Below are 144179 nucleotides of genomic sequence, written 5' to 3'. Positions count from 1 at the left end.
GGTGATACACAGTGGACCCATAACAGTTTCTTGATATACCACAGAATCAACGGCCTGTTTGACCTGTTTGATGTTGTCCAATTTACCACGACTCTTTGCTTGCGGAAGCATAGGAATTAGTGAATCCTACATGCATGTAGTTTACCTGGTTTCCTGTAACTGTTTAATTTTAAATTAAGTAGTATGCATGTGGCTTTTTCAAAATATAACATACCGGTAAATAAAATATATCCTTATCGATGTGTTTGCGCAATCATTGATGACAGCACATTGTCATAGTTGCAACTGCAATATTTACGAAAAGCATTGATGATATTATAATAATCAAGCCGGTTACGCACTATGTTGGTTCATACTATATATGTTAGAGCATCTTGCAGAGAATGCATGTTTCAGATACTTATCGAGCTTTTCATTTGGCGTCCGTCGTTCGTTTTCGTCATTATGAACTTTTGCAAATATCTTCTCTGAAACTACTGGGCCAAATGTTACCAAACACATGTCTTTTAGAAAATCGTCTGACAGTTTTTGTTCAACTTGGCAACACTTATCATTGGTTTATCTAGTTTAAAAAGTATGTTGGATAACCCTGCCTGCCAGCCAAGACAGCCAGCATGGTTAAAATTAAAACATAGGAATAAAATGCAAGTGCTGTCTATTGAAAACCGCGATGAATAGCGAAAACCTGATGTGAAAACTTGTTAAGAATGTTGAGCTCTACCTAATATCCATTCACGTCAAAACGATCAAATGATTTCTAATATGAGCCATCGCCCTTATATGACGAATTTACCACTTTCCATATTTTGCTATTACATGTATATTGAAATATATAATAAATAAATAGAAACTTTTGATAGCAAAAATTATTATCAAGACAAAATCTACAAGGAGGTCATAATGCCCGGCGAAATCGTTAATCGACTTGTCATTGAAGTCTTCGCTCTTGATGATTTTACCAATCTCTGGTGTCTTTGTCAATTATTTGAAAACTATAAGCGATAGCTGGAAACTATCAAAACATATAGGATCAGCAATATCAGATCTACATACAAGTCAACATTTCCGTTATAGTAAGTATACTTTTTATAGTAATGAATGCCCATAAATGACAACTTTTTTTCCTCTCTTGTGTTTTGTGTAAAAACTAACGAAGACAGAGATATTTTTGTCAAGTATATAATGTTTGAGAGTTCCCATTGTTTAAGGTGCATATAGACCTAGATGAATGGAACGTGCTCTTTATCGTAGCCTCATGACTTTTTTTTAGCTGTTATGTATTTCTAAAACTGTTCGCTTTTGCCTTTGATATCTAGCTCATATATCCTATTGTCAACATAATTTTTGTGTGATTTCGTTACTGGTTTTCGTAGTTCTTTCCATTTCCCCCTTAAATTCCGTCCATATATTTTTGTTCTTTCCGTTTCCGTTCCGTTTTCCGCTTCCGCCGTTTAGCAACACCCCATCCAAAGCTGTGGAAAATTCAGATTTTGGCATTTTTTCACCGGATCTTTTATAGCGAAAATGCAAAGCCCTTAAAGTATACCATTGTCGCCTATACCAGGCAGAAGCTAGCGAACAATAGCTAGCGAACAATAAGCCAGCGAACAATAAGGCGATATATCGAGAAACCAAAAAACAGAATAAGACAACAACGGCCGTTAAATAAAAAAATATTTAAAAAGGCAGAAAATCAGTTAAAATATAGCAATTTAAACTCAATTTTGAAATGGTTTTTATCCAATCTATTGATTTAACAAGTCGCATAACTTTTTAGGCTAATATTCAGTACCACAATAACTATGCATCTATCAACGGATTATTTGTAGGTGTAGGGCCACCTATGCACCCTCTTCAATTTAGAACGTATGTAAAAGTAGTCCTACCCTGTAAAATATAGCACCTTTTATGTCATTGTTTAATCTAGAGCTCAAAATTTGAAAAAAATGTCAAAATATTAGGAGGGTCGGCCTATTCCAGGGCTTCTAGAGAAAAATAATGAGGGGTGTCAGGGGGAATGACTATATAGGTCTTGTAGAGGAGAAACAGGCGCTTCTTTTGCGCTAGGTATCGAAGGGCGCTATGTTCAAAAATCTGAAACTAAAGCTCAAAATTTGAAAAAAATGTCAAAAAATTAGGGGGGTCGGCCTATTCTAGGACTTCTAGAGAAAAATAATGAGGGGTGTCACGGGGTATGACTATATATGTCTTGTAGAGGAGAAACAGGCGCTTCTTTTGCACTAAGTATCGAAGGGCGCTATGTTCAAAAATCTGAAACTAGAGCTCAAAGTTCGAAAAAAATGTCAAAAAAATGGGGGTAGGGTCGGCCTATTCCAGGAGTTCTAGAGAAAAATAATGAGGGGTGTCACGGGGTATGACTATATAGGTCTTGTAGAAGAGAAACAGGCCTTTCTTTTGCGCTAGGTATCGAAGGGCGCTATGTTCAAAAATCTGAAACTAGAGCTCAAAATTTGAAAAAAATGTCAAAAAATTAGGGGGGTCGGCCTATTCCAGGGCTTCTAGAGAAAAATAATGAGGGGTGTCAGGGGGAATGACTATATAGGTCTTGTAGAGGAGAAACAGGCGCTTCTTTTGCGCTAGGTATCAAAGGGCGCTATGTTCAAAAATCTGAAACTAGAGCTCAAAATTTGAAAAAAATGTCAAAAAATTTGGGGGGTCGTCCTATTCTAAGACTTCTAGAGAAAAATAATGAGGGGTGTCACGAGGTATGACTATATAGGTCTTGTAGAAGAGAAACAGGCGCTTCTTTTGCGCTAGGTATCGAAGGGCGCTATGTTAAAAAATCTGAAACTAGAGCTCAAAATTCGAAAAAAATGTCAAAAAATTAGGGGGGTCGGCCTATTCCAGGAGTTCTAGAGAAAAATAATGAGGGGTGTCACGGGGAATGACTATATAGGTCTTGTAGAGGAGAAACAGGCGCTTCTTTTGCGCTAGGTATCGAAGGGCGCTATGTTCAAAAATCTGAAACTAGAGCTCAAAATTTGAAAAAAATGTAAAAAAATTTGCGGGGTCGGCCTATTCTAAGACTTCTAGAGAAAAATAATGAGGGGTGTCACGGGGTATGACTATATAGGTCTTGTAGAAGAGAAACAGGCGCTTCTTTTGCGCTAGGTATCGAAGGGCGCTATGTTCAAAAATCTGAAACTAGAGCTCAAAATTTGAAAAAAATGTCAAAAATTAGGGGGGTCGGCCTATTCTAGGACTTCTAGAGAAAAATAATGAGGGGTGTCACGAGGAATGACTATATAGGTCTTGTAGAGGAGAAACAGGCGCTTCTTTTGCGCTAGGTATCGAAGGGCGCTATGTTCAAAAATCTGAAACTAGAGCTCAAAATTTGAAAAAAATGTCAAAAAATTTGGGGGGTCGGCCTATTCTAGGACTTCTAGAGAAAAATAATGAGGGGTGTCACGGGGAATGACTATATGGGTCTTGTAGAGAAGAAACAGGCGCTTCTTTTGCGCTAGGTATCGAAGGGCGCTATGTTCAAAAATCTGAAACTAGAGCTCAAAATTTGAAAAAAATGTCAAAAAATTTGGGGGGTCGGCCTATTCTAAGACTTCTAGAGAAAAATAATGAGGGGTGTCACGGGGTATGACTATATAGGTCTTGTAGAAAAGAAACAAGCGTTTCTTTTGCACTAGGTATCGAAGGGCGCTATGTTCAAAAATCTGAAACTAGAGCTCAAAATTCGAAAAAAATGTCCAAAAAATGGGGGTAGGGTCGGCCTATTCCAGGAGTTCTAGAGAAAAATAATGAGGGGTGTCACGGGATATGACTATATAGGTCTTGTAGAAGAGAAACAGGCGCTTCTGTTGCGCTAGGTATCGAAGGGCGCTATGTTCAAAAATCTGAAACTAGAGCTCAAAATTTGAAAAAAATGTCAAAAAATTTGGGGGGTCGTCCTATTCTAAGACTTCTAGAGAAAAATAATGAGGGGTGTCACGGGGTATGACTATATAGGTCTTGTAGAAAAGAAACAGGCGTTTCTTTTGCACTAGGTATCGAAGGGCGCTATGTTCAAAAATCTGAAACTAGAGCTCAAAATTCGAAAAAAATGTCCAAAAAATGGGGGTAGGGTCGGCCTATTCCAGGAGTTCTAGAGAAAAATAATGAGGGGTGTCACGGGGAATGACTATATAGGTCTTGTAGAGAAGAAACAGGCGCTTCTTTTGCGCTAGGTATCGAAGGGCGCTATGTTCAAAAATCTGAAACTAGAGCTCAAAATTTGAAAAAAATGTAAAAAAATTTGCGGGGTCGGCCTATTCTAAGACTTCTAGAGAAAAATAATGAGGGGTGTCACGGGGTATGACTATATAGGTCTTGTAGAAGAGAAACAGGCGCTTCTTTTGCGCTAGGTATCGAAGGGCGCTATGTTCAAAAATCTGAAACTAGAGCTCAAAATTTGAAAAAAATGTCAAAAATTAGGGGGGTCGGCCTATTCTAGGACTTCTAGAGAAAAATAATGAGGGGTGTCACGAGGAATGACTATATAGGTCTTGTAGAGGAGAAACAGGCGCTTCTTTTGCGCTAGGTATCGAAGGGCGCTATGTTCAAAAATCTGAAACTAGAGCTCAAAATTTGAAAAAAATGTCAAAAAATTTGGGGGGTCGGCCTATTCTAGGACTTCTAGAGAAAAATAATGAGGGGTGTCACGGGGAATGACTATATAGGTCTTGTAGAGAAGAAACAGGCGCTTCTTTTGCGCTAGGTATCGAAGGGCGCTATGTTCAAAAATCTGAAACTAGAGCTCAAAATTTGAAAAAAATGTCAAAAAATTTGGGGGGTCGGCCTATTCTAAGACTTCTAGAGAAAAATAATGAGGGGTGTCACGGGGTATGACTATATAGGTCTTGTAGAAAAGAAACAAGCGTTTCTTTTGCACTAGGTATCGAAGGGCGCTATGTTCAAAAATCTGAAACTAGAGCTCAAAATTCGAAAAAAATGTCCAAAAAATGGGGGTAGGGTCGGCCTATTCCAGGAGTTCTAGAGAAAAATAATGAGGGGTGTCACGGGATATGACTATATAGGTCTTGTAGAAGAGAAACAGGCGCTTCTGTTGCGCTAGGTATCGAAGGGCGCTATGTTCAAAAATCTGAAACTAGAGCTCAAAATTTGAAAAAAATGTCAAAAAATTTGGGGGGTCGTCCTATTCTAAGACTTCTAGAGAAAAATAATGAGGGGTGTCACGGGGTATGACTATATAGGTCTTGTAGAAAAGAAACAGGCGTTTCTTTTGCACTAGGTATCGAAGGGCGCTATGTTCAAAAATCTGAAACTAGAGCTCAAAATTCGAAAAAAATGTCCAAAAAATGGGGGTAGGGTCGGCCTATTCCAGGAGTTCTAGAGAAAAATAATGAGGGGTGTCACGGGATATGACTATATAGGTCTTGTAGAAGAGAAACAGGCGCTTCTTTTGCGCTAGGTATCGAAGGGCGCTATGTTCAAAAATCTGAAACTAGAGCTCAAAATTTGAAAAAAATGTCAAAAAATTAGGGGGGTCGGCCTATTCCAGGGCTTCTAGAGAAAAATAATGAGGGGTGTCACGGAGAATGACTATATAGGTCTTGTAGAAGAGAAACAGGCGCTTCTTTTGCGCTAGGTATCGAAGGGCGCTATGTTCAAAAATCTGAAACTAGAGCTCAAAATTTGAAAAAAATGTCAAAAAATTAGGGGGGTCGGCCTATTCTAGGGCTTCTAGAGAAAAATAATGAGGGGTGTCAGGGGGAATGACTATATAGGTCTTGTAGAAGAGAAACAGGCGCTTCTTTTGCGCTAGGTATCGAAGGGCGCTATGTTCAAAAATCTGAAACTAGAGCTCAAAATTTGAAAAAAATGTCAAAAAATTTGGGGGGTCGGCCTATTCTAAGACTTCTAGAGAAAAATAATGAGGGGTGTCACGGGGTATGACTATATAGGTCTTGTAGAAAAGAAACAGGCGTTTCTTTTGCACTAGGTACCGAAGGGCGCTATGTTCAAAAATCTGAAACTAGAGCTCAAAATTCGAAAAAAATGTCCAAAAAATGGGGATAGGGTCGGCCTATTCCAGGAGTTCTAGAGAAAAATAATGAGGGGTGTCACGGAATATGACTATATAGGTCTTGTAGAAGAGAAACAGGCGCTTCTTTTGCGCTAGGTATCGAAGGGCGCTATGTTCAAAAATCTGAAACTAGAGCTCAAAATTTGAAAAAAATGTCAAAAAATTAGGGGGGTTGGCCTATTCCAGGGCTTCTAGAGAAAAATAATGAGGGGTGTCACGGAGAATGACTATATAGGTCTTGTAGAAGAGAAGCAGGCGCTTTTTTTGCGCTAGGTATCGAAGGGCGCTATGTTCAAAAATCTGAAACTAGAGCTCAAAATTTGAAAAAAATGTCAACAAATTAGGGGGGTCGGCCTATTCTAGGGCTTCTAGAGAAAAATAATGAGGGGTGTCAGGGGGAATGACTATATAGGTCTTGTAGAGGAGAAACAGGCGCTTCTTTTGCGCTAGGTATCGAAGGGCACTTTGTTCAAAAATCTGAAACTAGAGCTCAAAATTTAAAAAAAAGGCAAACAATTAGGGGGGTCATCCAGTAGCGGCATAACACAAAAAAACTCATCATAAATACCAGACGCGCGTTTCATCTACAAAGACTCATTAGTGACGCTCGAATCAAAATAATGATTGAAAGGCCAAAATAAAGGACGAAGTTGAAGAACATTGAGAACATAACATTCCTAGTAGTTTTGTAAAATACAGGTAAGGCAGTCTATTCCTGGTGTAGAAAAACCTTAGTTTTTTCAAAAATTCAAAACGGTGTTAATTTATAAGATTATATCAATGATAAGCCAAGTCAACACAAGTGCTGACTACTGGGCTGGTGATACCCTCGGGGAAATAAATCTCTACCAGCAATGGCGTCGACTCAGTGGTTGCATTTTAAGTTTTAACTCATCATAGATACCAGTATTTAAATTTTATATTTACGCCAGACGCGCATTTCGTCTACAATATATCAGTGAATGTCCTGTGAAGGGAAAACAGGCGCATCGTTTGCGTAAGACTTCAAAAGGTGCTATAGAAAAAGGAAGATGTGGTGTGAGTGCCAATGAGACAACTCTCCATCCAAATAACAATTTAAAAAGTAAACCATTATAGGTTAAAGTATACGGCCTTCAACACGGAGCCTTGGCTCACACCGAACAACAAGCTATAAAGAGCCCCAACATTACTAGTGTAAAACCATTCAAACGGGAAAACCAACGGTCTAATCTATATAAGCAAAACGAGAAACGAGAAACACGTATATATTACATAAACAAACGACAACTACTGTACATCAGATTCCTGACTTAGGACAGGTGCAAACAGTTGCAGCGGGATTAAACGTTTTAATGGATCCAAACCTTCTCCCTTTTTCTGAAACAATAGCATAACATCACAACTTAGAAAAACACATGATAAAATATCAATTGGTAGACTTAACTCAATCAAAAAACGTATGATTACACAATGAACGAATATATTTGATCTGCAACATCTGAATACAAATGCATAGTTAATTAAATATTAGAGACAAAAATTCATGAACAAAAAGCTAACAAACAAATTTAAACAAAGCCATGGCACTTTAGAAAAAAACCGGTTTTAAAAAAAATAATTATAATCTTGAAGTTTATACAAATGTAGTAAGAATAATGCTATGTTCAATTTTGTCGAAAGGAACTAAAAACTTTTAATGAAAAACTCAACTGTCAGACAAGAACGCGAAAACCAAAAAAAAACATATCATAGTCAGCAAAGACTAATTTGCAATTTCTTGTCATATAAAGTCATAATTTCCCCATCCGAATAACATGATAAAGGAGTTTGTAAAATGTGTTATGTAAATACTGATAAAAAATGCTGATTACTGGCTGATTTTCTTTTTCAAGGGTATGTCGAAAAGAAAACGACGAAGATAAAAAGAACTTTAGTGCGAATGGCAGCTGGTATATAACCAAATTGGAATTGAAATTAAAAAAACACTCTTTATTTTTTTTATGATATAATTTGTTAAAATAGAACTAGTTAAACACTATTTAAATATCACCTGAGTTTGATCAATAATTATCGACTCGATAAGTTCTTATCTGCACATGCAGCTACTGTACCCGTACACAGCAAAACATGTGTTTCATCCTCATTGTTTTCAACACTTTAAATAACCAAGTTTATAAAGTTATGTGATTGACACCTTGAAATAGGTCCTCCACAACTCATAACAGCAGCAAGATGGCAGATTATCAGCATGAGAGAGGCAGGAATGTCGCTGTGACAATTGCACGTATTGTCGTTCATCACTTTTCCACTATAAGTCGTTTAGAGAATAAAAATTAGGCAATACACGATATAAAAGACTATCCGAGACCAAAAAGACCCCCTATGCCACCTGCTAGGGAAAATCAAGCATGATGAAGCTTAGTCAGAAAGAAACCCATTGCATACAATACAATCCTGAAAAGAGAGAGGTGGGCATACAGAAGCCTTTTAACAATAATTGTTCGAGATTGAATCATCTCTACTGGTTATTGTGCGATAAGACCATTTCAGGGACGTTTGCTTACGAACAGACACACAGTTATCCGTATCAAATGTAGTGCAGAGCTCGCCAAAATTGGAAATTAGCATCTTGGAGGAAGATCCAATGTTCAAATGGAATTCTTTTCATCTTCCTTGGCCAGATCGTAGCCCGGATTAGAACCATATCGAGCATATTTGGGACACTATTGGGCGGAAAGTGCACAAAAGGACACACCAGTTCAAACACATCATGAAATAAACAATGCCCTTCATCAGAAATGGTTGCTGCTACCTTTACATTACTTTATTAGCCGATTCATGGCAGGAATCAAAAGACGTTGAGATGCGGTAATTCGTTTGATTGGAGGCTGCGCACAAAGTACTAATTCTTTGGCGTATAACGACCAACCATGATGCGAACAGTCATCTGAAGATTAATTTTGAAATACCTGACATTGTAAAGTTCGACTACAGTAAAAGTTGAAAAATGCATTTTTTGTACAAAAAACACTACATTTTGTTATTAAAATTGTGGTTGCCAATGTTATCATAAACTATGTTTCAATAATATCCTACACATATTTTATTATATTTCATCCAAAAAAAGAGGCTGATTTTTCAAGTTTTAAAAAATCAAGGTGCTGCAATACTTTTTTCCATGTGTATATATAATACAGCCGTGCGTAAGATGGGTCCATTAGGGTTGTTAACTAAGCGTCTTTTTGAAATAAGTCACTCGCCTATTGCAAATAAGCAGTCGATGCTCAACATAAGAATACAACGACTCGCAACTATGTGAGTTAAAGAACATAGGTTGTTAACTATGCACTATATAACCGACTTCATCTAGTCAGCCGTTTAACAAACCTCATCTTCACAAAAGTACAAATCGGTCTAGGTGTCTCTATAGAAAAGTTTGTTAAACGGATAAAATATTTCGACGTAAATTCGAGAAACGATGCTTGATCGTTGTTCGTTTGAGTAAAACTTTGATTACAGTTCTGTTTCAACAAAATAAAGAATTCACGTTTATTCTTCGCATCATTTATGTTTTACTTGCCAATATGACTAAGTGCCGCCGAAGACCAAGAAGTTGTGATGATCCAGGTTGCTTTTCATTCCATATTCAAGTCAAGCATTTTCATAAAACTATGGACGGAAAAGATTACCGAATTCAACAACAAAGAGATCAAAGTACTATGTATAATACACTGTGTTGATGTCTACTCTATCGATCCCGTAAGATTTGAGGAAACTCGAGTTTTTCTCGATCACTGAGATCATACCATGATGGGGAAGATGAACTAATACTTTAAAGCCAAATATATTCGCACTTGCGTGATTGGTACTTTAGATGATCTCTTAACCAACAAAAACACCACCAAACAGAGACCGACTTGGGACATGTGGCCGCAACTTATAAGAAATATGAAAGATATGCAGACATACTAATTATACAGCAGGGTCAGTTCCGCGTGATTACCAATTCCAGAATTTTAACAATGAGGAAAAACAGGGTTCCCGAACTTCTGAATACCGCGTATCGCATCTATAATCGTATAATTGGGGTGATGTAAATGATCTCTTGGAGGAATGGAAAGGTATTCTCAGTCATTTATTTCTTGGTTCAAACAATAAGACATGGAGTCACAACCTCTATTTTCAAACACAAAGGTTCGTGGTTCCATCTCCGTTTCTGGGAGACAATTTCAGGGACCAAATTTTCGGCTCTTCATTCACACCATTTGCGAGTATTATCTTCTGGAACAACGATAGTCTGTCGGAAGGATACGCGACTGATCACGTGTTAAAAGAGAGCCATACCACTTGCACGTAAAAGACAACTTGTTAGCTTCAAAAAAAGAGCAGGCTAATGGCGCTACAAGGCAGCACTCGCACAATAAAAGTAGAAAGGGGTATGATTACTAGTAATTTAACTCATAATAACTTGTTTCCGAAATAACTATGATTAAACTAACATCTCTAGAAGGTCTATATTCTTGATGATTCTCCAAGAGTGTAAAGGTTATGAGAATGTAAAGGTTACTACTTGTAACCAATGATTCAGCGGTTTTCTCTGATAAATCAGAGTAACTACTATGCATATATGCTGCATTCTATTAAACAAGAGATGTCGACGTGCATCAATTTAATTTGCGTGCATGCCGGTGCTATTGAGAGGAGTGACTTGCGGGTACACATTGTCTGTAGGTGAAATTATGATATGTATTCTTAAAAAAACGATAGTATTGACGGGTAAGTTATAACTAGATGATTGTGAGGATTGAATAAAAAAAATATAATTTGACGGATTTCTTAATCTTAACGAACATTTACGGATTTGTTTGCTAAATCTCTTCCACCACCTTTTTATAAGAGGAATCTTCTGCAATTTTATCATGATGACCTATATAAATGTCATTTTTTGTGAGTATGAATCTAAAATTTCTCAATTTTTATATCGAAACTATCCAGTTATGTATCCAAAATTCTTCTAAAGTCTTGTAAGTGCTCGTTCATTTCCGGAACAAATGGCTTTTACCTTTGTATTACTTTTCCTTTCTTAAAATAGAAATAAAGGACTTCTTAACTATGTGAGAGATGTATTAATCATAGAAAGATGTCAAAGTGACGTGACATTACATTGAGTGTGGCACATAGTAAACGCCATGTGTGTGGTATTTACGAGAGGTATGAGTATGATGCAACGTATTACCCTCAATTTTTAAGGTTTCAATATCTACTCTAGTTTGTCTCAACACATCTCACTCCGTGAATCTATTCAATTTCTCTTTCTTGTTCTTCTTGTTTTGCTTACCAAACATTCATCACCTGGATCTCAGCTGCCGTTTTATTTTCGTGAAGTTAACAAATCAATGGTTCTGCATGTTTGAATTTGTGGTCATACTTGTCCAGCTTGTTCATTATTTTATTTTCACGTTCTTTTATTGCTGCATCATATTTTATTTGCATCCATTTTATATCCGTTTCATACGTGCTTTTGAATGAACCAACATTTCATTACAGAATCCGAAATGGCCCTCAGAGGTTTCAGGATGGTGATATTGTGGTAATTCATGTTCCAGTATCTGAAGAAACTATTCTTGATCGTCCTTTTTATCAATGACCCTTTCTGTTGTTACTTTCCCTGAAAAGTATTATTCAAGTTGGATGACCGTTTCCGATGGATTTGGGCTCTTTTTGGTGAGTCGTCCAAGTTCGTCCAAAAGATGTCCCATTGGCGATAATCTGAAGACAATACTGGCCACGGCAACACTCGAATGCGATTATTCTCCAAAATTCATTAAAATGTGTTTACAACGGGCGTTTTCTGTTTAAAATGTAGTTTAACGATGCCTTCGGAGAAACGGGAGAACTAGTGGAGCCAGAATTTCGTTCCTATACCCTTTTGCATTTAGGTTTCCTTCACTAATTGTCAGATCGGGGCGTTCCTGGTAGGTTATCCATTCCATACCATTAATTCGCCACCCTAAAGCCAATTTGTTTCCTGTACGCACGCATCAAAAAGCATGCCTTGTACCTGCGGCAGACCATGTCTCTGCCATCGATAAATGTCAAGTTGAATTCCGATTCAGCGGTAAAAAGGATTAGTCTCCATGTTAGTCTATGTCATCGAATCCGTACCCTCTCCATTCAACTCGCGACATCCTTCGATTCTGCGTAAGGATAGATCACTTCAACGAACGACGAGCTCTTAGGCTGCCCAGATGAAGTCGGTTACAAACTGTTTGCGCATATAGCCTATTTTTGTTTCTTCCATGAGTTTCTCCAAATCGATTACGGAGATAAATAATGCGGATTTGCCAATCTTCACATAACTTCGTTTCATGTGAGTTGAAACCTCGGGGACGTTAAAATGTTGCACCAGTATCTCTAAGACGAGTCTTTAGCGCCTTTCAAAGTCATTCTAGAGACATTAAATAGTACTCGATACATTTAATGATCAAAAGGACAACTCAGTTCCATCTCTATAAAGGTAAATGGTTGAAAAAATGCGTATTTGTTTGAAATCGGAAAATTACGTAAAGTTATCTTCGAATTTAAAAGAAAATACTAAATGATCATGAATAGATTATTCAGGTCATTAGTTTTAATCGTGAAAATATTACAAACTAATATATTAAATATATTCTACTTAAAAAGCAAAGTAATGTTTCTTTTTTTATATATACACATGGAAAAAAGTATTGCAAAATATTGATTTTTTAAAACTTGAATAATCAGCCTTTATTTTGGATGGAATATGATAAAATATTTGTAAAATAATATTGAAACATAGTTTATGAAAACATTGGCATTTTAACGAACAAAAATGTTTGAAAAAAAAATATTTATCTAACCACAATTCTAAAAACAAAATGAGGTGTTTTTTGTACAAAAAACTGCATTTTACAACTTTTACTGTAGTCGAACTTTACAATGTCAGACATTTCAAAATTAATCTTAAGATGATTGTTCACATCATGGTTAATCGTTATACGCCAAAGAAATAGCACTTTGTGCGCAGTCTCCATTTAAACGGTCAACCGCCACTTAACGTCTTATGATTTCTGCCATAAATCGACTAATTTGTTGCTTAGGTAGCAGCAACCATTTCTGATGAAGGGCATTGTTTATTTCATCACGTGTTTTGACTGGGGTGTCCTTTTGTGCAAATTACGCCCAATAGTGTCCCATAATCCTTGATATGGTTCAAATCCGGGCTATGATTGGACCAAGGAAAATAAACATAATTCCATTTGAACAATGGATCTTCCTCCACGATGCTTATTTCCAATTTTGGCGAGCTCTGCACTACATTGGATACGGATAACTGTGTGTCTGTTCGTAAGCAAACGTCCCTGAAATGGTCTTATCGCACAATAACCAGGAGGAATGATTCAATCTCGAACAATTATTGTTAAAAGGCTCCTGTATGCCCACCCCTCTCTTTTCAGGATTGTATTGTATGCAATGGGTTTCTTTCTGACTAAGCTTCATCATGCTTGATTTTCCCTAGCAGGTGGCATAGGGGGTCTTTTTGGTCTCGGATAGTCTTTTATATCGTGTATTGCCTGATTTTTATTCTCTAAACGACTTATAGTGGAAAAGTGATGACCGACAATACGTACAGTTGTCACAGCGACATTCCTGCCTCTCTCATGCTGATAATCTACCATCTTGCTGCGGTTAAGAGTTGTGGAGGACCTATTTCAAGGTGTCAATCACATAACTTTATAAACTTGGTTATTTAAAGTGTTGAAAACAATGAGGATGAAACACATGTTTTGCTGTGTACGGGTACAGTAGCTGCATGTGCAGATAAGAACTTATCGAGTCGATAATTATTGATCAAACTCAGGTGATATTTAAATAGTGTTTAACTAGTTCTATTTTAACAAATTATATCATAAAAAAATAAAGAGTGTTTTTTTAATTTCAATTCCAATTTGGTTATATACCAGTTGGCAATCGCACTAAAGTTTTTTTTATCTTCGTCGTTTTCTTTTCGACATACCCTTGAAAAAGAAAATCAGCCAGTAATCAGCATTTTTTTATCAGTATTTACATAACACATTTTACAAAATACTTTTTTCCATGTGTATACATGTACATCTATTTTTATCAGACAACACCCGCAGGTGGACGAGGGTACTTATACCGTCTTTAAGGTTGTGGCGCTTGTATTGTCATTGATAAAGTTAACTGGTCTGTATGTAGTTTTACTATCATACTTTTTTAACAATGCAGTATTCTTTGCTGATTTTGGTTATCTGGTACAAAACCTCCGATATGAAAAAATCTTTTGAAAGAATAAAAAGTAGACTGTCTATTAAGTATAAAAGTGTATAGAGAACTTTAGGTTATATACCAGCTGGTATTCGCACGAAAGTTCTTTCATCTTCGTCGTTTTCTTTTCGAAATACCCTTGAAAAAGAAAATCAGCCAGTAATCAGCATTCTTTTTATCAGTATTTACATAACACATTTTACAAACTCTTTTATCATGTTATTCGGATGGGGAAATTAAGACTTTATATAACAAGATTTTGAAAATTAGTTTTTACTGACTCTGATATGTTGGGGTTTTTTTTTTTTTTTTGGTTTTCGCGTTCTTGTCTGACAGTGAGTTTTTATTTTTTTTATTTTTTTTAGTTCCTTTCGACAAAATTGAACATAGCACCTTTTGAAGTCTTACGCAAACGATACGCCTGTTTTCCCTTCACAGGACATTCATTGATATATTGTAGACGAAACGCGCGTCTGGCGTAAATATAAAATTAAAATACTGGTATCTTTGATGAGTTAAAACTTAAAATGCAACCTCTGAGTCGATGCCACTGCTGGTAAAGATTTATTTCCCCGAGGGTATCACCATCCCAGTAGTTGGCACTTGTGTGTTGACTTGGCTTATCATTAATATAATTTTATAAATTAACACCGCTTTGAATTTTTGAAAAAAACTAAGGTTTTCTACACCAGGAATAAACTGTTTTACCTGTATTTGGCAAAACTGCTAGGAATGTTTGGTTCTCAATGATCTTCAACTTCGTCCTTTATTTTGGCCTTTCAACCATTATTTTGATTCGAGCATCACTAATGAGTCTTTTGTAGACGAAACGCGCGTCTGGTATTGATGATGAGTTTTTTTTTTGTTATGCCGCTACTGGGTGACCCCCCTAATTTTTTGACATTTTGTTCAAATTTTGAGGTCTAGTTTCAGATTTATGAACATAGTGCCCTTCGATACCTAGCGGAAAAGAAGCGCATGTTTCTCCTCTACAAGACCTTTATAGTCATACCCCGTGGCACTCCTCATTATTTTTCTCTAGAAGCCCTGGAATAGGCCGACCCCCCTAATTTTTTGACATTTTTTTCAAATTTTAAGCTCTAGTTTCAGATTTTTGAACATAGCGCCCTTCGATACCTAGTGCAAAAGAAGCGCCTGTTTCTCTTCTACAAGACCTATATAGTCATACCCCGTGACACCCCTCATTATTTTTCTCTAGAAGTCCTAGAATAGGCCGACCCCCCTAATTTTTTGACATTTTTTTCAAATTTTGAGCTCTAGTTTCAGATTTTTGAACATAGCGCCCTTCGATACCTAGTGCAAAAGAAGCGCCTGTTTCTCTTCTACAAGACCTATATAGTCATACCCCGTGACACCCCTCATTATTTTTCTCTAGAAGTCCTAGAATAGGCCGACCCCCCTAATTTTTTGACATTTTTTTCAAATTTTGAGCTCTAGTTTCAGATTTTTGAACATAGCGCCCTTCGATACCTAGCGCAAAAGAAGCGCCTGTTTCTCCTCTACAAGACCTATATAGTCATTCCTCGTGACACCCCTCATTATTTTTCTCTAGAAGTCCTAGAATAGGCCGATCCCCCTAATTTTTTGACATTTTTTTCAAATTTTGAGCTCTAGTTTCAGATTTTTGAACATGGCGCCCTTCGATACCTAGCGCAAAAGAAGCGCCTGTTTCTCTTCTACAAGACCTACATAGTCATTCTCCGTGACACCTCTCATTATTTTTCTCTAGAAGCCCTGGAATAGGCCGACCCCCCTAATTTTTTGACATTTTTTTCGAATTTTGAGCTCTAGTTTCAGATTTTTGAACATAGCGCCCTTGGATACCTAGCGCAAAAGAAGCGCCTGTTTCTCTTCTACAAGACCTATATAGTCATACCCCGTGACACCCCTCATTATTTTTCTCTAGAACTCCTGGAATAGGCCGACCCTACCCCCATTTTTTTTATATTTTTTTCGAATTTTGAGCTCTAGTTTCAGATTTTTGAACATAGCGCCCTTCGATACCTAGTGCAAAAGAAGCGCCGGTTTCTCCTTTACAAGACCTATATGGGTCGTTTTCAAAAAATGTCGAATTTTCAGTACACCCATGCTAACTTTTTTATTTCTAATGGAAATTTCAGTTGTAATGGTTTAAATGAAAGCTTGTCGGATTTGTGATTCAGAACATTAATAATAAACACACCTTGCATCTATTTTGATAAGATTAAACTGCATTTAAGACCCATTTTGGGGGTATTTGTCTGCGTACAGTGTCAGAAAAACACATTTCAAATGATTTTTTTGCGATTTTCTGATCGCCTTGATATCTACAAAAGGGACTTTTTAAGAACGTTAAATATTACTCTAACGAAAATTCGTAGCTTCTATATCATTGTATGTAACATATTATCTACAAACTAAATTGAATCTGCGTACAGGAGGTTCATGTCTTTCCTGTTACCGCTACTTAAATCAGCCGTGAAATTATTATCCCTATGAATATTGAATCAGTCAGTGTTGATTTCAAAAGTGCAAAGTAATCTTTACATTTAAAACGCCTCGTTTCTTGAACGACAGTGTAGAGAAAAGAAATTTCAAGACATTTAGTGAAAAAAAATAGAGCGTACTTTTTTTTATGTCTATGCTGTTACCATCAATTTTGATTAAATACACCAACAGTATATTTGTAAAAAGTGCAATAACGTGTTGGAAACCAAATTCACAATAGAAAAACATAATCACTTCACCAAAGGGAGTAGTTATTTCACAACAGCAATCAAAAACGAAGAAATTTGTCTATCCTGTTATGTCTATCCTGTTACTATGGTTGCTATGGTTACAGTAACAGCATAGACAATTGTAGACAAAAACGTCGTTAATTTTTTTATCTTAACATATAGGTGCAAAACGAATGAAATATTTCGTTGTTTGAAGTCATCTTAAGGTTATAACGTCTTAATCTTCCCAATTCAAGCATTCGCAGGTGCAATACTGATATCGGTAACAGGATAGACAAAAAGGTAACAGGATAGACTTTTATATAGTAATATATCAGAAACGTACGTTCCTGTTACCAATGAAATATAGAGAAAAGTAAACTAACTTATGAGGGATTTACTTGATGTTGGGATTATTTGAAAGGGTGAAAAAATGCCAAACAATATAAATTGCTATCTTAGACTTGCATTACTGGTGGTAATTTTTACAACCTTTGAAAACCAATTTTTAGAGGCATTTTTCAGTACAACCTGGAAAATTGGCAAATAATCTATTATATTACAGAATGAATATATATAGAAGTTTATTCTCTTGAAAACCATCTAATTGTCTACGTAAAACAAGCTTAACATTTTATCTAAACCTTTTCTTAATAACCCAAAATTTCTTTTGAAAATGGTAACAGGATAGACAAAATAATGTACCACCGATCAAAAAATGTTTCAACATATTCTTGTATGAAATCATTAAGATTGCATCTTTTAATATGTTGTTCTTAAAGTACTGTTTGTTATGATTTGCTTATGTAGAGGGTTGTTTGAATAAGTAACTTTTAATAATTTTTTCAATTTCAAAATTCGACATTTTTTGAAAATGACCCATATAGTCATACCCCGTGACACCCCTCATTATTTTTCTCTAGAAGTCCTAGAATAGGCCGACCCCCCTAATTTTTGACATTTTTTTCAAATTTTGAGCTCTAGTTTCAGATTTTTGAACATAGCGCCCTTCGATACCTAGTGCAAAAGAAGCGCCTGTTTCTCTTCTACAAGACCTATATAGTCATTCCCCGTGACACTCCTCATTATTTTTCTCTAGAAGTCCTAGAATAGGCCGACCCCCTAATTTTTTGACATTTTTTTCAAATTTTGAGCTCTAGTTTCAGATTTTTGAACATAGCGCCCTTCGATACCTAGCGCAAAAGAAGCGCCTGTTTCTCCTCTACAAGACCTATATAGTCATACCCCGTGACACCTCTCATTATTTTTCTCTAGAACTCCTTGAATAGGCCGACCCTATTCCATTTTTTGGACATTTATTTCGAATTTTGAGCTCTAGTTTCAGATTTTTGAACATAGCGCCCTTCGATACCTAGTGCAAAAGAAGCGCCTGTTTCTCTTCTACAAGACCTATATAGTCATACCCCGTGACACCCCTCATTATTTTTCTCTAGAAGTCCTAGAATAGGCCGACCCCCCTAATTTTTTGACATTTTTTTCAAATTTTGAGCTCTAGTTTCAGATTTTTGAACATAGCGCCCTTCGATACCTAGCGCAAAAGAAGCGCCTGTTTCTCCTCTACAAGACCTATATAGTCATTCCTCGTGACACCCCTCATTATTTTTCTCTAGAAGTCCTAGAATAGGCCGATCCCCCTAATTTTTTGGCATTTTTTTCAAATTTTGAGCTCTAGTTTCAGATTTTTGAACATGGCGCCCTTCGATACCTAGCGCAAAAGAAGCGCCTGTTTCTCTTCTACAAGACCTACATAGTCATTCTCCGTGACACCTCTCATTATTTTTCTCTAGAAGCCCTGGAATAGGCCGACCCCCCTAATTTTTTGACATTTTTTTCGAATTTTGAGCTCTAGTTTCAGATTTTTGAACATAGCGCCCTTCGATACCTAGTGCAAAAGAAGCGCCTGTTTCTCTTCTACAAGATCTATATAGTCATACCCCGTGACACCCCTCATTATTTTTCTCTAGAACTCCTGGAATAGGCCGACCCTATTCCATTTTTTGGACATTTATTTCGAATTTTGAGCTCTAGTTTCAGATTTTTGAACATAGCGCCCTTCGATACCTAGTGCAAAAGAAGCGCCGGTTTCTCCTTTACAAGACCTATATAGTCATACCCCGTGACAACCCTCATTATTTTTCTCTAGAAGTCCTAGAATAGGCCGACCCCCCTAATTTTTGACATTTTTTTCAAATTTTGAGCTCTAGTTTCAGATTTTTGAACATAGCGCCCTTCGATACCTAGCGCAAAAGAAGCGCCTGTTTCTTCTCTACAAGACCTATATAGTCATACCCCGTGACACCCCTCATTATTTGGCTCTAGAACTCCTGGAATAGGCCGATCCTACCCCCATTTTTTTGAATTTTTTTCGAATTTTGAGCTCTAGTTTCAGATTTTTGAACATAGCGCCCTTCGATACCTAGTGCAAAAGTAGCGCCTGTTTCTCTTCTACAAGACCTATATAGTCATTCCCCGTGACACCCCTCATTATTTTTCTCTAGAAGTCCTAGAATAGGCCGACCCCCCTAATTTTTTGACATTTTTTTCAAATTTTGAGCTCTAGTTTCAGATTTTTGAACATAGCGCCCTTCGATACCTAGCGCAAAAGAAGCGCCTGTTTCTCCTCTACAAGACCTATATAGTCATACCCCGTAACACCCCTCATTATTTTTCTCTAGAACTCCTTGAATAGGCCGACCCTATTCCATTTTTTGGACATTTATTTCGAATTTTGAGCTCTAGTTTCAGATTTTTGAACATAGCGCCCTTCGATACCTAGTGCAAAAGAAGCGCCTGTTTCTCTTCTACAAGACCTATATAGTCATACCCCGTGACACCCATCATTATTTTTCTCTAGAAGTCCTAGAATAGGCCGACCCCCCTAATTTTTTGACATTTTTTACAAATTTTGAGCTCTAGTTTCAGATTTTTGAACATAGCGCCCTTCGATACCTAGCGCAAAAGAAGCGCCTGTTTCTCTTCTACAAGACCTATATAGTCATTCCTCGTGACACCCCTCATTATTTTTCTCTAGAAGTCCTAGAATAGGCCGACCCCCCTAATTTTTGACATTTTTATCAAATTTTGAGCTCTAGTTTCAGATTTTTGAACATAGCGCCCTTCGATACCTAGCGCAAAAGAAGCGCCTGTTTCTTCTCTACAAGACCTATATAGTCATACCCCGTGACACCCCTCATTATTTGGCTCTAGAACTCCTGGAATAGGCCGATCCTACCCCCATTTTTTTGAATTTTTTTCGAATTTTGAGCTCTAGTTTCAGATTTTTGAACATAGCGCCCTTCGATACCTAGTGCAAAAGAAGCGCCTGTTTCTCTTCTACAAGACCTATATAGTCATTCCCCGTGACACCCCTCATTATTTTTCTCTAGAAGTCCTAGAATAGGCCGACCCCCCTAATTTTTTGACATTTTTTTCAAATTTTGAGCTCTAGTTTCAGATTTTTGAACATAGCGCCCTTCGATACCTAGCGCAAAAGAAGCGCCTGTTTCTCCTCTACAAGACCTATATAGTCATACCCCGTAACACCCCTCATTATTTTTCTCTAGAAGTCCTAGAATAGGCCGACCCCCCTAATTTTTTGACATTTTTTTCAAATTTTGAGCTCTAGTTTCAGATTTTTGAACATAGCGCCCTTCGATACCTAGCGCAAAAGAAGCGCCTGTTTCTCCTCTACAAGACCTATATAGTCATTCCTCGTGACACCCCTCATTATTTTTCTCTAGAAGTCCTAGAATAGGCCGACCCCTCAAATTTTTTGACATTTTGTTCAAATTTTGAGCTCTAGTTTCAGATTTTTGAACATGGCGCCCTTCGATACCTAGCGCAAAAGAAGCGCCTGTTTCTCCTCTACAAGACCTATATAGTCATACCCCGTAACACTCCTCATTATTTTTCTCTAGAACTCCTTGAATAGGCCGACCCTATTCCATTTTTTGGACATTTATTTCGAATTTTGAGCTCTAGTTTCAGATTTTTGAACATAGCGCCCTTCGATACCTAGTGCAAAAGTAGCGCCTGTTTCTTTTCTACAAGACCTATATAGTCATTCCCCGTGACACCCCTCATTATTTTTCTCTAGAAGTCCTAGAATAGGCCGACCCCCCTAATTTTTTGACATTTTTTTCAAATTTTGAGCTCTAGTTTCAGATTTTTGAACATAGCGCCCTTCGATACCTAGCGCAAAAGAAACGCCTGTTTCTCCTCTACAAGACCTATATAGTCATACCCCGTAACACCCCTCATTATTTTTCTCTAGAACTCCTTGAATAGGCCGACCCTATTCCAATTTTTGGACATTTATTTCGAATTTTGAGCTCTAGTTTCAGATTTTTGAACATAGCGCCCTTCGATACCTAGTGCAAAAGAAGCGCCTGTTTCTCTTCTACAAGACCTATATAGTCATACCCCGTGACACCCCTCATTATTTTTCTCGAGAAGTCCTAGAATAGGCCGACCCCCCTAATTTTTTGACATTTTTTTCAAATTTTGAGCTCTAGTTTCAGATTTTTGAACATAGCGCCCTTCGATACCTAGCGCAAAAGAAGCGCCTGTTTCTCCTCTACAAGACCTATATAGTCATACCCCGTAACACCCCTCATTATTTTTCTCTAGAACTCCTTGAATAGGCCGACCCTATTCCATTTTTTGGACATTTATTTCGAATTTTGAGCTCTAGTTTCAGATTTTTGAACATAGCGCCCTTCGATACCTAGTGCAAAAGAAGCGCCTGTTTCTCTTCTACAAGACCTATATAGTCATACCCCGTGACACCCATCATTATTTTTCTCTAGAAGTCCTAGAATAGGCCGACCCCCCTAATTTTTTGACATTTTTTACAAATTTTGAGCTCTAGTTTCAGATTTTTGAACATAGCGCCCTTCGATACCTAGCGTAAAAGAAGCGCCTGTTTCTCTTCTACAAGACCTATATAGTCATTCCTCGTGACACCCCTCATTATTTTTCTCTAGAAGTCCTAGAATAGGCCGACCCCCCTAATTTTTGACATTTTTTTCAAATTTTGAGCTCTAGTTTCAGATTTTTGAACATAGCGCCCTTCGATACCTAGCGCAAAAGAAGCGCCTGTTTCTTCTCTACAAGACCTATATAGTCATACCCCGTGACACCCCTCATTATTTGGCTCTAGAACTCCTGGAATAGGCCGATCCTACCCCCATTTTTTTGAATTTTTTTCGAATTTTGAGCTCTAGTTTCAGATTTTTGAACATAGCGCCCTTCGATACCTAGTGCAAAAGTAGCGCCTGTTTCTCTTCTACAAGACCTATATAGTCATTCCCCGTGACACCCCTCATTATTTTTCTCTAGAAGTCCTAGAATAGGCCGACCCCCCTAATTTTTTGACATTTTTTTCAAATTTTGAGCTCTAGTTTCAGATTTTTGAACATAGCGCCCTTCGATACCTAGCGCAAAAGAAGCGCCTGTTTCTCCTCTACAAGACCTATATAGTCATACCCCGTAACACCCCTCATTATTTTTCTCTAGAAGTCCTAGAATAGGCCGACCCCCCTAATTTTTTGACATTTTTTTCAAATTTTGAGCTCTAGTTTCAGATTTTTGAACATAGCACCCTTCGATACCTAGCGCAAAAGAAGCGCCTGTTTCTCCTCTACAAGACCTATATAGTCATTCCTCGTGACACCCCTCATTATTTTTCTCTAGAAGTCCTAGAATAGGCCGACCCCTCAAATTTTTTGACATTTTGTTCAAATTTTGAGCTCTAGTTTCAGATTTTTGAACATGGCGCCCTTCGATACCTAGCGCAAAAGAAGCGCCTGTTTCTCCTCTACAAGACCTATATAGTCATACCCCGTAACACTCCTCATTATTTTTCTCTAGAACTCCTTGAATAGGCCGACCCTATTCCATTTTTTGGACATTTATTTCGAATTTTGAGCTCTAGTTTCAGATTTTTGAACATAGCGCCCTTCGATACCTAGTGCAAAAGTAGCGCCTGTTTCTTTTCTACAAGACCTATATAGTCATTCCCCGTGACACCCCTCATTATTTTTCTCTAGAAGTCCTAGAATAGGCCGACCCCCCTAATTTTTTGACATTTTTTTCAAATTTTGAGCTCTAGTTTCAGATTTTTGAACATAGCGCCCTTCGATACCTAGCGCAAAAGAAGCGCCTGTTTCTCCTCTACAAGACCTATATAGTCATACCCCGTAACACCCCTCATTATTTTTCTCTAGAACTCCTTGAATAGGCCGACCCTATTCCAATTTTTGGACATTTATTTCGAATTTTGAGCTCTAGTTTCAGATTTTTGAACATAGCGCCCTTCGATACCTAGTGCAAAAGAAGGGCCTGTTTCTCTTCTACAAGACCTATATAGTCATACCCCGTGACACCCCTCATTATTTTTCTCGAGAAGTCCTAGAATAGGCCGACCCCCCTAATTTTTTGACATTTTTTTCAAATTTTGAGCTCTAGTTTCAGATTTTTGAACATAGCGCCCTTCGATACCTAGCGCAAAAGAAGCGCCTGTTTCTCCTCTACAAGACCTATATAGTCATTCCTCGTGACACTCCTCATTATTTTTCTCTAGAAGTCCTAGAATAGGCCGACCCCTCAAATTTTTTGACATTTTGTTCAAATTTTGAGCTCTAGTTTCAGATTTTTGAACATGGCGCCCTTCGATACCTAGCTCAAAAGAAGCGCCTGTTTCTCTTCTGCAAGACCTATATAGTCATTCTCCGTGACACCCCTCATTATTTTTCTCTAGAAGCCCTGGAATAGGCCGACCCCCCTAATTTTTTGACATTTTTTTCGAATTTTGAGCTCTAGTTTCAGATTTTTGAACATAGCGCCCTTGGATACCTAGCGCAAAAGAAGCGCCTGTTTCTCTTCTACAAGACCTATATAGTCATAACCCGTGACACACCTCATTATTTTTCTCTAGAACTCCTGGAATAGGCCGACCCTACCCCCATTTTTTTGATATTTTTTTCGAATTTTGAGCTCTAGTTTCAGATTTTTGAACATAGCGCCCTTCGATACCTAGTGCAAAAGAAGCGCCGGTTTCTCCTTTACAAGACCTATATAGTCATACCCCGTGACACCCCTCATTATTTTTCTCTAGAAGTCCTAGAATAGGCCGACCCCCCTAATTTTTGACATTTTTTTCAAATTTTGAGCTCTAGTTTCAGATTTTTGAACATAGCGCCCTTCGATACTTAGCGCAAAAGAAGCGCCTGTTTCTCTTCTACAAGACCTATATAGTCATTCCCCGTGACACCCCTCATTATTTTTCTCTAGAAGTCCTAGAATAGGCAGACCCCCTTATTTTTTTGACATTTTTTTCAAATTTTGAGCTCTAGTTTCAGATTTTTGAACATAGCGCCCTTCGATACCTAGTGCAAAAGTAGCGCCTGTTTCTCTTCTACAAGACCTATATAGTCATACCCCGTGACACCCCTCATTATTTTTCTCTAGAAGTCCTAGAATAGGCCGACCCCCCTAATTTTTTGACATTTTTTTCAAATTTTGAGCTCTAGTTTCAGATTTTTGAACATAGCGCCCTTCGATACCTAGTGCAAAAGAAGCGCCGGTTTCTCCTTTACAAGACCTATATAGTCATACCCCGTGACACCCCTCATTATTTTTCTCTAGAAGTCCTGGAATAGGCCGACCCCCCTAATTTTTGACATTTTTTTCAAATTTTGAGCTCTAGTTTCAGATTTTTGAACATAGCGCCCTTCGATACCTAGCGCAAAAGAAACGCCTGTTTCTCCACTACAAGACCTATATAGTCATTCCCCGTGACACCCCTCATTATTTTTCTCTAGAAATCCTAGAATAGGCCGACCCCCCTAATTTTTTGACATTTTTTTCAAATTTTGAGCTCTAGTTTCAGATTTTTGAACATAGCGCCCTTCGATACCTAGCGCAAAAGAAGCGCCTGTTTCTCCTCTACAAGACCTATATAGTCATTCCCCGTGACACCCCTCATTATTTCTCTCTAGAAGCCCTGGAATAGGCCGACCCTCCTAATTTTTTGACATTTTTTTCAAATTTTGAGCTCTAGATTAAACAATGACATAAAAGGTGCTATATTTTACAGGGTAGGACTACTTTTACATACGTTCTAAATTGAAGAGGGTGCATAGGTGGCCCTACACCTACAAATAATCCGTTGATAGATGCATAGTTATTGTGGTACTGAATATTAGCCTAAAAAGTTATGCGACTTGTTAAATCAATAGATTGGATAAAAACCATTTCAAAATTGAGTTTAAATTGCTATATTTTAACTGATTTTCTGCCTTTTTAAATATTTTTTTATTTAACGGCCGTTATTGTCTTATTCTGTTTTTTGGTTTCTCGATATATCGCCTTATTGTTCGCTGGCTTATTGTTCGCTAGCTATTGTTCGCTAGCTTCTGCCTGGTGTCGCCACTGCAAATAATTGCTTCACTTTAACCTTATGCACGATTAATATGAATGTAAAATGTAAATAAAAGAATGTTAAAATGGAAAGAAAAATCAACACATGTTTGGTTTTAGAACTATGAGGATTACATGTTTTTCTATGAGACTAGGCCGCTGACTTCTTTTACAGAAAAATACACAAGACTTTTATTCAGTTTTTTTTAGTTTATCGGTACGATTAACGATTTGTCTTTTTCATTTTTAGCCAGGCGTTGTCCGTTTATTTTCGATTTATGAGTTTGACTGTCCCTTTGGTATCTTTCGTCCCTCTTTTATAATAAAATATATAAAAATATGTTGAACACTGGTACCAAAATGTAAATTGTGAAAACACTGAAGTGAAACTTAAACGGGACAACTGCTATTCTAATCATTTTTCTATGTATTAATTTTTAGGTAGTTTGAAAGGGAAAGTAAAGGGGTATAAACAATAAAAAAAATGTCTTTTTTCGTACACAGAATGCAAACTAAATGATTGAAGTCGTACTTGGGAAGATATCTATTATAAATGCTTTGAGATAGTAAAAAGAAAGTTAAAATTTGAAGACTTTTTAAGTCCGAACATATACACATGCATGGCCTTAAACAAATGTACACTTTATAAAACAACAAGAACTAGCTTTCATTGGGAAATATGGAGGCTCTCCAATGTGTCCTATTACATTTGGGTTTCAGTTTTCAATTATGAAAAAAATGACACTAACATGAATGTTTAGTGTGATTTGCTTTACAGTCATGAGTAGAATATCATTGGCGGATCCAGGGGGAGGGGTCCGGGGGTTAGAACCCCCCTTTTTTGGCCGATCAATGCATTTGAATGGGGACATATAGTTGGAACCCCCCTTTTTAAAATGGATGGATCCGCCCCTGAACATGCAATATTTATTGTAGAATTAAAAACAATAGACAAATGTAAACCCCGTAGCATGCCCCATGTTTTGTGGATGTTACAAGATATTACCTGAAGTTAGGGGAATTACCTGAAAACTTCCCCTAAACTCACTTCATTTACAGCATGAGCACGGTGTGAACAAGGCATGTAAGTTCAGTTTTAAATTTGTAACCATTTCTATAATTTTTCTTAAAATTACTGTTTGTGTTGATACTAATTAATATAAATTACACAGAGCCTGTAACTAGATAACGTTTTACATTGCATACATATAACTTTCGGTGTACTCGAAACATATCCGTTCTTTTGAATTATTCGTTTTTTCTCGGTATTTGTAGTCAATCTCATAACTCCTGGTTTAGGTGAATTTGATTGAGAATGCATATAGAATTTTAGCATATTTTGCTTATTTTAAAACAAATAAAAAAAATTAAAAAAAATGAGGCAGAATCTCCTCTGGACTATCCCTTTCTCGCCGTAACCCGTTATGTTTTTTTATGTTGCAAAGGTGAAAAAATCCCAGGTTAGAGGAGGGTTGGGATTCCTCTAACATGTTTAACCCCGCCACAGTATATATGTATATGCCTGTCCCAAGTCAGGAGCTTGTAATTTGGTGGTTGTCTTTTGTTCATGTGTTACATATTTGTGTTTCGTTCATTTTTTATATAAATAAGGCCGTTAGTTTTCTCGTTTGAATTTTTTTACATTTTCATATTTGGGCCTTTTATAGCTGACTATGCGGTATGGGCTTTGCTCATTGTTGAAGGCCGTACAGTGACCTAAAGTTGTTCATGTTTGTGTCATTTTGGTCTCTTGTGGACAGTTGTCTCATTGGCAATCATACCACATCTTCTTTCTTATTTATACAATACCCACTTTACATGTACAATGTAAGCAGATTCAGAAATTTACAAACAAATTGCACATCAGAACTGTCAATCAATTGACCTGACTATTTTATAACAGCCGATGTATTTGTGAAACAATTCAACATCGTAGGTACTGCATAGCTACTTAAAAATAAACCGAGTTGCCGCTTAGTTTGGTGAAAAATAAAGAAAATAGAACTATATTATATAAATGTTCGAAAACCCATTAGTCAAGGACAGATAGACCCCATGCGGGCGCACTACGTTTGCGCGCATTTAGGGATTTAACTGCTTTACGTTTGCGCGCAGCTTTCGATTACATTTGCGCGCATTCATTTTACAGGTAAACTTAGGTAAAAATATAAATAAAAATTAAATCAAATTGTAATTGACTATATATTTTTTTTATTTTCATAATAATATCTGACTATCAATTATTAATTATGAAAATATTCCTTAATTCAGATTATATATTGTTCACATTGAATTCCGAGTAAACCAATTATAAAGCGATCATTATAAAGTAGTATAGCTTAAAGCATACATGTAACTTCATTGTGAATATTTCAGGATGAAAAGTGTTTCAACTAATTGTGTTCGTTTTTAAAATAAGTAAATAATTTAATTTAGTTTGTAAAGTTACACCAAGGTACAAACATGGAGTTTCGGCACGTACCGACATGTAATATAAAGTAATAAATTTATCTATACTTTTACCTTTATAGTGTTATTTACTGGCTGTTTCTGTATTGGCACTGGTATAGATTCAAGGTTTGCTGTATTGGCCTCGAGACCCGTAGGGTCGAGGGCCAATACAGCTGACCGAGAATCTATACCAGTGCCAATACAGAAACAGCCAGTTCATAACACTTTTATTAAATGATTATAAGAGAATTAAAAACCGGAAGTGAACGTCCCGTATTAGCCCATGGCCAATACAGCTTTTTTCCCGCTTTTTTCCGTATTGGCCCTTGTTTTTTCCGTTTCAAAACTTTAAGACATTACAAAACATTGCACATCATTTAACCTGTTTATTTTATGACTTTAATTTAAAAAATATTATACAAATGTTTTTATGCATAACGATACTTCCAGAGTTAAGTAATGGCGTAATAAAATTGAAAACCGGAAGTGAACGTCCTGTATTAGCCGCTAATACGGCTTTTTTCCCGCTTTTTTCTGTATTGGCCCTGTTTTTTTCCGTATTGGCCCTGTTCGAAGAGCAATATTAAATCTTGATTTATATCGACAGTGAAACGTTTTTTGTATTGCACATGCTGATTTATCCGTATTAGGGCTTATTTGCTCATATCATTTAATAATATTAAATATTTGCTGTTTTAACATTTTAACAGTTACATCTGTATATATATTTATTTCTAGGATTTAGTGTTTGTGCATAATAAAATGGACTTATCTTGCTCGAAATCCAACTAACGAACTAACGGAATGAGTACTTATACTTGTAAATAATTGAACAAATTATAAATAAATAAATATAATTACCTGTATTTTACTTGAGTTTACCTGTCAAATAATGCGCGCAATTGTAATCAAAAGCAGCGCGCAAACGTAATGATTTTTGCGCGCAATTGTAATGGTAATGCGCGCAAACGTAATGCAGCAAGGCAAAAAGCCAAAAAATAGAAATTTAGGAGAAAATTCAGAGACGTAGAATCGCAGTCAGAATATTGTATCTCGATTATTAGTTTGAATGTCTTCCAGCGAATTCTCACCTTATGAGCGTTAACACACATCAGAGTCTGTCCAGCCAGGTCCATGAGCATACCATGTCAATTGTATTTAATATGCATACGATATTTACACTAGACTTTTAAAACCCACAAATCACACTTTCCATTCTGTCCAGTCACTAACATTACAGAAATATGAGAAGCGTTTATTATTAAGTTTTTTTTACAAATGTTGATGAGGGCAACGAAACTTAGTACAAGAAGACATTTTTCTTTAATTATTTAAGGCATCCTCCCACATGTCTGACCCAGCCTCTTTATGTATGTAATGAAATGTGGTTATAGTGTTGATTGGTAGTTCAATTGATTGATTGGTTGACAAATCGTTGCTTGTTTTACATGCAATGACAAATGTTTCATGAACAAAACAACAATAAATACACTAGGTATGTCCCGTTATAAGTGCAACAAGTGTCTAGAAAATTAGGGTATGCTGGGAAGGTCACATACAGAGACCGTCAAAGAAATGATACATTTTTTGTAGCGTACATGGAGCTAGGCACATCTATAAAGAAAAGAAAATGTAAAGCCCCATTCCGCACGAACGACATGATCTACGTTCAGTGGCAAATAGTTCATGTTCAGGAAAAGAACATTAAAAATACATACTTTTTAGGTCGGTTATGTTATATATATCGACCGTGATGATGAGTCGGAAATACTTCATTGGAAAAGGAGAGTATAATGGATCGGGACAAAAAATGTGCCATGCAAAAAGCCATTTGCGTACATCAAACAGTTATTGCAGCTTCTCAATGTGCAAAGAGTGTTTCAGTTTCCCTACTCAAAGTTTAGAATTTAACGTCCACATTATGACGGGACGTGGTGTGTATTCATACAATCCGCACAACCAGTTAGACGGACTTCTCACTTTAACAAAAGTTTTCTGCTGGTGACTAAATGAACCTAATCATATTACTTAAAGATTGGATCTAACCGAGTATTATATCCTGTGAAGAAATAATCCCAATAGTAGGGTAATATAGAATTATTGCAATGAACGCGCAAAATTTGTCAGCTGGTTTCAAACAGAATTGAATCAAACCAGACCAGTTACTGTATATACAAACAACCAAACGTTACAAGAGACTTACAATGATACGGTTTCAAATTATAAATAAACTACTAGTATAATAATATGTGAGCATGTCATTGATTTTCAAATGAATAAAATTTCATTTTGTGTACAAACCAACCAAAACGAGTCTTATCCGTTTATCGTTTTGCACAATAAAACAGGTTTCAAGTCAACCAGTAATATTTGTCAATAAATGTTGTTTTTAGGCTCATATTTGATTTTATTCGTTTTATTTATTTTAGAAAAATGATGGGCAATGTACATCGAAGCCTCAATCTGCTATGTATTTTTCTGGTGTTGCAAAGACCAATTGCAGTGTTGACCCAAGGTAAGAATGTAATACATCGAACGCAAATTGTTTCTCTGTGATCTGGTACACTGGCTATTGCTGTATAATGTGTATTCTATTAGTGCTCCCAATGGAATGTTCTCGCCAGTAGCAGGATTTCATGACAGGAATACAGTTTACTATACAGTTTTAAATATGTGTTGTTTCCTGTAAATTTTAAATGAAATCTACAAAAAAATGCATATTAAACGAATATACATCGTACATGAACTTATAGTATCAGTAGAACTCTACATGTATGTAGCTTGATATTTTTGTTTTTATTTATTCACTTAACATCTTTACCCCTCAAAGTCGTTTAATAGCCCTAGACTACATTTTTTGACATTCTGATCAGAAAAAGAATTTATAGTGTGCAAGTTGCATTTGTGGTTTGGTAATTGACTCAGTACGATTTTGAAGATTTTTTAAGAAAATGCTGGCGTGGTACATGTACATGCTCTCGTAGCTGGTGACATTTTCTTGTTTTATGAACATATTAAGAAAATATTAAGAACAGTGATAATCGTTGTTTTGAAGTTAGAATTAAGGTTTTGAATTATATTATGTTCATGTTTTCTTCTTTATTTGAACTTTGGTAGATAGTTGCCTTATGGCAACCCTACCACATCTTATTTTCTAAACTGTAAACCAACTTATTTTCGCGGATTTTTACAGCGGATGACCTTGAGGGAATTCTGTTGTATTGCTATCGCCTAGATTTCCATTACGTAATATTCGTTTTTGGTTTTTAACCGATATATAAACATGATGAATACGTAGAAATCATTAAGTGCAAACTAGCATTCCATATCGCTTGTTATAAATCATTTCTTCAAATTTTAATACTCATCAAATACTTTAATTTTAAATTGATAAATTGATAAAATCAAAATGGTTTGTTATAACATATAAGTAAAAAAATCATTAATATATATTCACACGAATGCGGAAGAATATCTCAAAACGTTTGAAATCTCAAGGAACGATAACTCTGCATGGATGATTAAACATTTTTGGCGGGAAAATACGAATGCCTACTTAAATCCATTCTATTTAAAAAATTTATTACAGAAGAGTGACGTGTCCACCATGCACTTGCACTGCACTATTATTAATTTAGTCGAATAGAATGATATATACAAATGCATTACAATTATATATACATGTAACTGTAATATACAAAAAATATAATATATGACAAATAAAACAGAGTATACTGATTTGTATCGCTACAATATAATAGTCATTACGGTGAAGATGAATTCCCTGTCATTAATTTATCACTGGCACAAATTTGTCCTAGAAAAAAAATGGTATAGAGATGTGATTTTTTTTCTGAGACAAGTGCTTGTCGGACCATCCACAAGAACTTGCGGTCATCCGATGTTCAGTACTTCAGTACTTTGATTTTCTTCGTGGTCATCCCTTTCTATCCCAATTCGCGGCGATTTGATTTCGCGATTTTCACATTTATGTAACATATCGAAAATTTACATAATCGCGGCTTTTGATCAGCGCATTATATTTCAACTTGCTAAAATCGCAAAAATATGTCGATCGTGGAAACAATTTGATATAGATTATAGATTAATTATTTTTCGTCTGCTCTCCTTTCCAGTGCCCCCTGGTTCGCCCGTTATTACAGGACCCGACATTATAATGATGGGTGACATTGTAACCTTGACCTGTACTGTATACGGAGGCTCTCCACCACCAACGGTCAAATGGTTCGTAAATGATGCTGTCATAGATGATACGTCGACATATACAGGTGGCACAACACACAATTCTTATACATTTACGGCAGTAGAAACAGATCATCATAAAGTTTTCGAATGTCAGACTGCAAATGGTGTCTTACAGAACCCGTTATCTAGAACTCAGTTCATACGGGTATATAGTAAGTCATTAATAAATTGTTTCAATTATAAGCCATTTATTTCGGTACAGATAGAGTTCTAACATTTTTTCAGTTCATATTTTTCATATTTAATTGTTAAAATGCTAGTGTTCACTGATTTATTTTCAAATGTGTTTCTTTAATTGTAATATCATGGTCCGGCACATATATAATATTAGTTACATGGTGTGTTAGTTGCATAATTTTATATACATATAGTAGATATATCAAGTCTTGTGTGGCTGACTATGCAGTATGTGTTTTACTAATTGTTGAAGGCTGTACGCTGACCTTTAACGTTTATGTCATTTGGTCTCTGGTTAAGAGTTGTCTCATTAGAAATAATACCACATCTTATTTGTATATGGTATACCGTATTTACAGTAATAATTCAGATGTTATCTTTTATGTGTTACTCAACTTTTCTTCGCTCTAATTTCGGAGATATACATTGACGGTGCTGAAGACAGGGCATGTCCTCACGAACTTATCATTACAAAGAATTTCAAGGTGTTTTACTTACATGTCGATTTAGATCTGCTGCACATAGCTCTTACATGTACATGTTAAAGTTCAAAATTTTAAACCTTTTTTTCCTTTTTAACTTGCTCTAATTTTATATTTTTCGCTAGGATCCCCGAATCCGCCCACACTAACTGGACCAACAACACTCACAACAGGAACATTATCAAAATGGACGTGTGTATCAGAGGAAGGTTATCCAGCACAGAATATGTCTATGAGATTAGGGAGTGCCTCGTTTGGCAAAGGATTTACCACTAATACCCGACTTGTAGGACGAAAATCGTACACTGTTATCGGAACCCTATTTTGGGCCCCATCTACTCTCAATGACAAACTCATGCTATATTGTGATGTTTATCACAAGGAAACATTAGGACCAAACAATGCTCAAACAGTTGGATTGCTTTTGTCAGTAAAATGTAAGTTATTTAACAATTTAAAAATTGTGAACTTATCATACCTTAGGGTTTGGGCGAGGGGGGTGGGGAGGGGGCTTTGTTTTAGTATTATTTAATTTTTTTGCCATTTTTCTCTATGCTTTGTTTCCAATTCTGTAAACCAAATAAAGGACCATTGCTTGTCATTGTACACCATTTAGACTTGGCGACTGTTTGATTGCTGGAAAGTTTCTGTTAGAGACAGCTTTTCTAGCTAGTAGCAAATTAAGAGATTGAAATATAGAATATAGACATCCACATATTCTTTACAACCATTTCTTAACCCCTATCTGTATTTTGTTATGTCTTGTCGGGTTGCCGTCTGACTGAATGTATTGTGTACTTTCCATTTCTATTTAGCAACTAAACCGAATCGTCTGCATACGGAGTTGATACGTAACGATATTACAAGGCTTGCACTTCCAATCGTGATTTTCTTGATAGAGAGTTGCATGCTGCTCACAATCAAGTTATCATACAAAGACTTCCAAGTGGTGAAGCTGAAATCACCCCTTCGTAAATTTTACGGACGCCATCACTAGCTGGTTGATTGTTATGGAATGTTAATTCTTTTCACAGATAAAGGCTGATATGTTCCAAATATCGTTACTTCAATCCCGTTATCATTCCTCGAATATCACTGTGGTAGCACTCCACTTCAAGGTGAAATTGAATCTTAAATGCAGTAACATGAACATGCATTTGGAAATGGATAAAGCAACTGTTATATTTTGATACCCAAACATGTAGACATATTTAGAATCCTTTTCTTTTCAGACAATTCCAAATATGTAACAAAATAATGCACAAGTTCAGTATCCATGGAAACAAAAGGTGTTTGTTTTCAATTGTTTTCTTTAAGAATTGCATTCAGGCTAAAAATACCTATAAACCTCAATTTCAATGCATATAAGGCTCCGTGTTGAAGGCCGTACATTGACCTATAATAGTTTAATTTTATAAATTTGTACTTGGATGGAGAGTTGTCTCATTGGCACTCATACCACATCTTCCTATATCTATATAAGACATACATTACTTCAACACTGGTGTATAGCCTTATCAAAATTTAGAAGAAAAAAAATGGGGGTCTTTCTAATCATTTTCTCGCAAATTTACTTTCAAAAGTTCATGCTAAATTAACACCTAACCAAAGTAGTCAAAAGATGCTGATATACTTTCAGAATCATCGCTGGAATGGACACTAATTTGAACCCGAAATTTACACTTGTACTACTGAACAAAACATGGTTCAATCTCTTCTCTGGAGTCACATAACTGTGGAGTGCTAAATAGAGTGTTATCAATCGGAATTCCAAAAGGAAATGTTGGTTATTAATTTGTTGACGTACAGTTTTCGGGCGGGAGACTGCCAAACAGTGTCCGTGAAATAACTTAAAAACGATTTGACGAAATCTTTTCAAAATTAGTTATGCTTTGCTTTTTTGTAATTGAATGCAGATTAAGTGTGAATTTCACAATAATTTTTCTATCGACCATTCATATATTGCAAGACAAAAACCGTTTGAAAGTACGTTTCTGGAAAATTATTTGGATGACCACATACTACAGTGGTTTCATTTTAAAGTTGTAATTTAATAAGCCTATTTCTTTCGTTATTATTTACTATTGTTGAACAAACGTACATGTGTGTGTACTTTATAGTCTCTTTTATTTCCGATGTTATGCTGTTCGGGGATTCAAATTTGAAATTTGCAAATAGCTTTTGTATGGAGAAAAATCCGGTTGGCTGTCAATCAGAGACCCTCTTGTTTTGTTGTTGTTTAAACAGGGTTAGTATATATTTGTTTAGGGGCCAGTTGAAGGACGCCTCCGGATGCGGGAATTTCTCGCTACATTGAAGACCTGTTGGTGACCTTCTGCTGTTGTTTTTTCTATGGTCGGGTTGTTGTCTCTTTGGCACATTCCCCATTTCCATTCTCAATTTTATTCATATTCATATATATACAACGTAATCATTGTATTGAACATTTAATTTTGTACTTCTTATTTCCAATGTGAATGTCTAATTTAATACCAACCACATCTTGCATGTACAATTATATTAAAGGCAATTGAGAGCCGTGGTGTTAGTGGTCAGCGCATCGGACTACAAACACAAAGACAAAGGTTTCTGGTTCGAAACCCGATCCGGGGTAAAAATTTAAGGGACTTAATTTTAGGCTATCTCTTGACACCATTTGTGAGTATGTTCTTGAAGAAACGATGATAGTCAGTCGGAAGGGGGCGATAAATCTTTGTTGCTGAGTTTGAGTTTGAACCAATATTTACATTTTTAAGAAATGTTATGGAAAAAAATGGCGGACGAATAATCAGGACTCGCCTTTGATTCGAAAAATTAAATTAGTATCTGGTAATGTATGCATGATAGATATACCAAAATTATTTAAAACTATTTTCAGCAAATTTTACAATAAAAACACCAAGACTAATGTATGAGCCAATCACTGGGCAATCCGCCACTCTGGTGGTTGAGGTTATCATTGGTAAAGCTACGAAAGTCAGTTGGTACAAGAATAACAATCTTATTGACACAGCATCAAACTCCAGATACTCCGGAGGAAACTACCAGACTCCTTCTTTGACCATCAATAGGGTTGATCTGGACGATGCCGGAAGTTATATGGCATCAGTAACCGAAGGCAGAGACAAAAGAAACACATCTATAATCACTGTATCTCCGAAAGGTTGGTTAATAAATAACCCCTGTATCATAATTGTATCTCCGAAAAATTTGTTAACAGATGTAAACAACTTAAATTTTCAAAATGTTAGTTAGTATACAACACCAGTGCAATTCGGTTTTCTCTGAAAGGTTTGTTTATGATATTAAAAAAAACAATTGTTCTCTCGGTCTTTCCATTTCACATGTGTTGATACTTGATGTTTTAAATTAACATTCATAAACAAACCAAATTAAAAAAGTAACCTTCTTAACCGTAAAGGAAGATAATTTATCTTGAACAATTACCAAAAAAGGTTATTATTTTTCATTATATATACATTGTAGTTGAAAATTATTTTACATCAAATTTAAGAAAACGTTATTCAAATCTTTTAATTTATCGTAAACGAAGTTTAATCAGATGGAAAGATACTAATTCTAATTTGCATTTATTTCTGAAACCTCTATGATTTTGATATTTAGTTCAAAAAACAAAAATCGTAAGGGTACATTACATGTTCATATCACATTTATGAAATTCCAATGTGCAATGTATGTATATTGATAGCTACATACAATGTGTATTAGGTTGACCGTTTTGAACGAATCTAAAACCTGTTTGTATTTACAACTTAAACAAGGGGAATTCTCGGCAAGCCAAGCTATTCTTAATATTTTGTAGCTCATTCAAGCAGATCTCATATTTTCAGACAATCTGCTCAATTACATATACAAATGTATCTATGGTCATGTGTCTCTTAAAGTATTTGAAACTTTTAAGTTACTACATACTATAGCGCATGATAACTATTTACATGTTGAACATCGGAAGTTGTATTTTCTTTTGGTAGCAACACCTGCACAACCAACGTTGACTGGTCCAACATCTATAACAGCAGGAACGACTGGTTCCTGGACATGTATTTCACATGGAGCTTTCCCTCTCCAAACTATGTCGATGAGAATCGGTAACCAGATTTTCGGCAGTAATGATATGTCTATTTATTCACAATATGAACCAGCCGTCATGTCATTCCGGGTTGTTGGGATGCTGTCCTGGACGCCTTACATAAATCACGATGGACAAACTCTTTTCTGTGATGTTACTCACCCTGAAACTTTAAATAATCCACAGACAGTTAGTTTACAGCTTACAGTGAGAAGTGAGTTTACAATTAATGAAGATGATATCCCAAAACGTTATATCTATATAAGTAGAAACATTTTGTAATCAGTCGGGCACCTGAAGTATTAAATATTTACAGCTGATTGCATTGAGTGTGTAGGTAAAGGTAATATCGTTGGTTAGCTTGCTTCCTAGCTGAAACGTGAAGTCACTTTTAGTCATGTAAACTACATCGCTTTAAGAGTAGACTAGTCCGACAGATAACTAATCTATCTGTAAGATTAGGCTGCTTCGAAAGGAGGGTTGTACATCTTACCTTATGACGAATTCATGGTACAGCTAGCAATCAAGCTATGGTATATATATATATATATATGTTTTTCATGCATCCGATTTCACCTAGATAGATGCACACACCCGATGAAGCTAATTTGTTTAGTGAAATATTGCGTGAATAGTTACTGTATATAAAATATAACAACTAATTGTATAACACTCATTAGTGTGTTAAAGTTACATTCTTAGACACTTATATATATATATATTCTGCATGCATATCACATCAAGCTGCCTTGGATCGGTAATTACTAAATCTAATATTTTTCGAGAGTGTGAAATTTTGTGTCAAGGAGAATACCGATTGCATTAAATTAGTACACTTTATTTGTATCGTAAAAAGGCTTTTAATTTCTTGTTTTGTAGTAAAATATCTTACGCGACGTAATTCAAGCTCCTTGCCACTTCAACTTGTCACTAACGATACTAATCCTAGTTTAAAACAGCCGTATAATTAAAATAAATGTTTTCTTTTTGTAGCCCCATTATCAATGACAACTCCAAAGACTTCATATAATACCGAAGTGACAAAAAAGGTCACAATTGCCGTTGATATCAAAGGAAACCCAACTGAGATCAGGTGGTACAAAAACAATGAGCTGCTTATCACAACATCAAATAAATATTCTGGTGGAACTTCATTCGTTCCAGGACTGACCATTAAAAATATCTCCGTGAGTGATGCTGGTATCTATGTGTGTGAAGCAACGGATGGCACGGATACAGTTAGATCGAGTATTATTCAATTATCTGCGAAAAGTATGTTACATGTAGATTAGCATTTATTTTTGATCTAATATTTGTCAAGATATTTCTATATTATATATCGATTAATCATTTAAGTCAGATTTTTGTACCTAAGTTTAAAAAATCATAAAATGTGCATTTTGAAAAAAAAAAGATTAAATCCAATGTTAATCCAAAAAACACATTTACATTCTGAAAAAGTAAGGTTTTAAAAAAGCCATTGTCATCAGCATTTCAAAAGTTGCCACTCATTCCTACAATGTGATCTCCTCAAAGTCGTATTGCTGTTATATTTCAAAGAACTCTAGGACTTCTGAATATTGTGTTGGTTTTTTTTTTTTTGCTTTTTTTTTTTGCTTTTTTTTTTGCCTTTTCCTTGTTTTCTGCTTTATTGACAAAGCCCTCAGGAGTTTTTGTATTTCTCCGTCTTAAGACAGATTTTCTGTTTAACTGACATAGCCCTCATAATATTGTATATAGAGAATAATACATGGCAAAATCCGTATCATATATAGATATAGGAAGATGTGGTGTGAGTTTCAATGAGACAACTCTCCATCCAAATAACAATTTAAAAAAGTAAACCATTATAGGTCAATGTACGGCCTTCAACACGGAGCCTTGGCTCACACCGAACAACAAGCTTATAAAGGGCCCCACAATTACTAGTGTAAAACCATTCAAACGGGAAAACCAACGGTCTAATCTTTATAAAATTTAAAAAAAACCAATATCAGCCCAAGGGCCCTTAGGCCCGAGGGAAGATATTGGTCGAGGGTGATACGGCATGCGATACGGATTTTGCCTTGTTTTATACGCTTTAGCCTTTATCATATATTTCAACAGGAGAGTATTATATTATGAACTGTTTTCTGATCCATAGTACTGGGTTACCTTGAGTTCTGCTCAATTACTTATCCGAACCACCTGGGTTACCTTACAATTTGCGTGCTGTTGTTTTAAAAATATTTTTTTTATTATTGTGTTTTTTGTGTGTTTTGTATTTTTTATAGTTGCATTAAGTGTGCCAAAAAATATGAAAATATGAAAACTTGACGTTCGCGACGTCACATACCAAACAATGACGTCATAAATTACGTGTCCCGAATGACCGTTCTATTGGACCTGTTTAGGCAGCAACCATTTGATTTTCTGGGGGGGGGGGGGGCCTATGTTTTTTTTTGGAAAAAAAAGTTTGTTTCCAGTTTTTGGAGAAAAAAATAATTTGTTTTTGATTCTGAGAAAAAAAAATTGTTTGTTTCACCCTCAGCTGCCACTATATATAATGCTAAAATTGAAAGAAAAAAATTGTTTTCGACTTGTCGCGAAAAAAATAGATTGTTTTTCTCCGCAGGCGAAAAAAAAAGTTTGTACAGAAAAAAAAACCATTACTTTTGACCGTATGAACTCGCAATTGTTTAACGACTACATTTGAAATTCCTTGATACAATGTAGTTGTCTCCTTTAGCAATGATCATACCGCATCTTCTTATTTTTAAATAATGTCTAAATTTCAGATATATCATGTTTATTTTTGAGTTTTTGTGTGCATGAAGGGAAAACATACGAATTAAATTTTGACACAGAAGTGTTGTTGTAATCATCTATTTTAGCAATATTAAAATCATCCTTCTCCTTCAAAAACATCCGAAGCGGCCAAGCCACACCTGACCAATAATCTGAACAATTATTTTCTGGAAGGTATTCACATATTTATTATGTCTATGATGTCATGTTTTTAACAAGATATATTGGGGGTTTGTTTTGCACCTGTTCTGCAAACAGCTTTTAAGTATTTCTGTTGTGTTTTTTTTTTTTCCATTTATAGTTGATGTTTCCCTCGGTTTTGGTTTGTGACCTGGATTTGTTTTCGCTAAGTCGATTTATGACTTTTGAACAGCAGTTTATTACAGTTGCCTTTATTTATTTTTATTGCCCATAAATGTTTTCTGGTCTGTTCGTCCGTCCGTTCGTCCGTCCGTTCTTTCGTTCGTCTGTCGGTTAGTTCGTTCGTCCGTTTGCCCCGCGTCAGGTTAAAGTTATCGGTCAAGGTAGTTTTTGTCGAGCCTGCGACTTTTGTATTTAGATGCCTCATATGTTACGAAGTTTCCGTCTGTCACACGAAAATTGTCCTGGACCTCATTTTAATGGTTTAGTGACTACTTTGTGTAATGTTAATATCTCTCTTACTTTTTGTGTTTTGGTCTGTTTTTCTATTACTGTATGCAATAGGTCTACTATATTTGGTGTATGGAATGATTGTAAGGTGTTCATGTCCAACTGGCAAGTGTCATCTGACCTTGACCTCGTTTTCATGGTACAGTAGTCAAAGTTAAGTTTTTGAGATTTTGGTTTATTTTTCTAATACTTTATGCAATAGGTCAACTTTTTTGGTGTAAGGAAATATTTTATGAAGTATATATCAGTCTCGCAAGTTTAATTTGACCTTGACATCATTTTACGGTTCATTGCTCAGTGTTAAGTTTTTGTGTTTTGGTCTGTTTTTCTTAATCTTTTAGCAAGAGGTCAACTATCTTTTATGTATGCTGTACATGTCTGCCTTGCATGGTTCATCTAACCTTGACCTTAATTCCATGGTTCATTGGTCAGTGGTTATTTTTCTTGGTGAAGTCTTGTTTCTTAGGAACTATAAGCAATATGTCAACTATATTTAGTGTATTGAATGATTGAAAGGTGTATATGTATTTCTCGTTTGGTTTATATTACCTTGACTTCATTTCCTTGGAGTATGTTAATTTTATGTGATAGTTGAAGTAAAGCTTCAGGACTTTCAACATGATATCAATGATTAGTCGAGAAGCCGAGACATTTCAGCGTGTGCACTCTTGTTGATGAAGTTGAAGTTCAATCAACTTGAAACTATATGATCTTTCTAATTTTAACGCCAAATTATAGTTTTTATCCCATTTTCACGGTCCACTGAACATAGAAAATGATAGTGCAGATGGGGAAACCGTTCACTAGGGACACATTCTTGTTTATCATGTTTTCTTAAACTTGCATGTATGTCAAAGTTGAATGCTTGTCTCAAATATTTAGCATTGTTATCTATATTGTAGTTCCATTGTCAGTGAGAACTACAAAGACCTTTTACAACACAACTGAGACACGTACCGTTACATTGAACGTAGTAATTTCCGGGACACCTACTAACATCTTCTGGTTCAAAAACAATGATTTGGTTGTTACATCTGGTCGATTCTCTGGAGGAACAATCTCTATGCCTGCGCTGACCATCCAAAACGTCAGTATGAGTGATGCAGGCCAATATGTATTGGAAGCAACAGACGGCACTGTTACCGTTAAAACCAGACCAATATTTCTGTCTCCAATAGGTATGCTCATCATTGCTATGATCGTGCTTCGCCGTTTTCTTTGTATTTTACCATTGTTCAAATTTTCAAATATAGATCGAAAGCAATCCAAAGCTATAGTCTTAGTAGGACAAACAACAACATCGCAAACAAATAAATTAAAGTCCATGCATGGATTAAAAAAGATTCGACAACGCCATGGTAAAACAATTAAACATCCTGAACATACATTACATATACTTCGATGCGATGATTATGACTAATGATGTTTCTAAGTCAAAGTGTCGTCACCTATCCATCATTTGCTCATTTTCAAGTGTCAATTTCACATTTTCTGTCATTTATCACGGTTGATCTACCCTGAAAAAACTACATATATCTGTTAATTTTTATTTGGGGGGGGGGGATGCAAGAATATATGCGACTGGACGTTAAGTAGGAAACCAACAATAGATAGACACTATTTTTTACTATTCCTTTAGTAGCTTACCTTTCCCCGAGGCGTATCAATTAAAAAAAAAAACCCAGATTTTTCATAGAGTTATTCTGAAATGAAATCACCGTGTTTCGGTGAATGGATCTTAGAGGTTTGAACATTGAACTAATATGATATTTTTTAATAAATAAAGAACACCATTTACATAATATATTGTATATAAAAAATGTTTCCATGACTAGATAGTCAATCAAATTCCTTTTCAGCTCAACTTAAAGTAATTGCACGGAAGAGATTATATGAGCCTACTATTGGGGAGTCCATTACTTTGTATATCGACGTCACTCCCTCTAATATAAAAGAAGTCCGATGGTACAAGGACAACACACAGATTTATGTCGACTCAGACTCTCGATTTTTTGGAGGAAATCCACAAACTGTCTCTTTGACCATCAAAACCGTGAAACTAAGCGATGCAGGAAATTACAGCTGTTCAGTAACTGACGGATTTGTGATGAGAAATACCAGTTACATTACTGTATCACCAAAAGGTTGGAGTTTTTTTCCTGATCCGACTTCGATATCAAATAGTTGTAGAAATTCTTGAAGTAATGATACAATTTGTTTTATAAAGTAATCAAATTTAATTTATTCAATCGACCTTTCTGTAAACAAAACCAGATATACAGATACCATGATACTTGATGAGTAAAATTTACTATGTTTGTAGTCTACTGGTATAGATTAACTTATGTTGCGAGCGAACGGTCATATATTAAATCAATTTATGGTAGTCCTGTCTATTTCATTTAAAACACATTCAATTATACGGGGGTAAAACAACCGTTCGTCCGTCCGTCTGTCCCGCTTCAGGTTGAAGACTTTGGTCGAGGGAGCTTTTGATGAAGTTGAAGTCCAATCAACTTGAAACTTAGTACACATGTTCCCTATGATATGATCCTTCTAATTTTAATACGTGTACTAGGGACACGGACTTGTTTTATTTTTTTTTTTATCGTATATACTAAATTCTGATGTAGAAAAATATTCTTACATCGTTGGAAAATCTGAAAATTTTGTGTACTCTCTTTGAAATCAGTGGAAATTTTGCTACCCTAAATTACTGTAACATAGACAAATACACCATGATGAGTTGGTTTTACGGTACAGAAATCTTGCTACAACCCAATTGGTCTTTGATGACCCGTTGCACGGCAAAATACCCTGGTTTTCTGTTCGACAGCATTTTGAATATAATTATTTTAGTCGCACCTATATATTCGACTATTCAAGCGCAAATTTTAAATTAGAACTGTAAGTAATGAAATTATTATTAAACGAATATTTGATGATCTTTTTTAATAAGATAGGAATTCGTTAACAGAATTGCATAAAGCGTCTCCAGCTGTCACAATGACTTTATTATTTTAATGTTTGAAATCTTTTTGATAGCATCTCCAGAGATTCCAACTCTGTCCGGTCCAACGTCTCTAACAGCAGGAACAACTGGTACCTGGACATGTATTTCAGTTGGTGGTTTCCCTCTTCAAAGTTTGTCTATGAGAATTGGTGACCAGGTTTTCAAGAGTAACGAATTTGCGACGCTTTCTCAGCATGACGTAGTTCACAAGTCCTACACAGTTATAGGGATACTAACTTGGACACCAAAGCTAGGTCACGATGGACAACAGATTTCCTGTGACGTTAAACATCCTGAAACATCAATAAGTCCACAGACCGTTAGTTTGCAGTTGACAGTAGAGCGTAAGTGTTAGCATATATAGAAACAACCAAAAGCCACGTTATCACAACAATAGTTGCTTTTCCCCCCAGAAAACGCCATTTTTTTTAGAAAATATCCAAATTCGGAGACCGTTATCGACCCGTGTCTTATTCGCTTTGGCGCATACTCAAGTCTACGTACTGCCCACGAAATTAAAAACAACTCTTTGTTTTAACACTTGCCCAACTTTACTGAGATTTCTCGAGCATCTTCTAACGCGGCTTTATAAAATATGAAAAACTGTAGCTAAGTTTTTGCAAGTAGTATATATTGATGATTTACAGATCAGGTTGGATTTCAATATAGTTGACAGATTTTTACTGAATTACGTCTAATGGACACAAAATGGGTCCTTACAATTATAATTGTCGGGGTTTTGTTTGTATTGAAAGCAGACCGGAGCTGATTTTTTTTAATTGATTTAAGTTTTATTATGAATGGATCATTATTTTAAATTCTATTCGACTCTAATACCGGTAACCTGTCAAACAAATCTTGAATTAATTGTTGAGTTCTGGCCTATTAGCAAGAATAAAAATCCATGAATACGCTTAAGTTGCTTGCTCTCTTCTTTCATATCAATTTCAAAATATGTTATGTAATAATAATTAAATTGCAGTTTTGGGGAATTATTGCAGCCAAATTGCAGTTTTAAAAAGCTAGAAGTATCAATCATATCAAGAATGAATTGAATTGGTACTAAACAAAGAGAAACTTTAATATACGACCAGAAAGACGATTTCAAATATGCCATCCCAAAATAACCTGCATAACTGCCCTCAAAGGACAGTGATAATCATAGACTCAGTATCTAGAAATAGTAAACAGTTATTTAATAACAGCGCCTCACAGTTCCCAGGCTTATAATTGTGATACTTCAGACTCAGGTTTCGTCTACAAAGTTCTCAACATCCAAACAGTTTGACATGTTTGATGACCAAAAACAAACACGAGAGTAATAAAACCGAGAAATTAGAAAAGTTGAACTAAATAAAAGAATATATTTTTTGGGTAACACAACATAGTATAAATATTTAAAAAGATATTCCTTAAAAGATATTAGAATATATGTTTGAACTTTGCAGTTTATGAAAGGGCTATTACTGTATAGCAATATAATATTTCCCACAGAAAGTAACCAAAAGTTAGCGTGCAATAAATTTCAATATTGCACTAGTGCAATAAATCATCGAAATTCGTGACGTCATCAACGACAAAATCTTAGTTTAAACCAATTTTTCTTTCAAATATTATATTGCTATACAATAAAAGGGTTATTGCATGAATATTGGGGAATATTGTCTCCCGTAGAACATATATTGCACTCGCAAGCTCGTGCAGTATAAAATTCTACTCGGGACAATATTCCCCAATATTCATGCAATGACCCTATATTATTAAATGGAAAAGTGAGAAGCAAATATCGATATTATTACTAAAATAATAAATTTCTATTATAGCTTCATTGACAGCAATAGCTTCAAAAGTTATGTATAGCCAGACAGAGTCATCCATCGTTACACTCGACGTAAAACTTAGAGGAAATCCGAATAGAGTTAGTTGGTACCATAATGGAAATCTTATCATTCTATCTGGAAGATTTTCAGGCGGTACTGTCTCTGTTCCCTCTCTAACCATCACAAACATCAGTACTAGTGATGCTGGACGATATATTTTTGAAGCAACAGATGGCGCTACTACAGTTCAGACAATTACAATAGTACTGTCTGTCAGAGGTATTCTAATGAGTATTCCCTCAACGATCGTTCATCAATTATTCTAAAATACTATTTTTGTATCTATCTAGTAATTGGTATAACTATCTTTAGTGCGTCGCTGCGGCTTGATTTTAACCGTTAAGAAAAAAATATAGCTTATTTGATGAAATATCTGAAACACCCCTTCCTCACGCCGTCATGATAATATCAGTTCAGTCAATTGTGTCGTCAAAGCATTGACTTTATTCCTAAGCTTAAAGAACGCGATAAGTTTTGAATCATTCATTATTAATTACCTTGAAATAAAATAAAAGGATCAACCAAAACCCTGCCTTCCTAATTTTTTGAATTTGATCATTAATTGTCATTAAATATATTGACGATGTTGTAACAAATGTTCTACCTTTTGTTTAGCATTACTGGCAGTCAGGGTTAAAAAGACGTTATATGAGCCTGTGGTTGGAGAGTCTGTTGTTTTAGCGGTCGAAGTGAACTCTGTAAATGTGACCGGTGTCAGATGGTTTAAAAACAACCAGGAGATAGATGTTGCTTCAAACTCTAGACTGTCAGGTGGCAATACACGATATCCTTCACTGAACATACAAAATGTGCTGCTGACTGATGCCGGAAACTACGTCAGTTCCCTTACAGATGGTGTTGACATAAGAAATACCAGTACCATTATTCTAGCCCCAAAAGGTGTGTGTCTTATATATGTAAATGGAGCGTTAGTCCCTCTTTCTCAATTAGTCACTTAAAGTAAACATATGATGAAATTGTTAAAACTGATTTAGCGGATTTAAATTTTCGCTCAACAATTTGAACAAAAAAAAGAGGGCACACGTTACTAACCTATATAAACATTTACTTCTTTTGTATTTTGCTTGATCACTATAAAGAATCGCATTTAAAAATACATAACCTTTAAAAGCTTTGACCAATTCTGTCAATTGATGAAGATATTGTATTGCAACGTTTTGGAAATTTACCCTTGCGTTTTTTGTTACCTAAAGTTTTAAATAGGGTCCTGTGTCGTTCAGGGTGAAATGATTAAGGGGGACCTTTTAAAAATATTCTGCTGTTGAAAGAATTTCTCTGTCTAATACAAGTTTAAAATAGGGTCCCATTTCGTTCAGGATGAAATGATTAAAGGGGACCTTTTAAAAATATTCTGGTGTTGAAAGAATTTCTCTGTCGAATACAACTATAAATCTTTTTTATTTATGTACCATTGTGATAACTTATATCATCAAAAATACATAAAAATTACTTCTTGAGTATCTATGTAACACTCCAAAACGTTTCAATCCCCAAAATGTATCCAGTACCCTCAAACGTGTCCTTAAAATCCAAAATCGCCCAAGTGTGTCTGATTTCACATCCCAAAATGTGGCCTATAATTGTTATTCCTCAAAACGTGTCAATCTTCAAACGCAAGAACGTTTTTTTTTCTTCAAATAAACAGACATTAGATAAGAAAAAGAACTATTGAAATGTATTTTACGTTGTGTTTTGTTGTTTTTTATCAATATTATTTTTGTTGTTTAAGATTTCAAATGGTGGTACTTAACATTTAAGAAATCGACGACGTTTTCTCAGTGCTTCAGCTATTGATTAAGTGGTCATTTATAAGCATTAGTGTGTGCAACGGTTGTTGTTAATATTTAGCGTGATTGCAAGTTTATTTTTAACACAAACTATCTCCTGACTATTGTTTAGTCTAAACATATTTATTTAAAGTGGATTGGGAAACAAGTTTTACAACTTATATAAATTCCTTTCCACTTTGCGGGTGCTACCTTGTAGCGGCATAAGCCTGCTCTCGAAATCTACATGGGTGTCTTAACGTGCAAGAGATACTCGCAAATGGTGTCAAGGGAGAGCCGAAATTTCAGTCCCTGAATTTACATCCTGAATCTCATAATACAATAATTAAACGTAATACTGGCTGTTATTCATAATAGATGATAAAATATTATGTAAATTTTTTTCTATCAATTTTAACTTTCTTGTCGCTAAAATTATTTTCTTTTGCATATTCTTTTAATATTTATTGCAAAAATTAATTTTAATTAAAAAAAAATGTTTTCTTGTCGCTAAATAGTTTCTTGTCGCTTGTTGTCGCTAAAATAATTATTGTTGTCGCTTCTTGTCGCTTGTTGACGCTTGTTGTCGCTAAAATTCTTGTTGTCGCTAAATAGTGAGACCGTGGAACGGGAATCGAACAAGGAACCTATGTGTTAGTAGTCCGATGCACTAACCACTACATCACGACTGTTGTTTCCTGAATGTTCTTTGGAAAATATGTCATGCATATTTCGAAACAAAACATAAAATTTGCATGCAACAAATAAGTTTTATACAGTTAAATTCATCGTTTACTTTTATATAATATATAAGGGTATCTCACGGCCTGCTTAGCTCAGAAGATGTGACTGAAATTTCAAAGAGCCATTGTCAATCTTTCCAACAGCGACTGAATTTTCGACTCTGCCTTGACACCATTTGCAAGTATGGTCTTGAGAAACAGTGATAATCCGTCAGATGGGGAAGTTAAATGACTAACCCGTGTTAAGAGAGAACCACATCTCTAGCACGTAATAGACACCCTTGTAGAATTAAAAAAAGAGCAGGCTTGTGCCACTACAAGGCAGAAATCTCACCCACAAAGTGATTAAAAATAAGTTGCAATAACTTATTTACCAATCCACTATAAATAAATATGCGTAAACTAATTTTATAACAGTGGGCAAGTGTGTGTGTGTGTGTGTTTTATAAATACAATTGATGGTTAATGAAAATGCAACATTTTACCTTATATAGATTTGTTTGTTGGGTGTGATACGTTTGGGCGAATATTTATGTTTTGCAGTTCATTAACTTTATATGGCACGTTTGAGGTAATCTATCACTTTTGGTGGAATGAACCTGTTTCTGAGTGTTACATGTAATACATGATATACATTTATAGAGCAAATTTATATGAATTTTATGATTATATTTCATAGCAACGCCTGCAATACCAACGCTTTCTGGACCGACATCCCTAACAGCAGACACATTTGGTACCTGGACGTGTACATCTGTTGGCGGTTTCCCTCTCCAAACTATGTCAATGAGGATCGGTGGGCAGGTTTTCGATGATCATCAGCTGTTGGTAAACTCACAGTATGATTCAGACAACATGTCTTTCCGTGTCGTAGGTGTACTGTTATGGGCACCAAATATAAGAGATGATGGACAAACGCTGTACTGTGATGTTACCCATACACAAACACTCAGCAGGTCTCAGACCACTAGCTTACGATTGACAGTTACACGTAAGGGTTATACTCATTTTACTCAACCAAATTGTTATTTGTTATAAACAAAACATTTCACCTGGTGTTGCTCAACTTTGTTTATGTGTTTGGTTTTCCACACCTTACGCTTGTTTCGCCTCTGTTATGCAATTTTATCGCCATTCTAAAAAAAGATAATAATCAACTGTAAATTGGCATGTATTTCTTACATATATACCTTTTAACATTTTAAACATTTGGAATTGACTGCATGGTATGAAGGTTGAAGTCATATGAAACGAGTGACTGGTGAAAAATAATGTTTATCCAATTCTTGAACCAATGCGTGTATATATCATAAACTTAGTCTTCTGTGCACGATTTTATCATTTTTTTTACGCAAACATATCGTATGATCGTCAATTCTTTTCTCTCTGTCTGTTATGATGTAAAAATATGGCAGCTACTAAATTGATGTGCTTTTAAGCTGTAGTTTACCGATTGTCACCTTATAGTAAACAATCAACAAAGAAGCATGAATATCGAACACGTGTATAACATATACAATCAGATAATAGTTTATTCAAATGACATATCCATGCGCATTGCGACCCCCAGACTTTTACGAGAGGGGTCACACTAAGGTCAATTCCATACGGAAAATATGTCGGCGAATTGCTTCCTGTAAGTGTAACGGTTTATTTCTTCCTCTGTGATATTTTATCTTGAGGATATCTATCTGTGTTATGCAGATAGTATGTACCGATATATATTTGCCGTACTATATTTCACAGAACCGTGTGAAATAGAGTCCCATTAACTAATATGTAAGTTACTCACAATCAATATACCTGACTATAATTATAAAATGTTTCACCAAGATAGACCAAATTTGCATAATTTATCAAAGGGAGGTAATTATGAGCAATTTATATTTTAAATAGTTATCAAAGGTACCAGGATTATAATTTAGTACGCCAGACGCGCGTTTCGTCTTCAAAAGACTCATCAGTGACGCTCATAGATATTAATATAATATATTTCTGAATCTATTTTATAGTGAAATTTTTCCTTGAATCTTATTTTTTATATATTCATTTATATAAAAAGATGACTGTTAAACATGCTTTTGTTCCAATATATTGTTATGCTATGATTTATCTGATTTCCATATAATCAACAACTACATCTCTGTCCCCAGACAAAACTATTTATATAGTTAAAAATATCATCATAATCAAATTCTTCTATCACTGTTAACAGTAGTAATGCAACTATATTTCTACCTTACTTTTAAATTTATATTTGTACTGAGATCTGAACAACTCACTTTTACATGTATTTCACTAACCTTATTTAATCATGATATTATTTTCACAATTACGATCTTTGAAATTACTTATGGTTTTCCTCCCTATGTTTCATGATAATTTTCTTTTTAAAAGGATGATATTGACTTGAATATTTCAAGAAATTTTTTCAAGGATAATTTGTGAAATTATTTCCCATTATAATACATTTTTTTTTAACAATTTCGCTTTATTTCAAATACACTATTATTATTTCATTGTATTTTTAAAGGATAAGTTTTTTCTAATAACTATTCAATAAGTAAACTACCAAGATAAAATTTCATGGCAAAGGAAAAAATATCCCAGGGAAATATTTTCTCCGGATAAAAAAATAACAACTACTGTGACATTTTTTCCTCCGGATCAAATTTCACCCGGATATAATTTTGCTTTACATAAGCAACCAATTAAAAAAAACAAAGTAATGTCGTCAAATTAAAGAATTTTCTTCAGAAAAAAGTATATGCACATAAATTTTATAATGAAAACTATCCATTTAGTTAGAAAAAACATATGCATATTTTGTTTTAATTTGGGGTATCACATGACTTTAATTCCGAAATGCTTTTGACCAATGTAGGTTTGTTATGATCAAAAGCACGACAAACATATGTATTGTTTGTGATTTATTGAACCCTTTCCATTTTTTAGAGATACGAGATTGTTGTTGTTTTGGCGTGGGTCTTTTTTTTTTAACTTTTATTGTTCAAGTTCTTAATATCTTAGTACATTTATATTAATTTATTTAACATTTTCACACGTTTTTATTTTTTTTTTCATATAAAAATGAGACTATGTTTTTTTTACCGTTTTTATGTCTGTCGTTCATTTTATCTGATAAATCTAACAAACACGACAATAAATTTTTATTTGGTTTTTATATTATTTCAAAAGACAGTACTACATTATTAAGAAACATATTTTCCGTACTTCTTAATTGATGCATCAAATACATATGATATTTTATAGGGCCATTGTTGGCTAGAGTATCAACGGTCATATATAGTCCCCTGGAAGCTACAACTGTAACGTTGAACGTAGTACTTCAAGGAACACCTACGACCATTAATTGGTACAAAAATGGCCAATTGATTACAATATCAGGAAGGTATTCTGGTGGTAATGTTTCATTTCCCGCACTGGTGATACGGGATGTTTCTATCATTGATGCTGGTAGTTATGTTTGTGAAGTTACAGATGGAAAGACCACAATAAGGACAAGCACAATTCAGCTATCTATAAAACGTATGCGTCTTTTTCTTATTATATTGTGCAATATATAAAACATGCATTATCATCTTTAAGTACAAAATTTGCTGATCGTTTGCTTATCAAAATCATCTTGAAGCCAGCCCATTGGCTCGCTACCTTAACGTTAATTCTTAGATCAGTAGTGGATTTGACATATTATTTGAGATGGATAGTGGTCTTATTGACAATTTTACAATAATTTCTAATTGTTATCTGTCCTCAAATATACAAATTGTGATGGATGATCATGTATATTATTAAACAATACAGGCATATTAAATATACAGTAGTAATTCAATTGCTTTTTTTTTGCTCTGAGTTTATTTATTCTTAATATAATCATTAACATCTTCGTAATCATATATACACACTATATAATGATAAACTCAATAAGTTTCTTTTTCCGTAACGTTACGTCAATACTACAACGCAGATAACTCTTTTAGTATTAAGCTGAAAATAAGATACCCTATTATGTTATATTCTGTTAGATTTGTTTTCCTTTTACCAGATTCTGCGTTCACAAAATATATTAGCCCTTACACAATCTTTAAATTTGTGGTTTGTATGACAAAGTTATACAGGGATGAAAATACGACAGGGATCGGTCAAATCTAAGATACTATGTTTGGTTATTCATATACACATAAAACTTACCATATTTACAAATTTTACAAAAGTGCGTTCCATTGATATACGACTTGTCTATCATTAACATTTGATGGTTATTAAATACAAAGTTTAAGAGTATCAAACACAATAAAAAAAACTACGAAAAATGTGACAAAAATGGATTACTCAATATATATCGGCCCAGAAGTATTTCATTGAGTTAGGAATAATGCCACATTTTATTCATATACATGTAAGTAAAGAAATTTGACGAATACTGATAAATTCGACAGTTATATTGTATCTATTAAAAGTACATCACATATTTATTACGATTATGGTTCGATTATCCTACATTATTGGAATGTATTTGTTGTAATAGGATAATGTTTAAAGTCTTGCTGATTTCTGATGAATCTTGAATATGTATGTTGTAGCCAAACCGCCAGTAACAACTCCAAAGACAGTTGTATCCAAACTCAAAGTAAAAGCTTCAAAGACTTTTTACAATCCAAAACACTCAACATCCGTTACATTAAGAGTACAAATCGATGGTACACCTTCTCAGGTCGTGTGGTATCAGAACGGTGAACTTATAATAAAATCAGGAAGACATTCTGGTGGTACTGTCACAGTTCCTTCATTGACTATTAATAACGTAACCAGAAGTGACGCAGGCAGCTATGTTTGTGAAGCAACGAATGAAATGGGTACATTTCGAACAGCTATAATCCAGGTATCCCCAACAGGTATGATTGTGAACATCTTATTTTTATCTCGTAAGTATCCCCCTAAACCACTGTCTGACACACCATTGTATATTAATTTCGTTACTTTTATTACATGTATGAATGGGTTTATATCAATCATAGATGGCGAGTTGTATGTATTATTTATCATCTAATCTGTTACCTAATTGGTATAGGAAAATTTCTAAATTTGACGATTAAGTTTAAGTATTCTTAACTCAAACACTTGTGTTAATGATCTATACTGTCAACACAAAGTCATTGATAATATTGTCTTTTCTCGATTATTAAAACCTGAATTAATGTATCAACAAAATACAAATTTTAGGAAAAAATCTATGCTAAAACAAAGCACTAAAATTACAAAATTCTGAACTTCAAAGAGAACTCGGAACTGATTTTCCGTTAACAAATGACAAAATCAAGAGTTCGAACACATCAAACACATCAAACATGTCAAACGAATGGATAACAACTGTCATTCATTTAATTTGGTCAAGGCATTTTCTTATGTAAACCAGTTGTAAATTAAGTCTGGTTGTATGGTTAGCTAAACATTTCACTTCAGTTTAATTATATTTACAACAATGTGTGAGCAAAATAAACTGACATAATAGGTAAACATGTCAAACGTGGGGTTCCCGGTCAACATTTGGTTATATACTTAGTCACTGTAAAAACAAAACAACTATGTCAAGAAAGAAAACAAATGGCATTTAGACACTTTGTAGAAAAAGCTAATAAGCAAAAATGAAGAACAACACTAGTTTTGAATACAGAGCAACGTCAAAAGAATATTATCAAAAATGAATTAAGCACGAAAGATCGAAAATATACAAAAATCATAAAAAGAACACCATAACGCACAATTAAGAGGATCAACAACGTCAGTACCTAGAATATATTCTTCAAGAAAATTATGTATCATTTGTAATATTAATACAATATTTATCAACAAGGTCTTAGCAACTTATGAACAATTTTAGAAAAGGAAAAGACGTTCTTTGGCATAACCCTGATTAATCAAATCTACGCTCGAACACTGGTTGAGTTTTATAAAGTCTTGAGGAGCAGCTTCAAGCAATGAGATTTGAAATGTATATCACATATAAGGTGAACCTGGTATAATGCTGCTAAGGTTGGGGTCATTTATGATTCAGAATTTAAAAAAAATCGTCTAAAAGGAAAGCCATACAAGCCGCACTGTTGTTTCTTTGATTTCTAGTATGTATTGAACCCAATCAAAAAAAGCATTCTTGGTTCATCATCCAAAATCTGAATTAGCCTATTAGCTCTAACTTGTTTGGTTTTTACATTGACTAAAATTATTTCGGTTCCGCAAGTTTGAAATTTTTACCTATCATCATAATTTGATGCGTTTGAGCATTTGATATTGCCATTTGATTAGGGACTTCCCGTTTAGAATTTTCCTCAGAATTTAGTTATTTAAACTTAAACAAACGTAAGTGAATGTTTCAACGGGTATTTATTTTTAAATTGTAGTAACTCCTGAACAACCAAGTCTGTCTGGTCCAACAACTGTGACAGAAGGAATATTTGGTACATGGACATGTATATCTATTGGTGGTGTCCCTCTCTACAAAATGGAAATGAGGATCGATGACCAGGTTTTTAGTAGCAAGCATTTGTTGATTAATTCTCAATTTGATCCAAGTAGAATGTCCTATAGAATTACAGGCATACTTGTATGGGCTCCTGACATTAGTAATGATGGACAAACGCTATACTGTGATATTTTACCTCCAACGCAAGCAATTAGAAGAAAACGAAGCACTTCTCAGATCGCCAGCATTACATTGACTGTGAAACGTAAGATCAATATATTATGCATATACGATGTTATGTTATCAGGTTTCTTTGTACTAAATTATTTTCAAACTTGATTAACGTCATTGTATTACATCCATATGATGTATGTTTTTCACACGGTACATTACAGTTCCATGCTTATTTATATGTCTTACAATATATTATTTAATTTTGGATGTAACGCGTTTTCTGATTGGCTGACGTTATTTTGTTATCAGCCCATAGACATAATTTAGTCATGTGACCGTGACGTCATCAACGTTTTTTCATGGTTTTCTACGGTTTAAAATGGATTTTAGAATTATGGTGACTTGAATAACATCGGTATCACTCAGATTACAATTCTTCATTGACAGGTAAGTCTGTTTTTAGCCTATAAAATACTTATTTAGCCTTGAGAATTGAAAGGTCAGTTTATCCCATTCATACAATAGGAGTTGATGAATTTGGCTTAATGCCATTTACCTTGTCCAAAATTAAGGTCACTTTATTGTTATTGTGCTACTGTTAAAGAGAAAAAAAATATATTCTGACCAATACTTATATTTTATGCATCTTGATTTAATTGTTCAAAATTTGTTAATGTTGAATTTTTGGGGTTATTTTTGGCCTTTTAATTGTATATTTCTTTACATGGTAGATTTTTTTCAGATATAAAAAACACTATCTCCTTGACTTTATAGAAATAGACTATGCTTGCAGCTTATTTATTACACTGTCTTGTTTTTTGTTTACACCAAAATCTGAAAGATTATTTAGTTGCAAAATATTTTAAATGAGAGCTGATATTTTTCTATCTTTAAATGTACATTGAAGGTAAAAATAATCATAATGTGAACAAGAATGAAGAAAACATCTTGGTCCCAAAAAAAACATCAACCAGGATATAAAATTCCAAATACTAATTTATTATACTAATATCAGTTCATATAGAATAAACTTTTAAAGATTATATTGATTCCTATAAAATTGGAATCTCGAGCCATTGTTTTGCATGTATAGGTCATGTCCAAACAGAAATTCAATAAATATGACAGTACAATGTACTCTAAGCACAAACACATAAGGTCACTGTGAAATAGACATCTAGGGCAAGAAACAGTCAGTTATACCAAACCAGTTTGACTAGATGTCTAGTTTAAAACCAGTTTGACTAGATGGTGTGTCCTATATTTTGACAATGTAAATGACATGAGGACCTGGATGGGTTTTTTTAATATCTGTATTCTTTAAATTTTTAGGGCATTTTTCTTTTAATAGCCTTTATAAAAATAACTCTCATTCTGTAAAATTCTCATGAAAATGATATTACTATTTATTCTTTCTGTTACAAGATTAATTATCAATACTGTACATTGATCATTATATTATCAGTATTTTATTACAGTTACCTAAGTTACCTTTTTATTTTGCACAGATATTCTTTAGACTTTTGCACCCCATTATTCTCTATTCTTTTTTTTTGGTTTATTTTCCCTATTCTCTAAATTTTTTTAGCTATTGCATGTACATGTATTCTCTATTCTGTAAACCCCATTCAGACCCTCATAGGTAAACTTCTATTGTATGAATGGGATAGAGTGACCTTTCAATTCTCAAGGCTAAATAAGTATTTTATAGGCTATATACAAACTTACCTGTCAAGGTAGAATTGTAATCTAAGTGATACCGGTGTTTCTCAAGTCACCATAAATAATAAGAAATGACTGTAATATTTATTCTGTCTATTCGAAATAACATAAAAAGTGTGGTGTACACTTAAATAACTCACTACGCGCGAAATTCAGTGTGCACCAAATTTTTTATGTTATTTCTTCCTAGACAGAAAAAATATTAGTCATTCCTTAAGTGGAAAGAATAATTGTTATTTTACATTGATTGATTGGTTTAAGTTTATTTGGTTTGAAAAACAGTGAGTGTCTTTTTCTATTTCTCATGTTATATTTTTTAGTGTTTGACATTTAACAAATTGGTAGACAATTTTATATATGATTTTAAGACCAAGTAAACGTACTTATGCTTAATCCTTTGATTTTGAAATCAGTAAATATATAATAGGAAAGTATTACGAATTACATTGTATTTAACGATTCTATTGTTTTTAGCTGCTCTGTTAGTGATTGCTGGAAAGATGTTTTATAACACAGAGGAGACAAAATCCGTAACATTAAAAGTGGATATCGAGGGAACACCTACTGAGATCCGATGGTACAAAGATAATCAACTTATTACAATATCAAATAGGTATTCTGGTGGCAATGTGACGGTTCCTGCATTGACTATAAGAAACATCAAACTTAGCGATGGGGGTATATTTGTATGCGAAGTAATAAATGAAAAATATACAGCTCGAAGCAGTGAAATGAAATTGACCCCAACACGTGAGTAATACATCTTTATTTTCATTTTTATTTTATACACTTTTCAGATAATTTCAATTACTGTAAACCATATGGAGAGCATTGGTTACGTTTTTAACATTATATACATATGATGTTAAATCATGTCGAGAAAAGTCTCTTGGATATAATAACACACATATAACTGTTTCGATAGAAGCTGTTCTACCGTATAATTTTAGAACATGGCTATTTCAGATCATAGTCTGACAGTTTTACCAACAGTAAAAAAACGGAGTGTAAACGCTCTATCGTTAGAAACAAATTTCTTTAAAAATATCCAAGTAGGTTATTTGTTTGGTTTTGTTATTACTTAATTTATTGCTTATATTCATCTAAAAGTTACGTTTCTGAGATACAATAATAAACTATTAGTCAGTTGTGTTTGGTGGGTTGGATGGTAGTGATTTAAACATGTCCATGTAGCAGTGTTAATTAAACATTGGCTTCATTTTTATGGTTAACAGTTGCGATTTTATTGCGAGTTGCATTTCGTCGATAATATAAGCACAAGAAAACCAGAGAAATCAAGAAAGATTGCTGATGTGGTGTAGACAACATTGCTTTCAGTGCTTTTAATTTTCAGTCTAAGGATGCCTTCAGATTTTTGCGATACAGAGAAATGAAGGCTTACTAGAAAGTCTTAAACATGTTCTATGCTAATGAGTCTAAAAATAAACTACTTATTGTAATTAAGAAATTGGGCAAGTAGGAAGATGTGGCATGAGTGCCAATAGGACAACTCTCCATCAAAATCACAATGTATAAAACTTAGTGATTCATGGGTCAAACTATGGCTTTCAACACGGCGCTTTGGCTTATACCAAACAGCAAGCTGAAATACAGGATCCTGACTTAGAACAAATGTATAAAAATGCATCGGGTTTAATCTTTAACAGGGACCAACCCTCACTCTAACCTGACACAGTAGTGTAACTTTACAACATAAAAAGATGAAAGACAGCAATAAAAGCTCTGTTCAGTTGTTTCTGTGTGTGTTTGGGTTTTGTTTGTACATGAACTGATTTTATGTCAAACATGAATACTTCATATCCTTTGCTTTTTACTTGTGATTTAATTCGTTTATGTGTAATGTATGGAATGAATGCATGCATTTTGAAAAGTTTCTTCTGACCTTTTCATGGATCGTTGATGCATGTGATATGATTTCTATAAGATACCTTAATTTCAATAGTATAGTGATCAGTAAAAAGGCGAGATTTTTATTGTGTGTACTGTTAAATGCTGTTGTTTACTTCATAGTTTTACATCTGTTTCTTCCCATGTCCAGATATAAAATACGGATAACCAAAACATTTTAAAGCCATAAACGTGTGTCAGATAGAAATAAAAACGAATCTTCCTCAGCAAAAACTATTAATTTGTTTGTAAAAAAGATAAATAGATGCTTGTTCTTCAACATATTATATTCGTTATTGCAGCTGTACTAATAATTAAAGCTGGAAAGACATTATACAATCCAAAGGAGACAGAATCCATAACATTGAACGTGAATGTCGTGGGCACACCTTCACAGATTAGGTGGTATAAAAATAATCTACTAATAACAATATCAAATAGATATTCGGGGGGAAGTGTCTCAGTTCCTGCATTAACCATAACAAACGTCCACCTGAGTGATGTTGGCGAATATGTTTGCGAAATAACAAATGGAAAAGATACAGCTCGAACCAGTATGATCCAGCTCTCACCAATATGTGAGTGTTCTTTCTTATCTCTCAGTTTCACCGTTTTAATTGATTAAAGCGTTCATGCTAATATCATAAGAATTATGACATAATATGATGATTGTGTCTAATTGTTTCGGAGAACAAATGTCCGTTTCAACTCGAAGCAATGAGCATTCTACTCAGACTTAAGACTTAGACTTAAGTTGGCAACTAAAGTTTGGTAGTTTTCGTGTGTATTAAGGATTTCACGAATATGAACCTGCTATTATGATATTCAAGGGTGCTTAAATTGCATAATCACCAACTAATTTTCAATGAATAATTAGTTAGACACATAAAAAGTTCAATAATCTATAAAAGCCAGTGACAGGACAGAGACAAACAACTGTCTACTTAACACAATACAAAATTCAGATACGAGTTGAAGCAACCTTGTTCCACAACTAACATACATGTTTGTTGCCTGAGACGGTCAAAACGAATGAGACGGGATTGAATGTGTTTGCTATTCTTAATCCCCCATACATGGAAGCGCAGTAAACATCGCAACATAAACTACAAACTGTAAAACTAAAAGAATACAAATAAACTCAAATATGTTTGTGCTATTCTGTTTTGTCTTATTTAAACATGTTTAATATTCAACTGTATTATTAATACATGTTTATTTGGCATTTTGGCATTAATGAACATAAATTTATCATTCAAATTAGAAACTTTCTATATTTTGCCACATCACTTTACAGTTTTTGATAATGCAGTCTGATTTCTATTAGTAATGGTATAATAAGTATTACATCATACTAATAGTGTTCAAAATCAATGCTGTACCATCGCACCCGAAAGATCTATAGATACTTATGGTGTTCAAAGTCAATGCTGTACCATCGCATCCGAAAGATCTATAGAATTTACTATAACTGAATCTATAACAAAATTAATGCTAAGATACACGATTCTAAATCTGTGTACATGTATATCAAATGCAGTTTTACTTGCGTCTTGTGGCACATACGTCATACATGTTTGTCATTATGAACTGATTCTCACTAATATTTGTCCAAAAAAAATAGTTCTTTCTTTACATCATATGTATCGTGAGGTTATGGAGGGTCATGATAATAAGATAAGTTAACAAATTGTTTTTTTTTATGCCCAACCTACGATAGTAGAGGGGCATTATGATTTCTGGTCTGTGCGTCCGTTTGTTCGTCCCTTCGTCTCTCCGTCTGTCCCGCTTCAGGTTAAAGTTTTTGGTCAAGGAAGGTTTTGATGAAGTTTAAGTCCAATCAACTTGACACTCAGTACACATGTTCTCTATAATATGATTCTTCTAATTTCAATGTCAAATTATAGTTTTTACCCCAATTTCACGGTCCACAAAACATAAAAAATGATAGTGCAAGTGAGGCATCAGTGTAATGGGGACACATTCCTGTTAGCCATGAATTCTTGAGATAAAAAATATATTTTTGTAATTGATATGAGTGGATAAAGCAAGTAAAATTGAGAATAGAAATTGGGAATATGTCAAGAAGACAACAACCGGACAAAAGAGCAGACACCAGCCGCGGGCCACCAATGGGTCTTCAACAGTTTGGATTTTTTGGATTTTCATTAATTATGTGAATTGAGGACGAAAGATCACCATTTTTCTTAACGCCAAAATGGGAAAACATGCACCAACATGTAATTATTTACGAGTTCCAGAACTTTATTTAGGTATAACAGTGTGAAGAATTAGACTAGTGCACGTGACATTGTTGTAAGCCGTCAGAGGAGTAAAACAACCTTGTTTATTTCACATGTGATATTAACGGTTACTTTGTCAGATGGAAATCAATCTGAGTTCATTGCAAACAATTGAATCAAATTAATCATCTCTGTTATAAACTAACATGATTGGTCTTATATACTATTTTTGCATTGTTTGTAGCAATTCTGTCAGTTGTAGCAGGAGTTACCGTTTATGCACCAATGGAGTCAGAATCTGTAACATTGAATGTGAATGTCGTTGGCACACCTTCTCAGATCAAATGGTATAAGAACGATCAACTAATTTCAATATCCAACAGGTATTCTGGTGGCAACGTTTCCGTTCCGGCATTGACTATATCAAACGTAAAAGTTACTGATGGTGGTGATTATGTATGCGAAATAACCAATGGGAAGGATACAGTTCGAACCAGTATAATTCAGTTGTCTCCATTATGTGAGTCATTCTTGTTTGAAACTACTTTTGTTTAATTTGGGTTTTTTTCCTTTTAGGTTATACTCTCTCAGTTTAAGATATAATCTGTACATTTTAATGTTGTTTCAAAATTGTTCTCAATGTAAACACAGATCTACAGTTATTGCTACATGAACTTGAAATTTGTCCATGAGAAGGGTTTATATATGTCTATATATAAATATATAGGGAAGAACCAAAAATTTGCGAAAGCAAATTTACAGATCTAACATTGTTGGGTTGATGTTTAGACGAGTTGTATATATATATAGATATATATAAAATTCAAGAGTCTATCTTAAATTGAGGGTAAATTATATGGCCTTCCAAATACCGTTTCGATCTCTAACATCACTGAAGAGACATATATTGTCGAAATCTAGATCTGGTGTACCAAAAAATATTAGTACATTGTGTTTGTGGCATAACATCTTGACCATAAGTTTATTGTTTTCTGTTTAGTATTAAATTTATATTAAGATCCATTTTGTTACATCTCGTGATCAATTTTATTTGACAATCGCCAATGGCAGTCAGCAGGGTAAAAGAACATCAGTTTTTCGACCTGTTAGTCAAATGCGTTTTGTTTAAATATACTTTTTCACTTTTTTGGTCTTTTCGAAAATGTTGTTTGTGCTGTATTTAGACCCTTCTACAATGAAATTTGTTTTACACGTACACGTATAACAATTTCGGTTTTTATCTAACGCAATCATAGGTTTGAACGTAGTTTTCAATTTAGACTTGTTTATAATTTTTCGTTTGGGCTTGTATCATATTTTCCCTCCGGTTTATATGATCCGTTCATCCTATATTGACTAATAAAATTCAAGAGTCTTTCTTAAATTGAGGGTAACTTATATAGCCTTCCAAATACCGTTTCGATCCCTAACATCACTGAAGAGACATATATTGTCGAAATCTAGACCTGGTGTACTTAAAAATATTGACACATTGTGTTTGTGGATTAACATCTTGGCCACAAGTTTATTGTTTTCTGTTTAGTATTAAATTTATATTAAGATCCATTTCGTTACATCTCGTGATCAATTTTATTTGACAATCGCCAATGACAGTCAGCAGGGTTAAAGAACATCAGTTTTTCGACCTGGTAGTCAAAGGCGTTTTGTTTAAATATACTTTTTCACTTTTTTGGTCTTTTTGAAAATGTTGTTTGTGCTGTATTTAGACCCTTCTACAATGAAATTTGTTTTACACGCACACATATAAAAATTGCGGTTTTTATCCAACGCAATCATAGGTTTGAACGTAGTTTTCAATTTAGACTTGTTTATAATTTTTCGTTTGGGCTTGTATCATATTTTCCCTTCGGTTTATATGATCCGTTCATCCTATATTGACTATTAAATTTCAAGAGTCTATCTTAAATTGAGGGTAAATTATATGGCCTTCAAAATACCGTTTCGATCCCTAACATCACTGAAGAGACATATATAGTCGAAATCTAGATCTGGTGTACAACAAAATATTGACACATTGTGTTTGTGGCATAACATCTTGGCCACAAGTTTATTGTTTTCTGTTTAGTATTAAATTTATATTAAGATCCATTTTGTTACATCTCTTGATCAATTTTATTTGACAGTCGCCAATGGCAGTCAGCAGGGTTAAAGAACATCAGTTTTTCGACCTGTTAGTCAAATGCGTTTTGTTTAAATATACTTTTTCACTTTTTTGGTCTTTTGGAAAATGTTGTTTGTGCTGTATTTAGACCCTTCTACAATGAAATTTGTTTTACACGCACACGTATAAAAATTGCGGTTTTTGTCCAACGCAATCATAGGTTTGAACGTAGTTTTCAATTTAGACTTGTTTATAATTTTTCGTTTGGGCTTGTATCATATTTTCCCTCCGGTTTATATGATCCGTTCATCCTATATTGAGTATTAAAATTCAAGAGTCTATCTTAAATTGAGGGTAAATTATATGGCCTTCCAAATACCGTTTTGATACCTAACATCACTGAAGAGACATATATTGTCGAAATCTAGATCTGCTGTACCAAAAAATATTGACACATTTTGTTGTGGCATAACATCTTGGCTATAAGTTTATTGTTTTCTGTTGAGTATTAAGGGGGTACAGAACACCTAAGAAAAGATAACTCTTACTCATGGTCTGATTCATTGCTACGTTTTAAAATCATGTGCAATATGCAAGCTTTTAAAAGATCATGATTAGAATGTTTACATTATTGCTAGGAGCATCTGTACACCTATTGTTATTCATTTAATCTTTTAATCCATTTCTAAAGTTACTCATTTTCCATGAATGAATCTTTAAAGAGACATAATAGGGAGATTTAAGAGTGAAATAAATTTACCAACAGAAAACCAGGCCGTTAGAAAAGGAGGGAAACAGAAAGGTCAAAGGACCATGATAACTGTTTTCGTTTTTTACTTGCCAATGCCTAGGTATTACATAAAATGAAATAAAGTACAAAAAGTCAAAACTCTAAGGATGCTACCATTTGATTGTATGGGGGAAAAGGGGGGGCTAGAATTGTGTCATGCATTTTTCTAGTTGTAATCATTGTGGGAGGGAGGATGCGGGGACCAGGATATTTTTTTAAGCTCAGGATTTCGGTATCCGGGAATTGTTTTTTCGAATTTCAGGACGTCGGGATTTAAATTTATTTAAACTCGGGATTTTGTGTTTTTAAGCCCTGGATTTTTGGATCAGGACCCCTCCTACCCTCCCTTATCTGACATCATTTTCCTGCATTTTAATTTTTCATTCTTTACTGAGGGACCTTCAATTTTCATTAGTTTATCATGATATTGTTTACATAAATTGTAATCTGCTTGTTATGCCAAATTACTGTTCCTACCTTTGTTTGCTCAAAAGCCTAGCTGTCTTGCCTTTTTTCAAATTTCATCCAAGCCCCCCTCCTCAAATGGTAGTTCCCTCTGACATTCACGGGGGGTAACTTCGATATTTGTTTTTGGTAGGGGTGTGCCATTTTTGCCTCAAAAAACGTACCCATTTTAATATAACATTCACTGAAATTCAGTTCCTTTAGTTATATAAATATTTAAGAAAGAATGACCTATACTTATATACAATATTTAAAATATGACCAATGCTTATAAGCACTAACTCATCATCACTCATAATTTATAAATATACCAGCTACCCTTAAGTTTTTATATATGAATTGACATTGTTTGGTGCACATTTGGGAACTTATTTGAAAGGTGAACTTCCAAATGAATTGATTTAATTCAATATAATAATTGACCATTAATTAATAGTGTAAGATTCTCAATAGCATATTTATATAATATGGTTTGCCACATCTCTGGAGTAGTAACTCTCAAATACTTTTTATTTAACAAATAATACCTGTATGACTATTTCAATAGTTTATTTTACAATGTTATGTAAAATACTGTATGTTGTATCAAGCATATATGTTATGTGTATATGCCCCCTGGGGACCTAATTTGGAAAATAAAATTTATCTTATCTTATCTTATCTTATATATGATATGTAGATCATATCCCAAATCGATATACAGTTATCAAACGTAAATGCATTTTAATATAGGATGTCATTAAAAAGGAGGCCCATTTTTATATAAAATCTCGCAAAATTATGACCCATATTTTTGGCACATCCCCGTATACCCAATAATAGGAAGTTAAGCCCCACCCTCCCCCCCCCTCGTGCTGACAATACAATTTTAACAAAATGAATAAATAAACCATGGACAATTATACAATGCTTCTGTTCGTAGATCTTCGTTCCAAATTGATTAAAATCAAAACTGTAGTTTTTAATGAAATACACTTTGGGCTTAGTAATACACGTAGTAATGTAAAATAGGTTATGAATAGTTTTTAATTTTAAAATTTCTGTCATATTTTTAGAAAAAGTGCAATTGAATATTTTATTACATGATTTATATTCATGTAAAAAGTTAGAAGATACCGAGGGGGATAATCAACCACCAGTACATTAATTACATGTCACGGAACATCGACTAAAAGAAGAGAAAAAACATCCGATTCAGTCCACAAAACACTACACATTTTCATGCACTCTCACTTTCATCTGAATAAAAGAAAATACTACATCTTTCTAGTATCTTTTTTCAACCTTTATCCTGACAGGTGTAGAAAATAGACGGGTGTCTTCTATTCCGTCCGCAATTTCAGGGAATGTAAAGTCTATATTTAGAATCATGGTTAAAACTGAAACTACACATGTATGATATAAATAGAACATGTTATTTTTGCTTTATCAAATTTAAATTTCGAAGGGATAGCAAAATTTGTTATTTTTCTTTTGTTGTGCTTTTGTCATGTTTGTGTATCTTTCCGAATTTTTAAATCAAATGCAATTTTGAAATAAATATAAAAAAGAAAGTGTGGTGTTTTTGCAAGTGACAAGTGACAATGTTTCTTCTCAAGTTTCAGTTTAAGATTATTACTGAATAAATTTATTATTCTCTATAATAATAAGGGGCCAAAAAATAATGTGAAACTTGTTACTGCCGTGCTTTTACTACAAACAGTTGTATTTAATTTTCATAACCTCTGCAGAAATACTAAAAAAGTTCTATGTTTAACGAACTAGATTTCACAGTAAAAACTATAAGGATTTTGCACAGTCAGCTCTATTTCATCTCTCATGAACCGTGGTTCTTTGCACGAATAGTTTTGTTCTTAAATTTTGAGTGGTATATTTTTGAATCTATGGACCAATAAAGTGAAAATCTTGATCATGTAAAGCAACTGCCAACTTTAAAGCTTCTCCCTATGTATCATATATGTATTTTTGGAGTGTTATGCTTTTAATTTCAACAGCTCGTATCTCAAATCAAAAATCAGTTACATCCTTTTTTTGGGGGGTGGGGGGTATTGTTTTACCCCTGTCCGTCTGTCCTTCCGTCCGTCCCATTATTGGTATATAGTTATTCGGCATAACTCCTCCTTCTGTTTGATTCCTAGGAAGTTTCACTTTGCTGTCTGTTGAGTAGTTAAGTATGTACATTGCGCTTCAAAAGAAACTATTCCTTTTTCAAACAATTTTATGTGACTATATGTCCATTATGTATTCCCTGTGAATGGAATGGGTTGACATGTCATAAAATGTGATTGTATTGTTGTATGGTCAATTGAAGCTTGTGTAATATGATTTTTAAAAATAAACATGAATTCATAACTACATAAAAGTCATGGCCCGTACAAGTGTTTCTTATTAAAAAACACAATTATCATCCTCGAGGTCAAAGTTCAAGGTCACATGAAGGTCAAAATTTTAAGAAGGCACACCACCTCATGATGATACATCCACATGCCAAAGATGTAAGGCCTAGGTCAAAAGGCGAAGAAGTTATGGCCTACATGGTTGCGTTTTTCACGGGAAAAAAAACAACATAAAGTTGACCTTGAGGTCACATTTGAAGGTCACAAAAAGGTCATCATGATGCAAGACACTCAACCCCGTGATGATACATCCACATGCAAAACATACAAGGCCTAGTTCAAAAGACGAAAAAAAAATATGGCCATTATGCACTTTTTGAATAGATTTTGCTCTTATTTAATGAATCAATTTGAGGGTGGGGCGTATTTTAAACTTAAATACCAAAAAATCTAACGGATAAATTTTAAAAAGATTTTGCAAGAACGACTGACTAGTATAGCACTCCAAATGCTTAGTTTTTTTGAAAAAATTAAACGACACATTTTTAAAAAAAAAAATGTTCTTCTTCAAATACTAGAAGCACAGCATTCACTTTTCGGGGCTGATTGTGATACCCCCTTTTAAAATTCGGGCAAAATTTTAAATCCAGAATAAAAAACTAAAAGAAAAAAGGGTATAAATGACCTAATATTCACCTCAGCTATCATTATTAGCTATGCTATTGTCAATTTAGGATTTAATTTTGAACAAATTAAAATATTTAACCCTATACCCATATTTCAGAAACTTCCAATTTTGGACGATACTGGTATGTAAAAGATGCCATGTTTGAGGTGCCAAATCTTTTAAACCTATGGTTCAAATCTTTTAAAATTTTTACAAGATGTTTAGGTTGGCCTAGTTTATCAATGAAAAAAAATTAAGAAAAATTAAACGACAGGATTTTTTTGGGGTATAGTGTTGGATACCCCCTTAAATTTATATTAAGATCCGTTTTGTTACATCTCGTGATCAATTTTATTTGACAATCGCCAATGGCAGTCAGCAGGGTTAAAGAACATCAGTTTTTCGACCTGTTAGTCAAATGCGTTTTGTTTAAATATACTTTTTCACTTTTTTGGTCTTTTGGAAAATGTTTTTTGTGCTGTATTTAGACCCTTCTACAATGAAATTTGTTTTACACGCACACGTATAACAATTGCGGTTTTTATCCAACGCAATCATAGGTTTGAACGTAGTTTTCAATTTAGACTTGTTTATAATTTTTCGTTTGGGCTTGTATCATATTTTCCCTCCGGTTTATATGATCCGTTCATCCTATATTGACTAATAAAATTCAAGAGTCTATCTGAAATTGAGGGTAAATTATATGGCCTTCCAAATACCGTTTCGATCCCTAACATCACTGAAGAGACATATATTGTCGAAATCTAGACCTGGTGTACTTAAAAATATTGACACATTGTGTTTGTGGCATAACATCTTGGCCACAAGTTTATTGTTTTCTGTTTAGTTTTAAATTTATATTAAGATCCATTTTGTGACATCTTTTGATCAATTTTATTTGACAATCGCCAATGGCAGTCAGCAGGGTTAAAGAACATCAGTTTTTCGACCTGTTAGTCAAATGCGTTTTGTTTAAATATACTTTTTCACTTTTTTGGTCTTTTGGAAAATGTTTTTTGTGCTGTATTTAGACCCTTCTACAATGAAATTTGTTTTACACGCACACGTATAACAATTGCGATTTTTATCCAACGCAATCATAGGTTTGAACGTAGTTTTCAATTTAGACTTGTTTATAATGTTTCGTTTGGTCTTGTATCATATTTTCCCTCCGGTTTATATGATCCGTTTATCCTATATTGACTATTAAAATTCAAGAGACTATCTTAAATTGAGGGTAAATTATATGGCCTTCCAAATACCGTTTCGATCCCTAACATCTCTGAAGAGACATATATTGTCGAAATCTAAATCTGGTGTACCAAAAAATATTGACACATTGTGTTTGTGGCATAACATCTTGGCCACAAGTTTATTGTTTTCTGTTTAGTATTAAATTTATATTAAGATCCATTTTGTTACATTTCCTGATCAATTTTATTTGACAATCGCCAATGGCATTCAGCAGGGTTAAATAACATCAGTTGTTCGACCTGTTAGTCAAATGCGTTTTGTTTAAATGTACTTTTTCACTTTTTTGGTCTTTTGGAAAATGTTGTTTGTGCTGTATTTAGACCCTTCTACAATGAAATTTGTTTTACACGAACACGTATAAAAATTGCAGTTTGTATCCAACGCAATCATAGGTTTGAACGTAGTTTTCAATTTAGACTTGTTTATAATTTTTCGTTTGGGCTTGCATCATATTTTCCCTCCGGTTTATTATATGATCCGTTCATCCTATATTGACTATTAAAATTCAAGATTCTATCTTAAATTGAGGGTAAATTATATGGCCTTCCAAATACCGTTTCGATCCCTAACATCACTGAAGAGACATATATTGTCGAAATCTAGATCTGGTGTACAAAAAAATATTGATACATTGTGTTTTTGGCATTACATCTTGGCCACAAGTTTATTGTTTTCTGTTTAGTATTAAATTTATATTAAGACACTACAAACCATTAAAAGTCTGAAATGGCCTATATCTGTACTCGACTGTACTGATTTTTACTCGACCAGTCTGAACTCGTCTGAGATTTACTTGATAATACTCGACTGTAGTCTGAACCATGCTTAACAGTCTGACTGTGTACTTGACCAGTACTTAACCATTTTATACGAGTCTGAATCGTACTCGACCTAGTCTGAACCGTACTCGACCTAGTCTGAACCATACTCGACTAAGTCTGAACCATACTCGACCAAGTCTGAACCATACTCGACCAAGTCTTAACCAACCTAGACCTATTCTTTGTATCTATCAACTGAATTTTATCAATTTAGGAATTTTTTTTAATAAAAATGAAATTTGAACAACAACTTGAAATTAAAAATGTATTCAATACAGTATTGAAATTAAAATTTCACAATAATCAATCATAATATAACTTCAACTCAATATTTATCAACACTTAAATAATAATATATATCAACTTTTAAAATATAAATAAAACAAGCTGATCAAATAATCTAAAACAAATAAATTGTGACTAATATTTTCAATATTATTCAAAATGTATTGAATATTTCGGAAGTATTTTATGGTAACTGGACTATTTTTACCATTAACTTTAGCCTATTATAGATTTATGGTGTCAGTTGAGTTCAGGTAATAATGCAGTGAATGTTTTTTTTTATTAAGATGCATATAAAATAGTATATAAAACAACTTAATAAATAAAAAAAAATGAGAGCTTAATTGTGTTGTTTTATTTAACCAAGAATTTAATATAATAGAATTTCCATAGCAATCCTTGATAACCTTTTTAAAAAAAGAAATGTATTCTAAAGTAACAGTAAAAAAAAAATTCAATTAATTTAAGTATTTTTTTGTCAAATTAACATTGCATACATAAAGCACTTTAATATTTTCTAATTACCTCTGTACATGTGTTTTTTACAGGTAAAAAGAAAGCCCTATTTTCTTAAATTCGTGTATTACATATCTAGTACATACATGTATATTCGAAAGGCCTTGTCATTTAATATCAACAGGATGTTGCAATTTTGAATCAATTTTATTTAGAATTTAATACCTCTGACCAGGTGTGAACTTATTCATGAGTTTGCCCCCAAGCAGAGGTTATACTTTATATTTCACCACTAATCAGAAAAACAGTTTTATTTATCTATTTATTTAATTTTATCCCTTTTTGATACAAGTTATATATAATATTTTTTTTTTTATCCTAAATATAATCAGAGATATATTTCTTTTATAAGGTTAAATTTTTTTATAAATTTTGTTGGCTGTTGTTATATATGTCAGTTAAAAAAAATTATTTTAACATTTAAAAAAGTAAATGTTTTTTGGTCTAGTATGGTTCAGACTGGTCGAGTATTGTTCAGACCTTTGGTTAAGTATGGTTCAGACTTGAAAAACAGGTCGAGTACATGTCGAGAATGGGTTAAGACTGTTTCAGACTGGTCAAGTAATAGTTCAGACTATTTTCATCGGCAAAGATAAGGGTCAAGTACGATTCAGTACAGTCAAGTATGGTTCAGACTGGGGTCGAGTAATGTCAAGTAAAAGTCAGACCAATTCAGACTGGTCGAGTAAAAATCAGTACAGTCGAGTACAGATATAGGCCATTTCAGACTTTAATGGTTTGTAGTGAGATCAATTTTGTTACATCTCGTGATCAACTTTATTTGGCAATCGCCAATGGCAGTCAGCAGGATTAAAGAACATCAGTTGTTCGACCTGTTAGTCAAATGCGTTTTGTTTAAATATACTTTTTCACTTTTTTGGTCTTTTGGAAAATGTTGTTTGTGCTGTATTTAGACCCTTCTACAATGAAATTTGTTTTACACGAACACGTATAAAAATTGCAGTTTGTATCCAACGCAATCATAGGTTTGAACGTAGTTTTCAATTTAGACTTGTATATATATATAAGTACGTCTGAGTCAGTGACAACTCTACAACAGATTTATCCATCGGATCACCAGCAAAGATGTCGATACATGGCTGTGTACATAATGTACAGCCCAGGTGGTCGTGTGGTCTAGCGGGACGGCTGCAGTGCAGGCGATTTTGTGTCACGATATCTCAGTAGCATGGGTTCGAATCCCGGCGAGGAAAGAACCAAAAATTTGCGAAAGCAAATTTACAGATCTAACATTGTTGGGTTGATGTTTAGACGAGTTGTATATATATACAACTAGTCTAAACAATGTTAGATCTGTAAATTTGCTTTCGCAATTTTTTGGTTCTTCCCTCGCCGGGATTCGAACCCATGCTACTGTGATATCGTGACATATATATATGTACACAACTCGTCTAAACATCAACCCAACAATGTTAGATTTGTAAATTTGCTTTCGCAAATTTTTGGTTCTTCCCTCGCCGGGATTCGAACCCATGCTACTGTGATATCGTGACACCAAATCACCTGCACTGCTGCCGTCCCGCTAGACCACACGACCACCTGGGCTCTACAAATATAGAGCTTTCGCTGGCCGTGTGTTACCTTTCCTCGTCAGTTTTAATCTAGCGGCGTACTACAGTACATGATATATAAGGCAATAAGATATATATATATATCTATATATTTAACTGTAGAAAAAATGTAAATATATAGAGTGAACAATATAGTTTATAAAAATGTTTATATCCATCTTATTTTCTGAAGAGACATTGTTTTTGACGATTTCCTCTTTCTAAACATGAAATTATTATAATTGTACTTAAAAAGATAGACGAATTCATTTTTTTGTATATCTTGCTGTGTCTTTAAATGGAAAAAAACTAAATTGGATCTTTCCAAACGCCTTCAACTTTCCAAGGCGGCGTAGAACTGCCCTTTTATGCCTTAAAAGATATTTTACGTCTTCAAATAAAATGTTTGTGTTAAAGATAGGTCAAGGAATTGTATTAATATTAGTTATGCTTTTTTTGTTTAGCTGCACTATCAGTTTTAGCTGGAAAGACATTTTATAACCCGCATGAGACTGAATCCGTAACATTAAATGTCAAGGTCGATGGCAAACCGTCTCGGATCAGATGGTATAAGAACAATCAACTAATTACCATTTCAAATAGATATTCTGGTGGCAATGTGTCAGTTCCAGCTTTAACTATTACTAACATAGAACTTAATGATGGTGGTGAATTTGTGTGCGAAATAACCAATGGAAAGTATACAGCTCGAACCAGCATAATACAATTGTCTCCATCATGTGAGTATATCATATTCATTTTTGTTTTTCTGTTTTACATATGGTTGCTGACTTTTAATGGGCATCATCTTCAAAATATGAAAAAATATGAAATCTGATTTTATTTTTATTGAATCAGAAATGAAAGTGGTATAGTGAAATACTCATTCGCTTCAAACAGCCAATTTGGTTCTAAGTTGTCAAAAAAATAATAAGATAAGAAACATAATTTATGAATTATTCACTTGCAAGTGATTGTTTTGACCTCAATGAATCTGTATGCATATGACAATTATTTTTAACCCTTTAGTTGGATACTGGATAAAAAAAAATCACAAAAACTCAGAAGAAAATCCAATTGGAAAGTCCATAATCACATGGCAAAATCAAATGACAAAACACATAAAAAAAACAATGGATATGCATGTATTCTGCTATTTTGAATGGGCACTAGCTGTCAAATTCGTGTGCATCGATATAACTCAAATTCTCATATTTGATTTATAACAATGTAAAACATTTGTCAAGATTATACAAAGTCTAAAATACACAATGTACTGGGCATGGGCTCGAAAATATGTTGCCTTGTTTCGGGTGTAATTGAGTTTAGACACCATCTTATCAACTGTCGAGTTGACCTCGGAAGACCTCCGATTGCCATATACGCGAATTCTAAGCTTATTTTGACAAAAAAATTAACTAAACTGGCTTCTAACAGTGGTATTATTTTACCTTTCCAATTTCCTTAACGATTAAATTAATGTATTTTTATGCCCCACCTACGATAGTAGAGGGGCATTATCTTTTCTGGTCTGTGGGTCCGTTTGTTCGTCCGTCCGTTCGTTCGTCTGTTCGTACTCGTCCGTTCGTCCGTCCGTCCGTCCCGCGTCAGGTTAGAGTTTTTGGTCAAGATTGTTTTTTATGAAGTTGAATTCCAATCCACTTGAAACTCAGTACGCATGTTCCCTATGATATGAATTTTACGGTCCACTGAACATAGAAAATGATAGTGCAAATGGGTCATTCGTGTACTTGGGACACATTATTGTTTAAGTTGATTGTATTATTTTTTATTGTTACTGTACATCGTAAATTGTCTCATTTGTACGACGATGTCTTTATTGGATTTTCGTTTTTATGTGACAATTTCAGATGTAAATACTTCTTCAAGCTTGAAGGTGTTTTTTATTAGTCGTCCTTTAATTAATGCATGTATATTTGCAGCTGTTCTGTCAGTTACAGCTATAAAGACGTTGTATAAACCTAAAGAGACCAAAACCGTCAAATTGAAAGTGGCAGTCGTAGGAACACCTTCTCATGTCACCTGGTATAAAAACAAACGACCTATTACAATAACAAACAGATATTCTGGTGGCAATGTGGCAGCTCCTGATTTAACTATTACAAACGTTGAGCTTAGCGATGGAGGTGAATACGTGTCCGAAATAACAAATGGAAAAGAAACAACTCAAACCAGTATTATACAATTGTCTCCAAGATGTGAGTTTGTCATTAGAAAGGTTAATAATCATCAAAATTTAAACACAACTAGATAGATATATTTCAATAAATTGAATTATGATTTATCTTCCGATGTAACAATTGCAAAATTCCGTAATGTGAAATATTCCTTAATGCATGTAGAGCAAGACATTGGTTAACTTGCTTGTTTGTTTGTATATTGTTCAATTGTTATTGGGATAAAGTCCAATCAATTGTATAGATATATTGGTGATCCTACACAATTCGTCATTATACAAATTCATTGTAACATATACACGGTTTAAGTCATATGAAACCTCAAATTAAAAAAAATGATGCATATGTTTTTTTATAAGAAAATGGATAGTTTTCCTATGCATTATCAGATTATTAAACTTATGTACATATACTTTTTTCTGAAGATTTTTATTTAATTTGTCCACATTTAAAAGAAGTTTCCTTTTTAAATTACTTGTTTCCAGAAAGCAATTCGCTGACATATTTTTCGTATTCAAAGTGACCTTAGTGTGACCCTCCTCGTGAAAATCCGTTGATCGCAATACGCATGGATCTGTCACTAAAAAAAACTATTATCTGATTATACATTTTATACACGTGCTCACTATCCATGCTTCTTTGTTGATTGTTTACTATACTATAAGGTGACTATCGGTATACTACGGCTTCAAAACACGAAAATAAATGAGCGGCCATATATTCACATCATAACAGACGAAGAGAAAAAAAATGACGATGATACGATATGGAGCACCTGAGATCACCCCTAGCTTTTAGTGGGGTTCGTGTTTTAATTCTTTAGTTTTCTATGTTGTGGCATGTGTACTTAGTCTATTGTTTGTCTGTTTGTCTTTTTCATTTTTAGTCATGGCTTTGTCAGTTTATTTTAGATTTATGAGTTTGACTGTCTCTTTGGTATCTTTTGTCCCTCGTTTACTCTGCACAAGCAGTATTTTTTTTTATATCTAAATCCTTATGCTAGTCACATACATAGAAAACGTTGGCCTTAAGTAATATATGTAAAAAAAAATCATACCTTCTTTATACAAAATCATTGGTTACTGCTGCTACAGAAATGGTTATTTAGGGCAATCTTTAGACGTTCCTTTAACTGCATGTACTACAAAACATGATTGATTGCTATTTTTCTCAGTTTTAAACGGGAAATATATCATAAAGCATTATGAAAACTATTTTAGCTGCTACTTAATATTAGTTTCATACAGTGTAACTACACATATCTATGTCTATTTTGTGCGTCACTGATGAGTCTTGTGTAGACGAAACGCGCGTCTGGCGTACTAAATTATAATCCTGGTACCTTTGATAACTATTGTGATATGTGTATATTCTTCTATTGCATTTAAGTATTGAGGAACATAACATTTGGATGAAAAAGCTGTACTTCTATATACGGGAGATCTTACTTTGGTGTTTTATTTGAACATTCTAACAAATTAATGCTATCGTAAAAAACATTTTTTTTAAATTTCATTTATAAATTCTGTAACTTTATTTCTGTATTGTACATTAAATTATTAAATTATTCTTCATAGTATCCATTTGTACAAATAGTATTCAATCTTTTATCTTATAATTCTCAGGTTATGGGTTTTAAATAGTATATACATATATATTCTTTGTAGCGATGCTGAAAGTTATGGCAGGAGATACTTTATATACCCCTAAAGAGACAGAATCCGTTACTTTGAATGTAAAAGTCATCGGCACACCTTCACAGATCAGATGGTATAAAAATGACCAACTAGTTAAAATATTGGGTAGATATTCCGGTGGCAATGTGACAGATGCTGCTTTGACAATAACTAACGTCAAACATAGTGATGGAGGTGAATATGTGTGCGAAGTTATAGATGGAGAGGATACAGCAAAAACAACTACAATCCGGTTGTTCCCATCATGTGAGTTTAAAACAACCAATAAACAGTTTTAGTGTATAAAGCATAATGCATATTATGGTCGACATTCTCAACTTTTATAATTCAAATATATTCAAAGCAACAACTCGACTTTCATATTTTTCACAATACAAGCAAAAAGTAAGATCACAAAAATACTGAACTCCGAGGAAAATTCAAAATGCAAAGGTTCTAATCAAATGATAAAACACATCAAACGAATGGACAACTGTCATATTTCTGACTTGGTACAGGCATTTTCAATTGTAGAAAATGGTGAATTGAACCTGGTTTCATAGCGCTAAACTTCTTCTTTTCACTTGTACTACAGTCGCATCAAATTGCATTATATTAACAACGATGCGTTAACAAAACTTCACAAATAGGTGAAACAACAACACGAGCCCCATCACAAACCTGGGGTTATTTCATGTGTTCTGTAAGGGTAAACAGGTCCTGCTCACACGTGACACCCGTCGTGTTGCTTATGTCATTGTAAAGCCGATAAATAGTCTAATTTGGTATGTCACATTTGTGAAAAGGGAACTGGATTGTAGTTACGGCAAATTACATTACTATTTAAATTTTAACTTAAAAAGGTTGAATAATTTGTTTAAATACTATAAACTAGACATTATGCTACTTGAAAAACTGCTCTTTAGTCGGTTGTTATCTCAATCATATATTCTTCTGATTTGTTGCAGTTTTTGTTTTTATTTTGTGTATATAGCCTCATATATATTCGTGTCAAACTTGTTTTTAGTGATTGACGGCACAACTAACGTACTTTTGCGTCACTGTTAGTAGACTTTATTAATATCAAACAATACCCTTAATAATAACAGATCTTTTATCACTTATTCTTAAGGGAGCGATTTCATAAGTATTCATGCATATTTGCAGTACTATCTATATAACGTCGAGGGGTGTGAATGTGCTCGGTTGCCAAGTGGTCTAAGTAGTTCTACTACTGTTATCACTATCTAGTCCACCCTTTGAGGTTGTTAGTTAGAACCCCGATCGTGCGGGTGCACTCGACATCAATCTTTATTGTCCAGGATTGTCAGTTATCCTATCGAACGTCGGTGCTTTCTCCGGGCTCTCCCGCTTTCTCCACTAGTACATTTAAACCTGAACGCCACAAAATAGTGCAAGAATGGCGCTTAAAATTTCCGTTAAAACCAATAATCTATCAATCTATTACGTCTTAGCAACATACAATATTGTAAAATTGGGAATGGAAATGTGGAATGTGTCGAAGAGACAACAACCAAAGTAATAAAAAATGTGTTCTTGACGTTCTTTCGTATTTGAATATACAATCTGTTCAAGATGGAATAACCAAATAGCGTATTCCTGCTGTATCCAGCCTGATTATTTATACAAAGGCATCCGATTATTATATCCAAAGACGTTTTGCAACACTTTTGATAAAATGAATATTTACAAACTGATATTGGTTGTCTGTTCAGCTTCATGTTAAAGCTTTCGATTAATGTAGTGTCTTTATGAAGCTGAAATAGTTTACACAGGTTCCTTATGTAACGATCTTTCTTAATTGTATGCCATTTTAAAGTTTTACTGGATATATACAGTGATAGTGCAAGAAGGGCATCCGGGTACTTAATTTACACATTCGTTTTGCATAACTTTAAACACAAATGTATCAATCGAGATGTAAAATATGTATGAATCTGCATGCTCGTTTCAAACCAAACATCTTAAAAAACACATACAATGTATCATTGTGATGATTAAATGCAGAATTAAATAAAACCCAATTAAGAAATGTTAATTGACAAGCCTCCTTTTAAGAATCGTTTTAGCATTTGTGTTAGAAACAAATACAAATAAAAGTGTGGTTCTTTTTTCAGCCAACCTTTCAATTGTAGTTGGTAAGATATTTTATAACCCAAAGGAGACCGACACAGTTACGTTGAACGTGAAAGTTGTAGGAATACCATCGAAGATCAGATGGTATAAAAACAATCAACTGATAACCATATTGAACAGATATTCTGGTGGCAGTGTGTCAGCTCCTGCTTTGACTATAACAGACGTCAGACTAAGTGATGGTGGGGAATATGTGTGCGAAGTAACAAAAGGAAAGGATACAATTCAAAGCAGTATCATACAATTGTCTCCAATATGTGAGTTATTCCATCTTAGTTTCATTTATTATCCCATATTCTGGCATTATCCAGGAGAAAGTCGCATTACATCATATAATTGGCTGTTGTTACCTGTAAAAAACCTGATTAAGACATCGGCATGTCGTTACTACATCACATCATGATAATATACTCACATACGATTTTATTAACATTTCAGTGGCAAATATGTAAGTTCTTTCCCTTGTCATAAAGTACTCTGGTACTTCTTTGATTAAAATTTTTTTTAATGAATGAAAGTGGATGCAATATATGTATCAGCCTACGACGAACTTAACTAAATATTGGCTTTAAATCTTGTATTCCGAACAGTTAATTTATTTAGTGACATTGATAAAGACATGTTTCGAAAACTTTTTCTAATGGATAAAGGCTACAGTGGTTTTTCGATGTTCAAATCTAGCAAATCCTAATGGATAAAGGCTACAGGGATTTTTCGATGTTCAAATCTAGCAAATGCTATGCACGCACCCGCCATGCAAATGCCATTAAAAAAAAATAAGTTAAGTTTCACAAGACTGTTTCTAGATGGTTGATCTTTATCCATTTAAACATTGGATTCCTTATTATATTATTACAATGTTTATACACAAAAGATGGACAAATAATAAATATTAAACTGTATTTGTATATTTTTGTAGCCATGCTTTCAGTTATAGCCGAAAAGATATATTATAATCCAAGGGAGACGGAATCAATAACCTTGAAAGTAAATGTGGAGGGCAAACCTTCAAAGGTCACGTGGTATAAAAACAATCAGCCTATTACAATAATGAACAGATATGCCGGTGGCAAAGTGTCAGCTCCTGCTTTGACTATAACTAATATTCATCTGAGTGATGGTGGCGAGTATGTGTGCGAAGTAACAAATGGAAAGGATACAGCTCGAAGCGGTACAATACAGTTGTCTCCAGCATGTGAGTAACCCATATATTTTTTCAATTTTTAGAATTTTAAGGAAAAACCTCAAACAATGTAGGTATTTAAAGCACCTATTTGACTCAAATTCTCATATTTGATTGATAACAATGTAAAACATTTATCCAAAATACAAAAAATTTAAAATAAACAGTTTACAGAGCATGGGGTAGATAATATGTAGGTTCGTTTCGAGTCCAGACGACACGTGCAATTGGATTTTTATAGGTCTGTTTGATTTTATTTTATAGATTAAAAATATATGCTACTCATTGTTTTAAACCGTATAAGAATGATTTTATATGGATCGAATCGGTAATCAAATGATTTATCGTAGTTTAACTTTCATTGTTGCCTTTCTTTTTCTTTAAATAACCAGTACACGTACAATGCATGCGTTGGTAATCTCTATCTATGGGTTAAATTAAATTTCACATGAATACGGATTTAATGAGGTCGGTAATTATCAATGTTTCTTCGCTTAATTTGACAAGATTGAACCAGTTTGGCTGCTAAAAGCGAATTATTATTTCACTTTTTCACTTTCAGTATTGATTGATCAAAAAAAATCTTACTTTGGATTTTTTGTTTATCTCGTAGCTAGTGCCTCCTTAAGAAGACATACATATTATTTTCCTTATTCAATGTGACCATGGGATAAAACTGTGAATGAAAACTGGGAAAGTGTAATAGACACAAAATCCTAACCAAAGAGCAGAAAACAGTTAATCAGTGGGTCTTCAATGCAGCGGGGAAAAAGTAAACAAACATCGCTGATGATTTGATTTTTGTATTTAACGCCACTTGTATGCCCTGCTTTCGGGCTATTTCGTGGCAGACAGTTTTGATGGAGGAAACAAACCTTCAATAGAAAAATTCACAATCCTAGTCAATTAAGATTGAATTGGAGTGCACCTGCACGAGCGTAGTTCCATTTCACAACCTCAGAGTTGACTGGCTAATGATAACAGTAGTAAAAACTTAAACCACTCGGCCACCGAGGCCCCTACATCACTGATGAATTATTAACATATAGGTAAATAATTCGACCAGATTGAATCAGTATGCATGTGATCTTCAATTAAACCACTAATCTAGGGATGGGTTTTGCATGAATTAGGCGTTTTCAGTTATCAAATGGAAATAATTAAATGTTCGAAATAGAACACGGGTTAAACATTGATTTAGTTGACCGATTTAATACATAAAAAATCCTTTGTATACATGTAAACCGATAATTACAACTAATTTTTCACCTATTAATATATGAAATCAAACCGACCTTAAAAAAAAAATTTCAACGAGTGCCCTGTCTATTTATATATTTGTTTATGTTTATATCGGGTTAAATGACTATCGACAGTCTTCAGTAGTCACATCAATAATGAATTAGACAGCGTCTAGACTTTTATACGCACGAATTGCTGAGTCATATCATCGAGCTAGTGAATGGTTAGTTGTTTGTTTCAGAAATTTATACTTTAGATTTACGTTGTTAAATGTTATAAATCAAATATGAAAATTTGAGTCAAATAGGTGAGCAGGAATTTGACAGCTTATGTCCCTAAAGTGACACTTTTCATTCGATGTTTTTTTTGTTGTTATTGTTTTGAACTTGTTATTGTTTATGTGAAATTGTTTGGGTTTATTTATAAATTTGCAATCAGTAAACACGTAATCACCAATTTATATTTACAGATAGATGTTATTTGAAGCAAATTCTGATAGGGGGTCTTTCCTCTTCATAGCGAATTTTCTTTTTTGCAGTGATCAAGACAGTTATATAAATTGTGAGAAATTGTCATTGCAATATAAAGTCAACAGTAGTATAACGCTGTTTGAAACTCCGAAATCGATAGAAAAATGATAAATCCGGGTTGCAAACTTCAACTTAGGGATACGCATTAAATATAAGATGAGAATAACGACACAGCAAAAAGTTTGAACAAGACAACGTCTTGTAAATAATAGATGTAGTCAACTACAGTTTCCTACATTATTTTGTAGCTAGGTCACTGGTCTTTAGGGAAGAAGGTTAAGTTTTAAGATGTAAGACACCTATTCGCGTATTATTTTTTTCTACAAAAAAGATGTATTAGAAACATAGCTTTGGGTTTTTGATATTAGAATTGTCTTTTATTTGTCTTCATATTATCCTTGTGTGACTTTTTAATTTGAAATAGTTTTTTTATTCATTGAAGATGGAACAATGACTAACAGTTGTTAAAATATATTTTTTTTATCCTAATTGATATTGTCTTATTGCCAATAATACTAAATTTTACAATATCTTATTGATCTTTTTAAACATCCTTCGAGTGAATGTGGATTGATAAAAACAAACTTGGAATATATTTTTGTTTGCTTTATCAGCGATACAGTTTACATGTACTTGGAGCCCGTATTTAAAAAAACGAAAATAGTGTAAACAGAACATGCAATCGTTTCTGTGACAGCTTCACCTATTAAATCAAAATAAAATTAAAATAAAATAAAATAGTAAATCCTTAATTCTGATAAGCATTAATAAAACAAATCGTTTTTTATGTTGTCTTTGAACATTTTGTAGCAATGCTGTCAGTAATAGCTGGAAAGACACGTTATAGCCCAAAAGAGAACGAATCTGTCACATTACAAGTTACTGTCGTAGGCACACCTTCTAAGATCAACTGGTATAAAGACAATCAACTTATAACATTATCGAATAGATATTCTGATGGAACTGTGTCTTCCCCTGCACTGACTATAACAAACGTCAAACTTAGTGATGGTGGTGCATATGTGTGTGAAATAACAAATGGAAAGGATACAGCTCGAACAGGCACAATCAAGTTGTCTCCATTATGTGAGTAATTCGTCTTTTTTTAAGAACCTTTGACAATTGTTTGGCTTTGAATCGTTTGATTGACTTTTATGGTATTATTTGCTGTTTTTATACATTCGTTCACATGGTTATTTTCAAACCGTTTTGAGTAAGTTGTAGCTTGTTATTCCCTTATACACCAGATAATGTTTATTCTTTCGTATTTGTCCACACCATGCATTATATATTGTCCACATTACGTAAAGTAAACACAAAGTTGTACGTTTGAAAATAATAATATTAAGGACTAAACAGTCTCCGGGACAAGTTTGCAATTCCGCTGAGTGCAAAAGTTGTCACCTTAATTTTTGGAGTTAAGTCAAAACAAAGTTGATAACTTGGTTGGTATTGGTTCCCTGATATTTGTCCTAAAAAATTTTGGCTCTAGCACCACTGTTGAAAAAGTTATGCCCCTTTTTTCAACAATTTCCTCAGAGGAAAAGTACTTTTCCTCAAGGGAAATCAAATTTCCCTGAAGGAAAAAGATTTTTCCTTAAGGGAAATTGTTTTTTCCTCAAGGGAAAAAGATTTCCCTTAGGGAATTTGCTGCATAATTATTTCCTTCGAGGAAATTCTATTTCCTTAGAGGAAATTCTTTTTCCTTAGAGGAAATTCTTTTTCCTTAGAGGAAATTCTTTTTCCTTTGAGGAAATTTGCAGCTTCAAATTTTCCTTCGAGGAAATTTGCAGCTTTAAATTTTCCTTTGAGGAAATACTTTTTCCTGTGAGGAAATTTGTAGCTTCAAATTTTCCTTGGAGGAAATACTTTTTCCTGTGAGGAAATTTTTGACAAACATTTTTCCTTGGAGGAAAATTCAAGACAACAAATTTCCTCTGAGGAAATCATTGTTCTTCAAATTTCCTCTAGGGAAATTTCTGAACATCAAATTTCCCTTAAGGAAATGTTTTTCCTCTATGGAAATCTCATAACAGTACAAACAGTATTAATATATTTTCTCCTAGACTGAATTATTGATACAAAAGATAATTAAAACTTTATTACTGTAATACAAATTTTCATGGTGAGTATTTAACATACAAAAACAAAAGGCTGACTGTTTAGCATGTTTAAGACAATACAATAATAAGCAAAACGCTATGAATATCATACCATTTGTGATGTTATTAATATTGTGCTCATATTTGAATATTAAATAAAATAAACACTTTTCATGTCAAATTAACTTGTCTTCTGTTTCAGCTGCTGTGTATTCGACCCTCTACATAACAGTTCAGTGCATAAATAATTCAATCCACAAGACATCTTCCTTCAATTTGTTGAATAAATTTTGGCAACATGTTCTTCAAACATCTTCTTTGTATATTTGATATGATGGAGCCATGTACATGAATGGATAAAGCAGGTGTTTATTTCGACAACAAACATGACAAAGATACTATTATTTTTCTTAATTTCTCCATAATCCATCAGTGAATATGAATGTAGGTTGTTACATTTTACACAATTGTGTTCTTTGATAGTACTCCATTTTGTTTATAGCAATTTTGTAGGATTTTTTTTCTATTTCTTTTTCCAGAAAAACACACAGTTGAGTTCATTTCACATTAGTAATCCAATTAGCACATTATGTAGAAAAGTATTAACAATTAAAATTCCTCTTCAGTATAGACCTGCAGGACCTGTTGATGATCATAAAAACCAAGATATCTATAAATACTCAAAATAAAAAAACAAATGTTATAAATTGAGAAAAAAACAGCAATATAAATAAGCTTATTTTATCATGTTTTAATGAACATTTTGAGAAACTTTCATTTGATATTCTTACTTGTCATGCTTATGAGTGCTCTTATTTCAGTGCTTTGTGTCCAAGATTTAATATTCTTTGTTTAGTACCTTGCAGTGATATTTAAAGTTGAGCCACTTGCAATAGTTCATGTTGCAATAGAATGTTCATATGTTGTGTTAATATTTGAACCACTGTCCTATATTATGGTCAGGTTGAGTGCTTACAGACATGAGGCCTAAATTAATATATTGTTTGTTTCCCTAATCCCTATTCTGACAAGCCAGGTGTGGGTAGGTAGGTAGGTAAATAATTTTATTTTTCCCAAAAGCCTGAATATTATTGGATGATCCGGCATGCCCGAAAAATCAGAAATGAATAAAATAATATTTGGCTTAGTTTTGACAATAAAATTTTATGAGTAGGGCCATTTTTGCAGGGTCGGTCGGGATTGGAGAAACAAACAATATTTTATATTAGGCCTGATTTTTTTTTATTGTTATTGCCTTTGAACATGTTGAACAAAATTGGATTGTTTAAATCTTTATATGTTGAGATCTTTAATGAATGACCTATAAAGGAAGTGTTTTCTCATTATTGAAGGCAGGCCCATGATTGGCCTTTAATTTCTTGCATCTACTTCATTGAACTCCGGTGGATAAGTCACTCATTTACCATACCATATTTTCTTATTTTTATATGAGTCATCATTCAAAGGCAATTTCTTTTATTACTGTAATTCAGAAATTATCCAAACTTTTTAGTAATGTGAATAATGTGACTGGGTGAGTATCGCAAAAATAAGAAATCATATTTTGATAACAGAAACATATATAATTATTTTCTGTGACTGTATCTTACATTAGTTTGTAGGATCCTTTACTATAGATAATTTAGCTGATCTGTAACAATAACATCTGCATGCCTTATATATCATGTACTGTAGTACGCCGCTAGATTAAAACTGACGTGGAAAGGTAACACATGCCCACCGAAAGCTCTTTTATTTGAGAGCCCAGGTGGTCGTGTGGTCTAGCGGGACGGCTGCAGTGCAGGCGATTTGGTGTCACGATATCACAGTAGCATGGGTTCGAATCCCGTCGAGGGAAGAACCAAAAATTTGCGTAAGCAAATTTACAGATCTAACATTGTTGGGTTGATGTTTAGACGAGTTATATATATATATATATATATATATATATATATATATATCATGTAACTATATAGATCTTTATGCAGATTTTTTTTTGTAATCACAATAAGTTGTCCATTCCCTGAAAAATCTGAATTTACAGTATATAGAAGTGGTCTTACCATTTAGGCCTTGTTGTATTCTGTTTATCTTGTTTTGCGCTCGTTCTATTGTAACTGTTTATATTTTTCATTATTTTTCTATATTTCTTGTCCTATAAAACATAAAAAGGGTAAAAACTATTATCAAACATCAGTTTGTGTTTTTCTGTATATGCAGTTATATTTAAAAAGAATGGAATATTTGTGCTATTTCATTTCACAAACTTTTTGCCAGTCATGACCTTCAAAGACTTTCACCCTGGTCAATAGTTTAAAAAACAAACATTCCCATACTTTTTCTTTGTGTTCGTACTAATTTTTCATAAATTTGACAAAAAAGACATGGTGATCGATTCAACTTTTCTTCTATAATTTGTTTTGCTTGACTACGTTAAACTCTGAAATATTATTAACAGTATAATCTGTATGTGTCTCACTCGTCAAAATTTCAAATTAATATATAAATAACCAATAAAAATGCTATGCATGGCTCAGCTTGATACAAACGTACAGGTCGAACCCAGAACAGTTGGGGCAAGTATGGACACAACATTCAAGCTCGATACAACTCTGAATTTTGAATTTTTATTGTGATTCAATAGTTGATGCAGCATAGGTTTCTGACACAGAATGAATGTGGTCCAAGTACTTAAAAAATTTTAAATTGACAATTAACCTCTAAAATGGCCCAATATTCAAAATCTCAATACATGGTTAGATGCAGCATATCAACATGATCAAAGAACCCCAATAATTCATTTTTTGATGAAATCAAACAAAGTTAAATTTTGGACCCTTTAGAACTCAATGTGGACCAATTTGATAACGGCCAAAATATAAAAAATCTTAACGAATGGTTAGATTCAGCATATCATAGAGCCCCATATAATCAATTTTTGTTGAAATCAAACAAAGTAAAATTTTGGACCCCGATTTGGACCAACTTGAAATTTGGGCCCATAATAGAAAAATCTAAGTAAATATTCAGATTCAGCATATTAATCTGAACACCAAGAATTTAAATATTGTTAAAATCAAAATAAGTTTAATTTTGGACCCTTTGGACCTTAAGGTAGACCAATTTAAACAGGACCAAAAAACTAGGAATCTAAATACACAGTTAGATTTGGCATATCAAAGAACTCCAATAAATCAATTTTCTATAAAATCAAACAAAGTTTAATATTGGCCCCTTTTGGCCCTAATTCATGTAATTCCTAAACTCTGAACAAAAACTCTGGTCACAAACATTGTGTTTGAATTTCACAGATTTCTATTAACTTGTACTAAAGTAATTAAGCGGAAACTAAATGTCCTGGGACAACGACGACTACATGATAAAATTGAGAATGGAAAAAGGGAATGTGTCAAAGAGACAACAACCTGACCATAGTTTCGAGGGTTGGAATCCTTTTCTTTTACCGACCAATGCATTTGAATGGGAGATATAGTTGGAACCCCTCTTTACTCATGGTTGGGACCCCCCTTTGAAAATGGCTGGATCCACCCCTGAGAAGCATTATAGGAACCCCCCTATTTTTGGATTATCAATGCATTTGAATGGGGACATGTAATTGGACCCCCCCTTCCCCTTTTGTCCTGGGTTAGAATCCCACCCCCACCCCTTTTTAAAATGACTGGATCTGCCCCTTAAGGGTCTATAATTAAGTTTGACAACATCAGACATACTACTTTATCAAAAATAAATGCCACATTTCATCCAATTTAATTTCATCCCTTACTTGCTATTTCATCCATAATATTTAAAGAAATATAAATTTGGGAGTAGTATGATTTTAATTTGCAAGTTATTAACTATCCAAACTAGAGACCTAATCATGCTAATAGAGTAGATATCCTTGACTAATTTAAATCAAACTTGAGGTGACTGGGAACAAAGATTTAAGGGAATAGATGACAGTTTACCTACAATGACCTAGTTTCATAACAATAGCATACATTAATAAAGACTACATGGTCACTCTTATGTTTAAATTTTGGGTGTTCATTTTTTAATGTTTAAAGCTAACAATTTCAACTACATACAAGTATCAAGATTTGATCCTACATTATTTAAATATTGAAAAAAATAGCTTTTTAAATTTGGATCTATATATAATTGTGTATGTCACATGGATGTATTTTAATGTAAAGCATCTGAAAAATCATTAGCCGTCTCATCATGCTCATATTAATTTCAGTTCTTCAAAAGGCAAATTTATATGAGCTTATGCTGAAAATAGAGATTTCTTATTAAGGAGAAATCCCTGCCCCCCTTTTTGTGTGAAAAATTTTGTTGATTATATAGGGAATCACAGAAACATGACTGAGGCAAGCATCCCCCATCTGACCCCCCCCCCCTCCCAAATGAAAAGTTCTGGATCCGCCCGTCAACCTTTCACTCAGGTAATTGGTGAAGTGTTGTCACACAAAATAAATGATACCAAATGTTCATATGAATATGTTTTTAGCCAGTGTAGGTGTAAGTCTGTCAGGAGGCAACCATTTGATTTGTACGGTGAAAAATGTGATTAATCTTGCTTGGTAAACTTGTGCTATAAATAAAAATTACCAATCCATTAAAAAATCCGTGAGCCCAATCTCATCCAGTAAATAGATTATTGTCTGTTTTCGAAGTTATATGGAAGTAAGTTAGTAGTCCAGATAATTATGACGCATTGCAAGGCATTTTTTCTGAGGAGAAGTGTAGAATGGGGGAATGGAACCAATAAATTGATCGGATCCGAAATGTTCTTCCCAGTAGGCTAAAGGAGCACCGATTATTTTGTAGGTAATTATTATTAGTGTCGGTGGTCTCACAAATCAGAGTGAATATTGCATGCACATTAAAATTAGCAGAGAAGAGACAACTATCAACTTGTGTTTTATTCATTTTCTCGCAGTTATTTACCGTAAATCAGCTATATAGACATAGGAAGATGTGGTGTATGTATATATAACCTAGTCCAAATAATTATGACGTCTTGAAAGGCTATTATAATTTTTTCTTTGACGCTATGACGTCTTGAAAGGCTATTATAATTTTTTTCTTTGACGCCTTACATCGGTCGATGTATTAAGGCGTCAAAGAAAAAAATTATAATAGCCTTTCAAGACGTCATAATTATTTGGACTATATATAACCCAAAACAGGTGTTCGGTTCTAGTATATATATAGTGGCTATAGTCAGAGACATGTAAACTAATAATATACATGTATTTATATATATGTCTCTGCTATAGTATATGACTTTTAAATAACAATTATCAATTATATCTGTATTTTGTGGCGGGTCGAAGGGGATGGAATCCGGGGTTGGACTCCCCTAGCTTTTTGTGAGCAATCATTGCATAAATGATAATCTAGGGAATCCTCTCAAGTTCCTATATACAAGGTGATAGGACGTTCCGTTGGAATAGGTTACCTGTGCATCAGGAAAAGTTTTAATATAGGAACCTTAAAAATATGTGAACAGGTCGGGGAACTCTCTTTTGACACTTAGGCATGTTAGGTATTGCACTGTTGCATTACACACCAACCAAAACGCAAACAATATGGGAAAAGATAACATTTTAACCTACACAATATATGAATAAGGTATACACTTTTGAAATCTAAATTATATGAAAAGGGTGGGGTAACATAAACCCAGCGGCAATGACACCCCTTATTTAATGGAGACATGTAGTTGGAACCCCCTTTATCATGGCTAGATCCGCCCATGATTTTACATGTAAATCAAGCCCCGGGTATTTTTTGGCATAACGGTAACCACGAAAGGGGGGGGGCTATTTAAAAGGGTATACCAATAAAAGCACGAGGAATTATAAATATACAATTCAACAGGGGTAGAGTGCATGGAGGAATGGGAATTAAAATTGTCTCTTCTCGATGATAGAAAAAAGTATCTTGCACGTTATTTTCATCATCTTGTCTAAAACACTCTGAATAATGAGCTTCAAGCTGAAAACAAGGCATGTGAAATACTAATAACATACACTTCTTTTTTTATACGTTGTATGGACAAACCCATAAATCCCTCAAAAAAATTGCTTGATTCATGTCATATCAAATAAATTACAGCGCGGAAAGGTAACTTTAATTTAATATCAAACCTAAATTTTTGTTATATTTTTCAATAAATTTAAAAATCTTAATTAGGCATGCGTGAGTTCCATTTCATGAAACCTACACAGATTTCTATAAAACAAATAAAAAATTATAAATACAGTTTTTCAATTCTTTCCGGCATAGATTAAAAAAATAATCTTTATACGAGTTTGGTTGAATTGTTTCACTTCATTATAATGATAAATCCTTTAGTTCTTAAATTTTTAATTAAAATGAATTTATCATTTTGTTATCTAACGATAAACTTTTTAAATTGAAGTGACATGGTCAGTAACCTAATTAGTTACATGGCTGATTACCATCTTACAGGTGACCCAGTAATTTTCCATATGACAGTAGCGTGTGCCCTTGGGGTTATATCGGGGTGTGTATAACTTATTTTCTGGGGAACATCCTGTCCACGTGTAGTACTTAGCATATATTGCAACAGATGACATTAAACAAATTTTCTTTGTAGCATCGGAGGCAATTTCATGTTCGACCACACAAAATATTTCACAAAAAAGATATGATAAAATCAAAAGAAAAAGATAAAGAAATATTAACAAATAAAGGTGGAATTGAGTAAACGGGGATTCGTGTTTTTATGAGCTTATTTTCAGTGGACAACAACAAATGGAAGTTTTTAACGACCTTAATTGTGTGACCTAAAGTTGTTGATGTTTGTGTCATTTTGGTCTTTTGTGGATAGTTGTCTCATTGGCAATCATACCACATCTTTTTTTTAATATTGACTGGCTATATACATGATATAATATAAATAGCACGTGCACGGTCGGTCCAGTGGTTATATATATGACAATAATTGTCCGATCTGATACACGTACCTATAATGTATAGAATTTTGAACAGCTTCAAATATATGGGGTCCGTAGAAACACCGCAAAGGACCTCCTTAGTGCACTAAGAACAAAAATATGCACTAAGGACCTGATGGAATGATACAACTGTCACAAAGGATATGGCATATAGAAATAGACTTTGTAAAAGGAGAAGGTCCGGTAAGACACCTTTTTGGCCCCAAAATATAGCAGTTTTACAAAATTTTTAGTTATTTTTTGGACAGTAGAATGCTTCTGCTACATAAATATGGGCTGTTTTTGACAATACATGGCACATATATCGGGTACTAGCACCATAAAGTCATGCTAAATGGCAAAAACCATCTGAAAAGTGACATTTTCCGGCATATTTGGTGGATTTTTCATATTTGAGCTTGAATCGGATCGTTTTTAATGACAAAATCAGAGAAAATCTTCCACATACACTAATAGAATCAAATAAAATAGACACTTAAGTGTTTCAAAAGTGGTCAAAATCTTTCGTCAGATGAACCTGAAATTTAAGGCCAAAATCGGTCCTTACCGGACCTACTCCTTTCATAATTTTTAAATTATATCTTTTCTATAATGTTTTCTCGACACGTGCCTCAAAAAGTTGATTGTCACCTTTTGTATAATCGGTAGAAATTCATGTTCGCTCAACCTTGAACCGTGAATAATCTGCTAGTATACTGATTAAACATGTACTAGTATATGGCCATGGTATTTCAAATTGTTCTCTATTTTTTTCATTTGTTTGTTTCTGTCGTATTTATTCTGTCTGCTATATTTTTTACTTTTAAAGTAATAGCGTATTTTCAACTCTCTTCAGTTTGTGAATTTTTCATCCTTTTAATTTTAAAAAGACAAATAATTGTGAACACTTCACGGAAAAGTGAGGATTGATATTTGGTTGCTTAACGTCCAGTTGCCAATACTTCATTCATTTTTCTAATGTCAGGAACTATGCCATTTATCAATATTTCGATTTGAGCGTCACTGATGAGTCTTGTGTAGACGAAACGCGCGCCTGGCGTACTAAATTATAATCCTGGTACTTTTGATAACTATCACAGTAATGTTTTTAAACATGTTTAGGAAAGGAACATATTTCTGATTCGATGTTTATATACAAATTATAAATATGTATAGGTCGATGTTTTGTCCCTTCGGTGTATAAGACTGTAAATATGACCAATTTATTTCTGACATCTTCTTCATTTTTAACTTTTGTGGATAGGTGTTTCATTGACAGCCATACCACATCTCCTTTCGCTTATTTTTGTTGTATATATTAATTCCATTATTTTTATTTGATGCCGAAAATAAAAATACGAAGTTATTTGTTAAATGCTATAAATAAGCGAAGTAAAACAACCGTTAATAATTATGTATATATAAGCATTTATTTATATCTATTTATAAAATATTTTAAATACAAGCAGACATACCATTTGTGCCACCAATTTCATTTATTTCCAAATCTTAAAATCATACATTTCCGTTCTTTTGCGTCTCTTAATAATGGCAGAACGGGCTTAAGAGTCATATGATTAAGTTAACTGAATTATTTAGTTCTCACACATCATTAGCGGATTTAGGGGGTTAAAGCGAGCACCCCCCCCCCCCCCCCCCCCCCCGTTTTAAAATCTTAAAATATTTTTTGTATGAACTATTTCTTGTTTTAATGTTATCTTTACTATAATTTGAATATCTAGCACTTCTTTAAATATACACAAGTCATAATTACATTGGCCAGAGGGTAACTTGATAATTAGAGGACCAAAGGATTTAATTAAGACAATCCAAGGCTGCTATCTCTATATTTTATTATATATATCTTTATTAGCCTCACTTAGAGTGATACAACAATTGCAAAACGGGTAGATACGATCTGTAATCAAATAATTAAACTTATAGAATTAATACTTAAAAGTTTATTTAGAGTAACCATATGCCGGATGAACAAAAAGTGTGCCATTTATTGAAAAACATATGGTTTGGTATAACCAGAGACATATCATACAATTGTATTATATGTCTCTGGTATAACAAGAAAACTTCTCTAGTGTTCTAAACATTTCTCACATAACCCTTCCCCCCAAACCCCCACTTCAAGCTCTGGATCCGCGCCTGCCCATAGTGCTTATTACATTATAAAATTAAATGGTATTCATCTTCAATTGTTGAAATAAGTTTAAAGTTATCGTTCATAGAAGACAGTTATGATTTATTCTATAATTCTCTTTTTAAAACGTAAAATAATTTTACCTCTTGGAGTTTTTCTATATTACTTTTGTAATCGGATTTTGAAGAACCCCATGGACACCACATACTCTCAAATGCCTTTCAAGGAACAATGATAGTATGTAAAGTCTTGTGTTGTTAGTAAGGAAATGAAATATCAAAAGCCTTTGTTTCTCAATTCGTATCTCAAAATAGAGTTCGTTAATTAAAAAAAAAAAAGCTTGCATAGCAATTTCCTTAAAAACTAAATATATATAACAAAGGCAAAGTTTTAAAACACAAAATTTATTTTTTATTTTTCTTTCATAAACTTGAAATTATACCACGCTAAACCGTTAGATTAACAACCATTGATTAATCAATAAGTAACGACCAAAAGACAATTGTTTATTGGATTAGGTTGATTGAACATGATGATTCGGGAATCTGCAATAAACCGTTGGTCACGTGGCGAGTGGCACACGTTTATTAAAAAGTCATTTAACTTCAAAATTACAAAATCTATTGATACCTAACTTTATAGATATAAGGTTTTTAATCATATCCTCTTATATTCATGCTCGCTGTGATCTTGAAACATCGTTTTAGTGTCCTTAATGCAAAAACTTTCTTCTTGGTGTTCTAATTTAAGAAGTCTTTTGCGGTATTTCTACACACCGAAATATATGGCCTTATTATTGGTAATATACCATATAAGTGTCACTAATGGCTTAACGTGTTACCAAATTAAAAAGAAGAAATAGGCTCAAAACCGCATTTTTAACTTTAGATTTTTTTCAATCCCAAAATAGAGAAGAGGTCCGGTATACAGACTAATTAAAAAGTCCAGATGAGAAGTTTAACTTGCTTTTCTATTCCCGGCACTTTTAACTGTTTCTTGACGCATGCAAAAAAAAAATGCAGTACCTGGTTACAGTTGCTCATTGACAAATTATCATCTTTCGATTACATGATCTTAAATCTATATGGTCTTAATTTTAAAAGTTATAAAATCTAAATGTGAAGTGATCTAAAATGTTCAATATTTTAAAATGAGTATTTTCGCTGTGAAATGAATCTAAGGTCGTCGAAAAGTATATACATGTGTATTTGACCGGACTACTGACTACATATAGTAAACTATTCATTATGTACATATAAGGGGGGTCTGAGCGGGACTCGGGATTGTCGAGGCATATTTTTTTGTAAACGTGACACATGAAAGTCAAATTATGAGGGAGGGTAAGAGGGGTACTGATTCCGAAATCCCGAGCTTAAAAACACGAAATCCCGAAATCCCGGGCTTTAAAACACTAAATCCCGAGGTCCCGAAATTCGGAAAAAGAATTATCGGATCCCGAAAGGGTCAATCCCGAAATCCAGGGCTTAAAAACACCCGATCCCGGAGTCCCGATAAAGGTCCTATATCCTCCCTCAAATTATTGTGCCGTGAAAACGCGAAATGAAGTTTAGCGGGACATGGGAAATTACAAAAATATCAGAATTGTTCACTTACATAGTGTAAACGTGATGGCATCATGCGGGAATCTAAAAAAATAAGTAGTAACTAAGCGGGATCCGTGAACAGAACCCCCAATGAGACCCCCATTAGTTGTGGCTTATTTTGGTCTTTTTAGTTCGTTTCTTTCCCCTGCATTACTTGACCGTTTTTGTAAAACAACAGCACTCGAGGTCTGACAGTATTTTACCAAGAACATGAAGAAATGCACAAAATATTCAAAAAGGAAGGCCTAGAAAATTTAAATATTGGTATGCACACATACTCCCCTGTCAGCACAGACAATTATATTTTTGTAAACGAATCCGGGTCTGTTCGCGCCCAATCACGTTCGCACCCTTCCACATTCGCCCCCATTCACTTTCGCACCCCACATGTTCGCACCCAAATTTTGCGAAAAGTTCGTTCGCACCCCACACGTTCGCACCCAATTTTACCGATTTTTTGGAAGTGTATTGGTATAAATATATATGCCATTGTTTCTAAATAATTCGAGATACTGACAAGTTTTTCTGTGTCATGACAAGTTTATAAAAAAAAAGTCCTTATTTTTAAGTCGGATTATGTTATTCTGGCAACAACTATTTCATTTGTGTATTGAATAATACTTAATCATGTTTTGGTTAGTGTATTGAAATAATTTGTTTTTCACTGTTTCTAGTCAATTAAGTGCGAATCTGACAACATGTTGAACAACTGGTATGCATGGTAAGTGTATTGCTATGATTAATATTTATTTTATTAGTATTAACATCAAAGCAATTTAAAACAACAATCATGATTTATAAACAACAGTAAACAATAACACCAAATTAGGCTGTTTATAAATACCAATTAGCAATAATCATACATAATCAATTAGCAATAATCATACATAATCAACATTTAATAATTAATCATCAGATTGATAAAAAAAAAAAAATTATTCAATAAATTCTCAAATTATATTCATATGAATAATTTCGAACAATTTCACTTAAATTTTATTAAAAATTGGGCGCGAACATGTAGGGTGCGAACGGACGTGGGGGGCGAAAATGTGAGGTGCGAACGTGTGGGGTGCGAAACTATATTGGGCGCGAACGGACCTGATACCTTTGTAAACGCGCCAAACTCGTTTCTAATATTTATAATAGAACTGAAAAGAAAATGGAAATGGAAATGGGGAATGTATCAAAGAGATAACAACATGACCAAAGAGCAGATAGGTCACCAATGGGTCTTCATTGCAACGAGAAAATACCACAATCTGAGACTGGGGTGGATCCTGAGTCATATAAAGGGGTTCCTAACCCAGGACAAATTTGTGTGTGTGGGGGGGGGGGGGGGGGGGGGTGTCAAACTACATGTCCACATTCAAATGCATTGATCGTCCAGTAAAGAAAGGGGGGTTCCAACATGTCCAACCCTCAGCCCCCGGGATCCGTGCCTGTGAGGCATGCTTTAGCTTGCCATTAAACAAAAATGTATACTGGTTGAGTGATAATGGACGTCATATTAAACTCTTCAATACAAAAAAAAAAGAAACTAAAATAAAAATCATACAAAGGTCACAAAGGCTATAACTTCTGGCTCCTGAATTAGAAAAAGTGCAAAATGCAGTGGGGATAAAAGCCTTTACTGTAAATTCCTGAAATTACAATTATATAAATCATCTCGCATCTTTGTGCATTTCTTGAAATTGGTCATATTGATAAATGCATGTAATATTTTCAGAAAATTTCAATATATAGGCTTTTAAAAGTCAATCTTGTGCATGATTATTAATGATTATACTCGCACAATTAACACATGTGGTTCTCAAAACTCAAAGGTGTCTATGCTATTTATGACAACTTTTTATACCCCCGCTTTCAAAAAAGGGGGGTATACTGTTTTACCTCTTTCTGTCAGTCCGTCCGTCCGTCCGTCAGTCCGTCCGTCCCATGAATATTTTTCTTCGCATTTTTCTCAGGAACTACAATACAAGGATTTCTGAAATTTGGTTTCAGGGTTTATCTAAGTCATTTATACCGTGTGATGCGTTTTCAGATTGATCACTTGACAACTTCCTGTTTACCGAACACTTGTATGATTTTACACATGATAGCCAAGTTGAAAATTTTCGTCACATTTTTCTCAGGAACTACAATACAAAGATTTCTGAAATTTGGTTTCAGGATTTATATAAGTCAGCTATACCGTGTGATGCTTTTTCAGATTCATCACTCGACAACTTCCTGTTTACCGAACACTTGCATATTTTTACACTATTTATATTATCCACTTGCGGCGGGGGTATCATCAGTGAGCAGTAGCTCGCAGTTTCACTTGTTAATTAAGTATAAATTTACAAAATATGTTTAGAACTATATGATTTTTAGGTTTTTAAGCATAGATATAGTAGGTCAGGATCTGCGAACTCTCACTGACTGACTGAGCACATGAATTCAACACTAGTTTTTTGGTGATGTTGGTGTTGCTTAGTGTTTTGTTTTGTTTTTCTTTTCTGCATCTTATGTTTTGCCTTGGCATTGTCAGTTTCTCTTTCATTGCCTTTGTTTTTTTGTTATGTTAAATAACAAGTCACAAGAGAGAAAAGACAAAAAAAAAATATGTGAAAAAATGGCTTAGTTCAGTATATATTAAGGACAGAGATAACAAATAGCTAAATAAGAAAAAAGAAAATTCCTTTTCTAAAGTCAATTGTCTGATAATCTAGAAGATAGCCTGATTTGGTCTAATTCTCCTGAATTCTAGCAGGTACTTTATTCCAACTTTTTTTATTCAAACAAACCATGTCTTAGATAGTCTTGGAATTAGAATACATTAATCATAAAATTTTCATAATACTTTGGTGAATTATCTATTGATATAATCATGATAATTAAGCTCCTTTTTAATTTTTAGGGATTTAAAATTTTTAATTAAAAGTTAGGGATTTTATTCATAAAAGGGGTGATTTTCCAGTACGTATACTATTAATAATGCTTTGAGCAATTTTCATGAAACTTGGTGAATTATTTTTGTATAACATAAACATGATAATTTTCCTTTTAATTTAAAAAAAAATCTGATTTATGTCATTGTACTATCATGACTTGGGATTAGGATAGTCTCAAGAATGCTTTCACAAATTTTTATGAAACTTTGGTGAATTGTTTGACATAAACACCCTTTTTATTATTATGACCCAAAGTGGAGGGGGCATAATGTTTAACACTTGATCGTTTGTCCGTCTGTCCCAAAGTTGCTTTTTGTTCTCTTACAGTACTTTAGTTTGCCTCAACCAAATTCAATTAAACTTTTACAAAAGCTTGTTATCGCAATACTCAGATCAAGTTTGAATTTTGGTGATGTCAGTGTTACTGTACTAGAGTATCAGAGTTATGCCCCTTTAGAAATGGGGAAAATATGCTGAATTTTTGGTTTCCTGTTCTCTAAACTTTAGTTTGTCTCAACCAAATGTTATGAAATCAATACACAATGCTTATCACCACAAAATACAGATTAAGTTTGAATTTTGGTAGTGTCTCTTTTACTAAATTCTATAGTTATGTTCTTTAAAAATGGAAAAAATTGTTTCGGCCTTCTAACTTAAGTTTCCCTCAACCAAATTTTATTAAACTTTAAAACAATACTTTTTATCACAATTTTAATCAGATCAATTTCAAATTTTGGTAGTAAAACTTTTACCGTTCTTCAGTTATGTTCCTTTAAAACTTTGAATAATATGCAAGCTGGAGTATCATTCCCTATTTATCATGTATATTTTTTTATAAGATGCAGAGTTAAGGAACTTTAGTTGTTGCAAAGTTATTTAAAATTTGTCCATTTCCAAATTTTTGAAAGGTTTTAGAAATGTATTTGTTAAAACAATTGCATCCTTAAACTTATAGTCACTTGAGAAATCTATAAATTGAGCCAAATTATATACATGTTTTAAGTCAATGAATACCCTGTTTGTGCATGTTTTGTTTTTTTTTGGAGGGCGGGGGTCTTATTTGCACAGTGCTCATAGTTTTTTAGTCGATCGATAAAATTCATTTAAAGCTTAAAGACCAGCTATAAGGGCAAGAAGCTTATCAAGCACTCATGGTTTAGATTTTTATTAAACACACATTAATATACATATAAATGTACATTAAACAGAAAAAAATTTTGATGCAAGATGTCATTCAACTTTTACTCTTTTATGTATAGGACAAGAACTATAGAAGATACAGAGAAATGATATACAGCAGAAATGATAGGCAATGTAAAATTTGCAGAAGCCAACTAAACCTAAATGGTAAGGCACCTTTTAATTTTAAAAAGTTATTGAACTTGAAAGATGATTACTAGTTTCATGATTACTATAAAAATTCAAAGATGTGGTATATTAAATATGAAAACTATCATGGCTTTGAGAAAGCAATTGTCGGCCTGTTACGACCTTCAATAATGAGAAAATCCATACCCTATACTATAGTCAAAGTAGGCAGCTATAAAAGACCTAAAGATGAAACATTGAAACAATCCAAACTGTAAAACTAATCATACTAATTGCCTAGTTTATAACAAAATAAATTACAAAAAATAAATATGACCAGTATGAAACAACAACAACAACCACTAAATTTTAGTGTCAGACTAAACTGACAAAAGCTACAGGCTCTGAACTTTGGACAGGCACAATAGGAATATGGCAAGGTTATATAAAAATAAGATGTGGTATGATTGCCAATAAGACAACTCTCCACCAGACAACCAATGATGTAAACATGGACTTGACTACTGTAAATCAACTAATTTTTCGTGAATACTTTATTTGGCATTTTATATTTTCTAGTCTACATCGCAGTTATTTATTTTTCTCGAGTTCAAGTTTACTTAATGTATTTTAATAAGGAAAGATACACATGAAAAACATTTATTGCTGTTTCTCTCTCCATTTATAACATTTTATTTGTTTATTTTGTGTATTTATAGGTGATCAGACATCTTGGTTTTCATGATCAATAGGTCATTACTGAAGAGGAAACTTAAAGTTGAAATTTATTTACATAGTGCATAATTGGATTAATTTGAAATGGAATGTGTGCTTTCCTGCAAAAAAGAAATAGGAAATTTCAACATTATCACATGATAATGACCATATAAAACAAAATGGAGTTCTATCATAGATACACAAAAACACTATTGCATAAAAGCAACAACATATCTTAATCAAAAGAAAGGAGAATGCAGAACAAATACTATTTTGTTGTTGAAAAAAGGAACACCAGTTTTATCCACTCATTTACATCGCTCCCTCATATCAAATATACAGAAGAAGATCATTGAAGAACAATTTGCAAAAATGATTTCTCTTAGAATTGAAGGGAATTGTTTAGTGAATGGAATAATGTATTCACTGAATTCTTACGTAGTGGATTGAATAACTGTACACAAGCTGAAACAGAAGAAATTCTAATTTAAAATAACACGAAAAGTGTTTATTTTATTATTTAATCTGCAAATATATAAACAAATTCTTTAGAACACCACAAATGATATAATGACATTCAAATTGGTTGCTTATTAACGTATCACATTGAAACAATTATAAAGAAAACAGAAGCATTTGCTCCAAAAAAAATTATAAATCAAAGTTAAATTTATATAAAAAGTATAAACAATACCTAGATCTAAATAGTCAGACTGTATTATTTTCAATGTCATTAAAATGTTGAGTCAAACATTTATTAAAGTTTTAAATATCATTTGCATCAATTATACAGTCTTGTAATAATTATATTCATACTGTTTGTATACATGGTGTAGTGAAGAAATGTTTAACAAGTAAAATTAAGGGAAAACATTTCTTTAAGGGAAATTTGATGTTCAAAAATTTCCTTAGAGGAAATTTGAAGAACAATGATTTCCTTAGAGGAAATTTGTTGTCTTGAATTTTCCTCCAAGGAAAAGTGTTTGTCAAAAATTTCCTCACAGGAAAAAGTATTTCCTCCAAGGAAAATGTGAAACTACAAATTTCCTCACAGGAAAAAGTATTTCCTCAAAGGAAAATTTGAAGCTGCAAATTTCCTCAAAGGAAAAAGAATTTCCTCTAAGGAAAAAGAATTTCCTTTAAGGAAATAGAATTTCCTCGAAGGAAATAATTATGCATTAAATTCCCTAAGGGAAATCTTTTTCCCTTGAGGAAAAAACAATTTCCCTTGAGGAAAAATCTTTTTCCTGCAGGGAAATTTGATTTCCCTTGAGGAAAAGTACTTTTCCTCTGAGGAAATTGTTGAAAAAAGGGGCATAACTTTCAACAGTGGTGCTAGAGCCAAAAAATTTTAGGACAAATATCAGGGAACCAATACCAACCAAGTTATCAACTTTGTTTTGACTTAACTCCAAAAATTAAGGTGACAACTTTTGCACTCAGCGGAATTGCAAACTTGTCCCGGAGACTGTTACTATCTTTTGTTTTTCCCGAGCCTGCGACTCTTGTCGGAGAAAGCTCGACAAGGGGAAAGTGGTCCGGCGGCGGCGGCGATGGCGGCGTTAACTAACTTCTTAAAAGCTTTATATTTTAGACTTGAGAATACCTGGATGCTTCATACTTTGTATATAGATGCCTTATGTTACGAAATGTCCATCAGTTACATGACCATAAACCTTGACTTTATTTTCATGGTTCAGAGACTACTTGAAGAAAAGTTGTTATGTTAAATTCTCTTTTATTATGAGTAACAGCATAAGTATATCTGGTATATGCGTACCTTGCATACCCGTCACACTGTTTCCCTTGACCTCGACCTCATTTTCATGAATCAATGCACAAGGTCACGTTTTTGTGGTCATGACATTATCTCAGATACTATAAGCAATAGATCTAGTATATTTGGTGTCTTGAAGGATTGTAAGGTGTACATGTCCAACTGGCAGATGTAATCTGACCTTGAGCTTATTTTCTTGAATCAGTGGCTAAAGTTAAATTTTGTGTTTTGGTCTGTTTTTTGTACTTATGCAACAGGTCTACTGTATTTGGTGTATGGAATGATTGTAAGGTGTACATGTCCAATTCGCAGGTGTCATCTGACCTTGGCCTTATTTTTTAGGGCACTCCGTGTTCAAAGTTTAGTTTTTGAGTTTTGGTCTTTTCATTTTTAATAATTTATGCAAAAGGTCAACTATATATTTGGAATATGGAAATATTTTATGATGTACATGTCAGCCTCACAGTTTTTATTTGCACTCGACCTCATTTTCGTGATTCATTGCATAAAGTAAGTTTTTGTATTTTGATCTGTTATTCAAATGATAGGCAATAGGTCAAATATTTATTTGTTGTATTGAAGAATTGTAAGCTGTTTATGTCATAAAATTGAAAATAGAAATGGGGAATGTGTCAAAGAGACAACAACCCTACCATAGAACAGACAACAGGTCTTCAGTCTGAAAGGTACCATTTGACCGTGACCTCATTTTGGTGGTTCCTTGGTCAAAGTTATATTTTCATGGTTAAGTTTGCTTCTTTTTAGATTCTATAGGCATAAGGTCAACTATATTTAATGCATAGCTTGATTGTAAGGTGTATATGTTTGCCTGGCATGGTTCATCTGACCGTGACCTTATTTTCATGGTTCATTGGTCAATGTTTTGTTTTCTTGGTTGAGTCTGTTTCTTAGAAACTACGCAATAGGCCACAATATCTATTTTATTTCATAATTGTACGGGGAACATGTATTTCTCGTTTGGTTTATCTGACCTTGACATCATTTTCTTGGATCATGTTGAGTTTTATGGGATAGTTGTAGTAAAGCTTTATATTTAGGACTATCAACATGATATCAATGGTCAATAAAAAAGGCGAGACAATTTTGCGTGTGACCTCTTGTTATAAACGTTATTCATTTCTGAACACATTATTAAAACAAATATTTATACTTTATATGTCGAAGACCATCCGTTTCTAAACCGCTTATTTTGATAACATCTATTCATTTCTAATAATAAACAAATATTTCCCTTTCAGCTATATCGTGTGCTTTATTTGAAAACTAAAACTGAACATATGCATTAATACAAGATTTGTCTTAAATGTACATTATATTTATTTTGTAGCAATATTATCAGTAAAAGCTGTAAATACACTGTACAGCCCAAAGAAGAAAGAATCCGTCACATTGCAAGTTACTGTCGTGGGTAAACCTTCTAAGATCAGCTGGTATAAGGACGATCAACTAATAACAATATCGAACAGATATTCCGATGGAACAGTGTCTTCTCCTGCACTGACGATAAAAAATGTCAAACTTAGTGATGGTGGTGCATATGTGTGCGAAATAACAAATGGAAAGGACACAGCTCGAACCAGTATAATCCAGTTGTCTCCATTGCGTAAGTTATCCATCCTATCATTTTTCGTTTTAAGAACCTTTTGCAATTTGCTTGGTTTGAATCGTTATGGTTGACTTTTACAGCGTTATTTCCTATTTCTTATCCTAGGTTTACACGTCTATTTGCAGACCGTTTAAAGTAAAGGTTACTCCTTTGTAATGTGTTATTCTGCTGCAACTGATAATGCTTACGTATTTGTCAACTTCATGCATTAAATATTGACCACATAAAAAGTAAACACAAAGTTCTACGTTTGAAAATATTATTGTAATTCCCATCTGGGAAAGACATTCTTAAAACTCTTGTATTAGGCTTGTGAGTATGTACGCAAGACAGGCGTTTCGTCAACAAAGGACTTGTCAGTGTCGCCGGAATCACAAAGTGTGACGGGCAAAGCAATTGGAAATTAAAGAGCATTGGAAACTAATTATTTAAAACATTGTTTAAAATCTGACAAAATGGTTTTCCAAACACCAAATTTACAAAACCAACTGAACTATATAGAATGACAGAATAGTAATGACTGCTGTGCTGGTGAGACTCTTATCAAGTTAAGTTAATAATAAACCATTAATAGAGTTCTAACCTATCAATCGCTAAGGGTGAAAACATCAATGATAGGAGAGGAATGGAAATCAAATGGTTGCATTGCTAAACTACAGGTACGACCGTTAAATGAAAATTAATTTTACAAGCATTGGTAACCAAAGGCAACCCCATTTTAGACCGCTTGTTTCTACAATTATACTTCCATTCCTAAACAGATGTATCAAAACATATATCAACGTTTTGTCGCATAAAAGACCGGATCCGATCGATAAGTATGTTGATTGTTTGTGAGAAACAAACAAATATTCCGTTTTAGCTATCGCTTGTTATGTTTGAGAACTGAAAGTGTAATTCAAAACCGGAAAAAAACACTTTGTACAATTGATACAAAGGTATAGGAAATATGTAGGATGCACAGTCTGTAAAATATCAGCTGCATCTAAAATATGAAGTATTTACGGACTACCAGCTAGATAATTGAAAGACCCAACAGGAATGAAAATATATACATGGATAATGCATCTCCAAACAATAAAACATTATACTTAGGTGCGTACTATAGACCACCTTCAGATAAAGGGGAATCTTTAGAGAACATTGGTATCTCTCTTAATACTGCATGCAAGAAAGCAAATACAAACATCTGGCTAAGTGGTGACATCAATCTCGGCCACATAAACTGGGAGAAAAACTTGATAGTACCTAATTAACCAAACTCAGCATTACACCAACAACTGCTAAATATTCTGGACGATAACAATTTAGCACAAGTAATAAACAAAAAAACCAGAAATGATAGAACATTAGACTTAATGTGCATGACAAACCCATCCTTTGTCAACAGAATTGAGACCCTCCCACCTATAGGAGGAAGTGACCACGACATTGTCTTCTGTGAGATTAATTTTGCTTAACCATCACCAAAACAACACCCGCATAAAGTACTTATTTACAAAAAAGCAAACTGGCAGAACATAAAGAAAGATCTTGAAATAATTCATGATAACTTAAAAGTGAACAAGAAAAATATGACTGTCGACGATCTGTGGAACACCTTCAAAACCAAAACGACAGAAACCATCAACAAAAACATACCTACCAAAGAAATTGGAAAAAAATCAAAGCTACCATGGGTAAATAGAGACCTAAAAAGACTCATCAGAAAGAAAAAACATGACTCATCCTACAACAGCAAATACAAAGAGATAAAGACTAAACTCCAAAAAGAGATGAGAAAAGCATACTGGGCATATATTGAAAATATGATCTTCGATATTGACATAAAAGAACCAGACCAACAATGTTTCAACAAGCAACCCAAAAAATTATACTCGTATATTAAAAGCCAAAGAAATGAGAACACCGTCATTGCACCATTACGAAGTGAAGGTACCCTTCATACAAACCCCTCTGAGAAAGCAAACATCCTTAATAAGCAATTCCAATCATCTTTCACATCTGAAAAAAATAAAGAAATACCAACGAAAGAACCTAGTTCACACCCTATAATGGAAAAAATAAACATCAGTAGAGAAGGAGTATATAAACTAATAAAAAATATAAACACTAACAAAGCTACAGGACCAGATACTAACGCTGGCAAAATACTTAAAGAAAACATTGAAATAACTTCATACATTCTTACTATCATCTTCAACAAATCTCTTGAGACAGGCAAAGTACCTTCAGACTGGAACCATGCCAACGTTACACCAGTATATAAAAAAGGTGACAAACATCATCCTGGAAATTACAGACCAATATCACTTACCTGCATCTCATGTAAATTATTAGAACATATATTAGCAAGTAACATGACGAAACACCTAGAAACAAACAAAATATTGTATGAACTACAACATGGCTTCAGATCAAAACAACGACAAAAATATTCAAACTGATCTAGTAATCATGGACTTTGCGAAAGCGTTTGATAAAGTGCCACACAAACGCCTACTTTACAAATTAAAACACTATGGCATCTCTGATCAAGCAATTCATTGGGTCGATTCATTCCTCTCCAATAGAACCCAAACAGTACTCCTCGAAAACACAACTTCTAACATAATTCCAGTAACATCAGGTGTTCCTCAGGGGACTGTACTAGGTCCAATACTCTTTCTCATATATATAAACGACCTACCGGACTATCTAAACCACAGCCAAATAAGACTCTTTGCAGACGACAGCATAATCTATCGGCCTATAACCTGCCAAAATGATTGCATAAAGCTTCAAGAAGACATAGAAGCAGCTATAAAATGGGAGAAAGACTGGCTCATGTCTTTCCACCCGGACAAATGTAACATCCTTAGAGTATCAACAAAGAAAAAAACAAATACATTTTTATTACAACATGCATGGTCATATCTTAGAGCAATTTCAATCTGCAAAATATTTAGGCATTACACTTTCTTCAGACCTCAAATGGAACAAACATATTCAACAATCAGCAGCAAAAGCAAACCAATCATTAGCATTCATCAGACGTAATCTAAAAATAAATTCTAAATTAGTTAAGGAAAGAGCATACCAAACAATAATTAGACCAAAATTAGAATACTGCTGTACAGTTTGGGATCCATACACCTCAGAAAATATATATAAGTTGGAACAAGTACAAAGAAGAGCTGCAAGATATACTTGCAACAGATACCACAATACCAGCAGTGTATCTGAAATGATAGAACATCTAAAGTGGCAATCCTTACAAGAACGCAGACTAAAAACCAGACTCCAAATGTTACACAAAGTCATCAACAATGAAATTGCAATACCATCGCAAGATATACTCATAAAAAGCCAGTCTAAAATAAGAACTACCCATCAACAGACATACAGACAACTTCAGTGTAATAAAGACACCTTTAAATTTTCTTTTTTTCAGCCAAACAATCAAAGATTGGAACAAATCACCACCCGATATCTCAAACCAAACCTCTACAGACAACTTTAAGGATGCACTCACTCATGAGGTGCTCCTTAAAACATACTTTCATCTGAACTAAATGTGCTTATTGTTTTTATCTTATAGTTATAAAAAAAATATATATATAAAAAATGTAAAAATTGAAACTAAAAAATTGTAAATTTCATAAATAAATAAAAGTAATAAAAAAAATGAAATTAACTTAAAGCGACCTCATACAGGCATGCGCCGGAAAGTAATCCTCAAAAAGTTGATGGTATTCCGTAACTAAAGAAGAAGAAGAAGAAATTCAGAACAAGAATGGTATTTTATTTCCAATACCTATACAATTCATGTTAAAAAGGCCGCTGCAGTGCAAACTATTCGAATATTCCTAGAACTTTTATGTCAAACAAATATTCCTAAAACTTTTTATGCCCCATAAATGGGCATTGTGTTTTCTGGTCAGTCTGTCCGTTCGGTTGTTCGTCTTAGTACACATGTTCCTTATGATATGATCTTTCTCATTTTAATGCCAAATTAGAAATTTTTCCCCATTTTCACGGTCCAGTGAACATAGAAAATGATAGTGCGGATGGGGCATCTGTGTACTAGGAACACATTCTTGTTATAATATGAAAAACAAATCCTGGAATTGTTATAGTATAACAAATATTCCTGGAACTTTTACCATTATAAAACATTGCCCATAACATTTATTCCAAAAAAACTTTTAGCCTATAACAAACGTTGCATTGGGAACTTTCCGTATGTAATATTCTATCCTTTGAGAAGGAAATTTTCTTATAGCATGGATAACATATTATATAAGCATTTTTCCCAATGGAACTTTTGTTGTATGCTAAAAGCTATTTAGAACTCATATTATGGGGGACTTATATTCTGTCACAATTTGTTATTAGTTTTCTCTGCCATTAAATCTATCAATATCTGTACGTTCAATATTGTGTGGGGAACAGGTTAAATAAGAGAATGGGACTAGTTCCACTATTAATACAGTAATGAGTATTGAAACTATATATTTCCAAAATCATCCAAGAAGTTTTTATATGCACTCTTTAAATTTTATGACAACATTTTATGTGAAGAACGTGTTCCCTGTCATTTTTAGAATACCCAGTGGTTAACATTTGTCACCGTAGATCATATACGTTTGTTTGGCTTTTTTTTATTTTATTGTTTTGTACACTAATCTGGCAATTGGTTTTCGCTTTTGAACTGTTCCATACTGTGTAATTATATTCTAATTCTATCCTATCTTTTGGAAATTTAAATGTGACGTCACTTTGTTCGTCGATCTCTTCGGCTCACTCGGCTGTAACATTTCATGTACTGGTTTATGTTGTTTTTATTCTGTAGTTAGTCAACACTTCAGTGTCATTATGTTATTATGTATATCTATTTTATAGTATTTTTTGTAAATTTACTGCTTGCAAGTATGAATAATTCTAAATATTAAGGATATTCTTATCCCAGACAGAAAACATTAGCCGCATTATTAGGCAAAACTTTTTGGAACTTCTGGTCCTTAACTTTTTACTTGCTTTGGCTTTCGAACTTTTTATGCCCCACCTACGATAGTTAAATGCTAAATTAGAGATTTTACCCCAATTTGACGGTCCATTAAACATAGAAAATGATAGTGTGAGTGGGGCATCCGTGTACTATGGACACATTCTTGTTTTTATCTGAGCGTCACTTCATAGTCTTGTGTAAATGAAACGCGCGTCTGGCATATTAAACTATAAACCTTGTATCTTTTGATAGCTATTATGTGTGTCTTTCTCTGTCCTATATGTTCTCCCATTTATTTGCACCATAGTCCTGTCATGTAATTACGTCATTTCAATGTAATATTTAACATTGCCATAAAGCGGGAAGTTTGGCTAGCCACAAACGGTGGTTCAACCCACTATTTTTTTCTAAAAAACATATCCTGTACCATGTCAGGAAAATGACAATTGTTATCGTACTGTTTGTTTCTCTGAGTGTTGCATTGTCGTTTTGGTTAATTTGTGTATTTCTCCGTCCCGTATGTTTTTACATTTATTTGAATTGTAGTCCTGTCATGTAATGTTGTCCTTTTAGTGTTATATTTAATATTACCATAAAAGCGGGAGGTGTGGCTAGCCACATAACCAGGTTCAACCCACCATGTCTTTCTTAAAATGTCTTGTACTAAGTCAGGACAATGATCATTGTTAAATGATAGTTCGTTTCTGTGTGTGTTACATTTTAGTGTTGTGTTTCTGTTGTACGGATCGTAGTTCTCCTCTTATATTTGATGTGTTTCCCTCAGTTTTAGTTTGTAACCCAGATTTTTTTATTTTCAGTCGATTTATGAATTTCGAGCAGCGGTATACTACTGTTGCCTTTATTTATATCTATGTATTTTTTTTCTTGTGGATAGTTGTTTCATTTGAAATCGTTCCACGTTGTCTTTAACAAGTAAATATATATCCAATACTGAACATTATATCAGTGTAAACATTTTAAATGGAAATGTAGAAGATAATTTCCTATGTCAATATCTTATCTTTAATTGTAGCCCTTTTGTCAGTGGTAGCCAAAAAAACTTTATACATGCTAAAGCAGTACGCAATTGTTACACTAAAAGTAAAAATTGTTGGAAAACCTTCTCGAATAACTTGGTACAAAGACAAGCAGCCAATCATACGATCTGATAAATACTCTGGTGGAAATGTATCTGTCCCTGCATTGACCATAAGCAAAGTAGACAAAAGTGATGTCGGTGACTATGTTTGTGAAGCCACAGATGGAACTGTCACAGTAAACACACAAACTATCAGTCTGTCTCTTACACGTAGGTGTAACATCTTATTCCCTTATTTAAATTGCTAGATTGAATAACTTGCCCAAAAATATATAATACGTGTTTTATATAGTGTACCTCTGAGGTTTTTATGACAACAAAGTTTGTTTCTGCCTATATTGCTAATAACAATGAATTTTATAATATTTCACAATTTGAATTATGAAAAAAAAATCTTTATTTATGGTCATGGCTGTGTCTTTATATTATTGGACTATCTGGAAATGACATGATAACAACTCGTTATAGGTTGCACTTTGTATATATAGCTGATTCTCAAACAATGCCTCTTTTGGGGAGATTTAGAATATGTATGGAAAATTAATTTTGAGTTTGTGTCCTGTCGATAACCCAAAAGTAAACCGTAACACCTAAATCTGCTTTTGTGTCACCACGGCATAAAAAACACGAGCTAGAAATACAAAAATATCCCAACAAATCTTACAATAGTGTGTTCTATCATGAATATATATATATATATATGTTATAAATATTCTAAATTGCTAGAAACAGCAGAATAATTTAAGAAATTTGAAGCCCCAGGGGCAAAAAACATAGAAAATTGTCTACCCCCTGGGTCATTAAACAAAAAATTAAACTTGTAAATGCTATGATTTTATGATTTTTAACTTCTTGATATAGAAAACAATAACTATGCTTGGAAGTTATGCAAAAATCAGATGTTAGCAGTCATCTCTATAACATTTTAAATGAATTTATATCTCAGACTGGTATCTGCATACACACAACTATTGCAAATATGGCTTTGTTTGAACACTTCTAGAATATTTATTAGGTAAATTGTGTCAGATATATGGTAACAGATGATACTGTTGTGACAAGAATTCTAAATTGACCATTTGAGGTAGAAAATGTGAACTTGAAAAATAGGCATACAGTACGATATGGACTGGAGACAGAGGCAGGATTGGATACTTTATATAATCTTGAATGTTGTAATTGTTGACTGCTAAACATAACAGTTATAGTTTTCTGATATGCTTTCAATATGTTATTAAAACAGTTTTAAAAAGGTTCTAGGCATTTTATATCATGAAATATGCAAATAGGGTAATCTGGCAATAATGAAAGTCTTGTTTTCAAATTTTCTTAAAAATTGAAATAGAGGGGAATAAAATGTTCAGTAAAAAAACTTATAAACAGTGGTTTCTTTAAGGCTATAATTCTGATTAATGAGTATTAATGTGAAAAAAAACAAGAATGAAGTGATATATATATACATGATAAAGCAGTCTTTTCTGAGACAACTTCACCATTTGAATCAAATTAGTAAATATTTAATCCTCATATGCGCAAAACAATAATTTGTCTTAAATCTTATGTGTATACATTTTGTAGCAATGCTGGCAGTAATAGCTGGAAAGACACTTTATAACCCAAAGGAGAAAGAATCCGTCACATTGCAAGTGACTGTTTTAGGTACACCCTCTAAGATAAACTGGTATAAGGACGATCAGCTTATAAGAATATCGAATAGATATTCCGATGGAACTGTGTCCTCTCCTTCACTGACGATAACGAACGTCCAACTTGGTGATGGTGGTGCATATGTGTGCGAAATAACAAATGGAATAGATACAGCTCGAACCAGTATAATCCAGTTGTCTCCATTATGTGAGTTGTCTGTTTTATCATTCTTCATGTTATTCTTTTTATTTTAGAACCTTTAGACAATTTATTTGCTTTGAATCTTTTTTGATTGACTTTTATGGCGTTATTTGCTGTTTTTTAATTCCATTATTTATACGGCTTTTTTCATACCGTTTAAAGTAAGGGTTCGTCCTTTGTGGATTGTAATTCCGTTACTACAGTTGGTTTAACTTCCCTTTTGAACTGTTCAACACTGTATAATGTCGGGGACTTACTATACTGTATGGGGTGTGCTCGTTCTTGCAGTCCATACGGCTAACGTCTAAACCATTGTTTTTCTCTGGTGAATAGTTATCTCATTTGCAATCGTTCAACATCGCATTCTTTTATATAGCAAGAAAAAAAAATCCAATACATAACTTCATTACGGCAGTGTTAATAATTTGAATTGAATTGTCAAAGTCTTATCTTTATTTTGTAGCCCTTCTGTCAGTGGTTGCCATAAACACATTATATAGGCTAAAGCAGGACGCAACTGTTACACTAGCAGTAAAAGTTTTCGGAACACCTTCTCAAATAACTTGGTACAAAGACAAGCAGCCACTCACACGATCTGATAAATACTCTGGGGGTGATGTATCTGTCCCTGCATTGACCATAAGAAAAGTAGTCAAAAGTGATGTCGGTGACTATGTTTGCGAAGCCACAGATGGAACTGTGACAGTAAATACGAACACTATATATCTGTCTCTTACAAGTAAGTTGGACATTTTATTACCTTAGTTAAAGTGCTTGTTTCAAATAAGTTGCCCAACAATAGAATTGTCTTACAAATTGTTCTTCTTAGGCGCTCTGAAGATAATATTTGTTTCTAACTATATAAATAATATATTTCATAATTTGAACTGTAAAACAAAATATTTGTGTTATGGTCATGATGGTGTATGTTTTAATTATTGGACTACTTTATTGCTCACTTGGAATTGTGATATTTATACTCAACCATTATTAAATACAATAATTTTATGAAATTATAAATGAATTGTATATAAAATTCGCTGTGACATTGATCTGTTTTTCTTTAATTTCAATATAGAATTTTTTCTGCACTTAAACTGAAAATTATAAATACTTGATGTAAGTAGGTTCGTTCTAAGCATCTATTCTCAAATGTGGAATTGTAGATGAAATATTTACTGTATGAATGAATATTATAACAATGTTTTTGAATGTATTTTGAAACTGTCAAATATATGAATAAGGTTAAAAATTTTAAATGAGTTAATAAATATTTTCAGGTAGTACAGAGGAATTCAAAATAGTCCCAACGTTAGTTACTAGAGCACCAACAACTATACTTCTCACCACTGAATTGCCAAGTACATCACCTACTTTAAAACTCTCTGTAACAACTGCAGACAGATCGAAACCAGATGTAACTATTGCACCACAAACCGATTCACCTCGACCTAATACTCCACCACCGAAACCTTCATCTCATAGCACAACATCAAGTAGCAATAGTGGAAGTTCATCTTTCAGTACTGATTCGTCAAGTTCGCAATGTCATTTTCACGATGGACGTCCATGTTGTAAGCAAAATCACGGATCAGTTGTTAACGTTAATGTAAACGTTCGAGTTGAGGGCAAAGGCCGTGATAGCAGCAGCTATGATTACAGCAGCATTTACGATAGTAGCTTTTACGACAGTATATTTGATGACAGTAGCCTAGATTACAGCAGCATTTACGATAGTAGCTTTTACGACAGTATACTTGATGACAGTAGCCTAGATTACAGCAGCATTTACGATAGTAGCCTATATCACAGTAGCAATGCTGACAGTAGCCTAGATGACAGCAGTCATCATGACAGTAGCCTATATCACAATAGCAATGATGACAGTAGCCTTAGCGACAGCAGTCATCATGACAGTAGCCGGAGTGACAGTAGCCTAGATGACAGTAGCCGGAGTGACAGTAGCCTAGATGACAGTGGCCGTGCTGACAGTAGTCTAGATGACAGTAGCATTGATGACAGCAGCCTTAGCGACAATAGCCTAGATGATAGAAGCATTAATGACACTAGTCACCGTAACCGTAGTTTAGATGACCCTATCATTGATGACAGCAGCCTTGGTGGAAGTAGCCTAGTTGGCAGAGTTTGTAATGGCAGTAGTATTGATAATACAAGTCTCCCTGATAGAAGCCTAGTTGACACTAGCATTTATGAAAGAAACCTTGGAAACATGAGCCTCTGTGACAATAATGTGTCTGCAACTTCAAAATCAAGTAAGAGCATATCATGAATATGTGCGTGCATGTATTTATCAACCCATTTGAAAGAAAAAAACAGTTCAAAGTTTTTTCCCCTCACATTGACATCACCAGAACTAGATGTGCTTTGTCATAACTATTTTGCACTACGTTTCGGCTAGATTTTTTTTTTATTTTGCGTATTTCGACACTTTTAGACCGAAAATTGCCAAGTTAACTTTAAAAAATAGGCAAAAGATACAAGAGGGACATTCAAACCCATAAGTCGAAAATAAAATGACAAAGCCACGGCTAAAACGGAAAACTACCAGACAAACAATAGTACACAAAACCCAATATAGAAACCAAAAGACCGAGAAAGGCGAACACCATCAAAACTTATGGATTATCCGGAAGTGTAAGCATATCCTGATTCAAATATGTGTCGCATGTCGTGTTGCTAATGTTAGTACAAACCTCATATGAAGTCTTGTTTGGTGGTCAAATTCAGGGGAAATAGGACAGGGTTATAGTACGGCATTAGGAACACATCTACTATCTTCTGTAAAACGCATATTCCATTTTATGGAAGTATGGAAACAAAGCAAATGTGTCGGAAATAATCTGCTGAAGTCGCCGTTTCAGAATCTTATGCATTCTGGGTAGTATTTTCAAAAATGGACACAAAAAACTTTATTCCGTACTTATTTGTTGGGCAGTTTGGATAATTTGCATCATAATTGTATATAAGTGTATAACATAAATCTTTTAAACGCATTTAAAAGAGGAACGAAAGATACCAGGGGGACAGTCAAACTCATAATTCGAAAATAAACTGACAACGCCATGGCTAAAAATGAAAAAGACAGACAAACAATAGTACACATGACACGACATAGAAAACTTGACCTACATGTATTCTGGTTCACTTTTACAAATTGTGATTTGGATGGATAGTTGTCTCATTGACATTCATACTACATCTTCTTATATCTAGGAATGGCTGAGATTGAGATAAATGGTCAAATGACTTTTGATTTATATTTTTTGTAGTTGTTCTGTCAGTCACACCTATAAGGAAATTGTATATGCCTAGACTTACAAAAACCGTCACATTGAAAGTGAATGTCGTAGGAAAAACTTCACAGGTCACTTGGTATAAAAATAATAAACCTTTAACAATGATAAACAGATATTCTGGTGGCGATGTGGCAACTCCTGATTTAACTTTATCCAAGGTTGAGCTGAGCGATGGTGGGGAATATGTGTGCGAAATAACAAATGGGAATGAAACAACTCGGACCAGCATAATCAAAGTGTCTCCAAGATGTGAGTTTTACATTTAAAAACCTCATTTTTTGTTTGGAGGGGTGAGATGATTATAGAATCATAACCAAAAAATATCTGAAATGTGCTCTCTTGTACATAAAAGTTGCATTTTAGTATTGGAGAACAAAAATAGTTGGATGAATAAGGTGTACAAATGTGTGGGGGATATTATCTTTTGTCATTACAACTTGTCCATATCGTCGAAAACATGTATTACAAAATTTAAAAATCTCGTAACCTTATCTCCATTCTAATGAAACTTACAGAAAACAACGTTAAAACATGTATTTAAAATCTGTCATATGCCGTCTGCGCGCTTGCGCGTACGTCACATAGCATCAATTGTCAATTGATGCCATGTAAGAAAATGACGTTAACCAATCAAAATGAACGTTACAAACGTTGTTGCATTAGAATGTGTATTACAAAAGAACGGATTGTTCTAATTAGTATCCAATTCAGGAATATCGCAGTTGATTTTCATTAGTTTGATGTGGTTGATCTTTTGATTTTGTCGTTTGCTTAGGTACTTTATGTCCACAAATAAAGGCAACAGTAGTATACCGCTGTTCAAAACTCGTAAAACGATCACTCCTCCTTACATTGAACACAACAGGACTAAAAAGAAATTAACCCTAACGTTCGAGTTCCGTCATAACTCTTGCTTATTTAGATCTTTAGAACCGTGGTTCGGTGAATTTTTTTTTAATTTGATATCTTTATACACAAATACACCGAAATTTGCAAAATTAACTATAACAGAGAGACAAAAGATACCGGAGTGATATTCAAACCAATATCGCGAAATACACTAGCAACGCAACATATAAAACCATAGTACATAAAACATATCTTATAAATAAAGACAAAACAAGTTGAACCTCACAAAAAACACAACAGTGGATTGCATGTTCTCCAGAAGGGTAGACAGATCCTGTTCAGCATGTGGCACCCGTAGTACTGTTTATCATGTTCATGTCAATACAAATCTTGTAATAAGTTTTCGGTGTGTCACATTCAGGGTTACGGGATTGTAGTCACGACATAAGGCACATATCCGCTATTATTTGTAAAGATTCCAAACGTAAAAGCTTGTTGGTGATATCGTGAGGTTTCAAACATATTTTTATATAAAAAAATGTCTCTTTGCCATTAAACATTTGGTGGATTGATTATTTTCTTTTTCACATATAAAATATTGATATGTTTTAAAAAGGGTAAAATTTTCTGAACCGAAAGATGATATAATACCATAATGCACATTATCAATACTTCTGTTCATTCGAAATTGCCAGTTGACTTTAAAAGAACATGTTTGTTCTTAAGTGATATTTGAACTTTTGTTTTTAATTCAGAATCTGTGAATTTGGATACAAGTACATGAAGAAACGTTAAATGGCAACACTACCAAAATATTAAACTTAACAAAAGTCCAATAACTCAGATGATTCAACGAACGTGATAATAGAGTTATTGTCCTTGAAATTATGCATGTTCACAGCGTGCGTGTTTCTGATTAACGTTTTGACAACTATAAGATACATAAAATTTTAAACGGTTACAATTATAACAAGTATAAGCCGTCCAAGAAAGGCAAAATGATATGGTCCAATGATAGGAGTTATATTCCCTGAGTAACAATTTATGCAATTTACTAGATTGAGAGAAAATGTCATTGCAAAACGTTTGTTCTGACTTCCTGTTATCTTTGTAACAATTATTTTAAATGAATTGTGCTCATTAAAGATAGAAAGTTTTATCTTTGGTCTTTATTGATATTGTCTGATGGCAAATCAAAACGGTTTAATTATATTTATGGTCTTTGTAAAACAAATCTCTGACTGAAGATTGATCAAGCCATGACAAAACCATATTTTCTGAAATAAAGTGAGAGGTTTAGCGTTATAAAACCATTTTTCTACATTTGAGGACTCCTGTACCAAGTCAGGAATATGACAGTTGATGTCCTGTCGTTTAAAGTGTTTTATCATTGTATTTTGACATTTGATTACGGATTTTCCGTTTTTGAATTTTCCTCTGAATTCAGTATTTTTGTTATTGTATTTGAAAATGGATGTACATATGGCAAAACTAAAGGTACTTTGCTAATTTGCATAGCGGCCATTCTGAATTATCATGACAACAGCCATTACATAAGTATTATCCACCATTTTCTTCATTTGAAAATGCCTGTACCAAGTCAGGAATATGACAGTTCTTGTCCATTCGTTTTTGATGCGTTTTGTTATTTGATTTTGCCATGTGATTATGGACTTTCCGAATTGATTTTCCTTTAAGTTCAGTATTTTTGTGATCTTTACTTTTTTTTTTATATGCCCTTGAATAAAAATGCCAATATTCCTATTTCTATGCTTTATCGACAATTTGTGCTTGTCCGCATATAGGTCAATCTAAATGTTTTTATGGTTCTGTTCGTGTACAAAACCATTGTCCACTTTGAAAACTTTCGGCATTTTAAGTTTGAATAACGGAATCGTAACCGTTGTATAATTGCTATATAAAACAGCAAACAATCGTAGAAAATCGTGGTAAAGCAAGTTTCAAAGCAGAAATCATGATATCTTCAAGATATTGTACATGATTTGTCCGAATGTAGGGAAACACCTTGTAGTTTGAACTTTTAAGTTAATTAACTTTTTACTTACCTGCTTTCTTAAGTTTACGGCCAAATTATTTTAAAAACATAATGATTTCAACCTTTCCATTATGTAAAAAAGTCAATTTTTCTGCTTTTTCTCTAAGAATTACACAACATTTCATTTTAGTAAATATCAACCAAACGAAGTTTTCAAAGACACATTAGTTTTAGGTCCATGACGGAGAGGGACGGGCTTAATTTTTATTTTCAATCCTAATCAAAGGGAAGTAATTTAATCAAAAGGACCAAAGTCACGTGGTACAAATCATATGATTAAAGTACCCTTGATTTTGCCATATGTTTTTGTTTGCCAGATAAGCGATACAGTCTGAAGCCTTTGTTTTTGTAAGACTGAGCACGCATTACGTTTTGTTACAGATTTACCCTAATGATTTTAATCAAATAAGAATTTCCTGAATCTTTTTTAACATATAAGTAAATAATTTGTATATATACATTTTTGTAGCATTGCCAATTGTAGCTGTAAAGGTACTGTATATCAGAAAAGAGACACAATCTGTCACATTGCGAGTGACTGTTGTAGGTACACCTTCTAAGATCAACTGGTACAAAGACTATCAACTATTAACATTATCGGATAGATATTCTGATGGAACTGTGTCCTCTCCTGCACTGACTATAACAAACTTCAAACAAAGTGATGGTGGTGCATATGAGTGCGAAATAATAATTGGGGGAAAAAAATTTCGAACCAGCATAATCAAGTTGATTCCATCATGTAAGTTGTCCATCTTATTTATTTAAATTGTCTCGCCTAACCAATGCAAGTGTTGTAATTTGTAGGCAATCAATCATCAAAATTGGTCGCCAGCGGGGGACTTAGTTTAGTATAGAATCCTATGGACAATACATACACTTGTCTTCTTTCAGACGACTACTCAACGGAATGAAACTGAACATGGGTGAATTAATCTGATGCGAAGCTGAACAAGTGTTGTATTTTGTAGGTGATCAATCATTCAAAACGGACGCCATTGGGGACTTAGTTTAACATAGGACCCTATGAACAAAATATGCAAATGTCTTTTTATCTTAGAAAACACTGAATAGAATAAAACAAAAGAATGCCTGAATGTTTCTAATGGGATGCTGACCAGGTTTTGTCACTTTGAAGCCGATCATACAAGGTGGCCACCATAGGGGAACTTTAGTTTAACAAAGGACCAATGGGAAATACATACAAACGTAGTCTATTCGAATGAAATAAATCACGACATGAATGATCCTTTAGAGTGACATATACTCTTGAGAGCCTCGAGTTGATAATTGTGACTTTAGTTCGTTCAAAAGTTGTGAAGGCATTGATGATTTTGCTCTCCATTCTAATATTGTTTGCCTTTAATTGCCTTTAATTGACAGCAGTGGTAACTTTGAATTAGATTTATGCTCCTCAAATAACTTATACGAAGCAAATGATTCGTACAACTTCGTCTACATAAACAGGTCCCTCTGCAGATGACGTGCACAAAAACATGTATACCTGATACAGGAACATCTGATTTATAAGAATATTTATATGAAAAGGTATAATTAGCGATGAATTTGTGACAAGGCTTTGACTATTGTTAGATGTTGAAAGAAATTTATTTTCCTTTTTAGCACCTTTCAACTGTGATTTTGACACTGATTTCTGTGGTTGGAATCAGGATAACAATACTGACAATTTTGATTGGAAAAGGTATCGTGGCCCTACCACATCACCTACCACAGGTCCAGCTGTGGACCATACTACTAGGAGTAAGTATTTTCTAATATTTTTAATTTATGATGCGCAGTATTTGATTTTAATTACATTTAAACAGTCTAATATTGAAAGTGAAGCTGGGTTTTGACTGACTATGGAGAAAATAAAATAGTTCTGTTGATCAAGGTTTAAGGCTTTAGCTCCATCAGAGCAGGGAGTAGAAGGATAGAAAGGGACGACATCAAAAGTTCAATGTAGGATAAAAACAAATTATTTCACATAGATTTTTCATTAACAACTCCCCCCCCCCCACCCCAACCTCGCCGACCCCTCTTAACTTGATTTGTTGAAAATCGATTGACCAATATGATTATATATAAAATCGATAACCTAACTTGTAGCAGTTTTTACCCCCACCCTAAACTACTGCAATTAAGTTTTTTTATCCTTCATTGATTTCTTTTATGCTCTGGTGTAAAAAAGATTCAGTTCACGTTTATTAAATGTTTTACACCAGTAATTGTTCTACTGTCTTACCTCATTTAATATTTATATACTCAGTACAAATAAGTCAGGTATCTAACATTTCTATTTCTAACATATATTGATACCACGATAATACATTGATAATACTGCCTTGTTAACTATACCTTATTGTCAAAGAATGCAGCAATATTTCTGTTGTCAACGGCCAAAGAAAGAATCGGGATGATCAAGCATGGAATTCCGGAAATTGACCGACTCTAAAAATATTAAATTCTAAAATTGAGTTATCGTCCTTTTCGCGCCAGACGACTATTGAAAAGGCTATATACTGGTGATTCTAATATTTCTTTTGTTACTACGTTTTGTGGATTGTAGAAATACTGTACTTTTGTGGATACTTGATTTCATGATTTTTGTAAAAGTTAACTCGAAATAATTTAATTTTGTATGTAACGCGTCTTCTGATTGGCTAACGTTATTTTGTTATCAGCCCATGGACATAATTTAGTCATGTGATCGTGACGTCATCAATGTTTTTTTGTGGTTTTCTACGGTTTAAAATGGTATTTAGAATTAAATTATTAGAAATGACTGTTATACTTTTTCTGTCTATTTGAAATAACATAAAAAATGTGGTACACACTGTTAAATAACCCACTACGCGCGTTATTCAGTGTGCACCACATTTTTTATGTTATTTCTTCATAGACAGAAAAAATATTACAGTCACTTCTTAAATACTTTAGGAAATAAGTACTTTGTTTAATCCATAAATTGTTTTTTTCGACATTACCCCCATGAAATTGATATATTTCCGGATTGCTCATGTACATCGTCACAATACAATTACAGTCCAGCTGGTCTTATCATTACTGGTGACCTTGGCATAGTTACCAATGAACAACTAAGAGAGTTGTTAGCCAAGGGACCAAAATATAGAATTCCCCAGCCCATCAACTGGAAAAAGAATTTCAAATTACTGATGGATGCAGTTGAGGACTATGCAAGAAAATGGGTAAAGCGCGAACCAGACGAACCAGAACTGGACACTTTGTCTGAATGGATCAAAGTTATTCGATCATGCATTCAGAGGCGCATACATAAACTACGATGTAATATGAGTACTAGAGTTTCTAACCCTTTCAAGAATCCGGAGGTTGTGGATGCTTTATTCTCTTTGCATGACAAATATGTCGTTGTTCCAGCAGATAAAGCCTCCAATAATATTGTCTTCATATGTAAAAAACATTATTTGCAATGTCTCACTACAGAGCTTGGAATTGATAAAACTACTGGTAATTCTACATATTCTTTAACATCATTTACCAAGGACGAAATTTTACAAAATCATAAATCTGTCCTTCTTTCTTTTGGTATCAACATCAAAGAAAACGAAGAAAAATTGCCCTCATTATACTGGATACCTAAATTACACAAAACTCCATATAAAGAACTATACATAGCTGGTTCTTCAAAATGTTCGACTAAACATCTTTCTAAAGTAATGACTACTATTCTTTCTACAATTAAAGATGGGCTTCAAAAATATTGTGAGGAGATACATTCTACCAGTGGTGTTAACAAGATGTGGATTCTCAAAAATTCCAAAGATCTACTGCTTAACCTTCGATCACAATCTTTGCAATTTTGCAGCAACATAAAAACTTTTGATTTTTCTACGCTATATACTACTATTCCCCATGCTCAGTTGAAAGATCGACTTCACCATCTCATAAAACAGAGCTTTTTCTATAAAAATGGGAATCGTAGATACAAATTTCTTTTTTTGGGTTACAATAATTCATATTTTGTGAAGAATAACACTGAATCTTCCAGAAAATATACTGAAGAAGATATTATTAAAATACTGGACTTTTTGATCGACAATATATTTGTTGAGTTTGGAGGATTTATATTTCAACAGACAATCGGTATTCCAATGGGTACTAATTGTGCACCCCTGCTGGCTGATTTGTTTTTGTACTCGTATGAAGCAGAGTTCATTCAAAACCTTCTAAGAGACAAAAAGAAAAAGCACCTTGCGAAATTCTTTAATTTTACTTTCCGATATATTGATGATGTTCTACCATTGAATAACCCATACTTCAGCCAATACTTACATCTCATATATCCCAGTGAACTTGAAATTAAGGATACTACTGATACTAGAAGGACTGCTTCATACCTTGATCTTATCCTCAATATTGACGTAGATGGACGACTTCACACGAAAATCTATGACAAACGGGACGATTTCAATTTCCCAATTATCAATTTCCCATTTCTCAGCAGTAACATACCATCTGCCCCTTCGTATGGTGTTTACATATCACAATTGATACGTTATTCACGTGCTTGTTCACACTATACGTACTTCATATACAGGAGTGTGCTACTTACGCAGAAACTTCTCCAACAAAGTTATGAGGAGGACAGATTAAAATTGACACTCCGTAAATTTTATGGACACCATCACGAATTGGTGGATCCATACGGTGTGTGTTTAACCAAACTAGCTAAGGACATTTTTACCAAATGGTAGATTGTGGTTTGTCATTATGTCGTCTAATCTTTTAATTATTCCCGATTGTGACTGTTTTGCTGAGTGTGAATTCGCATTACTATAAGACGTGTTACGATACTTGTCTATCCCAAACTCATGAATTTAGTTTAAATGTTTAATGTTATATTTGTAATTCTCATCGGATTTTGTCAAATGTGTTGACGTCTTTTCTATTATATTTATGTGTTATGGAAACAAAAATTAATCACCGCCGTCATTTATTAGATTTAATTTTTGGTCAACATAATCTGTACGATAATTTAAGTTTGAAGTTGGATTCATAACAAACTGCACAATACATATTATAGTTAATTGCTATTAATAAGTATTGCAATATGCATTGTGCTTAAATGCAATATCAGTATTTAGTTCTATTTTAATCTTTAATCAATCCTAATTCTATCTTACTTTTGAGATATAGTTTTTCATATGTGACGTAATACTTCAGTTTCATTATGTATATCTGTTATATTTATTTGATAAAATTTACTGTTTGCAATAGCATTAATTGTTCTAAATAATTAGGATGTTCTTATCCCAAGCATACAAACTTAGCCGTATTTGACACAACCTTTTTCAACTTTTGATCTTCAGTGCTGTACAACTTTGTACTTTTTTTCGCTTTCAATCTTTTATATCTGGGCGTCATTGGTGAGTCTTGTGTGGACGACGCGCGTTTTTGGCGTATTAAATTTTAAACCTGATGCTTTTTGTTATTCATTAATCATGTGTTTCTTTGTCTAATACGTTTTCCTATTTATTTGTATTGTAGTCCTGTAATATTATGTTGTCATTTCTATGTTATATTTAACATTGCCATTAAAGTGCGAGGTTTGGCATGCCACAAAACCAGGTTCAACCCACCATTTTTTCCTTTAAAAATGTCCTGTATCAAGTCAGGAATATGGCCATTGTTATATTATAGTTCGTTTCTGTGTGTGTTACAGTTTAACGTTGCGTCGTTAGTTTTCTCTTATTTTTGAGTGTAAATTGACATTGTGATAAGACGTGTCACGGTACTTGTCTATCCCAAATTCATGTATTTGGTTTTGATGTTATATATGTTATTTTCGTGGGATTTTGTCTGATGCTTGGTCCGTTTCTGTGTGTGTTAGTTACATTGTAGTGTTTGTGTCCTTGTTCTCCTCTTATATTTATGCGTTTCCGTCAGTTTTAGTTTGTTACCCCGATTTTGTTTTTTGTCCATGGATTTATGAGTTTGAACAGCGGTATACTACTGTTGCCTTTATATATCACGAAAAAAAAATGTATCAACAGTATATTAACTGACTCTTGGTCCGGTAATATTCATGGATGACTAATTGCGCAAATTAGAGTCCTACATGTATATATACTTATTTTTTATAACTTAGTATGCAGAATCAGTCAAAACCACGAAAGCAAATATCCATGAAAAATTACTTTGCTCAATCCGTAAAGATAAGTTTGGTTTCTATTCTTAGTTCATGCAGACATATAAGATGCGTCTAGAAATCGACCTTATGCAAATCAACACAAATACACCTTTTAACATATTTCGGTTCTGATAAAATATTCAATGGAAAGTCTGGAACTGTTTGCAAGTTGCATTTATTTATTAATCGTAGCTACAAAACGGACACAACTTCGTCTTTTACTTCATTGTATTTCGTATATGAATGTTCCAAAATCAATTAGAGTCTTATACATGTAAATATTTACGCACACTTGCATAAGGTCGATTTCCGACGCAGCTCATATCATAATCATAATGATTGAAATTCAGATTGAAAATCATTCTGTGGTGTTTTAGTGTTACTAAAGTGGTGAAACATTTTTAAACCGAACCACTTATTGACTTACGATTTTGTTCGGTTTTGGCCGATGTCGAGTTTTATCAGGTTCGCACAGCACATATGACGGTGCTTACGAAAATGTTTGATTTAAACAGATTTTTTGTTTATACAGGATTCGGTTTAGTCTGGTTTCACTCTATCAATAAATTGTTAGCTGTAATCTTCATTTAAAAGTTGATTTGATTTAACAAAAACTATTTATTTCTTTTGTAGCTAAAAAAGGATATTACACATTAATGGAAGCATCAGACAAACAACCAGGTGATAAGGCCCGTTTGATTAGTCCTATCATTGCTGGTAATGTCCCTCAGTGTGTCACTTTCTTCTACTACATGCATGGTGATGATATCAATGCTTTGAATTGTTACCTATCGACTGTGGACAACAGTAACTTCTCTTCACCTATCTGGTCCCGACAAGGAAAACAAGAAAAGCGGTGGAAAATGGGACAGTTCGAGATTCCTGGAGACGAAACCACACAGTCTGTTACAAATGTAAGTTAACAATAGGGTAAACATTTTTTCTTGGATTTAGAGCTGTATTTCTAATGCATGTAGTTTAAAGGTTTTGTTGGCTTTGCTTGCTTTGTTTTTATAAAGGTTTGATCGAGCATCCAAAAGCATTATGCAAGCTGAGGTCCCACCTATCTGTTGCTTGCAATTGTAATACTTCATAACAAAGCTTGAGCAAACAGTTATACACATAAAGCAAGAAGGCCAAACAAACCTTTTAATTACATGCATTAGGAAAACAGCTATAATTGGCATTAAGCAATTAAACATCGTTTTACTTCATTTAACATTTGTTCTAATGTTTTACATCATATTTTATTGCAGGTGGTGATTGAGGGTGTTAGGGGACCTACTTATTCAGGAGATATTGCCATTGACGATATTTTCCTGACATCTGGAAGTTGTAAACAAGGTTTGTTATTTACCATTGATCTTTTTTATCTTATAGCATAAACAAATATTCCATCAAATTTATAATATTTACTGTAAAACATTTATGGTTATATAACAATGTGATGAACTGATTTGATAATGAATTCTATTAAGATTTTATTTCTAAGGAATAATGATGTACAAGTTCATTATTTTTTTAGCCCCCCTTGCCAAAACGGGCCAAAAGATCTTTTTATCATCATTATACGTTTGTCGTCCGTTGTCGTCCACCGTCAGTCGTAAACTTTTTACAAAATCTCTGAACTGCATTTGGTATTTTTAACTTTTGTGTCTGTTTGTTTTGTAAACACATTGTTGTCAATGTAACGGAATGTTACCTATGGAAGGTTAAGTTAGCCATAAATCCCGGTTTGATCCACCCTGAAATCTACACAAGAAAATGCCTGTTCAAAATCAGTAATATGACTCTTTTTATCATTTGGTTTGACGTGTTTTAGCTTTTGATTTTGTCATTTTCTGATGGCATTCAGTCTAACCGTGAAGAAACCTATTCATTTTGTCTGATTTCTAAAACAATTTCTTCCACTTAATTTTTTCTTCAACTTAATTTTTTCTTGCGCTGAAAAATAAGCCAATAAGAGCGTTCTCCACATCATTGTGTTTAGATCGCAAGAACCACAACTATTATACCTCCTTAGAGAGGACAATTATTTTTCGCGTTAATCTACATGTAAACTACGATTTTAGTACTACTTTTGTAACCGGAGAGCACGAATTTCATCACAAAATTGCTCGTCTCCACCGGGTCTCGAACCCGGGACTTCTGTGTTACAAGGCAGCGCGCTAACCGACTGAGCTAAAGAAGTACTTCCTTAGCTCAACCGCTTACGGCTGACTAAGTATCTAGCAAATGTTCTAAGGGAAGGAATCCCGTCACACTTTAATATATAGAGACTCTCTGTATTCTGTCTACTGTTTTCTTTGAAATGTTTACTTTTTAAAGGGTCATACCAGTTGCATATATATTTTTTTTTTAAAGCAAAACATGTGGAAACAAGAGTCCATAGTACACGGATGTCACATCGACACTATATTTATTAAATTTCGAGTTGATTGAACTTCAACTTCATCAAAAACTACCTCGACCAAAATGTTTAACCTGAAGCGGGACAGACGGACGGACGAACGAACGAACGAACGCACGCATGAATGCACAGATAAGATAACATGGTGGGGCATAACAAAATACTGTTTAAAGTGAAAGTAGTGTTTTGACAAAAATGAAAGTAGGGTAGAGATTAGAGGGAGGGAAAACCTTTTTATGGACGTCGGGATCGGGTGTTTTTAAGCTCGGGAAAGAATAATTATGGTCTGAGGCCAGAAACACGAAAATAATTGAATTTAACAGAAAGGAAACAAATATCGGACTTTGGAAACAGGGAGAGGGCTTTTGATACCTTTTATGAAATTCTCCATACATAATATCTTTTACAAAAAACCATACTACAACAGTTCACAAGCTGTATATGCCCGCGATTTCGCGGGTGTGTTCTAGTGCATTTGATATGAGTGATTTACATTTCTAACTGGTAAACAATAAGTGATAGAGACTGGAGGTCTTTTGATTTGAGGTCACTGGTCCAAAAAAGAAAAAATAAGTGAAGGTCAAAGGTCAAAGTCATATTCTAACTTTAGTTTTAGGCTTATTTTCACTTCTATTCAAAAGCTTTATAAGATATCGACAACAAATATTTCTAAACTGTTTGCTGTGACATGTCGTAAGTTGACTAGTAACACATACATTTTGGCTGAAAAAGGTACGCTAACATTAAATTGGAGTTTTCTCTCCACTTATATTTAAAATTATGCGTATGGTAAAATAAATCATTCAGCATATATAATAAAGACCCAGTGTCTTTTGATTTGAGGTCCTTGAGTTATGACCTTCAAATTGAGCTAAAGGATATAGGTAAATTTGACATTGTAATTTTGATAGTTGTTTTTATTCCGTATGTGTACATAATAAAGCCATGGGACTTTTTGTATTAGGTTGCAAGCTTTATGACCTTAGAAAGATAACTGGAAGTGACTTTTGATAACCGGAAGAAGCTATTTTTGTATTTTTTATAGTGTGCAAGTATATACAACCATATGATTTCCGTAAAATATCAAATAATACCAGAAGTGACATGTTTTAAACAAGAAGTAACGAATTACCTCCTTATTTTAAAAAATGTCTCGAAATCATATATGTTTTAAGCCATCGTACAATAAGCTATCATTTGACGCTTGGAATGACATTTTAAAATGAATTTCAATATTTTTGTATCAAACTGTATAATTCTTGGTTGAAAGATTTTCAATTAAATATTCTCTGGACAATTGGTTTTTAATTGTTATTTAATTTTTTTCGACATTGAACTGTTTGCTTTTAATTTCAATATACGGTTTTGGAAATTTCTCCTGCATCTAAAGTAAAAGCGTTATGAATTTGATAAAGGTGAGTTCTAAGCAATTATTCTCAAATGTGAATTTGTAGATGAAATGATCACTTTTTGAATGAATATAATAACAATGTTTTTTTTTTAAATATTTTGAAACTGTCAAATAAAATGAATAATGTTGAAAAATTTAGATGATGTAAATATTTTCAGGTGATACAAAACGACCGAGAGTTCAACCCGCAACATTAACTACTCGTCCAGCACCAAAAGAGGAATTCAAAATATCTCCAACTGATTTCCCACTACCGATACAAACGAGCGTTCAACCTTCAACAGTAGTTACTAGAGCACCAACAACCATACTGCTCACCACTGAATTGCCAAGTAGAAGCCCTACACCAAAATTCGTAATAACAACAACAGAATTTCCGAAACCAGATGTAACTATTACACCACAAAACAAACCATCTCGACCTAATACTACACCGCCAAAGCCTTTGTCTTATAGCTCTGTAAGCAAATTATATACAACTACGAAACAACCATCTAGCAATAAAGTGTTGCTTACTACGAAACAACCAACCAGCAGTAACGTGTTGCTTACTACGAACCAACCATCTGACATAAAACTGTTTCGAACTACGAAGCAACCATCTGGTAGCAGTTCAAACTCAGGTGATGTTTACTTTTTATTATATCAAAGGAAAATATTAGCTATGAAGTCAGTTCTATGATATTGTGGTTATGCTTGCATTTTGACTTTTTGGAAAAATCATTTGGTTTATTGGGTAATACTAGTAGTTCAAAAATTATAGTACACTCATTTATTGTATGGCAAAGACTTGACTTATAAATTACAAGATCGATTTTAACGGTTATTTTACGAATCTTCAAACTTCAACTTACAAGATAAATATATAATAAGTCACTAATATCTGTATTGCCAAAAAGTGAAACCCTAACGGGTTAAAATGCAAACATAAAATAAAACACAACTGACAAAAAATATACAATACATGGTTAAAGTGTTTAACAAGTCAATTAATCTCAATACATTGCATTCAGGTCAATTTGAGTTTATACAACGTGTAGTTATTACGGGTATGGGTATCTGTGATCACTTAATTACATATTTCGACTGAAAAGGGTTCCAAAACTAATCTGGCGTAACTGTTGATAAAGTTCTAGACACGTCTGTCCTGTGCACTATAATTTTAAAGTCATATGAAACCAGTTATTAAATTTTAATGTTATCGAAATTATTGGACCAATGCTTGCATCTATTCTGAACTTAGCCTTGCAAGCAGTTTTTTTAGCTCACCTGGCCAAAAGGCCAAGTGAGCTTTTCTCATCACTTGGCGTCCGGCGTCCGTCGTCGTCGTCCGTCGTCGTCGTCGTCCGACGTCGTCGTCCTGCGTTAACTTTTAGAAAAATCTTCTCCTCTAAAACTATTGGGCCAAATTTAACCAAACTTGGCCATAATCATCATTGGGGTATTTAGTTTAAAAAATGTGTCCGGTGACCCGGCCAACCAACCAAGATGGCCGCCATGGCTAAAAATAGAACATAGGGGGTAAAATGCAGTTTTTGGCTTATAACTCAAAAACCAAAGCATTTAGAGCAAATCTGACGGGGTAAAATTGTTCATCAGGTCAAGATCTATCTGCCCTGAAATTTTCAGATGAATCGGACATTCCGTTGTTGGGTTGCTGCCCCTGAAATGGTAATTTTAAAGAAATTTTGCTGTTTTTGGTTATTATCTTGAATATTATTATAGATAGAGATAAACTGTAAACAGCAATAATGTTCAGCAAAGTAAGATCTACAAATAAGTCAACATGACCAAAATGGTCAGTTGACCACTTTAGGAGTTATTGCCCTTTATAGTCAATTTTTAACCATTTTTCGTAAATCTTAGTAATCTTTTAGAAAAATCTTCTCCTCTGAAACTACTGGGCCAAATTTAACCAAACTTAGCCATAAACATCATTGGAGTATCTAGTTAAAAAAAATGTGTCCGGTAACTCGGCCAACAAACCAAGATGGCCGCCAAGGCTAAAAATAGAACATGTGGGTAAAATGCAGTTTTTGGCTTATAACTCAAAAACCAAAGCATTAAGAGCAAATCTGACAGGAAGTAAAATTGTTGATCAGATCACGATCTATCTGCCCTGGAATTTTCAGATGAATTGGATAATCGGTTGTTAGGTTACTGCCCCTGAATTGGTTATTTTGAGGAAATTTTGCTGTTTTTTTTTGTTATTATCTTGAATATTATTATAGATAGAGATAAACTGTAAACAGCAATAATGTACAGCAAAGTAAGAACTAAAAATAAGTCAGTATGACCAAAATAGTTAATTGATCTCCTAAGGAGTTATTGCCCTTCATAGTCAATTTTTACATATCCAACTATCTCCGTCATCACGTGACTTTTACACTTCTGTTGTATATCATTAATGGCCGATAGATTATCAATGAAAGTGAACGGGGTAAAGAGATAAAACGGTCATAACTTTTTTGTTATAAAGTATATTTTTCCTTCCAACCCCGCGTTTTACAGTTTATAAATTTTTACAATTAAATATGTTTTAAGTTTCAGTTCAGAAATATGATTTCGTGCTTCGAAATAAGTTTGAAAATTGAGGTGACATAGCCACACAGCCTCCGTTGACATCTTCGTTAAAACTCGACAAAATTGCAATGGGACCTTTTTGTAAAATCAATTTTCTCAATTAATTTATTGTTACTTATATCCTTCCAACCTCTAAAAAGATCGACAACATATTTATTTAAAGTAAATGGCAAACCATATCAGTTCAGGTATTAAACTTTTTGCTTCGAAATTTGTTTGAAAAGTTCATATTTTGGCAGTCTTCAGCAATATTTTCAAAATGGCGGACACTGTTGAAGGTTCATAACGACACGACATGCCGGTATTCATTTAGTTATAAATCAAAAAGTAATATTTCAAATATTTATCAAAGTGTGTTTTTTTGTACTTAAGAAATTTCTTTTTTCACATGTTCTTCAATATATTTATTAGAAACAGTCTCTCACACTAAAAATAAAGATTTACATGCACCGACCATGCAGTTTAGAACATTGATAGCGTGGGGCGACATGGACATATATATTTTTGAAGATTTGTACGATGAAAATCGTAAAATTGTTAGATGCATGTCTTTTCAATAATTGTCTTACCTTAATGAAGCATATATTTAAACACTATTTCCCTCTGTGAAAGTGGATACATGCTATTTGTTTTGATAAAATTTCGAAGTTACATAATACAAAATGGCGACCAAATAATTTCAAACGTAGAGGATGTTCGACACTTAGTTTACACATGCAAATAATTCAATAAGATTTAACTGTTTGTATTGCAATTAAATATGACACGTTATTGTAACTCGTATGATAATTAAGGATAAAGCAAGATTGTGGAGATATTAATTAAGTCATCAACGTGATCAAACAAAACAAACATGGCAACGTGACCTAATCACGATGTAAATTTTGACAAGACTTAATATATATATTAGTATTATACGATTGTTTATGAAATCATTTTATGATAATATTTTATGTCAACGAAAGGAAACCACGGATGGGTTGAAACAAAGATGCAATATCTATTCATATAGGTAAACGGACAGAAAGTCACAGGACAAAAAGTCACAGGACATAAAGTCACAAATTTGATAGGACAAAAAGTCACAGGACAAAAAGTCACAAATAATTTGTTGACAATTGTTTGAATATATAAGAGAAATATTTTGAAATATTTACTTTTCAATACATATATTCATATTAAAGTTTAGGAAATGTGTCATTTTACTTGAAAAATCAAGATTTATTTAATTTTAATCAGGCAAAAGATATATTTCTTGGCACCATGAAGCCATTTAAGTGCCAAACCACTTTGACATTCTGTTTTTTTAACAATCATTTGATCATCTTTGATATTTTTTTAATAAAGTTTGTTAACAAAGTTGGTTTATATACAATAGTTCAAGAAAAATACAAAAATATTTTTGTAAAAATAAGTGGTTTTTATTCAAAGAAAATAATCAGAAAAAATGAATTGTGACTTTTTGTCCTGTGACTTTTTGTCCGTGACTTTTTGTCTGTGACTTTTTGTCCTGTGACTTTCTGTCCTACATTCATCTATATATATATATTTTGAAATTATTACTTGGGTAACCAGTACATTTTACATAACCATAATTAAACCAGTCACATACAGAGTTATCGAACCTAATTATGACTGGAATAGTTGCATATGAACAATTTTCTTAAAATTTGAAGATTTTCAATAACATTTTCCACAGAAAGTACTGTTATAGATAGAGATAATTGTAAGCAGCAAGAATTTTAGTAAAGTAAGATCTACAAACACATCACCATCACCAAAACACAATTTTGTCATGAATCCATCTGTGTCCATTGTTTAATATTCACATAGACCAAGGTTAGCGACACAGGCTCTTTAGAGCCTCTAGTTTATATTTATTACAATTATATAACGTATTATCGACAAATATTATGGCATTCAGTTAACAATAAAAACAAAGCACGAGTAAAACGTGACAGATAAATGAATTGAAAGAGCCTTGACATGTTTTATATATTTTCCATGCGTTCAAATATGGAAATCAAACTATTCCTTAACAGTTGTTCATTGATTTGTTGTATTATATTCGTTCTTTAAGCATCCAAAATTGCTATTTAAAATCAAGGAGCACGTGCGTTTACATTCTCTAACCACGTTTTCCAATCGCACTTGTGCTGTGCGGTGGCCAAAGTTATAACGAGAGGAACCATAGTTAAGGTCACTGCATACGAGAAAAGATCGGCGATAAGTGTCTGAGAAGCCAAATATGCAATATGATATCGGTACAATGACGAAAATTTTGATAATTTAAAGGATTTTATTTTGAAAAACCTTTCACGTTCACTTCTTTAAGAGGTAAACTTGGCCATTCAAGTATATGGAACATATTCTTTTTTTTAACTTGAAGTTTCATATGACTTTAATTAAGTTACCACAATGGGTTGTTAAATCAGTGTTGTCTGACTTTTGGTTTTTCATTTGTAATATACTCGCGAATACCTATCATACAAATTATACATTGAACATTGCAGCATTGGCGTCACATTATCATCCATCAAAGACTTTAACATTTGTTTTTGCTGCTTCTCCTCTAAGCACGCGGCATAAAGAAGTTACATTAAAGGTTCATTTACACGATACGATTTCTTTTCGATTTTCCATTCGACTTGACACCGTCGCACAGGTAAATCGTACAGCGTTCTGTTTCGATCGTCATAAACTTGATAGCAGTGAAGTCATTTACATCATCCGTCATTATAAACTTAATAGCTTGCTGTTCATTTCAAATACGATAGGAAAGAAGTCAATTTTTTCATCCGTCATTACAAATATGGAAACAGTGATCCGAAGTCAATTTTTTCATTCGTTTTACAAATATGCATATGGTAGTAGTGAATTCACATTTTCCATCCGTCATTACAAATATGGTTGGAGTGAATTCATCCTTTTCCTTCCGTCATTACAAATATGGTTGGAATGAATTCATCCTTTTCCTTCCGTCATTACAAATATGGTTGGAGTGAATTCATCCTTTTCCTTCCGTCATTACAAATATGGTTGGAGTGAATTCATCCTTTTCCTTCCGTCATTACAAATATGGTTGGAATGAATTCATCCTTTTCCTTCCGTCATTACATTTTGTGTTAAACTACAGTTGTATCAAGAACCTACTCTCGAGTAATAAAGGTTTTATTTGCTCGCTATTTCCTCATGAGCATTAGCTACTGAGTTTTTAATAGTCTTGTTTATTTTTTTCAGGCGAGCCCATCAATGTCCCATCTGATGCCTATGATTTCTTGAAAAAACGAAAGAGATCTGCTCAGAAAAACGATTTTAGCTGTTTCTCCTGTGTTGATTTGCCGTATGGCGAAACATGTGCCAAGATTAACCACTGTCATTCAGGACATGTACGTATCGTATAATTCACCAGTATAATCACGATGTTGAACAATTATTTCAATTCCCAAATTGATACAAAAAAAATATTCTAAATCAAGATTACCCCCTTGCCTTATAGTGTTAAATTTTGAACCAAATTATTCAATTTCTAATTTGATACTAAGTGTTGAAAAAAACTTGAGTTAACTGGTGGCTCCCTTATAAATTATTGCTCATACAACCTGTGTTTACGAGAATTGTATATTGTACACATGATATTCTTCAGTGTGTTGAAAGAGAATGTAAGTACGTTGCTAATTTTTTTTATCAGTGGAAAGTATCTAATATATTGAGATGGAGGTGAGCGCATAGTCATGTTATGAAAATTTTCAAATCAAAGTTCAGAGATTTTCGAAAGAGACTCTAGATAAAGGGCAGACACAATTTGTTACGGATGGACGGGCACACTGGTCACTTTAGGATGACCGCCATTCGGTGGGATCCTAATAACAATAAATATGTATCTACTAATTAAAAACAATTGTCAAGAAATCATCACTGACAAGGATTTTAAAATTTATACTTGACATGTATATAAACCAAAACCAGAGGGGGTTTCATAATGTATGTACAACTTGCTATATCAAAGGTCAAGGTCAAACACTTTGAATTAAGTATACAACCTCATGAACATGGTAAAAGCGTGTCCGCTCTACATCTTAAGACCCTTTATGATTCCAAAGTTTATACTCGACGTGTATATTAACCAACACAAAAGGGTGTGTCTTAATGTATGTGCAACTTCCTAGGTCAAAGGTCAAGGTAAATAACTGGTTTCTGTTGACCACCCTATGTCCTGTAGTAAAGATACAAATGTTTTATGACACGTTATTCACTGCTGGGCCCACAGAGATGGATCCTATCTCAATGTTGTCTAGTTGTGAATATTTAAATTCCAATATAAGTAAATTTTTGTGTTGGTCATTATGATATAAGTGTAGTGTCCGTTAGAAAAGTAGAGACGGTCTACTTTTTTACTGTCCACCAAAGAATGAAATGAAGAGTACACTGCCGATTGATTGTGATGCTTTTAATCTGTATTTAATATAATGTATTCAAATTTCAGGGACACTGCATGACACAGTATAACTTCCGGGAGCACGGATTGGTGTCAACAACGACCAGATGTAGTCACATGCATGCAAGTACCATATTTATGTTTAAAATTATTTCTTACATCCTTATCCATGGGCATTACAAATAATCTATGTTCTTTTATTTTCCTTAAGATAGTTTGTGGTCACATTAACTTGAAACTAAGTGCACATATTAATTGAGAAGTGATCGAACTATTTAATATATATGCCAAGTTTTTACTAAGGTTTACGTTCCCTGAACATTGAATAATGATAGTGCAAACTGAGTTCAGTACACTACGTTCACAAAAATTGTTTGATATATTTACTATGAACTTCATATAAAACGAGTACTGGGTGCAACAATTTATTACAAGTATCAAATAAACACAATTACACATATAACATTAGAGCAATGAATATAAAGCATGTCTTAAAAAGCAAAAAGGCATAATATAAGCTAACTGCTATAAGTAGAATATGAAAACTACTACCCCATATGAGCTGTTATAGAGCTCTGCTTAGAAAATAATCACATGAAAACATTACTGTTTAAAAAATACATTAAGCAATATAATATAACTAAAAAGAAAATTGAAGCTTCCCAAATATAAAGCATGAGCTAATTCAGCTCAGAACTGGTCAAAACGCACTATTAAAGCTAAGAAGAAGCAAAGCAAGCTACCAGCCAATAATACTATTGGTGTGGGTGGGAGGGTTATAAAAATTGCTTTGAATTTAGCCATCCAAAAAATAAGGCCTGGACGCAGCCATGCTACATTTAACAATTAAACAATAACCCAAAGCTGGAATGGACCCGACTCGATCTCCGTAAAAGCGAATTTACCCAAAAATTCTACTTTACTATGAACTTCATATAAAACGAGTACTGGGTGCAACAATTTATTACAAGTATCAAATAAACACAATTACACATATAACATTAGAGCAATGAATATAAAGCATGTCTTAAAAAGCAAAAAGGCATAATATAAGCTAACTGCTATAAGTAGAATATGAAAACTACTACCCCAGGATCCAGAGGGAAAGATAGAAAAAAAAATATATATATAAAAAAAAATAAGCATAAAAGTATAAAATTTGTCAAAAATCTTCCTTCTTACAAGATCAATTGTAATATTAACACATTAAAAAGGTAAAGCTGCCCCAAATTTCTGCAAAGCTTCAGATTTGCTAGATAGGCCCTGTTCAATGTATCTCAAATAAGCATTGCTTTTCCACATACCAATATCTTGTATGCATTCCCCTGACAAACCTGCCTGGAAGGCAAAGGTGGCTCCCCCTTCGAAATGAATGTCCTGTTAACTTATCACCAAAACCTACATTGGCAAGAATGTCATTTACAAATGATATAAAGTTCACATAGGATAATGATTTAATTACACTTTCACACAATAAAGGTGTCTGACCATTGAGACCCTAATATTTGATGGAGGCTGAGTAGGCGGTATAATGCAGAGGCTGGACAGAGAGGATGACCTGTAATCTGTGGTATCACAACATTTAGCTGTTTCTCACGGAACTGAATAGTTTTTGTTTTATGAAAAGTTATAATAAATCCATCCTCAATACTCCCAATCTGCTCAATCCGTAGGATAGGATTATGCTTATCCTTGAATAGAAAATTGCCGGGTCTGAGTAAACCAAAGAAACCAATTAGGCATGCCACGTATACGGACAGGTCATAAAGCTTACACAAGTTCAGTTCCTTCTTTATCATAAGTAGCATATTTGGAGTAACAGCTGTGGCTCCAACCTGTGCATCACCTATATCTCGTTTAACACCAAGCAATAAATGCTTAATATGCCAGTTATCGGTTATGGGATTCTTGAGACCATTAGCTTTATGCAGGTGCTTAACTACTGCTAAATAATTTTGGATTGTACAAAAACGAAATTTCTTGTAATGAGCCAAATATGCTATATATAGAGAAAAATCATCAGTCGAGACTGGCACTGGTTGAATAGACATAGTCTCACAAAAAGAAAGGTAGCATTTTAACTGGAATCTGTACAGTCGCTTTGTGCTCTCTGCCCAACCCCTGGATCTGTACTCAGCCGCAACCCTTACGAGGGTGTCTTCCACACATCCACCTGTACATAAAAAAATTAAAAGACATATGATTTAGCAATTCATGCACTGATAAAATACCTTTAGGATTAAATGATAACAAATCATACACTAGACTAAATTTATAAAAATTGCTTTGAATTTAGCCATCCAAAAAATAAGGCCTGGACGCAGCCATGCTACATTTAACAATTAAACAACAACCCAAAGCTGGAATGGACCCGACTCGATCTCCGTAAAAGCGAATTTACCCAAAAATTCTACTATAGATTCCAATTTGTTATAGTAAAAAAACTGAACTCGCGAGAAAAAGTCAAAACGGAAATTCCCTAATCAAATGGCAAATTCTAAAGAGCCAACACATCAAATTAATGAATAACAACTGTCATATCCCTGACTTGGTTCATGCATTTTCTTTTGTAGAAAATGGTGGATTGAACTTGGTTTTATAGCTAAACTAATTTTAAACCTCTCAAAATTTCAATCTGTTTCACGCAATTTGAACAATATAATCAATCAATAATTTACAATATAAACGCATATGGCTTGCCCATCAGCACAAGGGAACATAAGTACACTATTGATGTTTGTTTTTTTCAATCGGATGAGTCTCATTTAAGGGGGTAGATCTTGGTTCAGGGAGATAACTCTTAAAATCAGTTAAGCGTTTGTAAAAGTCAAGTTCATCAATGTATTTTAAGCATTTACCTGAAACAGATTGAAAATAATCTATGTAACCTAGAAGCTTAGCATATTTTTTTGAAAATTGTTGACACAAACGTACTGATGATTTTAAGAGTTATTTTCCTTAACCTAGGTCTACCTACTTAACATATTTGATGTGTTTCTACACGTAGTTTATTCCAATGTTGACAGATTTGCATGAACAGAGAAGAAAATAATGCAGATGAATGTTATTGGGACGACAAGGGTAATTTTGAAGGGTCCTGTACCTACTGCTGTTCAGAAAACCAATGTAATGCAGTAACATCGTCACATGTGGACAACGATTGTGGTAAATATTGTCTAATGCTTGTAGAATAAAACTTTGGTAGGCTTGCTTGCTCTGTTTGTTTTAAGATTAATTCAAGCTTTGTAATTAACATCTTCCAACAATATATTATAATATAGTCATATTTCAACCTGTATATAGTATACATTTATTAAAATTATAAGAAACCTCAAATTAAAAAAAATAATGCATATATGTTTTTATAGCTCAATGGATAGATTTCATTATTAAATTTTTGTACATATACTTTTGTCTGAAGAAAATTCTTTAATTTGTTCATATTTAGAAGAAGTTTACTTTACTTTAATTGCTTCCTTTCTAATTCCCCGACATATTTACCGTATGCAAAGTGACCTCAGTGTGACCCATCTCGTAACAATCCGGTGATCGCAATACGCATAGATGTCCTTAAAATAAACTTTTATCTGATTGAACATGTTAAACACGTTGTCAATATCCATGCTTTTTTGTTATTGTTGACAAACAGGTGACAATAGTTAAACTTCGGCTTTAAAACACGAACTTTAATTACCTGCCATATTTTCACAACAACACTGACCGATTGAAAAAAAATTGACGATTATACGAAATTTATGCGAAAAAAATGATAAAATCGTGCACAGAAGACTAAGTTTATCATGTTTATATGCATTGGTTCAAGAATTGGCATAACATTATTTTTCACCGGTCACTCGTTTATTATGACTATAAATTTTGAATTGACGTTATTCCAATTACAATTGTACTATATACAAACAAAGCAAGCAAGCTAACCAAAGTTTTACTTTACGTGCATTAGGAAATTAGCTGTAATTGATATTTTTATTGGTTTATTCGTGCAAGTCAGAGGCTATCACATGTTCAAACTGTGAATTCTGTTTTGTGCTTTCACGAAAAACAAAAACATACCTCTTGTTTTGTTTGTATAAATGTTTGCTCAAACATGTAATTAAGATTGACATCTTTCAAGTGATAGGCGGGGCTTCAGATTTTGAACATTATACTGATTAGTGTTATTGGAAGTTAAGCAGTGTATACAAATTGAAGCCATGTCTGTCTATTGATTGTAGATGTCAATATTAACTACAACGATTAAGCAAATATTTATACAAACAAAGCAACTTACCAACCAAACCTTTAACTTGCTTGCTTAAGGATAACAGCTTTAAAACATAATTATATGTACAGAATTTCATTTTTGAAAAAAAATGAGATGTAGTATGACTGTCAGTGAGATCGGTTTTATTTGAAATAGAAGAAACCAAATATGTACATAATACCAGTATATAACGTCCAAGGGATGAACAAAAAAAAACAAAAAAGTATCACAGACGTTAACAATGGGGAACACCTATTGTAATGTGTCTTGCTTGTAACAGCCACATAAAGAATGTATCTGTTTTAATCCAGTTTTTAAGACCCCAACCTCATCGTATTTTTCGCAATATTATAAAACATGGCAAAAATTTCTGAATTCATGCTCAAATCAAAACCATGGTAAATGATAGCTTATCTTCAAGTTGAATAGACTACGCATTATTCAGAGTATACTCACTAAGTAATGTACATAATCAGAAGGGTATATTCGATACTTATGCAGACCTAATTATTTACAAGAAATGTGAATATACTTAAGAATGGCTAGTCGTACAAAAATTTGTTTTGTATTGATTTGTATAATTGAACTGTAGTGTTTATGTTGTTAAAACAGTGACAAAAACACCGCTTGAAATTTGTACCTTCACCTTCTGTTTATACTATCATTAGTTTTAGGAAAAAAAGTCGAGTCATTTATAAGAGGCAATATAAGATGCATAAGCGTTGTGATGGCTTTTAGAAGGTAGACCCAAGGTCAAGGAAATAACTCTCAAAATCATCTGTACGTTTGTGTCAACCATTTTCATAAACATATTCTAAGCTTTATGTTAAACAGATGTATTCCAATCTGTTTCAGGTAAATACTTTAAATAAAAAATACGTAGATGCAATCTGACTTTTACAAACACGTAACTGGTTTATAGAGTTATCACCCTGAACCAAGGTCTCACCCCTTAAATTGTAACAGTATGTATAATAATGTAACTAGATTACCTATAATACGATTGTTCTCATTTGAATTGTTTAACATTAATTTTCGGGGCCTTTTATAGCTGACTATGCGGGAAGGGTTTTGATCATTGTTGAAGGCCGTACGGTGACCTATAGTTGTTAATTTCTGTGTCGTTTTGGTCGCTTGCGGAGAGTTGTCTCATTGGCAATCATACCACATCTTTTTTTTATATTTACAGACAATGATGATAGCACGGGAAAATGTGATAAGATCAATTTTACAAGATCCAAAACAATAGATAACTCAAAATCACCAATCGTAGCATCAAGGAATAAAAGAGATTTACCCTCAATACAACCACCGATGTATAAATCAAAATCAAGAGGAATGAAGTCAAATGAAAGGTTTATTGATAAATCAGAAAATCAACTTTCAAGAAATAATGTAAAAAAAAATACTAAAAGTAGTGAAATAGCACTAATTAAAAGTAGGGTAAAAAAAGCAACTAACAGAAGAAAAAATAAAGGCGATGATTCTAAAAAAGAAGGTGGCAAATTGAAAGGAAAACAAAATGGCGATGATTCTAAAGAATCAGGTGGTAAATCGAATGGAAAACAAAACGGCGATGTTTCTATAAAAGCAGGTGGCAAATCGAAAGGAAAACAAAATGGCGATGATTCCAAAAATACAGGTGACATATCGAACGGAAAACAAAAAGGCAATGATTCTATAAAAGCAAATGACAAATCGATCGTAAAACTAAATGGTCGCAAGTCACGGAAGACAAGATCTGGCAGCAAGTCACAGAATCACATACAAAGGTCAGGCAGCAAGTCACAGAATCCAAGATCTGGCAGCAAGTCGCAGAATCACAGGTCGGGTAGCAAGTCACAGGATCATAGATCGGGTAGCAAGTCACAGAATGCAAGGTCGGGAAGCAAGTCACAGTCACAGAATCAAAGATCAGGCAGCAAGTCTCAGAATCCAAGGTCTGGCAGCAAGTCGCAGAATCACGGGTCGGGTAGCAAGTCACGGAATCATAGATCGGGTAGCAAGTCACAGAATCCAAGGTCGGGAAGCAAGTCACAGTCACAGAATCCAGGGTCAGGCAGCAAGTCTCATAATCCAAGGAAGGGCAGCAAGTCACATAATCCAAGGTCGGGTAGCACGTCACAGAATCCAAGGTCGAATAACACGTCACAGAATCCAATGTCGGGCAGCAAGTCACAGAATCCAAGGTTCCGCAACAGGTCACACAATTTAAGGTTAGGTATCAGGTTATCAAAGTCGGACGACAATTCTACAAAACCAAATGTAGCTATAAGTTCAACCGAGTCGCAGTCGGACAGTACATCATCTGAACAAAGGTCAGGTAGACGGTCATCAGGATCAAGCTCGGGCAGAAAGTTTTCCAGAAAACATAAAAGTCGAAATTCAAGAAAACGTGGTGGGAGTTCGTCCTGGCAAGGAAATTCGTCAAGTATAGAATATCATAGGAATCGTCATTCATGCCACTTCCATAAAGGACGTCCATGTTGTAAAAAGCATAAAAGACCAGCAGTTGATGTTGATGTACATGTCCATGTAGATACTGGATTTAAAGGCTTGGACGCATGCCCAGGTTGCAACAATACAGTTGGGAAACTTGGTTAACGGGTGAAAACCACAGTTACCAAATCACTGTAAAAAGGTAATTATAATTGAAATATCAAAGATTATTCGCATGATTAACAGCTATTTTTCTAATGCATGTAGATTAAAGGTTTGGATGGCTTGCTTGCTTTGTTAGTTTAAAGGGGCACTAGCTACGAGATATATAAAAAATCAAAAGTATGATGTTTTTGTTCAATCATCAATGAAAGTGAAATAGTGAAATAATAATTTGCTTTTATCAGCTAAAATGGTTCAATTTTGTCCAAATTATGATAATAAACACTGATAATGACTTAAAGTGAATAATTCGACCTCATTAAATCTGTATTCATGTGAACTCCAATTTAACCCCATTGAAAGAGATAGAATAACGCATGCATTGTCCGTGTACGGGTATTGAAAGGAAAAGAATGTCAACATTAAATGTGAAACTAGGTAAATGATTTGATTAACTGATTCGATACAAACAAAATCATTCTTATAAAAGTAAAATCGACGATAAACATAAATTTTTGATCTACGTAACAATACAAAATTTAACGTACCTATAAAAATACAATTACACGAGTTGCTAAATCTATTCATTTCTATGTTTATGTTTACATCTCTTATATGGTCATAGAAGGTCAACTCGATAGTTAATTATATAGCGTCTTGGCTAAAATTCACACGAAACGAAGCTACATCTTATTGAGACCATGTCCTGTAAATTGTTTATTTTATACTTTTGATAGTTTGGGAAAATGTTTTACATTGTTATAAATAAAATATGAGAATTTGAGTCAAATCGGTGAACACGAATTTGGCAGCTAGTGTCCCTTTAAATGTTCTAAATACTCTTATCTTCCAATAACGTTCAACAAGCTGAAGCCCAACCTATCTATTGATTGCAATTGTTAAACTTAATTCTCTCAGCCTGCAGACATGCATACATGATCGTTACATGAGGTTAACCAGCAAAAAATAAACATGAATTAAAAATGCAGTATCAATAATAAACATACATATGGATAGCAAAAGAATATACGTTTATAAATATATATATATATTATATATATCAAATTTTTAAATCAAATACAAATAGTCATTTATACAATTGTATATGGCATAATTTTTGAAAAGATACCTTCTTACTTTTTATGCCCCTCAACTGAAAATTGGGAACAAATTGTTGTACCCTGTCTGTCCGTCCGTCTTTCTGTCAGTTCGTCCTGTTTTGGGATATATATCTATTCAACACAACTCCTCCTACCGTTTGAATATTGGGAAATTTTCATTTTACTGGCTGTTTGTACTTATATTGAAGGTTTGCATTGAGTTTGAATTTTTATCAATATTCGCTTTTGAGAGATATATAAAAAAGAAGATGTGATATGATTGCCAATGAGACAACTCTCCACAAGAGACCAAAATTTCACAGAAATTAGCTACTATAGTTCACCGTACTGTCTGCAATAATGGGAAAAGCTCATAAGCTATAAAAGGCCACGAAATGACAATGTGAAACAATTCAAACGAGGAAAACTAACAGCCTTATTTATGTACAAAATAATGAACGAAAAACAAATATGTAACATATAAACAAACGACAACCACTGAATTACAGGCTCCATGTCCTGACAGTTAACTTTGTAATTTGTGGAGTATAAACGTGCATGTATATACATGTAGGAGGTGCATAGTGTTTCGGAATAACTCCTCCTACAGGGAACTTTATACCAATGTGCTACCAGGCTTTTAAAAATTGCAGCTTCGGGGCATCATTTATGTTTCCCAGACATAATAATATCTCAAAAAAATCGTACATTGATTTTATAAAGTTACAGTTACCTTAGATTGGAGATTCATCAAGTATAGAATATCATATTTTATCATAAAATCGTCATTCATGCCGCTTCCATAAAGGGCGTCCATGTTGTAAAAAGCATAACGGCGAACGTGGTAAAACTTAGTTTAGTTTATAATTAAAATTCACTGCCCATTAGAAACTTATCGCCTTAGTTCTTCTGAACTGCTTTTAAAATTATTTTTCGAGAAGTTATGAAAGTTATGAACATGAATTAATTGACTTAAAAATGACCGCCAAATACAGCAGCATCAAATAAACAAACTCAAAAAAATATAGATTGTGTCTTTACATACATAGTATTAACAAACATTAAAGTTTATCATGTAATCAAATAACAACTGGAGTGAAACATGTACCTACTCGCTCTTTTTGCGAGTAAAATTGTTTGAAAAAAAAGTTATTGATGTCCTTTGTCTATACACCTAATCGCTATCGGTTCCGGATAAGTTCTAAAATTACTCAACTTTTTCATCCAGTTGAAACTATTTGGGACCCTGTTTAAACAATGCACCATGCAAGATACTTTTTAATGAGACCTGTTTAAACTACCATAAATACTTCATACAAAATATTTTTTTACTTCAATTTTAATTTCGAAAAAAGTGGATCATACTCTATCAAAGTTTTTTAATGGTCGCTTTCTAAAGTTTTTCCTCCCTCAGCTCACTACTGATGACCTCTATTTTCGGCGGCATGACCCAAACAGGAAGTTGTGTAAATGACTTTTTCCCGGATTGGACAAATAGCGATAAGGTGTATTGTATTGTTTGTATCAGTCTTGCTTTCAAGACACAGTACATACATTAGAAACGTGCTTCATTGTACCCTATAAAAGTGTATCGAAATTTAGAAATGTTTATTTGAATCTTTCAACTCAGTTTCAGAGAAGAGAAGTATGAATTTTAATTCTTTGCTTTTATGTCTTTCTTTTGTAGGTGTCTTGCCTCAATGTGATGACAGAAATTTGTACATTGGTGGTCAACTGTTGTAAATACGTCAGACAAGAACATGTCTAGAATACGAATGCTTTTTGTCTATTGTAATTCAGAACAACAGCAATGAACAGTTTTGTCATCAATTAATGCAGTGTTATTGTTTTCAAATTAAACGGTGAAAGAAAATTCTTTATATTTATTTTTTGTCTTGCAAAAACAAAAGCAACTTTAAAAGAGAGGCGAAAAATACCAGACGGACATTCACACTTATAAATAAATCGAGAATAAATTGAAAACGCCATGGCTAAAAAAAAAGACATACCCGCACAGGTCACAAACAATAGTACACGAAACACAAAATAAAAAAAATAAAGACTTAGCTGTGTTAGCCTTTCAAATGTTTATCATAATTTGCAGAATGAAAAAAACACTTAAGGTTTTTCAGTTATAAAGGCTAATGTGGTTTTTCCTTCATGAATTGTCACAAATTGCCAACGTTTAAACCCCAAACCCAGTAGAACCTACAAATAGTAAGACAAAGTTACGTAAATGAATACATGTTTAGACGAATGACCAAAGTTTACCATAATAACGAAAGGTATACTTACACATAGGAAACGATCAGATTGAAGTACAACTTCAGATACGTGTAAGCTAAATAGAACAAGTCATAAAAATATACCATTGAAATTCGTTAAAAGTATTTGCTTAAAGTACCACGAGGCTAGCCGAGTCTGAACCGATGCTGAACTATACCTGAACCTTCATAAGTTGGGAGCATGAAGTTCGGTCGTTACAGTAGGTTCTTGTCCGTGCTATTTTTTTTTGTAATTTTTTCTGTAACAATGAGGCCGTTTGAATGGTTTAAAATTTTTAATTCGGGGTCTTTTATATCTGACAATACGGGATGGGTTTTTCCTCATTTTGTGAAGGTCGTGCAGTTGCCTATAATTGCTTCCACTTTATTTGAACTTTGGTGAATAGTTGTCTCAATGGCAGTCATACCACATCTCCTTATTTTAATAATAAGGTCAGGAATGGGGTATCCCACATGACGAATGACGAAAAAATATTCGTTGAAATAAGATTGGACGAATGACGACAAAATAATAAGGCTCACTTGACGGTTTACGTATCAAAAATACGACGGTTTAGGCTTGACGGAAGAGGGCATTCTTACCCTCATATCTACTTAACATATTTTGCCATAACCCAAGGCAAAACCCCGTTGTTTTATTATGTATGATATTCTAAATTGTCGTTAGGTACAATGTCAATTTGTAAGGACAATAGAAATATGTACAAACACACAGTCTGATGTTTACCTGTTCGTCGTATCCTGTTGGTCATGCTAATTAACTGTCTTTTGGAGAGTTTTATGCCCCATTTATGGGGCATTATGTTTTCTGGTCTGTGCGTCCGTTCGTTCGTCTGTCTGTCCCGCTTCAGGTAAAAGTTTTTGTTCGAAGTAGTCTTGTCCAATCAAATTGAAACGTAGCACACATGTTCCCTATGGTATGATCTTTCTAATTGTAATGCCAACTTAGAGTCCCCCCTATATTTTCGTTCCACTGAATATAGAAAATGATAGTGAGGATAAGGGGCAGACACATTCTTGTTCTATTTCATTATCCGTAAGGCATCATTGTCTTTATATATGTGTTTATTCTGTCTTGAGAAAGAGCCGCAAAATTCTAGAATTTTATCTCTTTTTAAATACTTTTAATCAGCTAAAGAGCTTCCAACCTAGAAATCATTCTTGAATTTTATTGTAAGATACTATATTGGGCTAAGATACGATATCTTAATAATTGCAAAAAAAAACATATCAACTGGATGCATAGCAACAGGTACACAGATTAAGCATATCGACTGGATACATAGCAACAGGTACACAGATTAAACATATCGACTGGATACATAGCAACAGGTACACAGATTAAACATATCGACTGGATGCATACCAACAGGTACACCATTTGTACC

At 33.8% G+C, this 144179-nt stretch overlaps 2 protein-coding genes and 1 long non-coding RNA gene across 4 annotated transcripts; all 3 read left to right on the top strand.

Annotated features, from left to right (window-relative positions):
* The first annotated feature begins 30393 nt into the window (after positions 1-30393).
* LOC143043777 (muscle M-line assembly protein unc-89-like) lies at positions 30394-55977 on the top strand. Its single transcript, XM_076215956.1, has 16 exons — positions 30394-30475; positions 32097-32378; positions 33011-33322; positions 35764-36048; positions 36878-37189; positions 37969-38247; positions 41316-41591; positions 42273-42557; positions 43459-43770; positions 45250-45525; positions 45922-46206; positions 48516-48827; positions 51110-51385; positions 52441-52752; positions 54256-54582; positions 55970-55977. Exons 1-16 carry the CDS (start codon positions 30394-30396, stop codon positions 55975-55977), a joined length of 4221 nt encoding a protein of 1406 aa, XP_076072071.1.
* Positions 55978-56693: 716 nt separating this feature from the next.
* Positions 56694-142377, top strand: LOC143042581 (uncharacterized). 2 transcript variants are annotated; one of them, XM_076214981.1, is made up of 26 exons: positions 56694-56963; positions 58424-58699; positions 60609-60884; positions 71656-71931; positions 73135-73410; positions 75057-75332; positions 77204-77479; positions 78142-78417; positions 80988-81263; positions 101093-101368; positions 107395-107670; positions 109039-109314; positions 109772-110047; positions 110589-111581; positions 112599-112874; positions 116000-116272; positions 117154-117291; positions 122336-122616; positions 122959-123046; positions 125682-126146; positions 131347-131495; positions 132593-132667; positions 135571-135709; positions 137995-138494; positions 139137-139446; positions 142194-142377. In XM_076214981.1, exons 1-25 carry the CDS (start codon positions 56714-56716, stop codon positions 139407-139409), a joined length of 7212 nt encoding a protein of 2403 aa, XP_076071096.1. In that variant the 5' UTR covers positions 56694-56713; the 3' UTR covers positions 139410-139446; positions 142194-142377. The 2 variants fall into 2 exon arrangements, with proteins under 2 accessions (XP_076071096.1, XP_076071095.1); XM_076214980.1 differs by having other exon boundaries at positions 137995-139446.
* Positions 93151-98494, top strand: LOC143042579 (uncharacterized). The gene is made up of 3 exons (XR_012968054.1): positions 93151-93270; positions 97202-97289; positions 97970-98494. It is a non-coding gene; the product is annotated as an uncharacterized LOC143042579 (long non-coding RNA).
* Positions 142378-144179: the final 1802 nt, after the last annotated feature.

Source organism: Mytilus galloprovincialis, chromosome 8 (genome assembly GCF_965363235.1).
Source record: "Mytilus galloprovincialis chromosome 8, xbMytGall1.hap1.1, whole genome shotgun sequence".
In the NCBI taxonomy this organism is placed as follows: Eukaryota; Metazoa; Mollusca; class Bivalvia; order Mytilida; family Mytilidae; genus Mytilus; species Mytilus galloprovincialis.
The sequence above is the reverse complement of the archived record's forward strand: the minus strand, read 5'-3'. Positions and strand labels throughout refer to the sequence as shown.

What these genes read in the sequence shown, in the direction of transcription:
- LOC143042581 (XM_076214980.1), top strand. Translation starts at nt 56,714, where the DNA reads ATGTTTTATAACACAGAGGAGACAAAATCCGTAACATTAAAAGTGGAT. An exon ending in TATACAATTGTCTCCAAGAT is followed by an intron (nt 73,411 to 75,056) that starts GTGAGTTTGTCA and finishes TATTCTTTGTAG; the next exon opens with CGATGCTGAAAGTTATGGCA. An exon ending in TATATATCTGTCTCTTACAA is followed by an intron (nt 110,048 to 110,588) that starts GTAAGTTGGACA and finishes AAATATTTTCAG; the next exon opens with GTAGTACAGAGGAATTCAAA.
- LOC143043777 (XM_076215956.1), top strand. Translation starts at nt 30,394, where the DNA reads ATGATGGGCAATGTACATCGAAGCCTCAATCTGCTATGTATTTTTCTG. An exon ending in AATTGCAGTGTTGACCCAAG is followed by an intron (nt 30,476 to 32,096) that starts GTAAGAATGTAA and finishes TCTCCTTTCCAG; the next exon opens with TGCCCCCTGGTTCGCCCGTT. An exon ending in TTTGCAGTTGACAGTAGAGC is followed by an intron (nt 43,771 to 45,249) that starts GTAAGTGTTAGC and finishes TTTCTATTATAG; the next exon opens with CTTCATTGACAGCAATAGCT.